The 107,614-nt window shown below is 58.6% G+C and overlaps 3 protein-coding genes across 5 annotated transcripts; 2 read left to right on the top strand and 1 right to left on the bottom strand.

Annotated features, from left to right (window-relative positions):
• Nucleotides 1-202: 202 nt before the first annotated feature.
• DDR2 (discoidin domain receptor tyrosine kinase 2) lies at nt 203-67,961 on the top strand. Of its 2 annotated transcripts, none has more exons than XM_045577035.1 (17): nt 203-387; nt 26,789-26,889; nt 39,938-40,040; nt 40,605-40,836; nt 40,921-41,068; nt 41,290-41,395; nt 44,563-44,746; nt 45,900-46,143; nt 49,613-49,675; nt 50,333-50,463; nt 52,840-53,059; nt 55,122-55,342; nt 56,212-56,339; nt 58,078-58,269; nt 58,398-58,632; nt 59,293-59,442; nt 62,435-67,961. In XM_045577035.1, the coding sequence occupies exons 2-17, from the start codon at nt 26,808-26,810 to the stop codon at nt 62,567-62,569; spliced, it is 2,574 nt and encodes an 857-aa protein (XP_045432991.1). In that variant the 5' UTR covers nt 203-387; nt 26,789-26,807; the 3' UTR covers nt 62,570-67,961. The 2 variants fall into 2 exon arrangements, with proteins under 2 accessions (XP_045432991.1, XP_036281325.1); XM_036425432.2 differs by having other exon boundaries at nt 204-387; nt 52,840-53,050.
• Nucleotides 67,962-69,467: 1,506 nt separating this feature from the next.
• Nucleotides 69,468-80,251, top strand: HSD17B7 (hydroxysteroid 17-beta dehydrogenase 7). 2 transcript variants are annotated; one of them, XM_036425433.2, is made up of 9 exons: nt 69,468-69,579; nt 69,862-70,065; nt 70,949-71,041; nt 72,369-72,483; nt 74,124-74,318; nt 77,514-77,618; nt 78,265-78,321; nt 79,498-79,596; nt 79,729-80,251. In XM_036425433.2, the coding sequence occupies exons 1-9, from the start codon at nt 69,545-69,547 to the stop codon at nt 79,819-79,821; spliced, it is 996 nt and encodes a 331-aa protein (XP_036281326.1). In that variant the 5' UTR covers nt 69,468-69,544; the 3' UTR covers nt 79,822-80,251. The 2 variants fall into 2 exon arrangements, with proteins under 2 accessions (XP_036281326.1, XP_036281327.1); XM_036425434.2 differs by lacking the exon at nt 69,862-70,065 and having other exon boundaries at nt 69,507-69,579.
• Nucleotides 80,252-82,924: 2,673 nt separating this feature from the next.
• Nucleotides 82,925-85,109, bottom strand: CCDC190 (coiled-coil domain containing 190). The gene is made up of 3 exons (XM_045577032.1): nt 84,656-85,109; nt 83,680-83,812; nt 82,925-83,480 (listed from the first exon to the last, which is right to left on the bottom strand). The coding sequence occupies exons 1-3, from the start codon at nt 85,032-85,034 to the stop codon at nt 82,925-82,927; spliced, it is 1,068 nt and encodes a 355-aa protein (XP_045432988.1). The 5' UTR covers nt 85,035-85,109.
• Nucleotides 85,110-107,614: the final 22,505 nt, after the last annotated feature.

The following is a 107,614-nucleotide window of genomic DNA, read 5'->3' as shown; positions in this document are numbered from 1 at the left end:
CGGGGCGGAGAGAGCTGTGTCTTTAAGACTGTGCATGGTTACACAGACTTTTCTCTCCCGTGAATGGGTTTTGCTGTAAATTACAGCTCTGCGTGGTCCCTTGGGTCGAAAGAGCTGGTCTCCAAACAGAAACAGCTCCGATTGGTGCCCGGGCGTCCCTCCCAGCCGCTTCCTAATTGAAACCAAATGTGCGGCGTGCTGGATGCTGGGAGCCTGGCGCCGGCCCAGGAATCCTCAGAATGTGAGGCTTCTTGCGACGGCATCTTGCATCAGCCCGTGGACGCGCGCTGCCGCGGCCGCCGAGCGGGAGGCGTCCACCGCTCTCCTCCGGCCGAACCGGCCTGGGCCGCTCTGTCCGGCTGCTGCTCACCGAGCTCCTGCATGAGCGTAAGTCCTGCGTGTTCTCCTTTCCTTCGCTTTCTTTCTTTTCCGCAAACGAGCGCTCTGACTGCCCGGCGTCTCCGGAAGAGTTTACAAAGAGGCTGTGGGCTCCATCAGGTGGGGCCGGCAGCCGGGCGGCTCCGGGACCCAGGCCTCCCGCTCGGCCGGCTCCGTTGCGGGAAGAGTGGGAGCTGCGGGGAGGCCGGGAGCCGGGCCCGGGGCGCAGGCCTGGACCGGAGCCTGGCGGGCGGAGGCGCTGGGCGGGAGCGGGGCTGGCGCTGGCCTCGAGGCCCCCGTTTGGGAGGAGGCGCCTGGTGCTTTGTTTTGGGGGCACCTCGGGCGGAGGGGTGCCTCGCCCCGGGCTCTGTGTGTGGGGCCTGCGTGGACGGATGAGAAGCCGCTGCCTCCCGGTCCCGGGCCGGCCCGGCGGCTCTCCCTTTGTCCCTGGACTCGGGCTGTTTGCCTCGTTGGCTGTGGGACGCTGAGCCGCGGCTCCCGTCCTCTGGGCGGGAAGGCGCTGTCTGCGGGCGGACGCCGCCAGCCATTTCAGGCGGGAGCCCGGCGGGCGCGGGGCCTCAGCACCATTTTGCTGTCGGCCTGGCCGAGGCCTCCGGGAGGGCGCCCTCCGGGAGAGGGCCTGAGCGCTGGTGTCGCCGCCTCCCCCGCCGGGAGGAGCTGTCCGAGTGGGGCCGCCGCTCGGGCGCAGGGACAGCCCCCCGGCCAGCCCCACGGCGCTGCGGGCCGCGTTCCGCCGGCGGGGCAGGGTGCTGAGGGGCCTGGGGCCTGGCGCCTGCGCTCACGGCGCCCGGGCTCCGCTCAGAGCTCCGCGGTCGCGGCCCCAGGTGCGGCCGGAGGGGAAGCTGGAGCGGAGGGCCAGCTGCTGCGACGCCCTGGACGTGACGGCCTGTCCTGCTGCCGCCTCCCCGGCGAGCGCGCAGCACGGCAGGTGTAGGGATGAGCTGGTGTCTGCTGGGACGTGTCTGCGGGGACGTGTCTGCGGGGACGTGTCTGCGGGGACTGCTCACGCCCGCACCGGCTGGTCGCGGGAGGAGGACCAGGCCCTGCCGCGGCCGTGAGAGGGGCTGGCGCCCGGCGGGGGCTCCTGCTGGGCGCCGGGAGAGCGCTGCTCGGTGGCATCGCCGGCCGTGCTTCCCTCCACCCCTGGCGCTGCTGCTCTGAATGCTCTGCAGCGCCTGCACCCCCAGTCCCGTGGGTGGTCATGTGAGCAGCCTGGGGGTGCCGGCCCTAGGGCACGTGGGCGTGTGACTGACAGGGTGGCCTGTGTCCGTGGCCGCCTCCTTGATGGAAGCCGTCCCTGCTCACGCCCGGGTCCCAGGATTCTCTCTGAGCCTGTGGCTGGCATGGCCCTCCCCTCCTCCCTCCCGCTGTGCCCACGTCCCGTCCTGTGAGCGCCGGCACCGCCTGTGGCTTTGGGGGAATTGTTGATATTTGGCTCCAAAGAGTATGGAAACATCGATGCCCGGAGACCAGGAGCTTGACTGCCCGCTCCCGGGCCACCCTGGGCACTGCTCTCCCGGCACGGCACAGCCCGGTGCTGTGTGGGCACGGCACCCGCTTCCAGGCCCTGGGCCTGAGGTCTGGCAGGTCCACCAGCTGCTTCACCCGCGATGCCTGAGCCCGCTCAGCCCCCTGGGGCGGCAGGCGGCTGCTGGGTGCAGCTCCCGGCGGCGGCTGCTGCAGGGGCTGGTGGGCAGGTGACAGCATGGTGTCCAGACTACGCCGTTTCCCCTGCCCTGCCACCACCCACCTTCCCAAAGCAGGGGCACCCCCGGCCTCTCCCAGTCCTGGAAGTGGGTGAGAGCGGGAGCCCCAAGTGTGTGCTCACCCCTGACCCCAGCCACCCCCTTCCAGGAGCCGGCTCCTCAGGGCAGCGGGCTGCTGGGCACTGTGAGCACAAGCACCGCCCCAGGTCTGCCCTCCACAGGCCCCGCCCACTCCCCTCCAGCAGGCACCTCCTCCTCCCCCACACCTGGGCACCTCCTCACTGCCCATCCCTGCCCACTGGGCCTCCACCTTCACGGGCATCACAGGCCCCTGCGAGCTGTGTAAACAGGCGATACCAGGCTCCACCCCGACGGCAAAGAAGGACGTTTCTGCCTGGTGACGGGCACTGGATCGAGCTCCTCCCTCGGGGACTCCGGTGGCGTCCGGCCTGCAGTGGGGGCCTGGAGGGCCACGCGGTGTTTTGTTTTCTTCTCAAGAATGACTCTGGCCGGGACCGGTTTGGCTCAGTGGATAGAGCGTCGGCCTGCGGACTGAAAGGTCCCGGGTTCAATTCCGGTCAGGGGCATGTACCTTGGTTGTGGGCACATCCCCAGTTGGGGGTGTGCAGGAGGCAGCTGGTCGATGTTTCTCTCTCATCGATGTCTCTAACTCTCTGTCCCTCTCAATTCCTCTCTGTGTAAAATCAATAAAATATATTAAAAAAATAAGAAAAAAAAGAATGGCTCTGAGTGGAGAACGTGCTCTTGGGAAGGACACGCCTCTGGTCAGACCCTGGAGACACAACTCAAAGGCCCTTCGCAGACCGTCGTGCTCCGGGCCGGGGCGGGAAGCGCCGACACTGCCGGTCCTGAGCGAGGCGCCGGATAGCCAGGCGCGAAGGCCCGTGGCCCGGAAAGGAGCCGTGTGGACGTGGCGTTTCTGCTTCACGCCGTCCGGCGCAGGTGTCGGTGCCGGCGGGGCCGATGCCGGCCGGCCTCGGGCTCCTCTGCGCTCCGGCCCGGCCGCCTCCCTCCTCAGGCAGCTGCTCTCCACGTTCAAACGGCTCCTGTCGCAGGGTCTGGTCCGCGTCACGAGCCCCGGCCGTGCAGCTGGGGCTCTGGCGAGAGCTCGGCCACGGAAATGGTCCTTCTCTGAGACAACGGACACAGAACTAGTGATGTTTCAGGATCAGCCAGGCCTGGTCTCCTCTCACCCCCGCAGGCGACTGTCCCCCGTGGAGCAGGGCAGTGTCCCCGAGACCCTCCCGGCGAATCCACCCGTCACCGCTGCTCTCATAGCAGCACGAGGTGCTTTTGCCCCTCTCTGTGTCTGTCTCTCTCTCTGTCTCTCTCTCTCTCTCTCTCTCTCTCTCTGACGTGACATTCGCTCTCGCAGCAAATTGAATCCAGAGCAGCGGAGACTGTCCCAGGGCCGCCTTCTCGCTAAGTACTTCTGAAAAGACGTATTTTTAGAAAAAGTCATTATTTGTGTTAACACACAATTGTCATTTCACTGAACTCGTAAGTGACGGCCTCTCAGTCCTCAGTGTCCCCTTCCAAATCGATGACGTCATGAGCAGAGCCCTCTGGACGGCTGTGGGCCCAGGTGGGTGTGAGGTCAAAGGGGAAGAAACGGGAATGAGGCCGAGTTCGTGCTGAAGCACCGAGCCCGGCTGGCTTCAGTGGTCTAGAACGTTCCGAGGCCTGTGGCCGGGCGGAGCAGCGGCGGGAATGAGGGAGCACAGGCCAGCTTCCCTTCGGAATCCATCCTCAGAGCACTTCCTGCGCCTGCTGACGGAGGAGGCGGCCGGCGCTGTTGGCTGATGGCAGGAAGGAAGCAGGTCCCACATGGCCCTCAAGCCCCGCTGGCCTGGCTGGGACACAGGAGAGCAGGGTCCCGGGCGGGGCTGTGCCTGGCGCTCCTGTGAAATTCGGGGACGACGCCCTGAGTGCGGAACCGAGGCTGAATGCTTACTCTCCACCCCAATCAGAGGTCAGTTCTGAGGTTCCCACCCCGTGTGGCCAGGATGCCGGCTCTGGACCTGCCCGGCCCTCTGGTGCCTGGGCCCGTCTGGGTTCTGCTGACATCGCAATGCTCTTTATTTAAAATGCTACCTTCCAGCAGTAACTTCGGGGGCTGAGGGGAAATACTTAACAGAACTACCGCCAGCAGCATGACGGCCAGAGCCGGAGAAGTTCAGAGGCCTCAGTCCTAGGAACCCTGGCCCCGGCCTCTCCTGCAGACGGGATACACCCCTCTATCGCCGTGTCCTCTATAGCCGTGTCCTCTATCGCCGTGTCGCTGTGTCTCCATGTTGCCATGTTGGCAGCAGCTCAGAGGGTCAGTCTGGGTCTGGGACTGTCAGTCAGCAGGCCGAGTGTGCAGTGTGCAGTGCTGGGACTCAGTCAGCAGCCCATGTGCAGTGCTGGGCTCAGTCAGCAGCCCCATATGCAGTGCTGGGACTCAGTCAGCAGCCCATGTGCAGTGCTGGGCTCAGTCAGCAGCCCCATATGCAGTGCTGGGACTCAGTCAGCAGGCTGAGTGTGCAGTGCTGGGGCTCAGTCAGCAGCCCTGTGCAGTGCTCAGTCAGCAGCCCCGCATGCAGTGCTGGGCTCAGTCAGCAGCCCCGTGTGCAGTGCTAAGGCTCAGTCAGCAGTGCTGGTACTCAGTCAGCAATCCCATGTGCAATGCTAGGGCTCAGTCAGCAGGTCCCGCGTGCAGTGCTGGGACTCAGTCAGCAGCCCTGTGTGCAGTGCTGAGACTCAGTCAGCAGCCCCGTGTACAGGGCTAAGGCTCAGTCAGCAGCCCCGTGTGCAGTGCTGGTACTCAGCAGGCCCGCGTGCAGTCCTGGGACTCAGTCAGCAGCCCCACGTGCAGTGCTGGGACTCAGTCAGCAGCCCCACGTGCAGTGCTGGGACTCAGTCAGCAGCCCCACGTGCAGTGCTGGGACTCAGTCAGCAGCCCCGTGTGCAGTGCTGGGACCAGGCTGGTTCCGGAGTTTGGGATCTAGACCTGCACAGGAGGAAGGAGCCCTGTCCTTGGTGCCAGCAGAGAGAGGGGGCGGCCCAGATGGTCTGGTTCCTCGCAGCCTCTGCAGTTTTCAGAGCGAAGAGTCAGGAAGGTGGCTGTGAGCTCTCGGGGGAAGGCTGGGTCCCAGGGCTTTCTCCTCACTATTAAGACTCTCACGCGTTTGCCCACCCCCGTGGCTCCTTAGCCACCTTGTGGGAGGAAATTTCCAGGTGCCGTTGTCCCCACAGACTCCTTGAAAGGAATTCTTCCTTCTTTCCCCTTTCTCTCCCCCCCTCCCCACCTTCTCGGCTCTGGATACTGCACTGCTAGAGGTCTCCGCCCAGCCTCCATGGCATGCATTTCCGAATGAACAATCGTAGCTACAGCTCACACTCCCCGGAGTTACAGCAGCTTCCTGTTACCCGGGGGTCCCCGCCATTCACCGTCTGCGTCCTTCTGCACCTTCAGAAACTGTCACTGGTTCCTTCCCGGCCACTCCGTTGTGACTGTTTCCAAAAATTACTCCCTCGTTGTCCAAGGCATGTGCTGGGTATGGCTTCGCCCAGAGCCTGGGCCGAGCCCCCAGACCCAGAGTCGGGCCGGGAAGTGCCCGGGGAGCCCCCTGGGGCCCTCTGGTCGCGGACTCAGGCTCATTCCTCTCGAGAACAGGAGAGAGTGCTGCTCGGCTTCCTGCGTGTCATTAACAGGGTCAGCCTCTGCCCTGGACCACCGGAGGTGAAGCTGAGACGCTGGGCCCAGGCCGCCGCGCCTTCACCCTCGCGCTCTGCCCCCTCAGGGCCTTGGGGGAGTCATGTCCGTCCTGTCCGGGCCGGGCTCTGCCTGGGCCCCCAGCACTGAGCGCTCCTAACAGTCCCCGTGTCCTCGGGACGTAGCACGTCCGGGGACTCAGGCTGAGGCTCAGTGCCACCTCCCGCTGGCCCCTCTGAGCCCCTTCCCTCCGGCATCCGGCCCCTTCTCCTTTGTGTCTCTGTGGACGGAAGGGGCCACATGCTGACCTGACAGCCCAGGGGAGGCCTGCATGGCGGTCTGCAAACTCAGACCTAAAGTCACCACAGAGGATGGTCTGAAATTAGCCTCTAATTAAAGCAGTGATGGTGGGCAGTTACGTCCTACGCAGGTATCTTCACTGACAAGGTCAACCTTTACCTAAGCTGAGCCTGTCTGTCTTTCTGTATCTATGGTAACTGTCCCTGAAATGTCTGGGTCACTTGTAACTTCCCTTTTCCTGGACCCCTGGGGGCACAACTATTGTGCTGGGTGCTGGGACAGAGACCACAGATTCCTCCATTGTTATTGTTCCCAAACCCACCTAAGTGTGTGTCTATCACTTTACTTTTTATCCAATCCCAGGCCTCCCCCTCCCCTCGCACCACAATAGCTTTGCTTTCTCCCGCCTCTCTAGTCTATCACCAATAGATTTCCTGTGACCTCCCAAGTCCCTCCTTTGACTGCCATGTACAAGAGTAGACGAGAGACCTCCATTCTCCGGAGCACTTTGCTTCCTGGCAGTTGTCGACAGTTTGGTTCAAATAAACTCGCAAAAATTCTTTCTGAGTTTGAATCTCTGTCTCCTCGCCACCTGTCACCCTTTCTTCCCCTCATTGGAGGGTGGCTCCCGTGAGCAGTGCTGCCGCGCCGGCTCCTCCGTGAGAGGAAGGGCTTCAGGGTTTCCCACGAGACCACCCCCGCACCGGGTGGACACTGGTCCAGGGGTTGGCTGGGGGGAGGCCCGTGGGGGCTGGAGGAGTGGCTGCTGTCTCAGAGTGGGCCCACAGGCCGGCGGGAACGAGACAGCTGGTTGTCGCTGCACAGACCTCAGGCCGGGCGCTGGGATCTGTGCCGGTGGCCATGGAGGAGGCCAGGCCGCCGAGAGCATCAGGAAGCGCTGGTCACATTTTCGTCGTAAAACCTGACTTCCCAGAGCCCTGGCCAGTGCGGAACCGCTGCCTTCAGGAGGAAACACCGGACAAGCCCTGGGCAAGTGGCAGGCTGATGACCCGAGAGCCTGAGAGGCTGGGCTGGCAGTGGGATGGGCGGGGTGGGGGCAGGTGGGGCGGGACAAAGGGGGGAGCTGGCCTCTGCAGGTAGGAGTGGCCCCGAGGACGCCCGGTAAACGTCACATGAGCTGGTCTCTTCCCCACAGTTGAATTTTATGGAGAATTTTCTTTTCTTCAAAGAGGAAATGTATTTGTAACTAAAGAAATATCAATGAGACAGAAACGCCTTGCATTCAGTAAAGACTCCGGTAATTCTATGTGAGCAATATGACCCCAGAACGTGCCTCAGTGACCGGGCCCCGTCCACGCTGGTGAGAGGGTCTCGCTGTCGGGGCTGTTCAGGGAAGACACTCCCCCTGGGACCGCGTGTGTCCCGGCCTCGGGTGAGGCAGGCGGCCGGGCTGGGGAAGAACAGTCTCTGCTTTAAAACCACGGTTCTGAGGATTTCAGATGCTACAGTTTTGTTCGCTGAAGTCACAAAGTTGTAGAAAGGCATTCAATCCATTATGTAAAAATGCAGAGAAAAAACCTCGAATGGAGCGGGCCCGGGGTTAGCCAGGCTGACTGCACGCCTTCACCATCGGGAGGAAAGAGGTTGGTCATCTCCGTGAAAGGAGGAGGCCTCTTCCCTTCCGGGACTCGAGGCTTTTTGCTCCTGGAAGTCTGTTCAGCTCCCAGTGGAGTCCTCACCGCACGCCAGTCTGTCCCTGGGGACGAAAACTGCTGTTCGCGCTCTGCTCGTCACACGTGGATCTCGGGCATGCGTGGATCTCCAACACACACGGATCTTGGGCACATGTGGATCTCTCTCCAGCACACATAGATCTCTGGCACATGTGGATCTCAGGCACATGTGAGTCTCAGTCACCTACATGGAATGGAGATCTAAACCCTCGGTTTTCTGTCAGCATCTTTTAGACTCAAACCCTAGCGGCCGTCCACAGCGTTTCTGGGAACCTCAGGGAGCCACACCGGCCTCAGCTCATGGCTGTTCTGAGTCTCAGGACTTCTTTTCCCAACCGCAGCCTCTCCTTCCAGTCCCTGTCGGCTTCTCTTCCTCCTGCTGCCATCCGCCCTGTCCACGCCGCTAGGAGAGGTCGGCTGGGAGAGGTGAGGGTGGCAGCATGCTGCCAGGCCACACAGGGCACATGGGGGAGGCGTGTCCCGGCCTCACGGCGGGCTGGCTGGGGCGGGCTCCTTGTTGGCCTGCCTGGGAGCGCTTCCTTAGCCGTGGAGGAGTCTGAGCTGCTTACAGGCAGGGGTCTTGCCAGTTCATCTTTGCAGCTCTTTCTGGAACCTACTCTGGTGCTGCACGCAGGCAGGGTCGGTGCTGGAAAGGACGAGTGATGGAGGAAGGCACGCCGAGGGCAGTGTGAACCTGGTCTGTGGTGTGGTCAGAGCCGATGACCGGTCATTCATTGCTCAACCAATCTTCGGGTGGACACATGCACCCTGACATTGCTAGATGGTGAGGCGCAGTCTGGGTGCAGCAGATGCCTCGTGGATTTGTAGGAATATGGCAGCAGAGACGGGTGGACCCGTCATGATTTGCGCGTCTGAGGAAATATTCAGGGAAATGCAGGCAAGCTGCTTTGGGCTCATAGGACACACCAGGCACTGGCGGACCCCTTCACGTGGACTCCTCGGCTCCCGCGTGCCCAGAGGCTCTGTGACGAGGCTGTGCAGGCGCTCTGGGCTCCCCACCCGGGCACGGACACATGCCTCCTGCAGGAGGACAAACAGCACAGGGTGGCCGGCGCCCTGCCCTGGTCACCAGCAGGGCGAGGGAGGGGTGTGATGGTGGCTGAGGACTCAGGTGCCTGGCGCTGGGGCGGGGGCTGCACTGCCGCCTCAGGAGCGGAGGGGACGGGTGGCCAGTGAGGGGGTGGGGGGAGGGGACGGGTTGCCAGTGAGGGGGTGGGGGGAGGGGACGGGTGGACAGTGAGGGGGTGGGGGGAGGGGACGGGTGGCCAGTGAGGGGGTGGGGGGAGGGGACGGGTGGCCAGTGAGGGGGTGGGGGAGGGGACGGGTGGCCAGTGAGGGGGTGGGGGGGGGGGACGGGTGGACAGTGAGGGGGTGGGGGGAGGGGACGGGTGGCCAGTGAGGGGGTGGGGGGAGGGGACGGGTGGCCAGTGAGGGGGTGGGGGGAGGGGACGGGTGGCCAGTGAGGGGGTGGGGGGAGGGGACGGGTGGCCAGTGAGGGGGTGGGGGGAGGGGACGGGTGGCCAGTGAGGGGGTGGGGGAGGGGACGGGTGGCCAGTGAGGAGGTGGGGGAGGGGACGGGTGGCCAGTGAGGAGGTGGGGGAAGGGGACGGGTGGCCAGTGAGAAGGTGGGGGAGGGGGATGGGTGGACAGTGAGGAGGTGGGGGAAGGGGACGGGTGGCCAGTGAGGAGGTGGGGGAGGGGACGGGTGGCCAGTGAGGGATGGGGGAGGGGACGAGTGGCCAGTGAGGGGTGGGGGGAGGGGACGGGTGGTCAGTGAGGGGTGGGGGGAGGGGACGGGTGGCCAATGAGGGGAGTGGGGGGAGGGGACGGGTGGCCAGTGAGGGGGGTGGCCGGTGGGGGGAGGGGACGGGTGGCTGGTGAGAGGGGTGGGGGGAGGGGACAGGTGGCCAGTGGGTGGGGCAGGGGTGGGGCAGGGGTGGGGGGGCGGTGACACACAGGTGGCCTGGCAGTGCACAGAGGCCGGGGAGGGACTGGGGGCAGTGGGGGAGGCACAAAAACCACAGTTTTGATCAGAAAGAATTGGGATGAGATGACCGAGGCAGGAGAGGGAGAGAGAGTGGGAGAAAGCGCAGAGTCCTCCCCAGGAAACGACCATTGCCACGGGGTCACCCAGGGACGAGGCGAGGTGGGAGCTGGGCGGGGAGCTGGCGAGGCAGGCCCTGGAGGCGGAGGCGGTGCTGAGGCGCCAGGAGAGGGCGTGGAGGGAGAGGACCCCGGAGCCAGAGGCGGGGAAGGGCATTAAGATGGGCACCACATCAGTACGCTCAGCTCTGACTGTCCTCACTCTCTCATGCAAACACTGTTGCTGTCTTGGGTGGAAGGAACGAGGTGTGGACACTTCCCAAGGGCATGGGCATCACAGCTGCCTTCCTGATAGCCACGCTGCGTCCGGGAACCGCCCTTCCCTGTATTTTGCAGTCCCCGCAGACCAGCCCGCACAGTCCCACAGACCGGCCCGCACAGTCCCCGCATCCCACACAGTCCCCGCATCCCACACAGTCCCCGCAGACCGGCCCGCACAGTCCCGCAGACCGGCCCACACAGTCCCTGCATCCCGCACAGTCCCCGCATCCCACACAGTCCCCGCATCCTGCACAGTCCCCGCATCCCACACAGTCCCCGCATCCCACACAGTCCCCGCATCCCACACCGTCCCCGCATCCCGCACAGTCCCCACATCCCACACAGTCCCCGCATCCCACACAGTCCCCGCATCCCACACAGTCCCTGCATCCCGCACAGTCCCCACATCCCACACAGTCCCCGCATCCCACACAGTCCCCGCATCCCATACAGTCCCGCAGACCGGCCCGCACAGTCCTGCAGACCTGCCCGCATAGTCCCTGCAGACCGTCCCTGAGGCATCCTTAGGAACAGCCTCTTATCCACGCACCCACGGAACCGGGCGCCCTCTGACCCGGCCCCGTGTTCCACAGATGCCGCTCTGGTCTGCGCTCAGCAGGCTGGGCCCTGGAGGCAAAGGCAGCAGCCGGGCAGAGCGGTCGGCATCCTCGAGGCGGCCGGTTGGCAGCCACACTTCCCCGCGGTGGCCACGTCCTGTGGCCGGTCCGCAGGCCTCCAGTACCGCCTGAGGCAGCGGCATCTCCGAGCTGGCTGGCTGCCTCAGCCTCTGCCGGGCCGCTCTGGTGGTTTCTGGTCGTGTTTGTGAACTACCCACAGCCTCATGGCTGGACCATGTGTGCTGCAGGGCACATGCCATGCTGTCCTTCCACGCCCCCCAAACGGCAGGGATCTCTGTTATCTGCATGCATGTTACATGGACACATGTCATGACACACAGATTCCCGCACTCTGTTTCTTTATCAACTGGCCTTGTGTTTCGATGATGCTTCAAGTGGGAGCCCCTCCCGTCGTGTGGCAGGAGTCCGTTCCCAGCTCCCGTCCCAGTCCTTCGCCCGGAGGCACGCTGATGGTCCCGGGAGCTGTCCCCCTGACCCGGGCCTCAGAGACCCGGACCGCCTGAGCGGGGCTTGTCGCCGGCGCTTGTGCGGGGGCTCCGGGCGCAGAGCCGGAGCCCTGGTCCCCGGCAGCGCCCCGTCACCACATCCTGGGTTCCGCCTCGCACGCCCGCCGCCCTGTGCGGAGGTGAAGCGCTCGTTTGCGGACCTACAGTGAGGCACACGGACTCTCACAGTCTGTGCCGCAGAGAAAAGCACTGCACCCCTGCAGGCTCAGGCGGGAGGAGAGCTCCGGGGCGGCTCGGGGGCCCGCCCAGGAGTGAGCGCCTCCCACTGTGCAGCCCGGCCCCGCCTGGAGGGGAGCAGTGCCACGGGGCTCAGGGCGCCCGGGGAGAGCACCGTCCGGGGTCTGCTTTTGTTCCCCGTGGCCTGTGAGGGGGAGGAGGTGAGGAGACTAGATTCACAGAGCGTGTGTGGCCAGCTAATGGCCTGCTATTATCTATCTATCTATCTATCTATCATTTATCATTCTATCATTATCATCTATCGATTGATCTATATTCTACCTATCTACCTATCACCTACCTACTTATCTGCCATCTATTACCTATCTATCATCTGTCTATCATCTATCTATTTAGCTATCATTCTATTACTATCATCTATCAATTGATCTATCTTCTACCTATCTATCTACCTATCTATCATCTACCTTCCTATCTATATCTATCTATCTTTCTATCACTATCATCTATTGATCAATCTATCTATCATCTATTACCTATCTATCATCTATCTATTTAGCTATCATTCTATTACTATCATTTATCAATTGATCTATCTTCTACCTATCTATCATCTATTTAGCTATCGTTCTATTACTATCATTTACCAATTGATCTATCTTCTACCTACCTATCTATCTATCTATCTATCTATCTATCTATCTATCTATCTATCATCTATCTATATCTATCTTTCTATCACTATCATCTATTGATCGATCTATCATCTATCTATGTTGGTCCTATTCAGTTACATACCTGACTCCACAGTGAATGATGGGTGTTTGGGGTGCACATACCAGGCATTGGTGGGGTGATGGGGGCCGTTCTTGGGGGTGCGGGGAGCTATGTCCACGATGGAGGTGAGCGTCAGTCCGCACGCACAGCTCCGACAGGAAAGCGTGCTGCTGCCTGGGGGTGCCTGTTTGGGAAGTTTGATGGCTCAGGCGTCCGTGGCTGGGAGTGGAAGGAGGCTGTGAGAGGCCCGTGGCTCTGGATGTGCCTCGTGGCTGTGATGCTGGGAATGCGGAGCTGGGCCGGTGACCTTAGACCAACGTGTTTGTCCATGAGGCAGAGTGTGGCCCGCCTTGCCCGGCCGTGAGCGTGGCCGTGTTCACTGAGGCGGCGACGAGGCTCCCGGCCGATGTCTCTTGAGACGTGAACCAGCAGCCCTGGCCCCGGAGCTGGAGCTGGGCACCAGGCCGCACTGGCACCGTGAGCCTGTGTGTCCTCGGTGTCAGTGTGTGTGTGGGCAGCACTTATGCCCGTTCCTATGAGCAACGCGAGCTGTGTGGGGGTCTGAACGGGAGTCCGTCCATCCGGAGGCTCTGCGTGACTCCCCAGGAGGGCGTCCAAGTGCGGCTGGCCTGGTCAGTGGATAGCTGTCCAGGCTGAGCCTCTGTCGCTCCAGGACACTGGCTGGAGAAGGTGCCCTCAGCCTTGCCCCCGCCTGTGGTGCCCGTGGTGCCCGTGGTGCTGGTGATGCCCGTGGTGCCCGTGGTGCCCGTGGTGCCCGTGGTGCCCGTGGTTCCCGTGGTGCCTGTGGTGCCCCTGGTGCCCCTGGTGCCGGTGCTGCCGGTGGTGCCCGTGGTGCCCGTGGTGCCGGTGATGCCCCTGGTGCCGGTGCTGCCCAAGGTGCCCGTTGTCCCCCTGGTGCAGGTGGTGCCGGTGGTGCCGGTGGTGCCCATGGTGCCCATGGTGCCCATGGTACCCTTGGTGCCCGTGATGCCGGTGGTGCATGTGGTGCCTGTGCTGCCCGTGGTGCCGGCGGTGCCGGCGGTGCCGTGGTGCCGGTGGTGCCCCTGGTGCTGGTGCTGCCGGTGGTGCCCGTGGTGCCGGTGGTGCCCGTGGTGCCGGTGGTGCCGGTGGTGCCGGTGGTGCCCCTGGTGCCGGCGGTGCCCGTGGTGCCGTGGTGCCGGTGGTGCCGGTGGTGCCCCTGGTGCCGGCGGTGCCCGTGGTGCCGTGGTGCCGGTGGTGCCGGTGGTGCCGGTGGTGCCCGTGGTGCCTGTGATGCCAGCAGGGAACGGGCTTCTTCTCTCTCATTGGTGGCTTGGCACCTGGTGCCTTTGCTGCCCCGGGGGATGGAGGCCCAGCCGGGGTCTCCACAATGTCCTGCCAACACGTGTGCTCTGTTGTGACATTTCCTGACGCAGTCCGGGGACCGTGGCTCTGCGTGTCTCGGTGGTGCCCATTGTCCTGCGGGTGGGGCCGTGGCTCTGGGCAGTGGCCGGGTTGTCCCAGCTCAGATAGAGTGAGGACACGTCCATGCACCCGCCGTGTGGCTGAACTGACGATGCACGTGAGCCCATTGGATGTGCCGTGTGCGCTGACGCTCTACCTATTGAGCAGACCAGCCAGGCACCAGGTTGGTTCGAGCTGTCGACGGTTGGTGAGTTTCTGGGAAAAAACCTGACCTCACTGCCGTAGTCACTCCCAGATGCAGGCCATTCCGACGGCTGTGGCCACGGCACGCCGTGTGGCAGGATGTCACGGGAGACGAGTCAGCACTGTGGGGGTCAGCGCTATGGTCGGCATGCCCACCGGGGAGCGGGGACAGGAAAGACTGAGGATGGCCGCTGGGGACAGGCCATGTGGGAAGGCTGGTTAGGGAAGCGGGGCTCGGGCAGCACAGGTGTGTGCGTGTGGGGACATGGGGCACAGGTGTGTGCGTGTGGGGACATGGGGCTCAGGGCACAGTTGTGTGCATGTGGGGACATGAGACACAGATGTGTGCGTGTGGGGACCTGGGGCTCAGGGCACAGGTGTGTGCGTGTGGGGACCTGGGGCTCAGGGCACAGTTGTGTGCATGTGGGGACACGAGGCACAGATGTGTGCGTGTGGGGACCTGGGGCTCAGGGCACAGGTGTGTGCGTGTGGGGACATGGGGCTCAGGGCACAGGAGTGTGCGTGTGGGGACGCGGGCACAGGTGTGTGTGTGTGAGGACGCGGGGTACAGGTGTGTGTGTGTGGGGACGTGGGGCACAGGGGTGTGCATGTGGGGACGCGGGGCACAGGGGTGTGCGTGTGGGGACACGAGGCACAGGGGTGTGTGTGTTGGGATGCGGGGCCCAGGGGTGTGCATGTGGGGATGCAGGGCATAGGGGTGTGCGTGTGTGGGGACACGGGGCACAGGGGTGTGTGTGTGGGGACGCGGGGCACAGGGGTGTGTGTGTGGGGACGGGGGGCTCGCAGCACAGGTGTGTGTGTTGGGCCTGTGGGGACCAGCACCTCCATCACCGAGTGGAAAAGGCTCCCGAACGGCCACGGTCGGTGTCTGGTGGGTGGGGGGTGAGTGCGCCTGGAGCGGAGCCCCCTCCAGGGGATGGGAGCGGAGGTGGAGGGAAGCAGCCACTCCTCCCGCGGCCCCTCCTGGCCGCTCCGTGGGCTCGGCCCCGGCCCCGCATGCTGTTGGCTGGGCTCCTTCCCGTCGGCTTCTTTCTCCGGGGCCCGTCTCAGGGGCTCAGGGTCCACAGGGCCCCTGGCGGGCATCCCGGCCGCCATGGCCACGCAGGCGGGCTGGAAAGAGCCGGTGGGGCCATTTGCCGGGCGCTAGGCAGCACCATCCCAGGCCCCGCTGGACAGCAGCTGGCTGCCCGCCCTCTGGGTGGGGCCCAAACCACTGCCTTCAGGGAGGCCCTCCCCCTCCCCCTTCCCCCTGCCTCCTTTCCCCTCCCCCTCCCTCCTTCCCCGCCTCTTCTCCCAGAGTCTGCAGCTGCCTGCCCTGCCTGCATCCGACTTCTGGACCTGTGGCCCTGACTAGCTGCCAGCCTCCTGCCCGCTGGTGTCCCCGCAGCCTCGTGCCCTCTCCGCTCCTGGCCCCGCCCCCTGGCGCCCGGACCCAGCTCCGCCTCCATGGGGAGGGCATGGTGGGGCACAGCCTTTGGCGCGGTCTCTGGGCAGAGCACCTCCGCTCCCGTGGACGGGCTGCTCCTGGGAGCTCTGAGGATGTGGAGGTGGGCGCAGCGTTTGGAAGAAGGAGGAGCCCCCGCCAGGTCCTGCGCCCGCGTGCCGTCTGCGTGGACTCTGGCGTCCGTGTCCTGGAGCCGCCGGCTCTCTCGTGGGCTTGCCCACGGGAAGGCGCGCCGGCCAGAGACCGGCTGGAGGACTGCGACGTGCCGGTCCCCCACACGTGTAGGTTGGCCTGGCTCCCCGTGCCCATGTCTGTGTGGCTCCCTCAGGGCTAACTCCCGTGAGGCCTTTTACTGCCTCTCCACTGAGTCACTTCCTGTTTCCGCGGAGTTTGTCACGTCAGAGCCAGGCCGGTTTCCCCTGGGCCACCTGAGCGGGAGAGCGGCTCCCGACGGCCTCAAGAGAAGCTTCACCTGCGACAGGCAGCGACACCCAGGAAGCCTCTTCCCCTGAGCCGGCTCCTCCGCTCCAGTGTCAGGCCAGACCGGATCCAGACAGCCTGCTGCCCCCGGCCCGGACCGCAGGGCCACAGAGGTGGGTCCGCCCGGGACCCGGCCTTGTCTGAGCCGCTCTTGATGCTGGTCCTGCGGGCTCTCTCCCTGCAGACTCTCTTCCCCCCTTCGGGCTCCCCCCCCACCCGCGGGCCCCCCCCCCTGCGGGCTCTCTCCCTGCCAGGAACTTCTCTCCCCCTCCACGCTGGCTCTCTCCCCCCTGCAGGACTCCTCCCTCCCCTCCCTGGGCTCTCTCCCCCTGCAGGCTCCCCCCCCCCCCCGCGGCCCCCCCCCCCTGCGGGCTCTCTCCCCCTGCAGACTCTCTTCCCTCCACGGCTCTCTCCCACCCTGCAGCTCTCTCCCCCCCCGCAGGCTCTCTCCCTGCAGACTCTCTTCCCCCCACGGGCTCTCTCCCTGCAGCTCTCCCCCCCCCCCTCCCTCCCCCCCCCCCCCCCCCCCCCCCCCCCCCCCCCCCCCCCCCCCCCCCCCCCCCGCGGGCTCTCTCCCCCCCGCAGGCTCTCTCCCTGCAGACTCTCTTCCCCCCTGCAGGCTCTCTCCCCCCTGCAGGCTCTCTCCCCCCCTCCCCCCCACGGGCTCTCTCCCTGCAGACTCTCTCCCCCCTGCAGGCTCCCCCCCCCACCGCAGGCTCTCCCCCCCCCGCCCCCCCCGCGGGCTTTCTCCCCTCTGCAGGCTTTCTCTCACCTGCGGGCCTCACCTACGGGCATGGCTCTCTGTTTGCAGCCCAGCTGGGCCCTCGCTGGATCTCGGCCGTGGCCCCCTGGCTGCGGTGTCAGCCTGAGCAGGGTCTCTCGCTGTGGCAGACCCTGGGCCTAGAGCCGTCCGGACACTGGTCTGTGCCACGTTCCCCTCCAGGGACCCGGTGCTGGGCACCGTGCAGCCACTCTGGTGCCGCCCCGGAGGCACACCTGGGCCGTGTATCCCCGGGCTGCGGGGACGGAATGGAGACTCTGAGCCCCGGGCGTTCTCCTGGCATCGCTGGCGGGGACGCTGGTGCACGTGGGCTCCCCCCGGGCTGAGCTGCGCGGCCCCTCACTGAGTGCACATTAAACACGCGCACCACGTGGATCAATGTACGTTCTCTCCCAAGTGTGAGAAGCATTGGAGCCCAGGACTCCCGCCGGTGGGTGTGACAGCCGCTGGAAGGCGTGTTCCTGAGAAAAGGCAGCTCGAGGGCTCAGCACGGCCGCGGTCCGCACGGTCAGGCGGCAGCGTCCTCCCTCCGCCTGCGCTGTGAGCAGCGGGGAGCTGGTGGCGGCCCTGAGCCACAGCTCCTCCCGGGCTCTGTCTCCCACCATGTGCCAGGACACGAGGCGGGACACGCATTGGATGGCTTCGGCTCCTGCTGGTCTCGGGCGGACGCCGAGGCCGGTCAGGGCCGGGCCAGGCCCCGGGAGGACGCGGCCACAGGCAGCCTCCCTGGCAGAGCGGACACCTGAGCAGCCGACCCCGGGAGACCGCTCTTCCTGCGGCTGCACGGCTGGCTGCAGCGTGTGGGAAGGCGATCGTTTGCCCTCTGGCTCTGGCCTCCGCGGGAGCTGAGCGCCACCCAGAGCAGGGTCGCTGCAGAGCGCCGTCCTCACCTGCCACGTGGCCACCGAGTCTGGCCAGGCCACACGTGCCCGGAGCGCGGCGGCCTGGCCGTCTGTGTCAGCGTGCCGGCCGGAACCGTGGGGGCGCCCTGCGTTCCTCCCAGCACAGCCTGCCGCCCGCCTCGCTGTCGCCGTGGCTCGCACGGTCGTGGCCCTCCCCTCCTTCCCAGTGGGCCAGTCCGTCCTTCTCCCTCGGGGCTGTCTGCCTCTCCCCTCGGCTGGAGCAGACAGGCTCGCAGGCCCCTCTGCCCTCCTGCGGGGAGGCCGCCCGGACCAATGACCTCCGAGGCCCTGCGCGTAAAGCCGTGGCCCCGGGCGGCAGCCATGTCCACCTGGGCCTGCGGGCCTCAGAGGGTGTGGCTTATGGGCTACAGAGGAGCTGCTCTGACCTGCAGTTTATTTATTTATTTATTTTTTAAAATATATTTCATTGATTTTTAACAGAGGAAGAGAGAAAGATAGAGAGCTAGAAACGTCGATGAGAGAGAAACATTGGCCAGCTGCCTCTTGCACACCCCCTACCGGGGATGTGCCCACAACCAATGTACATGCCCTTGACCGGAATTGAACCTTCAACCTTTCAGTCCGCAGACCGACGCTCTACCACTGAGCCAAACCGGCTTCGGCTGACCTGCAGTTTAAATGCTGCCTCCTCCTCTCACTCCCGACCGCACTGTTCTCAGCTGCGGGTTAGTCCGAGGACGCGCTGCCCGGGGCCGGGGGGCGGGCCCTGCAGGCTCTGCGGCCCTGGGGGTCCCCGGGCGGAGTCGGGTGGTACACAGACCCACTCTCAGGGGAGCAGCTGCTCAGAGGCTGTTTCCGCTGAGCACTCAGCTAGCAGAGAAAGGGACGCAGGGTGGCATCTCTGGTCTATGGTGTGTGCATGTATTGTGTGTGCATGCGTGTGCACATCATGTGCACACATGTGCCTCGTGTGTGCATGTTTGAGTGTGGCCGTGTGAGTGTGGTGTGAGCCTGCACATGCACATGTGTGCACACGTTGCTGGCGTGCAGAAGGCCAGGGGCTGCTGGCGGCCGCGTGTGGGTAGCCTTCCCTCCTTCGGAGGCCCCACACAGTCAGGCCGCTCCCAGAATGTGAGGCCCAGGGGCTCTGCGGGGGGAGCCGAGCAGCGCCAGTGCTGCTCCCGGCCGCCTTGTGGGGCAGCCGATGCCTTGAGGACATCCGCCGGCCGTGGGGGAAGCCCGAGGGAGACTCCTCTCCACGTGGCTCATGGCTCCGTCCCCTGAGTGTGATGCCTCCCAGGCTCGGGCTGGCCTCCTCCTGAGGCCTCCGCTGGACTCCTTGGCTGTCTGTGTGCCCCGAGAGGACAGGTTCCTGCAGCCTGGGCTTGGCCTGCCCTCTGCCGGGCCCATCGCTGCAGCCAGGCCTCTGCCCGGAGTGACCGGTCCGCCCCTCACTGCCCAGCGCGTGGCCACAGCAACGTTCCCTCCCGACACCCTGTGGACACAGACATTCCCTCCCGATGCCGTGTGGACACAGACGCTCCCTCCGGACGCCGTGTGGACACAGACGCTCCCTCCGGACGCCGTGTGGACACAGACGCTCCCCCTGATGGCCCTGTGGACACAGACATTCCCTCCCGATGCCGTGTGGACACAGACGCTCCCTCCGGACGCCCTGTGGACACAGACGCTCCCTCCGGACGCCCTGTGGACACAGACGTTCCCCCGATGCCGTGTGGACACAGACGCTCCCCCCGATGCCGTGTGGACACAGACGCTCCCCCCGATGCCGTGTGGACACAGACGCTCCCTTCGGACGCCGTGTGGACACAGACGTTCCCCCTGATGGCCCTGTGGACACAGACATTCCCTCCCGATGCCGTGTGGACACAGACGCTCCCCCCGATGCCGTGTGGACACAGACGCTCCCTCCGATGGCCCGTGTGGACACAGACGCTCCCCCCGATGGCCCTGTGGGCACAGACGCTCCCTCCAATGCCGTGTGGACACAGACGCTCCCTCCGGACGCCGTGTGGACACAGACGCTCCCCCGATGCCGTGTGGACACAGACATTCCCTCCCGATGCCGTGTGGACACAGACATTCCCTCCCGATGCCGTGTGGACACAGACGCTCCCTCCAGACGCCGTGTGGACACAGACGCTCCCCCGATGCCGTGTGGACACAGACGCTCCCTCCAGACGCCGTGTGGACACAGACGCTCCCCCCGATGGCCCGTGTGGACACAGACATTCCCTCCCGATGCCGTGTGGACACAGACGCTCCCCCCGATGGCCCGTGTGGACACAGACATTCCCTCCCGATGCCGTGTGGACACAGACGCTCCCTCCGGACGCCGTGTGGACACAGACGCTCCCTCCGGACGCCGTGTGGACACAGACGCTCCCTCCGGACGCCGTGTGGACACAGACGTTCCCCCCGATGGCCCGTGTGGACACAGACATTCCCTCCGGACGCCGTGTGGACACAGACGCTCCCCCCGATGGCCCGTGTGGACACAGACATTCCCTCCGGACGCTGTGTGGACACAGACGCTCCCTCCGGACGCCGTGTGGACACAGACGTTCCCCCGATGCCGTGTGGACACAGACGCTCCCTCCCGACGCCGTGTGGACACAGACGCTCCCTCCCGACGCCGTGTGGACACAGACGCTCCCTCCGGACGCCGTGTGGACACAGACGTTCCTCCGGACGCCGTGTGGACACAGACGTTCCTCCGGACGCCGTGTGGGCACAGACGCTCCCTCCGGACGCCGTGTGGACACAGACGCTCGCTCCCGATGCCGTGTGGACACAGACGCCCCCTCGGACGCCGTGTGGACACAGACGCTCCCTCCGGACGCCGTGTGGGCACAGACGCTCGCTCCCGATGCCGTGTGGACACAGACGTTCCTCCGGATGCCGTGTGGACACAGACGCTCGCTCCCGATGCCGTGTGGCCGCAGACGCTCGCTCCGGTGTGGCCCTCTCCTCTCGCGGGCCGGCGCTGTGCGAGGGGCCGGGCAGCAGGGCTTCGTGCCGTCGCCTGGAAGCCACGGACTCTCATGGTGCAGGCAGCCGGGGCGTGGGGGCCGTCTTCAGGACAGGTGGTGGCTGGTGCTGAGCTCGGCAGCTTGCAGGCAGGGCCGAGGTTTTATGGTGGCAAGGGGCCCGAGGGCGGCGGGCCAGCACTGGTCTGTGTGGGCCCCCCCCATCTCCCTGCCCGCCTCTCCTCGCACTGGCTTGTGAGCTCGGGAAGCTGGACCGACGGTGTGTGCCATTTTATGTCCTCACTAAGGGGGCCCCAGCTTGTCCGAGTCCAAGGCCACAGCCCTCTGTCCGTCACGCAGACCCTCCCTGCTCTGCACCGCCCTGGGCCCCCTCAGCTCCCCGTCCCCTGCCCTCCGGCCCTCACAGCACCGTGCTGCCGGCTCACCGTAGCTGTGGCCCTTCCTTGGTGCCCGCCCCCCCCCCCCCCCCCCCCCCGCCCCGATTACTCAGCAAACAAGTGCACAGATGTGGTCCCATGGCCGCTGCCTACTCCTGCCCACACGCAGGGGCCTGCAGGAAGCGTTCTCCACCAGGGGAGTGGCACTGGCCGTTAGAAGCGCCCACCCTGCATCTGCCTCTGCCTCAGAAGAGGGCACTGTCTGTGCCCGGCACTGGGCAGCCCACGTGGGCCTCCTGCGGGGACAGGAAACAGGGCCCCCTGAGGCTTGGCGGGTTTGTGTCTCGGTGACGGAGACATGGCCAGGCCCCTGGCCGCTCCGAGCCCCTGCGGACGAGGCCTGTGCCAAGGAGCCAGCAGCCGAGGGCCGGCCCAGGGGGCTACGCACCACCACACGGAGCCTGAGGGCCACGCTGTCTGGGCGCCTGCCCTCAGGTGGGAGCGGGTGTGGGGTGGGGGGGGGCCGAGCACTGCCTCTGGGAGGCCGCCACGGCAGCGCCTGCTGCGAGCCCGGCACAGAGGCGGCGCTCGGCCGGGCCTGTGTTCCGGGGAGGGGGTGGGAGTGGGGCGCGGGGATTCAATTCTCGGGCTCGACAGCAGCCTCAAGAGTGTGCACCCACCAGACAGCCACCTGGTGTCGGGGAACTTCCCTCCGGTTTAAAGAAGCCGTTACTGAGACGAACAGGCCTGAGCGGGGGGCGTGCCGAGAGCCACAGGCGGAGGGCCGGAGAGGTGACAGGCCGCCCGCTCTGGCCCCGCCTGCCTCACCTTGGATGAGACAGGCCTGAGAAAGACGGGCTCTCGGGTCCATCCTAACTTCCGTGGTAGCGCTCTCTGAGCTTGAGGACGGGCATCCCTGCCCCAGCATCGCCAAATGCACTGCCGCAGCCCCTCCTGCCCACCTGGGGGCGCCTCCCGGTGTCCGGGCGGGGCTCAGCGGCGGGATGACAGTCCAGGGACGGAGCAGAGTGTTCAGGAAGGAGCCGGGATGCTGGCCAGCGAGGCTCCGTGGCCGTCCGGGATCACTGGACACTGGGTGCAGCGCGGGCAGCAGGTCACTCTGCTTGGAAAGACCGCTGCCTCTGTCCTCCCACGTCCCCTCCTCAGAGAGGGCGTTGGGTGTGAGCCCTCTGATTCCATGTGGACAGCACGACGGGCAGAGGGCATCCCCAGGCATGTCTGTGCCCGCTGCCTGAGGACGGTGTGGGTGACGTGCCCGTGGCCCGGGAGACTGGGAGCTCTTGCCCCGCGACCTCGCACAGCTCTCGTTGTCTGCATCTTACAGAGGAGAGAGCGAGACCAAGGGGAGCACCAGCCAGCGAGGCTGGCTGCTCCTTCCGTCTGAGTGTGAGGTCACCTCAGGTCACCAGCATGTCCCTCTTAGACACCTATGAGGGGCCGGTCCTCCCAGGAGAGCTGGAGTGGAGACCTCAGCACACACTGAAAAGCAAGAAGACCCGTGAGGAAGTTGGGGCAGCTATAAGACATGTGCATGGGTGTTTGCACATGTGTGTGCATAGGTGTTGATGCATGTGTGTGTGTGTGTGTGTGTAGGGGGGAGTTTGGGGGCTGTCTCTGCCAAACCCGGGCCCACATCTGCACCTTGTTTGCTGAGTATTAATTCCTCCCCGTCCACTTCCCCTTGGTTGAATCTGAAACGAAAATGACTCAGCAGAAAGGCAAGCCGCACCCTACGCCTGAGGGAGAACATGCATGGTCCCCCGCCCCCAGCCCTCGTCACCATGGGCACGGGCTGGGCTCTGCTTCGACGTCTGTTACCTCGGCCCTTCCCATGGCCTCGGGCCCCCCTTCCTCAGGGAGGCATCCGTGCAGGTGGGGGCCCCCTGGGGCCACACGTCCTTCCTGGAGGGCCTGCCCTTCCTCTCTGGCCCCGCCGCTGGGGTTGGGACTGGTGTTCAGATCCGGGGAGACGAGCAGTGCCGTGCGGCGCCTGCTCTGGGGGGTAACCTGGCTGAGGCCCGCTCCTGCCTGGAGGTTTTGCTGTTGGAAGGCACCGCCCTGGTCCTTGGGGAAAGGGGAGAATTGTCCATTGGGGGGGCTCCCTGATGGGGGTGAGCAGACGGAGCACGTGTGCACTCTGGGTGCGATGTGACGTGTGCTGCGAGGAAACTGTCCCCTGAGGACTGAGGGCTGGCGGAGGGAGGGGGCGGCGGGAAGGGGGTTCAGCAGTTTCCTAGTTCGGCTTCAGAGGAAAAGACGGTTGTTCATACTCGGACTTCGGGAGAGAGAGCGCCATGCCCGGGGCATTGCTCAGGTGTGAGGCCCTGAGGCCCAGGGCTCCCCTTCTGTTAGAACAAAAGCCCCCAGGATCTGCTCCCCATGCTAAGTCTGAGTGACTCTGAGCTGCTCCTGCAAATACGTGAGGTTACTCACAGCTACGCCTCGGGCGCCTTCCCTGTGCATCTAAACCTCTGCCTCCATCCCCCATCAGCCTCCATCTTCTCTCTGTCCAAACACCCTGCGCCGTCCATCACCTCTCTGTCCAAACACCCAGCGACAGCCATCACCTCTCTGTCCAAACACCCTGTGCTGTCCCTTACCTCTGTCCAAACACCCCTCAGTGTCCATCACCTCTCTGTCCAAATACCCCGCGCTGCCCATCACCTCTCTGTCCAAACACCCCGCGCTGCCCATCACCTCTCTGTCCAAACACCCCGCGCTGTCCATCACCTCTCTGTCCAAACACCCCATGCCAGCCATCACCTCTCTGTCCAAACACCCCGCACTGCCCATCAACTCTTTGTCCAAACCCCCACCCCCGCCGTCACCTCTCTGTTCAAACACCCCGCACTGCCCATCAACTCTTTGTCCAAACACCCCGCACTGTCCATCACCTCTCTGTCCAAATACCTCGCGCTGCCCATCACCTCTCTGTCCAAACACCCCACGCCAGCCATCACCTCTCTGTCCAAACACCCGGCGCTGCCCATCACCTCTCTGTCCAAACACCCCACTCTGTCCATCAACTCTCTGTCCAAACATCCCGCGCTGCCCATCACCTCTCTGTCCAAACACCCCACTCTGTCCATCAACTCTCTGTCCAAACATCCCGCGCTGCCCATCAACTCTCTGTCCAAACACCCCGCGCCAGCCATCACCTCTCTGTCCAAACATTCGGCTCTGTCCATCACCTCTTTGTCCAAAAATCCCGCGCCTGCCGTCACCTCTCTGTCCAAACACCCCGCACCGTCCGTCACCTCTCTGTCCAAACACCCCGCGCTGTCCATCACCTCTCTGTCCAAACACCCCACGCCAGCCATCACCTCTCTGTCCAAACACCCGGCGCTGCCCATCACCTCTCTGTCCAAACACCCCACTCTGTCCATCAACTCTCTGTCCAAACACCCCACGCTGTCCATTACCTCTCTGTCCAAACACCCGGCGCTGCCCATCACCCCTCTGTCCAAACACCCCGCGCCAGCTGTCACCTGTCTGTCCAAACACCCCGCGCTGGCCGTCACCTTTCTGTGCAAACACCTTGCTGCCTTCCATCATCTCTCTGTCTGAACACCCAATTGCAGCCATCACCTCTCTGCTGCCAGCTATAACCCCCACCTGCCGCTTCACCCTCCTGTGATCCTTCTCCGCACGTCCTCAGCCACCCGCTCGCTCTGTACCTGCGCTCACTGCCGCCATGACCACAGACACCACCTGTTTGGAGACAGCTGCCGGGTTCCCCAGGTGCCCAGAGCACCGCCCCCCCCAACCCCCCGCCCCAACTGTGTCTCAGGGCGGGAGCTCACAAGAGAGATCTCCCCAAGTTTCGTCATTTACAAAACATTGCACCAGCAGCCTCAGCCCCCCCCTCCACACTCTCACCTACATGTGCCGTCTCTTATTTGTATATATATTTTAAAAATAATTTTATTGATTTTTTACAGAGAGGAAGGGAGAGGAATAGAGTTAGAAACATTGATGAGAGAGAAACATCGATCAGCTGCCTCCTGCAGGCCCCCTACTGGGGATGTGCCCACAACCAAGGTACATGCCCTTGACTGGAATCGAACCTGGGACCCTTCAGTCCACAGGCCGATGCTCTATCCACTAAGCCAAACCAGTTTCGGCTCTTTGTATATTTTTGAACAATGGCCGTTCCGCCGGGTCTGAGGTGGTCTCTTGTGCTTTGGACTTGCATTTCCTGATGGTTAGCGATGCTGAACATCCAGAATCACCTGCTGCCCACTCCTGTGTCTTCCTTGGAGAAATGTCTAACTCCTGAGCCTGTCGTTTGCTTTTACTTTCGGGGTTGATTGGGGACGCTTCCACACGCTCTGGGAAGTCCTCTCTTGCAGACATTCGGTTCCCGAGGTTTGCTCCCATCTCAGAGGCTGCTTTTCTGTCTGCTGGTGGCTCCTTCGCGGCAGGAGCTTTTGGTTTGTTTGTTTTGTTGCCTGTACGTTTGCTGTGATATCTATCAAGTCAGTGCCAAGACCACCGCCACGAGCTGGTCCCTGCTTCCTTCTGAAGGTCCTACAGTGTCCGGCTTCCATTCTGAGTCGCGTTCGCGTGGAGCAGGGCACCGCTTTCTCAGCACCCGTGGCCCAGCCGGGCCTGTCCTCGCGTCCCTGGCTCCTTTCTTGAAGATCTCTGGGCCACGGCCTCGATGGAAACAGTAGAAAGATGCTAACAAATAAATAAAACAAAGCCACCGGGGCCACCCAGCCATCCTTCTGCTGGGCATTTGTCCAAAATGACAGCAACGAGGGCCTGAGGGCAGCTGCTCACGCACGCCCCACAAAGCTACTCAGAGCCACGCGGTGGGATGGCCTGTCCCGGCAATGACGGGTGAGGGCCGTGTGTATGTCCGCGCAGCCGAACGCTGTCCAGCCTTAAAAAGGGCCGTCTGCACGGCCCCGGGGCCTTCGGCACCTTGTGGCATGAGCCAGTCACAGAGACTGACTCCGCTCGCTGCTGCTGCTGGTCCCGGGTGGCTGCCGGGTGGCTGCCAGGTGCCGCGGGGACAGCAGCGTCCTGGAGAGCTGATGTCCTTGTGCATAGGGTCCCCTCTTCGGCCGTCGGGAATCTCTCCTTGGTTTCTGGTCCCTCTGACACCCCTTCGTTTTGTGAGTGTTGCTCCCTCAGCTTCCAACACCAGACGTCTCAGGCGTGTCTTGTCCGTCTCCTGCCCTGGCCCAGAGCAGCGATGGTGTTCAGCACAGGTCTGCTCGGGGAGTGTGCTCATTGCTCTTGGGGTGTCGTTCTCCTCACCCTGTCCGCTGACAAAGCGCAGACACATCCGTGTGCGTACCGCCCGCGTGTGTCATGTCCACAAATATTTCATTAAGGCGGCGTGGTTCATGCTGACGTCTCCGCTCCGACCCTCCTGTTGGTTGTTCTGGGGGGACTGCACATCCCAGGCCCTGGCCCGGCCCGGCTGCTGAGTCCGGGCAGGGCTGGCCTCACACTGTTTCAAAGGCAGACAATGAACATCACGGAATATTTTTGTTTAATGTCGGTATTAGTATCAGAATTATGAAAATATTCTAAGTGTAAGTTTTACTGTTTCATCACTCACCACTTGGGTAAGTATTAACCTTCGGGCGGCTCTGTTTGCTGCCTATAGTACCGTATGAGCGTCCCCATCCCAGGAGCGTGCGAACTAACAGTGTGAGAGTCTCATTGTGTGACTAGCGCATGTTCTACTCTCAGGGCCTACGGTTTGAAGCTCTCAGTACAGAAACCAATGCTGTGGAAGCATGGGGCTCGGGCCCAGGTGCCCTGGTGTGGGCACGCTCACTCACGGCTCTCCTTCTCTCTCCCGTGCCCGCCGTGGGTTGCTGCAGGTCCCTCGCTGCCTCTGAGATGGCTCCGCCCCCCAGAATGCCCTCCGCGCTGCTCCTGCTGCTGCCCATCTTGAGTTCTGCAAGAGCTCAGGTCAACCCAGGTAATGGCGTCGCTCAGCTGAGCCTGACAGGCCGGCAGGATGGGGGGTGTGGGGGTCACAGCAGGAGCAGAGGGAGCCCACTCCCACTGGGGAGAAGCACGGGGAGACCTATCAGAGTCGGGGAGAGGCAGCAGCCACGGGCATGCACCAGTAGAGCCGGAGCCATGGCCGGCTCAGGCTGCGGTTTTCCTGGTGGGTCTGCGATGGGTCCTCCTTCCTGCATGTGTGGCGTGCTCAGCAAGAATCGTCTCAGGAGGAGGCGATTAGCCCCCATGTTTTCATTGCATGTATTTTAAACTTCACATTGACATAGACAATGGCAGCACCTGCCTGTTACCATGGTGATGCGCCTGGCCACCTGGGGTGGTGGTGACAATCGGGCCTGGATGGACCGTTCTCTGAGTTCCTCTTGGTCCCCCACAAACCTGGGGCGGGCTGGCACTGCCCGTCTCCGTGGCCTGGCTCTGAGGACCGGATGCTGCTGTGCCCCAGCTGGTGTGGGTGCATTGCCGCGGACATGGCTTGGTGGCCAGAGCAGACGCGGGGAGTGCGACACCGCCTCGGCCAGCCTGTCGTGGGCCTGGGGGCCCAGGGTGGGAGGGCCAGGGCACAGACACCATTCAGGGTGCGAAGGATCGGAGCTGCGTGTGCACCGGCCGCCGATGCAAACCTGGGAGAGCAAACACGCAGGTGCTCCCCATGCCCCGGCCCTGCCTGGGCCTCAGCCCCAGGTCAGCAAGTGGCCACATGCCCGTGCCCCCAGCCCGAGCCTCCTCGCGGTGAGTCTGCTGGCTGTGCGCGCCCGTCAGGCCTTCAGGGCACGGGGCACGCATGCGCCTGGCTCTCCCTTCAGTGTTGCCGTGTGTGCAGGGGACTGTCGTGTTGAGTGTCGTGTGTCCGGGCCCCGTGGTGGAACAGGGCCTTCGGGTGCGGCCGTTACGGGGAAGCTCCCGACCGAGCCCTGCAGCCTGTCGTGGGTGGGGGCGCTCATTCTCCTGGGCGCAGCCTCAGAGGGACTGTCTGGGTTTCGTGTCACCGGGGCCATCTTGCACTCCGCTGTGGGTTTCCCAGACCCTTTGCCTGTTCGCGGCTGCGCAGCGTGAGGCTCTGCTCCGTCTGCACTTCCGCACTAGGACCTGAGAGCATTTTCATTTTCTTGACTTTTTACTGAATGTATTGGGGTGACACTGGCTAAACAATCATCCAGTTTCAGGTGCACAATTCCACCACACACCGTCTGCCCATCACCACTACCCTGTGCCCCCTCTCCGGCCCCTCTCCTCTCCCCGGCCCCTTCCCCCTCCCCTCCTCCTCCCCTAAGAGCCCATTTCTATGTTGTTCCCTCACTTAACAGCAGTCACTTGTGAGCGCGCTCACCCCTTTTCCTCGCGGAAACCCCGCCTCCACGGGCGGGCTTGAGCCGCAGGGAGGGTCATGGACGCACCTCACGCTCAGGACGCGCTGAGCAGCCCGCCAGCGCCTGGCTGTGCTGCGGGGGCCCCTCTCTCCTGTTCTGCTCCCACCATGGGGGGAGGGGTGGCTCCTGCCCACAGACAAGCCTGCTGCTGTCATTGTGTTGCTGTCCCTGCTCTGGCCGCCAGGAGAAGCCTGTGAGTGACAGCTCGGTGCTGGCCACTGGGCACACCCATGAGACGCGGGCAGGAGGCTTCCCGGCAGAAACGAGGAGCAGCCTCCGGCTGGAGGCCCAGCTGAGGCGGGAGCAGGAGCATAACCGGCCACGCTTCACGTGTCTGACGAATGATCGGTATAGGAACACGGAATGTCTGTGTGTGCTGTGTGTATGCATGTTTTGTGAGCGAATGCATGTGTATTTGTGTGCGCACATTTGTGGGTATATGTGTGCATTTGTATGTCCACAGTGCGTGTGTGCGTGTGTGTGCACTCGTGTGTGCAGACTTTCCATGGCCTCACAGAGCCCTGGGAGGAGACCCCCTGGTTGAACTCCTCTCCATGGGTGACGCGAGACGTGCAGTTGGCTCTCACATGTGTGCTGTTGGCTTGTCTGCCCGGAGGTGCTCCGTGTCCGTCCTGCCCGGGAAAGGATGGCTCCACGGAACCACGGAACTGCACCCGCCCCTTTGGCCCCTGGACTGTGCCCAATAGAAAAGCAAGGACACCCACTCCAGGAGAGGGCTGATGGGCAGTCCCTGAGCCCTGAACACCTTCCCCAGCCACCAGCCCCTGTGTCCTCCCGCACCCCCGGAGGCAGGACGGCATGATCCCACATCCCAAGGAGGACTCGGGCCCCCATGCACGAGGCAGCTCGCTCCGGGTGCGAGGGGCAGAGCTGGGCCTCACCGCCACCAGCCAGCACCTTCCTGACCTCTGTGCTCCGCCTCCTGAGCTCCAGTGCCATCGTGCTGAGGTGGAGGGTGAGAGAGAGAGAGAGGGAGAGGGGCCTGGCGAGGTCAGGCGAGCAAAGGACAGGAGAGCAACGGAGCTGGAACACGTCCCAGAGGCACCAGCAGGAAGTGAGGCTGTCACGCGGGTGCCAGGCGAAGGCCGTGGCGTGGCCCCGGGAGCAGGAGCGCCTGGCTTCGGGTCCTCAGCGGTGACTGGAGTGTGGTCAACGGCTGTCTTCCCCTGTGGTAACAAAATGCCATGCCACGTTCTCCCTCCCAGGATGCAGGTTCCTTTGTTTTTTAAAATTAGATTCTTTTTTTTTATTTTTAAAAATTTCAATAAATTTATACCCCTTCAGCCATCCCTCATACCCTCCACCTCCGGCCACTGATCACCGGTTCTCTGTCTCTTTGATCTGAGTGTTTTGTGGTGGTGTTTTTTTAGATTGCACGTTTAAGAGAAATCATATGGTATTTGTCTTTCTCTGACTTCTTTCGTTTAGCATAATACCCACTCGGTCCATCCATGCTGTCACAGATGGTTAATTTCCTCCTTTCCATGGTCTTGTGGCATTCCACCGTGTAAATGTTTCAGTCCAGTCAGATATTGGTGGGCATCCGGTTGCTTCCTTCTCGTTGCTACTGTAATTATCGCTGCAGTAAACCTGTAGATGGCTTTGGGTAGCACAAATACTTAAACAGCATTGGTTTCCCCACTCCAGGAGCACAGGATATCTCTTCATTTCTCTGTGTCCTCTTTAGTGTCTTTCATCCCTGCGTGTAGTTTCTAACACACAGGTCTTTCCCCTCCTCAGTCAGGTCTGTGTGTGGTTTTTAACATACGGGTCTTTTCCCTCCGTGGTTGTCTTTTTGCTGGCCCTTTAACTCTTTCTGACAACGTGAGTGGGCTTGTTTTCCCTCTCTCTGGCTGGTGGTTCTCGTCAGTGGAGAGGCAGCAGCGTTTGCGTGTTGACCTTGCCCTGGAGCGGAACGCAGGTGTCTTTGGCCACACGTGTCAGCCTGGGGCAGGCGCCTCCCGAGTCCTCTGTCCACATTGCTGCCAACTTGGTTCTTCTTGTCCCTGAGGCGCACGCTCCACGGTGGGGAGGGTGTGGTGACGGCGGCGTGAAGACACAGGCCTGTGACCTCCCCACGGCCATGGAAGGCAGGAGGTCTCGGTTCTAGTCAGCTTTGTGACTTTGGGTGAATCTCTGGGCCTCGTTATGCTCACCTATAAAACGGGCAGAGTAAGCTGCTTTGCACTTCACAGAAAACCAGGTGAGACAATGGGGTTTTGGAAAGTCATATGCAAATATTGAGGGTTGGGATTTGTCACTTTGGATTTGTGATTTTTTTTTAGAGAAGAAGGGGAGGTAGAGAAAGAGAGAGAGAGAGAGAGAGAGAGAGAGAGAGAGAGAGAGAGAGAGAGAGAGAGAGAGAGAGAGAGAGAGAGAGAGAGAGTCATGGATAGGTTGCCTCCTGCGTGTACCCCTCCTGGGGGATTGAGCCTAAAATGTTGGTATGCGCCCTGACTGGGAATCAAACCCCCACCTTCGTGTATGGGATGATTCTCCGCCAGCGGCCAGGGCGGTGGGTTGTTGCTTACGGAAGAGGAGGCATTGGAACCCCCGGACAGCGTGAAACAATTGTTTCAGCTGATGGAGAAGGAAAGCAAAAGACCTCCTCAGTGACCACGAGGAGACTCAGGGGACCTTTGGGGTGTGTGTATGTATGTGGGGGGGAGGGTGGGTCCCCCCAACCCTGGACTCTGGCCGCCCTAACTGCCAGGGGGCCGGGGCCTGTGCCGGGGCCTGTGCAGGCCGAGTGTGCCCCCTGACAGGGGTCTTTTTCTGGGGAGAATAGTCTGACTGCTGACTTAGCTCTTGGTCTGACCAGCAGGCCTCAGAGAAGCGTGGATGTGGCAAGATTGGCCTCCCAGAGTGTTTTTTTAAATGTGTTTTAAAAATTGATTTTAGAGAGAAGGAAGGGAGAGGGAGAGAGAGAAACATCCATGTGAGTGAGAAACATCGATGAACTGCCTCCCACATGCACCCCAGCTAGGGATGGAATCCACACCTGGTTATGTGCCCTCACAGGGAATTGAACTGATGACCTTTGGTGCCTGGAATCATGCCCAACCCACTGAGCCACACAGCCAGGGCCGCCACCCAGGACTTTTTGGTGGTTTGGACACATATACAGTGAAGTAAACGTTTGACTTTACAAACAGTGAGGTTTGGGGGGGGGGGGGGAGCATTAAGAGGAAGGTGAGCTGTTTAAAAGCCTGTGGCTTCCTCCTGCTTCCCAGAGTTCATGACCGGCCACTGTCCCTGAGCTGTGGTGACCATGGCTAGCTCATGACCTGCCTCCCGCCTCCCTGCTGCGTGCTTCCATCAGTAAGGGGTGAGGGGGTGGGAGAGGCAAAGGAAGTCCAGGAGCTCCCACGCTTCTCTGTGATCTTCTGTAAAAAGGAGCCACGTCATCCACGTGGGACATGGCCTCACGGAGGATAGGATGCCGAGAGGGCCCTGTGGGGCTATCACCTCTTTACAGTAAAGGGTGGGGATCTGACCCCAGAGGGGCTTAGCGGGGACCTGGAGTCCTGCAGGCCCTGCCCTCTCCCTGCCCCTCCCCCCCTGGAGTCAGGACTTGAGGTCTAACAGGTGCATCGTGTCCTAAGCACAAGCAAACTTAGGCAAAGGTCCGTCCTGGCGCAGGAGCCTGGCTTTGGGGCAGGGTAAGGGCACCATGAGAAAGCTGTGATTTTAATTTGTTTGCTCTTAGGGGTTGGGCCAATCCTTAAGACTTCATTACAGCTTCCTTATTGAGGAATTTGCTCAGCAGTGACAGAGCTTTGCTAGGAACTACTAATGCTGACAGCAACAGCATATATCTTCGCTATTGATTGTGTTTCATAATCAGATAAAATGGACCCCTAATTTCTCTTACGGGGATGGATCTGGATTTCCCCCTTGAAATGCCAGGAGCAAGAGACTTAGTCGTATTTGGACACATGCGAGCACATTCCTCATGTTTGTAGCCACCGAGATGCCTGGCCTGGGGCAGCCATTGGCTCGGGAAGCTGGGGTGCCTCTCTTTAAAGGATCTTTCTCAGGAAGATGTGAGCCCATGGTCGGACCGGCCGGCAGTTAAAATGGCCGGTGTTGTCTGCAGCTCCCCCCGGTGGGTCCTGAACTCGGATCTTGCTTGGTCAGAACTCAGCGCAGCCTCCCTAAGTGTTTAAGTTGCTGTCTCCACACCCAGCAACTGTGCTGAGCGAGAGAGGCTGCCTCCGGGGGGCGTCTCTGGGAGCTCGGGCCTGTCTCCTGGGACACTGCCTGTGCGGAGCCCGTAGTCCACCCCTTGTCTAAACCCACAAGCAGCTAAAGTGGCCGCAGAGGGTCTGTCTCCTGTCTCCCCTCTGCTCTCTGACCTCAGGGAGGATCAGGTGCCCTCAGAGACTATCTGTGGATTTTATTTGTTCCTGTGTTTCTCCTCAAGGGGGCGCTGGTTCCTGCCAGCTCCTCCATCCCACCAAAAACAGGACTAAGAAGCTAACTTGTACCTGTGGCCATTGTGAGTCAGGCGAACTGATTACCTTTTACTTTTGAACTGGCTACTAGGAAGCTCAGAGCCCAATTTGAGGTCCATCATTAGCAAAACATACAGAACCAAATGCAATGTGTTTGGGATATTAACCTGAAATAAGCTCCCTTTATTATAGTTCCTATTTTTTGTTCCCCTTAACCCCTTTCTTTCCTCTCTTCCTTCTTTCCTTCCTTCCTTCCTTCCTTCCTTCCTTCCTTCCTTCCTTCCTTCCTTCCTTCCTTCCTTCCTTCCTTCCTTTCCTCCCCCCTCTCCTTTTTTTCTCTCTCTCTTTCTTCCTTTCTTTTCTTTCTCTTTTTCTGTCATATTTTATATAATTTTGGAAGCCAACTGCAATCTTTTTTTTAGGCTGTGTCAGAGGGAAAATAATTATAAAATAAACAATACCGCCCAGCTGGCATGGCTCAGAGGTTGAGTGTTGACCTATGAACCAGGAAGTCAAGGTTCGATTCCCAATTAGAGCACATGCTTAGGCTGCAGGCTCCATCACCAGAGCAGCGGGTTCAGGAGGCAGCCGGCCAATAATCCTCTCTCATCATTGATGTTCCTATCTCTCTCTTGCTTTCCCTTCCTCTTTGAAATCAATAAAAAAATCTAAAAAATAATACCCAACTTTTGTTAAATAAGTAGTTGACACATATTAACTCATGTTAACTCATGTGTGTCATAGCATTCCTATAACCAAGTTATTCCCATTCAACTGCAAGCAACCTTCCAAGCCATGCCTTCCAGGAGGCCCCCATCCGCTCTGAGTGCCCGTTTCTCACAGCACCCAGCTCCGTATGACCCCACCAGATCCCCACCCGGCGTGTACAGACAGGAAGGCAAGGAAGGCGAGCTGGGAGAGGGCAGACTCAATGCTGAGCGGGGTGACTCCTGGCCGCAGCTTCCGTGCTCCTCTGGCGGCGCGGTGCGCGGTTGCTCTGAGCAGCCTCTGCCTCTGACCAGGGGAGGGTGGCCCTGTCTGACCCTCGTGCAGTGCCTGGACTCCAGGACAGCTCAGAGAGTTCAGCATGGTTGCTTCTGGAGAGTTCTGGGTCTTCCAGAGGAACTGTGATCCCAAAGGGAGTTCCTAAGGGGAGTCCCAAGGCAGGCAAAGGGGTCCTGGCAGCACAGCTCCTGTCCCTGGAGCAACCCCATCATCGTCCGAGGCCCCGGTGGGACCCCAGGCCCCGGGCCTCCCTGATGCTGCCCTGGCAGAGCTGCAGGTGGGCCTGTGGGGACCCTTGGGGGCCCGTGGGGTCAGCCTCTCTAACTGGTCATCCTGTGCTTTCTGGACTTGGGAGAGCTAGACAGTGGTAGCCTGGGGTTGACGGGAGCGGACAGGGATCAGGAGAGTCAGCTGCACCCGGGTAAGCCCGCCTCCGCTCCGGCTCCGGGATTTTACGTGGGGCCGTGGCTGGGGCTTGTCTCCTGGCGGCAGTCCTGGCTCTGAAGGCTCAGTCCGCGGGCTCCTGTGACCACCGACGTCTTGAGCACCCCTCCCGGTCACTCGTGTCCTCCGGTGCCCAGGGGGGCCTCGCGTGCGCCTGGCGTTTTCCTGGAAGCGAATAGGACTCGCACTGACGGGAGCCGAGTTCGGGGACTCGAGCCAGACAGCAAACAGCACGAACAAGCAGCCCTTTGAGGCTTCCACCTTGGCAGCATCGGGGCCGTGGTTCCTGGGCAGTGGCTCCTCCCAGGCCGGACGCCAAGCCCACCGGACGCAGCGCCGGGGTGCGCCCCTGGGCCTGGGCCTCGGGCGCCGGTACTTTTCCACTCCGGGAGCTGGAAGAGGGAGGCGGCTTCTCCTCCGGGAGACGGGCAGCGGAAGCTTCGGGGAAACCACCAGCACAGCCTGGCAGCAGAGCCAGGAGCCACGCTCTGCCTGAATGCCAGGCCCATGCCCATGCCCTCGCTGCGCCCCCTCCTTGCCCTGGCTGTGCCTGGACTCCAGGACAGCTCAGAGAGTTCAGCATGGTTGCTTCTGGAGAGTTCTGGGTCTTCCAGAGGAACTGTGATCTGAGGAATGATAGGGTGGGCGTGGGGGCCTCGGGCCTGGCACTTGGCGCCTGGGCCACTTGGCAGCTCTCACCTTCGGTCTCGGCTGGGTCCCCCGGTGCTGCCGATGAATGCCGCGTGGGTGCGGGGCCATGGCTCATCCTGGTCCCAGGACCCACTGGGATGCAGGACGCCAGCCCCAGCTGGTCCTTCCCCTGCGGCTGAGGGGCCCTGCCCAGCTGAGCCTGTGCCCGTGTGAGAACTCTCAGAAGGGGGCCGGCCGTGACCTGCTTTTCCAGGTTGCTAGGCTGTTCGGGGATCTCTGCATTGCCCTCTGAATTTTGGAATAATTTTGTTTATTTATGCAAAAACGCCTGTCCCAAGGCTGTGGCTGGTGGCATGATGACCTCACAGACCTCTCTGCGCCCCATCCCCGGCCTCGCTCGGGAGCGGCTCAGTGCTGGTGCGGGGTGCGCCCTGCGGGCCGGCCTCCGTCTGTCCATCCGTCTGTGGGTGTCTCACATCACGGCCTGGAAGGACAGCTCCGCCTCTCCTTGGGCCTCTATGCTGTCACCATGATGCCTTTTACTGTTGGGTATGGCATGGACCCACATTCATTATTGCTTTTGTTTAAATGGCCACCGCCCTTAAAGAGATACAAACACCATGAAACCCCTCCTCCTCGGTGTCCCGATGGAACGACCGTTTGGACGGGAAGTTGCCTTCACGATGTCTGGGCCTCTGGCCACAGCGGTCCCTTTTCTCCGGCCGCTGGAGGTGTTCTCTGAGCCCGTTTCTAAGCAATTGGAGGAGGACCCTGTGGTACAGCTTTCTCCATGCTCCTCGTGCTTTAGCTCATAGAGCTTCTTGGGTTTAGATTTTTTATCAAATTTAAAAAAAATAAATCTTTATTATTGAAAGTATTACATACGCCCGCTATTGCCCTCTCCACCCCTCCCCCCTCCATCAAATTTCATTCAATTAATTTTCTGTCTCCTCCCCCCACTTCCTCATGGAGCCCACTGACCTGAATCCAGGAGGCCTGGAAGTTCCCACAGCTTACTGATACTTTACTTTTGTTGATTGATTGATTTTCAATCTTGTTTTTTGTGTTGGATAGTTTCCATTGATGTTTTTAAGTTCATAAATCTTTTCTTTGATGTGTGATCTGTAATCCCATCCAGACATGCTTATCTCACACGTTTAAGTCTCATCTCTAGAAATCTGATTTACTAATTCACTATCTCTCTCTCTATAAAAGCCTAATACACAAAGTGTCCCCTCGGGAGTTCGACCAGGAGTTCGATTGCTTGCTATGACGTGGGCTGAAGGGAGGCCCTGTCGGCACCTGGCCGCTGGGGAAGGGAGGCCCGCTGGGAGCCAGCAACTGCTAGGGACTCTACCATGTACGAATGTCATGCACTGGGCCTCTATCTATATATATATATAAGGCTATTATGCTAGGTGTCCCTCCTACCGTCCAACCAGCTGCTATGATGTGCATTGACCACCAGAGGGAAGTGGCAGTTCTGGAGTGACGCACCCTGAAACCAGAGAGGAGGGAGCCTGATTCCTCGTGGGGCCACATGATTCCACCTTCAGCTGTGGGCTATGTGGGGCACTGTTGCTCCGAATCTGGTTACTGCTCACTTGTGTTTGTGTTCCAAACCCTGTACCACAGCAGCTTTGCAGAATGCCCTCTCGCACCCTGGGACCCTCGGGGAATTTTGGAGAGTTGATTTTGGCCCCATCCCCACAGGCCAGGCCGAGGGACCCCACCTGCTGGAGGGGCCCTGCTCACTCGGCCGATGCCACCCCAGGTGCCGCTGCTGGGGAGGGACCATGGAGGTTGGCTCCAGGGCGTGTCCCGCCCCGCCAGCCACCTTCTGATTAATTTCCTTTCAATGTGCACAAATCCATGCACCAGGGCACTGGTATTATATAAGCTCTCCTTACAGTTTAAATACATGCAACACAGTTCTGTTTTACTGTTTGAGTTCCCAACACTCATTTCTATATTAGCTCTGAATCAGTTGCAATTGGTTGATTGTTTTTCATTAAAGGTTCTATTTCCCTGCTTCTTTACATGACTGTTTATTCCTAATTACATGGGACATGTTTAGCTCAGGGTATTTGTTTTTGTCTGGAATGTAAGTGTAGCTGGGAGGCCTGCACTTCCTCTGGCCTGTCCTTCCTGCAAGCTCTGTCCCCTGTCCTCCGGGCTCCGCTCTGTCCCCTGTCCTCCGGGCTCCGCTCTGTCCCCTGTCCTCCGGGCTCCGCTCTGTCCCCTGTCCTCCGGGCTCCGCTCTGTCCCCTGTCCTCTGGGCTCCGCTCTGTCCCCTGTCCTCTGGGCTCCGCTCTGTCCCCTGTCCTCCGGGCTCCGGGCTCCGCTCTGTCCCCTGTCCTCCGGGCTCCGCTCTGTCCCCTGTCCTCCGGGCTCCGCTCTGTCCCCTGTCCTCCGGGCTCCGCTCTGTCCCCTGTCCTCTGGGCTCCGCTCTGTCCCCTGTCCTCCGGGCTCCGCTCTGTCCCCTGTCCTCTGGGCTCCGCTCTGTCCCCTGTCCTCCGGGCTCCGGGCTCCGCTCTGTCCCCTGTCCTCCGGGCTCCGGGCTCCGCTCTGTCCCCTGTCCTCTGGGCTCCGCTCTGTCTCCTGTCCTCCGGGCTCCGCTCTGTCCCCTGTCCTCGGGCTCCGCTCTGTCTCCTGTCCTCTGGGCTCCGCTCTGTCCCCTGTCCTCGGGCTCCGCTCTGTCTCCTGTCCTCCGGGCTCCGCTCTGTCCCCTGTCCTCCGGGCTCCGCTCTGTCCCCTGTCCTCCGGTCTCCGCTCTGTCCCCTGTCCTCCGGGCTCCGCTCTGTCCCCTGTCCCCTGTCCTCGGGCTCTGCTCTGTCCCCTGTCCCCTGTCCTCCGGGCTCCGCTCTGTCCCCTGTCCTCTGGGCTCCGCTCTGTCCCCTGTCCTCCGGGCTCCGCTCTGTCCCCTGTCCTCCGGGCTCCGCTCTGTCCCCTGTCCCCTGTCCTCGGGCTCCGCTCTGTCCCCTGTCCCCTGTCCTCCGGGCTCCGCTCTGTCCCCTGTCCTCTGGGCTCCGCTCTGTCCCCTGTCCTCCGGGCTCCGCTCTGTCCCCTGTCCTCCGGGCTCCGCTCTGTCCCCTGTCCCCTGTCCTCCGGGCTCCGCTCTGTCCCCTGTCCTCTGGGCTCCGCTCTGTCTCCTGTCCTCCGGGCTCCGCTCTGTCCCCTGTCCTCCGGGCTCCGCTCTGTCCCCTGTCCTCCGGGCTCCGCTCTGTCCCCTGTCCCCTGTCCTCCGGGCTCCGCTCTGTCCCCTGTCCTCTGGGCTCCGCTCTGTCCCCTGTCCTCCGGGCTCCGCTCTGTCCCCTGTCCTCCGGGCTCCGGGCTCCGCTCTGTCCCCTGTCCTCCGGGCTCCGGGCTCCGCTCTGTCCCCTGTCCTCCGGGCTCCGCTCTGTCCCCTGTCCTCTGGGCTCCGCTCTGTCTCCTGTCCTCCGGGCTCCGCTCTGTCCCCTGTCCTCTGGGCTCCGCTCTGTCTCCTGTCCTCTGGGCTCCGCTCTGTCCCCTGTCCTCGGGCTCCGCTCTGTCTCCTGTCCTCCGGGCTCCGCTCTGTCCCCTGTCCTCCGGGCTCCGCTCTGTCCCCTGTCCTCCGGTCTCCGCTCTGTCCCCTGTCCTCCGGGCTCCGCTCTGTCCCCTGTCCTCCGGGCTCCGGGCTCCGCTCTGTCCTCCGGGCTCCGCTCTGTCCCCTGTCCTCCGGGCTCCGCTCTGTCCCCTGTCCTCGGGCTCCGCTCTGTCTCCTGTCCTCTGGGCTCCGCTCTGTCTCCTGTCCTCCGGGCTCCGCTCTGTCCCCTGTCCTCCGGGCTCCGCTCTGTCCCCTGTCCTCCGGGCTCCGCTCTGTGTCCCCTGTCCTCCGGGCTCCGCTCTGTCTCCTGTCCTCCGGGCTCCGCTCTGTCCCCTGTCCTCCGGGCTCCGCTCTGTCCCCTGTCCTCTGGGCTCCGCTCTGTCTCCTGTCCTCCGGGCTCCGCTCTGTCCCCTGTCCTCGGGCTCCGCTCTGTCTCCTGTCCTCTGGGCTCCGCTCTGTCCCCTGTCCTCGGGCTCCGCTCTGTCTCCTGTCCTCCGGGCTCCGCTCTGTCCCCTGTCCTCCGGGCTCCGCTCTGTCCCCTGTCCTCCGGGCTCCGCTCTGTCCCCTGTCCTCCGGGCTCCGCTCTGTCTCCTGTCCTCTGGGCTCCGCTCTGTCTCCTGTCCTCCGGGCTCCGCTCTGTCCCCTGTCCTCGGGCTCCGCTCTGTCTCCTGTCCTCTGGGCTCCGCTCTGTCCCCTGTCCTCCGGGCTCCGGGCTCCGCTCTGTCCCCTGTCCTCCGGGCTCCGCTCTGTCCCCTGTCCTCTGGGCTCCGCTCTGTCCCCTGTCCTCGGGCTCCGCTCTGTCTCCTGTCCTCCGGGCTCCGGGCTCCGCTCTGTCCCCACTCAGGACACCCTCCAGCCCCCAGGGCTCTCACTCCTGAGCCCGGCTGGTGGCAGGAGCTGGTGCAGAGTGGGCTCGTCGCCTCCTGTCCTTTCAGGGCCGCTGCCCTGCGTGGTCTCATGTCCGCTGTGTTGGACCCACTTTTCCACGCCTTGTCCTTTTCTGTGTTTGTTTCACCAGGGGAGCGCCTGGCCCGGCCCTCCCTCGGTGGAGGGTCCATCCCAGGTTCCGGACTGAGCCGGGTCCAGCCAGTGCCGATGGGCCTCGAACTGCTCAGCGCCTCCCGGGCCCCTGGGCTGCTCCAGTCCCAGGAAACACCCCGGAGGAAGGGGTGTTCTTGGCCCTGCCCGGTTGCGGGGAGCCCACACCTGCTGGCAGAGAGTGTGTGGGGGAGAGCGACACAGCTCGCATTAGAGTCCTTGTCAGCGTTTGGACCAATTGGTACTTGGGCCACGGTCAACGCTCGGACGATGGCGTGGTCATCGGTTTGGGGGCGGAACTGGGAGGCAAGGCTGAGCGTCACAGGAGCAAAGCGGGTCACAGCCACCTGAGGACGCGGCCGCCTTTTCCCGTCCAGTAACCCTGCCCTCTCCCGGGGCTCCGGACGTAAAGCCACGGTTTCCTGTCTTTGCTTTCTCTCGGTCCAGCCGTGTGCCGCTACCCCCTGGGCATGTCGGGAGGCCACATTCCGGACGAGGACATCACTGCGTCCAGCCAGTGGTCAGAGTCCACCGCGGCCAGATACGGACGGTGAGGGCGGGCCCCAGGGGGGCCGGGGCGGCCTGACGGCAGACGCGGGAGGTACAGGCCAGTGAGGACCTGCGCTCAGAGACGAGCCTCCGGGGCCTGCTCTGGGAGCACCCTGCTCCCAAGGATGCCTCCCGGGAGCCCCCACCCCCCATCCCCGGGAGCGTGGTGCTCCGTGCTCGGGGACTGGTCTCTGCAGGAATCGGCTCCTTGTCCCACGCCCCTCTGCTTGTTAGGGCCAGATAACTCCGGTTCTCCACCCCTCCCTCCCACCATGTCTCCCCTTGCTGGGTAGCCACGCCCCTCCTGCCACACGGGAGCCTGAGCCCCTCCTCCCACCCGCAGTGACATCCAGGCGGCCACCAGGGGCGGCAGGTGCCGTGGCTGTGGGGAGGTGTCACGCACGGCCCTTCCACTGAGGTCCTGCCTCTGGAATCAGGCCTCCTGTGCCCTGAGGCCCAGCTCCCAGGGTGACTGTCCTCTGGCCCCGGGTGCTGGGGAGAGGGGCCTGACCCCCCGGGGAGCGGCGTGTCTGGGGGTCACGGCCCCGTCCCCCGTGTGCCGCAGGCTGGACTCGGAGGAGGGGGATGGAGCCTGGTGCCCGGAGGTCCCGGTGGAGCCGGACGACCTGAAGGAGTTCCTGCAGATCGACCTGCACTCCCTGCACTTCATCACCCTGGTGGGCACCCAGGGCCGCCACGCCGGCGGCCACGGCATCGAGTTCGCCCCCATGTACCGGCTGCACTACAGCCGGGACGGCGCGCGCTGGATCTCCTGGCGGAACCGGCACGGGAAGCAGGTGGAGGGGGCGTCGGCCCTGGGGAGCCCGGGAGGGGGGTCCGCGGGTGTCACGGCCGTCGCACTCGCTCCGCTCTCCGCTCAGGTGCTGGACGGGAGCAGCAACCCCTACGACATCTTCCTGAAGGACCTGGAGCCGCCCATCGTGGCCAGGTTCGTCCGCTTCATCCCGGTCACCGACCACTCCATGAACGTGTGCATGCGGGTGGAGCTCTACGGCTGCGTCTGGCTCGGTAGGTCTGCGAGCGGCGGCGGTGGGTGGCCCCCCGGCAGCCGCCCCGGTCAGAGGAGAGAAGGGCATCGCTCACCCAGCGCTGGTCCCCTCCAGGGTGGGGTCCCCATCACGTCAGTCGCCCGCTGCTCTGTGGACTCCGCAGCTGGGCTCCTGTGCCCAGGTCAGGCCTGGGGGCTCGGGGCTGGCCAGCTCCCGGGCTGACCGTCTTTTCCCCTCCAGACGGCTTGGTGTCCTACAACGCCCCGGCCGGCCAGCAGTTTGTGCTCCCTGGAGGCGCCGTCATTTACCTGAACGACTCTGTCTACGACGGAGCTGTGGGGTCCAGGTAAACCCTGGGACACGGGGCTGTGGGGTAAACCCTGGGACACGGGGCTGTGGGGTAAACTCTGGGACACGAGGCTGTGGGGTCCAGGTAAACCCTGGGACACGGGGCTGTAAGGTAAACCCTGGGACACGGGGCTGTAAGGTAAACCCTGGGACACGGGGCTGTGGGGTAAACTCTGGGACACGGGGCTGTGGGGTAAACCCTGGGACATGGGGCTGTGGGGTAAATTCTGGGACACGGGGCTGTAAGGTAAACCCTGGGACATGGGGCTGTGGGGTAAATTCTGGGACACGGGGCTGTAAGGTAAACCCTGGGACACGGGCTGTGGGGTAAAGTCTGGGACACGGGCTGTGGGGTAAAGTCTGGGACACGGAGCTGTGGGGTAAAGTCTGGGACACGGGGCTGTGGGGTAAAGTCTGGGACACGGAGCTGTGGGTTACCGGTAAACTCTTGGAGACTTGGGTGCTCAGAATGGGAAATGGCTACTAAAAGAGAACTTTATTTTATCATGGTTTGGGATCAATAGCCAATCAATCAATCAATCAACCATCCAGTGTTTCTTCAGACTCTGTCCTGGGCACTGTGAGATAATTCAGATGACGCCAATGGGTAGCGTACTCACCAGGCAGTGGGGCCTGGCGGGGAGACTGAGGTAATGGGAAGGCTCCAGGGCCGAGGGGCAGCTGTGCTCTCCCTGGAAGCAGAACACAGGGTCTGACGCATGAAGGGCAGCCGTGCACAGCTGCAGGGAATGGGGCGCCCGTTAATAAATTGCACAGAATGACCCCCATAACTATAGGTGCTTTAGAAGGTGTGAAAAGACGGGGCCAGGAGGAAAGGCTTAGAGTAGACAAGGCGAGTTTGGTTTTGAGGATGGGCTAGTCCTTGGAGCCCGGGGGCGGGGGCTGGGGTGGGGAAGTGTGCAGTGAGGACAAGGACACTTGGCCCAGGAGCTGGAGCTGAGGCTGGGGTGGGGGTGGGGGTGGGGGGTGAGGACAAGGACGCCTGGCCCAGGAGCTGGAGCTGAGGGTGGGGTGGGGATAGGGGGTGAGGATAAGGATGCCTGGCCCAGGAGCTGGAGCTGAGGGTGGGGTGGGGGTGGGGGGTGAGGACAAGGACGCCTGGCCCAGGAGCTGGAGCTGAGGGTGGGTGTGGGTGGAGGATTTGAGGGCCCAGGAGCTGGAGCAGTGACAGCCTGAAGTGACCTGTGAGGCTGTGTTTGGGCCTGCGGGAAGTAGGGTTGGATAAGACCTGTCCCACCTGCCCCCGTGCCACCATACCTGGCCGTTTGCCTGCCCACGTCACCACCTCAGCTCCTCAGCTCAGTATAATCGGCAAAAGTGGAGCCTGCGGAGGCAGCCCACAGCGCGGGCCGGACAGGAGCTCCGAGGTTGGTGATTCAGGAACGTGAGGACCATGCCCACAGCCCTGAGGGGAGAGCAGGCGGCTCCCTGCCACCCTGACCCAGCCTCCTGCTCCAGCACTTCCTTCCCGCCTCTGGGCCCTCTCCCCGCTGCTTTATCAGCCACAGCCGGCGATTCCCTGGCCCGGAGGAAGTGCCAGGCTTCAGTCCAGTTCGCTCACCAATCGGCCTGAGGGACAGGCACCTGCCAGGCATGGCAGGCACTCTCAGCTGCAGCCGCTGGCCCGGAGCGCACAGTAGGGCCGTACGCGGTGTGAGTGAGCATGTCCCCAGCGGCCTGGCGCAGAGGAGGGCCACGCCAGGAGGAGTCCAGCCACCAAGGTCCCTTCGCTTTGTCCGAGGCTCATGTGATGGAAACGATGGAAGTGCCCGTGAAGGGCGGTAGCTGTATGTGAACGGAGGGCCGGCGAGCACCCTGGGGGGGAGGGGGTGGCTAGATGGGCCCGGACGGTGGTGGGGCAGACGAGGTGCTGCCCCTTGCTGCGTGGCGCCAGGGCGTGGAAATGGTGCCAGAGGCAGAGGGGCAGCAGGTGGACAGGACCACGACCTTTCTTTAGAGGGAGAGCAGCAGTTGGGTTCACTGAAGCCACAGGCGCGAGGCAGAGGGAGGCAGATTTTATCACAATTCAGAGGAACCGGAATGCCAGGGCCAGGACAGGGTGGGGCAGGATGAGGTTCCCGGCCACATGGTGACAGGGTGGGGATGCCGAGGGGCATTCAGGCAGGGAGCGAGGCGTGGAGGCTGAGCCGTGACACGAGGAGGGGAGCAGAGACGCCGAGGCTGAGAGGACAGAGCTCCCAGGCAGAGTCCCTCCCGGAAAGGGCCGAGCTCCCTCCCGCAGGCCGCCCGCGGAGCGCCTTGTCCGGGGCGGAGGGCTGCCCGGCCCAGACCCCGTGACACCCATGCCCCTCACTCCGTGGGGCTCATTGTCTGTGAGTTTAAGTTAAATGTAAATGAGTGTTAAATGTGGCAGGTTTTGATTCTTAAATTGCAGTTTACTTCCAGTATGATTTCGGGTTGTTTTCAGGTGTACAGCGTAGTAAGTAGACATTCCTATCATTTACCGAGTGGCACCTCAAGAAGTCTAACCCCCCCCAACCCACCCCCACCCCTACCCCCCACCCCCGCTCCGTCTGGAGCCACCGCACGGTCCTCGGCTCTGTGCCCCTGCCAGGACTCCTGGGACTGCCGGCTCGCCCTCTCAGCCTTCGCCTCTCCCGGGGCGGGCGGAGGGGCAGGGGCCTCCTGCCCTCGGCTTGGTGTGGGATGGGGTGCTGGGGTGCGGGCTGGCTGCCTGGGACTCACTCCCTGAATAACTGGTTTCCCACCAGCTCAGGGACAGCACATGGGACGGGCAGGCCGCTGTCCACTCCCTGTACGTCACTCACTCGCTCTCCTGGATTCATTAGTCAATGTCTTCGATAACATTGGGTCATTATAACAAGACCTGTTAGTTCAGTGTGTAAGAATAAGTAAGGACACAAAAGAGCATAGGAAGTGATAAGATATGGTTTAAAAGCTTTGCTACTGAAGGGAATCAAAACCAAATGTTTTTGCAAACTGCGTCGGTGTGAAGCTTAGTGCTGCTCCGATGCGGATGGACGAGCCCAGGCGGTGAGGTATGTCGGGTTTTTCATGCCCCGTGCCTCCATGGTAACCAGCTCTCAGAACCAGCGGACGGCGATTCTGAGATTCCGGGCGCGCTAACGAGGGCCTCTGTCCCCCTCTCACCCGTGGCGGCAGCATGACCGAGGGGCTGGGCCAGCTGACGGACGGCGTGTCCGGCCTGGATGACTTCACCCAGACCCACGAGTACCACGTGTGGCCCGGCTACGACTACGTGGGCTGGAGGAACGAGAGCGTGGCCAGCGGCTACATCGAGATGGTGTTTGAGTTTGACCGCATCCGGAACTTCACCACCATGAAGGTCAGCGGGCCATGGCCATGGGCATGGGGGGGGCTGCTGACTGGCATCTCCTCGCTGTAAACAGGCTGCAGGCGGACGAGGTGCTGCCCCTTGCTGCGTGGCGCCAGGGTGGTGCCAGCGTGGAGCTGGTGCGCCCATCGGCATGGCGGGCGGTCTCCAGGGCCCACCATGCTTGTAGGCCCACAGAAATGGTTAACTTCTTTAAATATCAGAAGAAAACAATTACCTTTGGGGCCAAAAATTACCCTCCCCTTTTAACAACACAGCTTGATTTAATATCTTGTTAAGTGGGGAGGGGCCCCAGAGGCACAAGTGCCAGGCTGGGCGGCGACCATGTGCAGGGAGGTGCCACCCAGAAGGCTGTCCTACCCAGGAGGCTGTCCCACCCAGGAGGCTGTCTCCCCCAGAAGGCTGTCTCCCCCAGAAGGCTGTCCCCCAAAAGGCTGTCTCCCCCAGAAGGCTGCCCCCCAGAAGGCTGCCCCCCAGAAGGCTGCCCCCCAGGAGGCTGTCCCCCAGGAGGCTGTCCCCCAGAAGGCTGTCCCCCCAGAAGGCTGTCCCCCAGAAGGCTGTCCCCCAGGAGGCTGCCCACCCTGGAGGCTGCCCCCCGGAGGGACCTCTGCTTGGTGCTTTTCCCACGGGACTGGGCGTGGGCCGGGGGCTTTGCATTTTGAACCACTCCCCGCCCAGCGCCTCCCCAGCCCCGAGCACAGCTGCCCACAGGCAGGGTGCGCCTGGTCTCTGGCTGGCCCGTCTCCCCCACGGCCGTGGGCTCTGGCCCTGCACTCAGCAGGGGACGCTCAGTCACCGCAGGGCGGCCAGGTGGCCACCCCAGTCGCTGGTGCCAGTGTCTGTCTCTAGGCCAAACGTTCTGCCACGCGGATGCGGGGAGGCGCTTGAGGGCAGGAAGGGGCCTGGCAGAGCCCTGTTTGGGTCACAGCCCCGCAGGCCAGTGACCAGGGAGCGGCTGCGGGCTCCCCTTGGCCGGAGCGCTCGCCCTCCCCCCTGGCCCCCATGGCAGCCTCAGCCTTTCTCTGGAGGGACCCGGGGGCTCTGTCCAAGGACGGGTGACCTCCGCCGCCTGAGGCCTGGCATGCAGGGCATGTGGTCTGTGCGGGATGCGGGTGTGGAGGGAGAGTCACACCCTCCCCCCCAGGTGCACTGCAACAACATGTTCGAGAAGGGCGTGAAGACCTTCAGGGAGGTGCAGTGCTACTTCCGCTCGGAGGCCGGCGAGTGGGAGCCCAACGCCGTGAGCTTCCCGCTGGTGCTGGACGACGTGAACCCCAGCGCCCGCTTCGTCACCGTGCCGCTGCAGCACCGCATGGCCAGCGCCCTCAAGTGCCAGTACCACTTCGCCGACACCTGGATGATGTTCAGCGAGATCACCTTCCAGTCAGGTGGGCCGGGCCGGGCGGGTGGCACGGAGGGACCCCGCGGGCACAGGGCCCACGGCGGGGAGGCCGTTTGCTGGCTCTCCCGTGTGTGTCTGGAGGAGCTGAGAGGAGGACTGGAGAGCGAGGCGCCGCGTGCCGGACGCCTCTGTAGTGGGCCGTCCGCGGAGGCCCACGTCCTGTCCAAACGTCCGGAGGAAACGTTCTGAACACAGGAAGGAGCACAGCCCTCCGTCCCCGCTCCGGCCCTCACACCTGCTTGCTCTGTTCTCCCCTTTGCCACAGCATTTTAGGGTGAATCTAAGGCAATGTCTGATTTCATTCCTAAAGATGTTAGGGTGCCGCTTGGAAAATAGCACAGTCTTCACACACCACGTGACATCTAGCCTTGTCCCCGAGGCCCGCCCCCTCTTCCTGCTGTCTCCTGATGTCTCTGACTTGGCTGATGGGAGAAGGCCCTTTCGGGCTATTTCCTTTATTTTATTCTCAAATGTCTCTTTTAATCTGAAACAACCCCTTTTAAAAACTGCGTTCTGGTTTGGCTGGTGGCTCATCCCTCAGACGAGAGGGTATGTCTAAGGCTGATTTCAATTCTGGTTCCATGTTTATTTTTGTCAATGGCTCTTAGATGGTGCTTTGAGCTTTTTTAATTTATTTTTTTGCTGGAAGGGGAGACTTTTATTTTTATTTAAAAATATTTTTATTGATTTTAGAGAGGAAGAGGGAGGGGGAGAGAGATAGAAGCATCAATGATGGGAGAGAATCATTGTTCGGCTGCCTCCTGCATGCCCCCTACTGGGGATCGAGCCCACAACCCGGGCATGTGCCCCTGACCAGAATCAAACCCAGGACCCTTCAGTCCACAGGCCAACATTCCATCCACTGAGCCAGGGCTGAGTGTCTTATTAGGGAAATTTTTGCCTGATTAACCTGCCAGAGCTTTCACCCCTGCCCCTAAAAAAAATGTTTTTAAAGGACAAGCAGTAGGCTTGCATAGGTTTTTAGTCTTTTCCTGGTTTCTTTTCTGAAAGTGATTTGTGAGTAACCTGGGAGTGTGTGAAACTTTCTCACGGGTCAGGAAGTCAGCAGATTTAACCTCCGGGATGTGTTCAGTGCTTTAGGTCAAACCTGGGCTGGCTGTTAGGAGCGCTCAGGCAGGGAGAGGGACGATACCCATGAGCCTGCACCTCCATGATGCCCGCTGCTTGAGCAGTCAGCTCCTCAGGGATGCTGATGGGTGGCCTCCGCCTCTTGGGTTCCTCTGCACTCACCAGCCGCCGCGTCTTCTGACCGGGCCCCTCTGCATATGTGTTTCCCCCGCGTCTGCTGTCAGTGGGAGCAGGTGCCCTCGCACCTTCACGGAAGTCCAATGAGTGTTTGCTTTCCGTCCTTGTCTGTTTTGGTTCATTGCACACTTACTTGACTGCTCTTTATGAGTTCAGTGTGTGAGTCACATACAGCGCCTCTGCTTTCTGATTCTTAGACCGTCCTGCAGGGAGCACCCGGGCCCGGCCCCACAGCCTCGGGAACACTCCTGTGTTTAGAGGAACAGGTGCCCCAAGCCCGTTCTGAGCGTTTACTGCCCCAGAGGTAGGCCAGCCACTTCCTCCGGCGATCACGGTTGCTGTCAGAGGGAATGACGTCCAGAGGTCACTGCGGGGTCAGGGCACTGTGCCAGGTCAGAGAAGCCAAAGGGCATTGAGGGACCAGCAATCAGTGGCCAGAGGAGAGAAGAGGCCGCAGGCAGTGGCGTTGCCGGACGCTGCCCGGGGACTGGGCCCGTACGTGGCCGGAGGACACATGTGGGCGAGGAGCAGCAGGCGAGGAGGAGAAACGGGCTCAGGGCGAGTCAGACCCCTTCCTGAGCTGGCTTTAGAGAAGAAACTAAAAGATGCATCGCCCTCAGGAGGTGCTGCTCAGAAAGCCAGGCCGTGCCCGCGTCCTGTGGGCGAGGTCCGTCTGAAGCCATGGCTGGCCGTCCATAGGAAGCATTGGTGAAGAGCAGATGGACCGATGTCCCAACGCGCTTATGTGTGTGAACGGGGACCGCGGACTCCCGTCCATGCGCAGGGGGTGCCCGCGGCTGGCACCGGTGCCGCTAATGGCAGCCTGTATGGTGTTTGGCTCCTGGGCCTCCTGAGCTTTGGTTCCACGTCACGATAATCTCGTGTTCACCGGACCCCGAGGACCCATTCCGGGACTCCCGGAAGGCTAGCACGGCGCACACGTGTGAAGCGTGCAGGGGGAGAGGCATGCAGGTGTGGATAGACATGTCTTCAGAACAGAAGGGCAGGTCCAGCTCTTGGCCCCCTCGGCCAGACGCCCCAGAGGGAGCTTTAGTGCCCACCTCAGTCTGGTGAATGCCGGGTCCAGTCCTGCAGAGTGGCCTCCCAGAGAGAACACTGGGTGCTGCCTCTGTGCCAGGACAAGGCGTCCTCACCAGTCCAGGCCAGGCCGTTGCGGGGTGAGAGCCCTTCGGGCGCACAGCTGGTCTTCTGCAGGGACAGAGGCCCTTGGCAGGAGCCTGCCTGGCCCCTTACCCGGCTCCTGTGCCCTCTCTGACTTCAGGTCTTACTTCCTATGAGCTTTGTGATAATATGTAGTCACGGCTCTCCGCATCACCTTTTCCCCATCTCTTCCTTCCCTCCCTTCCTCCCTACCTACCTTCCTCCCTCCCTCCCTTTCTGCTTCTCTTCCTCCTTCTCTCCCTCTCTCTCCTTCTTCTCTTTCCTTCTTAGTCTTCATCCAAGGACTTTTTCCCCATTAATTTTTAGAGAGAGTGGGCGGGGGTGGGGGAGGAGACACAGAGAGAAACATCAATATGAGAGAGATCCGATTGGTTGCCTCCCACATGTGCCCTGGTTGGGGATGGAGCCTGCAATCAAGTATGTTCCCTTGGCCAGAATTGAACCGGTTACCCTTTAGGCCATGGGCTGACGCTCTAACCATTGAGCAAAACGGGCCAGGGCCACATCACTGTTTCTCATATCATGGCGCCTCGTCTATAATGACTTACACAAAGTTTCACAAAAGTTGCACTTACTAATATATGAGTGGTGATATTTTTATTTAATGTAAGCCACGGCTTCATGTTTAACTGCCATGCATCCAAAATGGAAACCATCCCCACACACCATGGTATTTTGAATTGAATTTAAAAAATCAATTTCCATTGAATATTATAAATATATTACTCACAATCTGGGTGTTCTTGAATATTTTCAGCTGAAAATTCTCATGAAAAAATGATTTTGAAGTTGGTCAGGGCTGCACTTAGGGAAAGCTTTTTTTATAGATGCATGTGGCGTGGGGGGAAGGTCTGCCTCTTGCGTCTGCAGACTCTGATGGCGTCCAGTGGGTTAAGTAAGGTGGGTGGCAGGCCTCGGAGCTGGTTTCACGCCGGGCCGGGCCGGGCTGGGCTGCCTCTGTGAGACCTGCCTGCTTCCGCCCACGCACTGACTCGCTGTCCCCGCAGATGCCGCCATGTACAACACCTCCGGGGCCCCGCCCGCCTCGCCGGGGGCGCCCACCACCTATGGTGAGTCTGCCGTCCACAGCCGGGTGAAGGGGGCTCCTGGGGCGGAGACGGCACCTGCTGTGTGTGTGGGCGCTGGTGCGGGTGGCTCTGCCCGGAGACAGCGCCCCCACGGGTGGGCCCAGCGCCCACTCCTCCCTGCCCGCATGTGCTTGCCCAGGCGGAGGTGGCCTGCTTCCAGCGGCTTCGTGAGAGCTGGGGAAACGGGAGCAGAAGCAGGGGGAGGCCCCGGGGTCTCCATGGACCGGTGGGATGCTGAGAGCCGCACTGGTCTCTCTAATCAAAGATAAATGTGCAGACGTGTGTTCGTTGGTCCGGACACTCACTGGCCACGGGAGCCAGCCGCCTGGGAATGTGTGGCCCTGGAGTTGTCACATCTCAGGGAGCACAGGCCGGGACCCTCCCCCGTTCTCACGCGGGGTAACGAGGGACCGTGGACCCGGCTGTGCTGATATGGGAGCAGCACTGGGGATAGTCGGAAAGCTGTCCGTGACCCAGTCTGACGCGGGGGGAGGGGCGAGAGGACTGAGTAGCAGGCCTAGAAGAAGCAGGTGTTGAGGTGGCACAGGAGGGATTACCTGAGGCCCCTGTCCCTGGCCTAGCCCCTCCTCTTCCTCGTCCCGCGCGATGACAGCGTTCTCCGTCTCTTCCTGGGTGCAGACCCCATGCTGAAAGTTGACGACAGCAACACCCGGATCCTGATCGGCTGCCTCGTGGCCATCATCTTCATCCTCCTGGCCGTCATCGTCACCATCCTGTGGAGGCAGTTCTGGCAGAAGATGCTGGAGAAGGTGAGGTGGGCCAGGCCGCGGCTGCCCAGCACCCAAGGGTGAACTGTGAGAGTTTGCACCTGTGAGGAGCCCGCCCAGGCCCCGGGAGCACAGGGGGTGGCTCGCAGGGAGGGAGCCAGGAAAGGACGGGCCAAGCCCAGGCTCTCGTTGTCAGAGTGGAGACTGGGACCTCCCAGAGGACTCCTCCCCATTGTTAGATCTCAGTCAGCTTCGCCATGGAGATGCCTGTTCCTGGGGAGAGGGGAGTGCAGGCATGTGCGTTAAAAATCATTAACAGGAGGCCCAGCCAGCGTGGCTCAGTGGGTGACCAGGATCATGGTTTTATTCCCGGTCAGGCACAGGCCTGGGTTGCAGGCTCCATCCCCAGTGTGGGGCGTGCAGGAGCAGCTGCTGAATGATTCTCTCTCATCATTGGTGTTTCTCTCTCTCTCCCTTTCTTTCTGAAATCAATAAAAAATACACATACACTTATTTATTTTAAAACATTAGCAGGAGCCTAGCTGGTGTGGCTCAGCGGCTGAGCATTGATCCATGCACTAGGTCACAGTTGGATTCCCTGTCAGGGCTCATGTCAGGTTGTGGATGTGCAGGAATCAGCTGATCAATGTTTCTCTTCCATCGATGTTTCTATTTCTCTCTTCATCTCACTTCCCCTCTCTCTTAAAACACAATTTAAAAAAACTAACAAGTGATTCTGATGGACAACTCATACCTACCTAAAATCTCTGCCAATGCTGCTCCTCTTTGCTGTTTATTTTTTGGTGTGTGTGTGTGTGTGCGTGTGTAAAATAACCAGCCTCACTAATATCCAAGCCATGTCCTCACAGTTCTATTCCTATTTCTCTGCTCGCGTAGTTACAGTTGTCCATCCCTTTGGCCCTTCCTCAGAGTTTTTTATCCAGGCCAAATTATCTGAGTAATTGTTACTACGTTTGTCTAACACTTTACCGTCTACCAGCACCTCTATGTGACCCTCCCTGAGGGATGGCGAGTTGGGCAGAGTGTGCCCGACGGCCTTTCTCATGACAATACGTGACGTGCTCTCCATCACACAACTCACACGTGGTCTCTGTGTTCTTTCAGTCTTGAAATATGTTATTTCTTCCCAAACGTGCTCAGCTCACACAGGTGCACTAGCTATGACTTGCTTGGTTGCTTGGGCAGAGGCCAGTCTTTTGGACACGACTATTCAGTGTCTCAGGCTCCTCCTCTGAGTAACAGTTTCTACCTTTGGTCGTGGATGTCCTCCTGGGCTGGGAGCTCCTGTGGACGTGGGCTGTGGGGCTGGCACTGCCTGTGAGGGGAGGGGCGGGGAGGCGGAGCCTGGGAGATCCCCGGAGACCATGCCCACGGGGAGGGGCGGGGAGGCGGAGCCTGGGCAGCCCCTGGAGACCTGTGCCCACGGGGAGGGGGAGCGGGAGAGGCAGGGAGGTCGGATGGCATCGCGGGGCTCCAGACTGAGCTGCCCAGTCAGTGTCTGGGATGACTGAGGTTGGCGCTGGGCTTTCAGCCGCAGCATTTCACAGCGGCGAGGCTGTGCCTCCCTGCGGCTTAGGCCTCCATCGGCCGTCTGAGAGCACTTTCCCTGAGGTAAAGCCCTCACCACAAACAGCGACTGAGACGGACAGGAGGCACCTGCCGCAAGCATGATGTCTGGCATTTGTCTGCCATCCAGGCGGGGGGTGGCCGTGGGGCGGGCAGAAGTGGAGGTGCTGGTCTGTGGACTGAGGTTGCGGGCAGTAGAGCTGCCATGTCCTGATGGCACAGCAGGTTGGGACCAGGGGTGGCTCTTTGCTCCCCACGCCAGAGCCGGCTCTCTGAGAGCCAGGCTTTCCCCCTCCCCTGGGCCTCGCTTTCAAAACCACTGGTGTGCTGGCTCCGCTTGGGTTTGGGGATTTTACTGCCACGGGGACCGGCAGGCTGGGGACGAGGCAGGTGTCTGAGTGTCTCACGACACCACAGTGTGAGGTGAGGGCCCAGCAGCCATAGGGTCAGACTTTCTGAAGGAGCAGCCGTCACGTTAGGCAGGACGCCAGCAGGAGCTGCTGCGCTCTGAAGCGGTGGGTGCAGCTGGCATGCAGCCCTCTGTTCATCACACGGCGCTGGTAGGCTGGGGCAGGGGTCGGTGAGCTCGGACTCTGTGCTGTGACACCTGTGCGGCTGCCCAGCAGCGCGGGAAGGTGGCCCAGTCACTGCTGGGACTGAGCTCTGGGTGAAACAGATAGGCTCTTAGTGGGTCAGATGAATAGCATGTCAGGGCCTCAGGGGACTCGAAGTGAGGCCTGGGGCAGGGGGGCAGGGAGAGTGGGGGGCGGGGAAGGTAAGAGGAGCCGGAAGGCCCCTGAGCAGCAAGCCCCCTCTCCCTGCCCTGCCCAGGCTTCTCGGAGGATGCTGGACGACGAGATGACTGTCAGCCTGTCGCTGCCCAGCCAGTCCAGCATGTTCCAGAACCACCACTCCTCCCCGCCCAGCGAGCAGGGCTCCAGCTCCACCTACGACCGCATCTTCCCGCTGCGGCCCGACTACCAGGAGCCCTCCAGGCTGATCCGCAAGCTCCCGGAGTTCGCCCCCGGGGAGGAGGAGCCGGGTGAGGCTGGTGAGGTGGCAGAGCTGCGGGCAGCCGTGGCCGGGGTGGGGTGTCACCGGGGGTCAGCGGGAGTGGCCACGCCGCCCTCCTGGCGCCCACGTGCCTCCACCAAGCACCACGCCTCTGCTCCTGCCCGAGCAGGTGCTGGCAGGCCCCCCTCCGAGGTGGGAGCAGGTGCACAGAGGGGTCGCCGAGGGCCTCCTGCCCACCTCGCTGGCCTCCTCGGGTGACAGAGGGGCCAAGTGCCCAGAGAAGGGACTTCCCTGCTCCACGTCTGTGGGGTCCCCTGTAGGGGGGCAGACGAGGCTGCAGGGCCCTGGGTGCCTGGCTTCCCCACCCAGAACGGCTCCCCTATTTCAGCTGTCTTTGGTGAGGTTTCCTGGGGTCACGCAGGTTTATTCTGAGCGTATTGCTGGCTCTCTTCAGGAAAAGCTCCGCTTGTAAGGCAGTGCTAGCGGGCTCACATCCCAGAGTCCTTTTAAAAATGGCCGTGGGCCACACAGAGGGCTGCTGAGTCCCGTCGGGGGCGGGGACGGTGCTCAGGGGCGGGGAGGGCAGGCGCAGACCCGGGGAGCGCCCGCGGAGGGAAGAGAGGGAGCTGCCTGCGGGGACTCAGGGGGGCTGTGCTGAGGGGTGCCGGCCTCGGGGTGCACAGCCAGGCCGCAGGGAAGGGCAGAACCTGAACGTCGTCCCAGGTGGAGCAGCACAGCTGGCTTCTGGACCCCCCCTCATGCTTTAATGCTTCTTCCAAGTGAGGAGGTGCCTGGCTCGATCCTGTGAATTTGCCAGAAAGCATTCAGCACCTCAGCGAGGTCTAAGCCAGCGGTGGGGCCTCACTATGAAGGGCGATGCTGCTAGAGAGAGCTCCAGCCACAGCGCCCGCCCAGGCCACGGCCTGTTTAGCGTCCCAAGGTCACCCCAGGGCATGCCGCGGGCCTGTGGTCTGAGGAAGGCGGAGGGCCGAGGGCCTACACGCCAAAGCCAGGAGGATGCCACTGGGAGCCCCGCGTGGGGTGGGAGGCGGGGCTGGCCCATCCCGGTCACTCCCGGGCCCATCCCAGGCCCCATCCCCCTCACTCACGGCCCCCAGGCCCCATCCCGGCCACTCCCGGGCCATCCCAGGCCCCATCCCGGTCACTCCCGGGCCATCCCAGGCCCCATCCCGGTCACTCCCGGGCCATCCCAGGCCCCATCCCCGTCACTCACGGCCCCCCCAGGCCTCATCCCCGTCACTCACGGGCCCATCCCAGGCCCCATCCCCCTCACTCACGGCCCCCAGGCCCCATCCCGGTCACTCCCGGGCCATCCCAGGCCCCATCCCGGTCACTCCCGGGCCATCCCAGGCCCCATCCTCGTCACTCATGGCCATCCCAGGCCCCATCCCCGTCACTCCCGGGCCATCCCAGGCCCCATCCCCCTCACTCACTGCCCCCAGGCCCCATCCCCGTCACTCCCGGGCCATCCCAGGCCCCATCCCGGTCACTCCCGGGCCATCCCAGGCCCCATCCCCGTCACTCCCGGGCCATCCCAGGCCCCATCCCCGTCACTCATGGCCATCCCAGGCCCCATCCCAGTCACTCCCGGGGCCATCCCAGGCCCCATCCCCCTCACTCACGGCCCCCAGGCCCCATCCCCGTCACTCCCGGGCCATCCCAGGCCCCATCCCCGTCACTCATGGCCATCCCAGGCCCCATCCCGGTCACTCCCGGGCCATCCCAGGCCCCATCCCCGTCACTCCCGGGCCATCCCAGGCCCCATCCCCCTCACTCACGGCCCCCAGGCCCCATCCCGGTCACTCCCGGGCCATCCCAGGCCCCATCCCCGTCACTCATGGCCATCCCAGGCCCCATCCCCGTCACTCATGGCCATCCCAGGCCCCATCCCAGTCACTCCCGGGGCCATCCCAGGCCCCATCCCCGTCACTCCCAGGCCATCCCAGGCCCCATCCCGGTCACTCCCGGGCCATCCCAGGCCCCATCCCGGTCACTCCCGGGCCATCCCAGGCCCCATCCCCGTCGCTCACGGCCCCCCTGGGCGCCCCGGACCAGAGCTCGCTCGCCCTCTCTTCCAGGCTGCAGCGGCCTCGCCAAGCCCGGCCCGCCCGGCGCCGAGGGCGCGCCCCACTACGCGGAGGCGGACATCGTGAACCTGCAGGGCGTGACCGGGGGCAACACCTACTCGGTGCCCGCGCTCACCATGGACCTGCTCTCGGGGAAGGACGTGGCGATGGAGGAGTTCCCCCGCAAGCTCCTGGCCTTCAAGGAGAAGCTGGGGGAGGGCCAGTTCGGGGAGGTGAGTGGCCTGACGGACGCCGGAGCCGAGTCCCTCCGGGCGGACGGGCCTGTGGTGCCGCCACCCTCCGCGGTCTGCCTGTGCCCGCCCCGCGGCTCCCGGGCGGGGGCTTCTGTGGGAGTGTTAGAGCAGACACGGCACCCTCTCCCATCCCTGAGGGCCGTCAGTATGTTCCTTTTGTCGGGGACGGAGGGCGGGACCCGCGATGTGCCGCTCTCAGGAACTGCCCCACACCATTCCCGGTGGCCACTTGGCTCCCCCTCCATGGGAGCTACGTGTACGAGGATTGCACACGCTCCCCGCCTGTGTCCCCCAGCCGCCCGGCCTGACTTGCGGCCGAGCCGAGGAGGAGCAGCCGGGGGTGCCTCCGGGCAAGCTGTCCTGGCCTCAGCGCGCCTCCTCCGAGGTCAGGGCGCCCGCGGTGACCGGTTAACAGGCGTGGGGCTGGTTGTCAGGCGCGGCTGCTCCTGCCCTGGTGGGTTGGGGCTGCAGGATGTACAGGAGTCCGTGCTCTGTTCCTGTCCTGCCCTGAGGCAAAGAGGCCGGTCACAGGCTGTTACAGGATCCCACACTTGCAATGCCGCCTGCACTAAGGGGTCAGCTAGGACATTGCCCGGTGCTTTGTCTGACCGGAAGGTTCGGTGGTTACAGCGGCTCACTGGGCGGGGAGCCCTGCTGTGGTGATTACTGCTGCACATTCACTCACACGGGTCGCGTTCTGGTCCGTGGATGGCGTGTTGTGTGTATGCGTGTGTGGGTGGTAGATGTGTCACATGTTCCTTCTATGTCTGATTGTGGGACGTGTGTGGTGAGTGTGGGGGCTGAGCCGCTTTGGAGCTCAGATGCCCAGACGCGTGCCTCTCGTCCAGGTGCATCTCTGCGAAGTGGAGGGAATGGACAGGTTCAAAGGCAAAGACTTTGCCGTCGATGCCAGCGCCAGCCAGCCGGTCCTGGTGGCCGTGAAGATGCTGCGGGCGGACGCCAACAAGAATGCCAGGTCAGTGGCTGTGCTCTCATCCTCAGTCAGGGACACCTGGGAACTCCTGGGCAAGCTTTTCTCTGTGAGTCACTTCACGTTTCCGTGGTAACGCGTTATCTTCTTCCAGGCCGGCATCCTCACCTTGTTCTCCATCGCCCTCCCAGACAAAGGCACTTTCCCCCGGACTCGCTCCCTGTTCACATCCCACACGTGGCCGTTGTCCATAGAGGCCTTGAGTGTCCTACCTGCTGGTCACACACGCTCCCGCTCAGCCTTCTCGTCCTTGTTTCCATCTCCATTTCCTTCTCATCGTCCCCTCTTTTGTGCTCCTTTTCTCCTATGTCCAGCAACTCCCCGTGAGAAGCTACCTCCACTTGGAAAAGGACCATGGACCTCAAAGCGAAGGATCCACGGTCCTTTATCAGTTTCCCTCACAGGGACCCCTCTCCCCCATAGATCGCAGTCCCCACCCCTCCACTGTCCTCAACCTTTCGGAGGACTCCCCCCCCCCCTCCCCCCCAGGACCAGGCGCTTCCCCACTCGTGTTGGCCTCCTCATCTCGCTGAGACTCAGAGCGAGAGAGTTTCTGATTGCTCCTCAAACACCGTGAGCTCCAACGTGGCGAATCGGGTGCAGGAAGGTCTTGCAAAGGGCAGGGTGTGGGGTGAAGAAGAAAAGCCAGGGAGACCTGAGGGCCTGGGATTGGAACTGAGAACTCCCGTTGAAGGATAGGAGTACGAATGACAGATGACCCCTTGGGTCTCATCCAGCGGTGGCACCTCTTCCTGCATCCACACCCTCTGAGCAGTGGTTGTGGCCAGGGCTCTGGCCCCGTAGAGCCATGGGGACCCCTGTTTGGGGTTGTTGTACTTGACGTGGTTTGGGGGTGTCCATGGATAGAGTTTCCCTAGAAAACTCCCAGGAGACCAGTGGATCCGTTGCAGTAATTTGGGGAATGTGGGCTGGCGGTCGCGCCCGCCCAAACATCGCTGTCCCCAACTGCAGGGACAGTCACTATCCTGGCCCAGTGAGCACTTCCTCTGAAACGACCCCCTGTGGCTGCCCCAACGGTAAGAAGCTGCTGCTGTTGGTACGCCGCTGTGCCTGTGTGAGGAACGCCAGCGGGAGAAGATGCAGGGTTACAGGTGGACCGAGGGCTCTGGGCCTTATTATTTTTAAATATATATATTATTGATTTTTTACAGAGAGGAAGAGAGAGGGATAGAGAGTTAGAAACATCGATGAGAGAGAAACATCGATCACTGCCTCTTGCACACCCCCTACTGGGGATGTGCCCGTAACCAAGGTACATGCCCTTGACCGGAATGGAACCCGGGACCTTTCAGTCCACAAGCCCATGCTCTATCCACTGAGCCAAACCAGTTTCGGCGCTCTGGGCCTTATTAGCAGAGCGGCTCCAGGCTTGTCCAAGGGGTGAGCTGCTGTGCGTGTCAGGTGCGATGTCCCGTGAAGGGGTTCTGGGTGGCGTGTCGGGTGCAGCCGTGGGCACTCTCCGTGGGCAGGCCTGTAGGCCTGAGGTTGGGTGCAGGCTGCGACGTGACGTCACAGTTCTTGTTCTCAGAAGGTCCCAGTGCGGCCGGGGCCTGGCTCCGGGTGAGAGTGAGGCAGCCCGGGTCCTCCGTCCGCCCAAAGGCCCTCTGGGAACAGCCTCCTGCGGGGAGGACGGGTGCTGGGCCGCCTTCACCTCCCGACTCTGCTCTGCTCGCTGGGCTGATCCCCGTGTCTCTCTCCGCAGGAACGATTTTCTGAAGGAGATAAAGATCATGTCCCGCCTCAAGGACGCCAACATCATCCGCCTCCTCGCCGTGTGTATCGCCGACGACCCTCTGTGCATGATCACCGAGTACATGGAGAACGGGGACCTCAACCAGTTCCTCTCCCGCCATGAGCCGCCCGGCTCCACCCCCAGCCAGGGGCCCACTGTCAGGTAAGCGCCAGGCCTCCCTGTCTGCATCGGGGAGCAGCGGAATGGGGGGTCGGTTCCCGGGACCGTGCGGAATGTCAGGCACCATGGCTCCTCTGTCCTCGGGCGACTTCCCACTTGTTTTTCCTCAGTTACACCAACCTGAAGTTCATGGCGACTCAGATCGCCTCTGGCATGAAGTACCTTTCTTCCCTGAATTTTGTTCACCGCGACCTGGCCACACGGAACTGCCTGGTGGGCAAGAACTACACCATCAAGATCGCCGACTTCGGGATGAGCCGGAACCTGTACAGCGGGGACTACTACCGCATCCAGGGCCGCGCCGTGCTGCCCATCCGCTGGATGTCCTGGGAGAGCATCCTGCTGGTGAGCGGGCGCCCCCCCCACCCCCCCGCCCCGGGCAGGGGCGTGCGGCCGGGGACTCCCGGGCACAGGCTGCCGGCCTGGTGTCTGCCAGGAGGGGATGGCCGGCTTTGAGTGCTCATGGTGACTTGCCCATTTCTGCTGGTAAACATGACGTGCTCACTGTGGGAAATTTGGGGGGAAGGGTTAAAATACACCATGATGATAAAGGGGTTTAGTGTTTTTTCCCTCTCTCCTTCCCACATACTGAGTGGTCTTAATTAGTTTAGGGAACTAAAAAAACATTTAAAGAAATGTTATCCACACAAAATAGTTTTCTTCTGTATTAATTTCATAACCATGTTTCTAATTAATTATTTACACTGATCTCTATATTTTTATTTTAATGACTATCACCATTTACTTTTTATTATAAGTTCATCATTCTTTGTTTTATAGTTTTTATTCAACTCTTGGTCTTCTGGTCCATGGGGGATAAGAGACTTTCCTTCCCAAATGCCATTGCTCTGACCATTGACCCTGAGCGAGGCATGAGGGTGTCGGGGACTCCGGGCCCTCTCAGCGCTCCGCCCACTGTCCAGAGCCCGGGGTGGGGTGTGGTGGGGTGGGACACCAGCCTCCTGTGGGCTGGGGGTCTGATTTCCTCTCCTGCCGATCACACAGGGCAAGTTCACCACGGCCAGCGACGTGTGGGCCTTCGGGGTGACCCTGTGGGAGGCCTTCACCTTCTGCCAGGAGCAGCCCTACTCCCAGCTGTCGGACGAGCAGGTCATTGAGAACACCGGGGAGTTCTTCCGGGACCAAGGGCGGCAGGTGAGGCGGCTGGGCGGCGGGCGCTCTGTGGGGGGAAAGGCCTGACTTAGCGGACAGGCTGGCTGGGAGACGGCACCGGGTGCAGTCCTTTGTCACAAATCATCCAGATAACGTGGAAGAGCAGCCCCTGGCCAGCACCATGCACACACTCCCCCCCCCCCCCCCACCGGGTCCTTGGGGGCAGGAGGGCCGGTCAGGCTCCTCTCCAGCCAGACATTCCAGGAAATAAAATCCTCGCTCTCAGTCTTGAGCTAGCTCTTGATTTAAACTGTGAGGTTTGTCTCCCTGGTTAACAAAGAGACCCTTGAAAGGAAGTAATTTATTCACATTCACGAAAAATCCATGTAGACCTCCTGGTGGTGTTTCTGGACGACATATCCCGAGACAATCAGGTGCGCCCTGGACCCCACCCTCGGCCGGTCCAGCCTCTCAGGACAGGACAAGCAGTTCCCAGCCCCTAGGCCTGCTCCTGGGGACGCTCTCAGGCCGGTGGCTGACCTTGTGACCTCCCCCAGGGCCCTGGGAGCGGCATCTTTGGCCCCCAGCTGGGGGAGGAAGCTCCGGCAGGAGATGGGAGATGGGCCCAGGGGTACGGAGGGCCAGCCGGGCGGACGACGAGGGCGCAGGCTGCCGTGGGAGGCGGGCCTGGCTGGATTTACCTGATCCTCGGGCCGTGGAGAGGGAATTTCAGCTCTCTCTCTGGGTTGTGAGGCAATAGCTCCCTCCGAGGCAAAGGGCAGGTTACCGAGGCGCAGGTGGGAAGGCAGGGCCCAGCAGCGCCCCCACTGCCTGCCCGGCGGGGCTGCTGGGAAGAGACTGGTTCCGGTGGAGTAGGCCGGGTCCGGTGGAATATGGACAAGGGAGGGAGATGGTGACCTTTTGTCTCTCAGCTTCCTGTGTGGGGACTGGAATCTCACAGGGGAAAGTGCGTCCTTGAGGCTGAATTGGACCATAAACAGCTCCCAGAAGCCAGCATGCTGGCCCCGCAGGTCCACCGCTGCTCACGTGTCAAACAGCTCGACGTAGCTCTAAGGTTCCAAAAGTGGTTACTTACATGCTATGCTATTCAGTTTCACATAATAGTTTTGTCATTTAATAGAGTTTCAATTTCTAATAATCTCTGGGATTTTTTTTACTCATTTTATTTATTATTATTTCTTAAAATAATTCAACAATATGTCCGCTTCCTCCTCTCCCCCATATTGGCCCCCTCCAGCCCACCCCTGGCCCCGCCTCAGGCCTTCAGCCCCCTATTGTCCATGCCCATGAGCCATGCATGTGTGCACACAAGGTCTTTGGTTGATGATTCCCCCACCTTCCTTCCGAGATTTCACAGTCTGTTCCATTCTTCCATGTTTCTGGATCCACTCCGTCCATCAGCTTATTTTGTTCTTTAGATTGCACATACGAGTGAGATCATGTGGTACTTGATCTGGCTTATTTCCCTTAACATGATACTCTCCAGGCCCCTCCATGCTGTCTCAAAGGGTGAGAGGTCCTTCTTACTGCTGCACAGTGTTCCCTGGTGTAAATGTCCCACAGCTTTTTATCCACTCGTCTGCTGATGGACACGTGGGCTGTTTCCAGATCTCAGCTATTGTAACTTGTGCTGCTATGAACATAAGGGTGCATATATCCTTTCTGATGAGTGTTTTGGGCTTCTTAGGATATATTCCTAGAAGTGGGACCACTGGGTCAGATGGCAGTTTTTTAGTCATTTTAAAATATTCAGTGTAAAAAGTCCACCACTTCCCACTGGTAGTGAACTAATATATTCTGATCAAATGCCCAGTGGTTGAGGAGTGAAGCCAAATATTTGACAAAAGCCCAGGCCAAAGTCATATCACCACCCTGTTCTGAGTAAGCCTCTAAGCACAGATTTAAATTTTCAATAAAAATGTATTAATTTGCTCTGGCCAGTGTGGCTCAGTTGGTTGGGTGTTGTCCTGTGCACTGAAGTGTTGCCAGTTCGACTCCAGGTCAGGATACATGACCAGGTTTCAGGTTCAATCCTTAGTTGGGGGCGTGCAGGAGGCAGCCAGTAGTTGTTTCTCTCCCTCTTCCTTTCTCTCTAAACATTAATAAACTAAAAAGAAAAAAGTATTTAACACATTAACTTACTAAATGTAATTTATTAAATTTATATTTTATTATTTTATATTAGTACATTTTGTTAGGTAAATACTAGAGGCCCGATGCACGAAATTCGTGCGAGAGGCCTTCCTTCCCTTGGCTGCCGGCTGGCTTCCCTCTGGCACCCGGGACCCCTGCTCCTTCGCAGCCCAGCTTTGTCAGGAAGGTTTCCTGGCCTAATTAGCCTATTACTCTTTTGTTATGATAGATAGAGTATATTAATTTACAATTCCTATTTGCTGCTTTACATTTTGTAGGCAGAGTTTCGGTTGTGACTGTGAAAGTGGGCTGGCGCAGAGGGGGTTTCTCCCCCCGCCCCTGCCGGTGCCTGCGGCCTCATGCAGGTCTGCCTGTGCTTTTCCGACGGCACCGTTACCATCACAACGTACCGAACAAAGCGGCTATCGTTCAGGAAAACCTCAGTGACATGAATTCTAGGAGTTTTATACTCAGGGCAAACCTTAAACCCTTTGCATTCAACTGAAAGGGCACAGAAGCCTATACAGCAGTCATTTCAGTCCTGAACATAAATGTGCTGAACGTTTTGTTTTCAGTTTAGCTTAACAAGTGGTGAGGACTTTCCGAGGGCACTTTCCTTGGAAGCTCGTGGTCTAAATGGACCCGGGCTCTAACCACTCGTCTCCAGCCTGAGACGTCGTTTTGCTGCCGCCTGACCTTTGGGTGGGTGGTGGGGACCCAGAACAGAAAGTCCTGCTGAAGGGACGAAGGGGGAGGGGCCAGCAGGTGTGGACCCCCTGGGGATCTGAGATCACCTTCGAGGCAGTGGGCTGAGGGCCATTCAGTGACGATGAAGCAGCTCTCCTTTCCCCTCACCTAACGTTCTCCTTTCTGTTCCCAGACGTACCTGCCGCAGCCCGCCATCTGCCCCGACTCCGTGTACAAGCTGATGCTGAGCTGCTGGAGGAGGGACACCAAGCACCGGCCCTCGTTCCAGGAGATACACCTGCTGCTCCTCCAGCAGGGGGACGAGTGACGCCTGGGGGTCGGTCCGCCACGCCGCCCACGCCACGCTGCGCCACGCGAGCAGGCCGTTCCTTTCCTCCTGCCCTCGTTTCCTCTGTCCACCCACTGTCCACCCCTCACCCACATATACTTGTTTTTTACGTTAAAGAACCAAAAAAAAAACAAAAAAAAAAAACCTGCTAGGGCAGATAAAACCCAGTAAGGAAATCTTCATTGATGTACCGAAGTGCTGCGAACAAAGGCTAGGTAACTTAGATAATTTATAAAGGCTAAATATGCTTATGTTTATAAATGTGCAGACTCTACAATATTTTTCCACGTTGCCTTTAAAAATAGTTTCAGAAATAAAAACTTGAAGAGTCCTCCTGCCTTAGGGACCTGAGACGAGGTTAGGGGAGCGCCCGGCCAGCGGGCCTCGGACGCTCAGGGACTCGCCAGGTGGGTCCGCCTCCTGGTCTGGCCTCCGGCTCAGCCACTGCCTTCCTCTTCCGGCCGAGCAGCTGACCCGTTCGGAGCCCCGCTCTGTGGGATGGGCACTCCGCTCATCGTGGCTGGGCTCAGGGTTGTGTCTGTGCCTAGAATGCGGAGGCTGCGCAGGAAGACTGTGTGTGGTGGGCAGGGTTGTCATTTGCAAACAAGCGCGGTGTCAGTGAGACCCTTTGAGTCCATAGAAACTGGTGTTCCGGTAGCTTTCCCTCGGCCCTTGTCATCCTGTTTTAATAGATGAGCCAGGTGCACCCGCGGCAGGCGGGGCTCCCAGGTGTGAGCGATAGGGGGCGCCTGCTCCAAGTGTTCCCGAGCCCCCCCCCCCCACCCCCCCGCCAGGGGCACCAGGATGAGTGGGCTGAAGAACTAGGGGAGACAGATGTGGACTTGGACCCCAGAGCAGTGATGGGTGAGATGGTGTTGGGTGACCCTCTGCACAGGTCAAGCGTGATGGAGAGAAAGAGGGGGGTCTGGCTTCCAAATTTGTGGCAATAGATGCCTAGTGAAATCAGAGCTCCCAAGCCCCCTCCCCCCACCTCCCAGAGTCCGTGGACAGCAGCAAAGGGAGCCCCAATTCCCACAAAGGGGACACAAGAGAGGACGGCAGAGGTCTCAGCTTGCGTCCCTGCTCAGCCCCAGCTTGCTCCAGGCCATGGCAGAGGGCAAACTCACCCCGCCCCTGCCCGCTGTGTCCTAGGACTCAGGCTCCCTCGATGAGCCGGAGGCTCACAGGTGGGAGTCAGGACCCATTTCTGCTTTGAGCAGCAGTGCCGTCTGGACGTCTCTGCCGCCGGACGTGTCCCTGGCTGTAAGGTGGTGGCCGCTGCAGTGGTGGCCGCGAGGGCTGTCAGTCCACGTGCCCCGTGCTCGCCGGGGAACCGGCTCCTCCTGCCGAGAACTGCGGTCGGGAAGAGGCTGCAGGAAGCGCCACAGCCGCACTGACACCGCCACGTGCACGCTCCAGCCCGTCCTCCAGCGGACACAGCAGCTGACCACGCTCTCACTCCTTGGGACTTGCCCCTCTGCGTCCAAGGTCCATGTGAGCGTCGGAGTCCCCAGAGGAAAGCGGACAGGAGGCACACGCCTTTCTGATCTTTAAAGAACCGGCTCAGGTCCTCATTTGTGGGGCTGAGCGAAGACCCAGGAGATCTTGGTGGCCTCTGAGGACAGATCATGGGGGCCAGTCCGGGGAGGAGGCTGAGGAGTCAGCCCAGCTGCAGGCGGAGTGAACTCCTTCCTTCCACCAGATCCTCACCTGAGTGAGTGCCCGCACACCGGACAGGCCGCTGCCTTCCTCAGCCCAACAGCCACAGCCCATCTCACCGGAAGCAGCTCAGGCATTGAACAACAGGGCCAGGAGGGTGACCACGGAAGCCAAGTCATCACACTTCTCTAGAATTCAAGGGACGTGAGCCGCCCCCAGGGGAGAGGCCCTGCCAGGACTGCGGAGGGGCGGGAGGGTGGTGTTTCTCCCGCCCTGTGCCTAACGGTTCTCCTCTGGCTTCTTTTCCGCATCCCACTTTAGCCCGCTGTGTTTCCTGAGCCCGCAGAGGCCGTCCTGTGTAATGGGAATGTGGAGCTTCTGGGTTTCCCCGGCCCTGGGGGAGAGTCACTGGCTCCAGGTGGTGTCCTGTTACCCTTTCTAACTCACCGTTATTGGGTCTGGGGGACGCTTTCCGTCCAGGGGTGGCTGTGGAGTCAGATGGGAGTGTCTGTGGAGGCGAGTCACCGTGCTGAGAGCCAGGCCCTGCCTGGATGCACAGCCCAGACTCCCTGCTCAGAGGCCCGCCTGGTGGCCGGAGCGGCTGCGTGTTAGTGCTGGGCAGGTCGCCGGCAGGTGCCCGCGGTGTGGTGAGCACAGTGAGGAGGGGGACAGATGGTGAGCGAAGGTGCGAGGGGCTGAGAGGGAGGTGGCGGTGGGAAGAGGCCGCAGGAAGGAGCTCGGTTCTCGCACAGGTGGCTGCGGGGGGTCAGGAAGCCAGACAGACTCCGGCGAGGCGAGACTCTGTTCTGGAGACGGCCGAGTGAGGGCAGAAAAAGTAAGTGTCGTGAAGATGAGAGGAGGACATGTGTGCTGAGAAGGAACTGCGGACGTGGCGATCGTAAGAATGTGGATGGGGAGCGGAGCCGGTGGGCAGTGTGCACAGAGGGAGCTTTTAGCCTCCGAGGGCAGAGTCCTCGTGGACGCGGCCCACCGTGCCCGGCAGGACACCCTTCCTGCCCGAGGAAGCAGGTGGCGGAGGTCTGGGCGCCTGTGTCCTCAGCTGCGAAGCCATCGGCTCCGCCCGCCAGGGGCCTGGTCCCCAAGAGCTGCTGCGGATCAGCCTGGGCCTGGGGAGCTGGCAGACGGCCACCGGCTTTGCTCCTGTTAAGGGCTCACTGTGGGCCCACAAGGGTCGCAAACAGGGAAGCACTCGGCTCGAGATGGGTCGCCCCAGTCTCGTTTGACACCCACTCAGTCGTGGGTGCTGCTGGAAGCCGGGTCGCTCTCCCTTCCTCCAGGCTCCCCATGGGCGGGGGAACTCAGCCTGTTTGTGTCAGAGGAGGACAGAGAAGAGGGGAAGAGAGGAAGTTCCAAGGAGATACTCTAAAACAGAGTACCATCTGTTCTGCCCAAAACTATGAAAAGTGAAGAAAATTACAGTGAAGGCTTAAATTATTCTTCAAATAGGACTGCTAAGTCCCCGATCCTAAGTTGAGTTTGCAGTCCTGCCTCTTCGCCTTTTCTGTAAGACCTCTGACCTCTGACCTCTGGCCTGGCATATGGCAGGTCCCTGAATGCTTCCCCGAGTTACAGATCTGGTGTATGTCGGGAAATCCTCCTGAATTGAAATTGAACATTTTCACAGAAGCAGATGAATGTCTTTTCCACGTGGTAACTGCATTGGAATGCTTCCCAACACGGGAAGCAGCGGAGTGGTTAATGATGCCTGGGTTGCTGGCATTTGAGCTCTCTGCTACAACCAGCTGCACTATTTGGTAGGCAATTGTTTCTAAAACTAGTTAGGTGTTTCAAAACTGGCGAGAAGTAGCAAAACTAGTACAGACTGGCCTCACCCTAACACCAGGCTTTCCCTGGTAACCTCTTACGGAACCATCATGCTTTTCCAAAGCCAGAAACCTGACATTGGTCTGATATTAACGCACCACAGACCATATTCAGACTTCACCAGTTTTTCACATGCACTGAGTCAGTTTCTGGATAGGTTTAATCCTTGCTGGTTTGTAACCTGGCCTTGCTCGGAGGACTTGAGAAGACACCATCTGGATACAAATGTACTAACTCTTAAGGAGAATGTAACAAGCTCACTTGTTCCTTTATCAGTGAGCATTATCCTGCCCGGCCTGCGTGGGCATACATCTGCTGACCTTGCTTGGCTGTTTAGCATCTGGAACAATCCAGAACAAGTTGGAAGGATCAGGCAACACAGAGGACAGTGAAGACCTGACATGGCTTGCTGGTTACAGAATCAATAATAATAATAATAATAATAATAATAGCATAATATGCTAATTAGACTGGACGTCCTTCCGGATGACCTTCAAGATGAAGCCAGGGCTGTGATGGAAGCCCAGGTCCCGGTGCCAGCTGGAAGCCGGTGCCAGCAGCTGGGGGAAGAAAGGCCTGCTCTTACAGAATTCCGAGCACCGGGCCTCTAGTCAGGCGTAAAGGGAAATTGAGGTGGTTCCTGCTGTTTCTGGAAGGAAGGAGCGTAACTGTGGCAGAGAGCAAGCACTCCAGAGTGAACCAGCCAAGGAGTAGGCGGCTCCGAGTGACGGCCCCAGGGCTCTGTGGGAGGCCTGGAACACAGTGGTCCAGACCCTGAATGTGATAAGAAACTATTTTCAGAATAATAGAGGTTTCATTTGCCTAAATATCTGTTCTGAAATGAAATAAACCACACTAGACCAAATTAAATACTAATTCCGGGGGAAGGGGTGGTATTGAGGCTCCAGCTCTGTGGCTCCCAGCTGTGAGGTTTGTGGCGGTGTCTTAGTGCCGTTTGGGACTCACAAGATTGTACCTTGTTTTCCACTGCGTCCCACATCCTGTACAGCTCCTGGCCCAGACTCACCTGCCGGGCACCCCGTACATGCCTAGAGTGTTGTTTTTGAATGAATTGAATATAGAAACAGGCACCTGTCAAACTGCATGCCTGGTGAGTTAGGGAGACGTGCTCTGCTGTGCTAGAGAGGGCTGGTTTTAATTGGGGAGGGAGAAGAAAGGGCCAGTCCTTACCTGGCGGAGAACAGCCTTCACCTGTGTACTTCCTGGGTCTACCTTCCTCCTCGAGGCCTGTAGACAGCATTTCAAGGCCTGTAGACAGCATTTCTGTGTAAGGCACCCCATCCAGAGCAGGCTCCAGACTCTGGCCCACATTCAGCCCTTTTGAAATAGGTTTTGCAGACATCATGTCTAAAGGAGCAGGCCGAGTCAGTCCCGAGCTCCCCCGAGTTTGCAGGCATTCAGGACCTGCGATCACCAGTGCAGGGAGGATTTGCAGAGGTTTTGAGTTTTTACTCGGAGTGGAAACCTGTTTTCTTGAAGAGGCTTGGAAGTAACGAAAGGTGTGAGCATTCCCACAAACACCGAGTTTGCCAGCAGCCCAGCTGCTCACTTGCGCCCGTCTCAGCCCGCGCCGCGCCGCCCGTCCCTTCCGGTGGCTTTGCTGCGGGACCAGAGCAGCTTCCTGTGAGGAGAACTTGGGAGGCCATGGGCCTAGTCCAGGGGTAAAGAGAAAACTGACTTAATTTGTACTTAAAACTCTTGTAGTCATTCCAAAATAGAGCATGAAGAACTCTCTGTATTAGAAAAAGAACAAGATACCAATTGTATATTTTCTTCTTTATTTATTCTCTGTAAGTCTGATAATGATAAATTGTAAATAACAATGATTAAAGAAACATGCTACTGATCGGCTTGGGCCTTGGGTCCTTTTTGGAGAAGCGATGGGGCGCCGGGTGGGGTAGGCCCATTTGTGGGGCGGGCTCAGCATGGGATTGCTGACCCAGGCTTCTCAGACGAGCAGACTTCGTTGGAAGAGAAGCATCTTGGCCTCTGGCATGTCCAAACCCACCAGAGACTGGAGTTCTGTGCTATCAGATGGCCCGGCTGGCAGAGATCCAGTCCAAAATTACTGGCGATCCTTTATTGTCACAAAATTGCTTGCTTGATACACAGAAGTCCCTCCAAAATCCAAACATGGTTTGTCTGGGCTACTCCCTACAAAGAGCAACAAAAGCTGTGAGTAACGGGAATGCTCACTCCGGTTGTAGCAGAGATTAGGATGAAACCACCCAAACAGCGTGCTTCCTGCCTGCCCAGAGTACTGTGAACACGTTTACCAGCGCTGGCCAGGGGGGATGAGGGGTGGACGGCCAGGGGGGATGAGGGATGGATGGCCAGGGGGAATGAGGGATGAACGGCCAGGGGGGGTGAGGGGTGGACGGCCAGGGGTGGATGGCCAGGGGGGGTGAGGGATGGACGGCCAGGGGGGATGAGGGATGGACGGCCAGGGGGGATGAGGGATGGACGGCCAGGGGGAATGAGGGATGAACGGCCAGGGGGGGTGAGGGGTGGACGGCCAGGGGTGGATGGCCAGGGGGGGTGAGGGATGGATGGCCAGGGGGGGTGAGGGGTGGACGGCCAGGGGTGGATGGCCAGGGGGGGTGAGGGGTGGACGGCCAGGGGGGATGAGGGATGGGCGGCCGGGGGAGGTGAGGGATGGACGGCCAGGGGGGGTGAGGGATGGACGGCCAGGGGGGGTGAGGGGTGGATGGCCAGGGGGGGTGAGGGATGGACGGCCAGGGGAGGTGAGGGACTGGGTGTAACTCAGAGCAGCCAGAGGGCACAGAGCGCCTGGTCTGCCCGTGACGTTCCAGGACCACCGCAGCCCAGTTTTTGGAAACCAGCAGATCTTGCAGTTTCTACACACAGTTCCCCACAAAACCCACTCCAGAAGACGACTTCAGAGGAGCGGTGTGGGGCAGAGGTGGCGGTCCAGGGGCACTTTGCCTGGGTCCTCAGGTAAAGATGGGCAGTCTTCCGCTTCAGCTGCGAGACCCCAACTTCCCTGTAACAGGAGGGGCCCTGCTGCCCACGTCCCCGCGCGTGAGAGCGCCGCGGGCCGGAGCACGCCCGGGGCAGCGGTTACCCGGCAGACGGGTCGTGTGAGGGGTGGAGGGCTGAAGGTTGGGGGTCATCTGCGAGGCGGAGAGCGCGGATTGGCTGGGGGCTGTGGCCCCGCCCCTCGGCCTATCTCACCCCACCTCGGGTCCGGGGCAGAGGGCACCCGGCGGGCTGCGATTGGAGGGCTCAGAGCGAAAACTGTGACGTCAGGGGAGGCGGGGCATCGCCGGGCCTGGGACCTGATTGGAGGACGTGGATTGGGCGTGGCGTGTCTGTGTCGCCAGGTCCTGATTGGGCGGCGGGCGTGGGAGGCGGGGCCGGCGGGCTAGGTGCGCGGCTCAGTGGGCTGCGGGGCTTGCGTGCGCCGAGATGAGGAAGGTAGTCCTGGTCACCGGGGCGAGCAGGTGAGGCCCAGCGCCGGCCCGCCGCGTGCCCGCATCCCCTTTCTGTCCGCCCGCGCCCCCTCTTTCCTGTCCGCCCGCGCCCCCTCTTCCTATCCGCCCGCGCCCCCTCTTCCCTGTCCGCCCGCGCCCCCTCTTTCCTGTCAGCCCGCGCCCCCTCTTTCCTGTCCGCCCGCGCCTCCTCTTTCCTGCCCGCCCGCGCGCCCCCTCTTTCCTGCCCGCCGGGCTCTGACCGGGAGCCGGCGGGCTGGGCACCGTGTGCTTATCCTGTTTCTGTCTGGACAGCGGCGTGGGCCAAGCGCTGTGCCAGCGGTTGCTGGCGGAGGACGCCGCGCTGCACCTGTGCTTGGCGTGCCGGAACCGGGGCCGGGCCGAGGCCACGCGCGCCGCGCTGCTGGCCGCCCGGCCCTCCGCGCAGGTGAGCACCGTGCAGGTGGACGTCTCCGACCTGCACTCCGTGCTGCGGGCCGCCAGGGAGCTCAGGCGCAGGTGAGCCTCCGGAGGCGGCTTTCTCCCTGTGGCTGTGCACCCAGCAGCTGACACTGGAGAAAGGGCCTGCGGTGTCACACGGAAGTCCTGCCCCTCAGCCCCCGCAATCATGCTTATTTCATGAGAAGTAACCCAGGAGGGCGCCCTGGCCGTGCGGCAGGCGCAGGCGCGGTGCCTTAGGGAGTGAGCGCCTGTGACACCGGAGAGCATTCTCTGCATCTTCGCTCGCTGGGTGCTAAATAGGTCAGCAGGCACTGACCAAAGAGACACAGACAGTGCCCCAGAGCCCTAGGACTGTTCCCCCTGGGTCCTGGAGTCAGTCTCCTCCCTGGCTCTTCAGGGAGCACATGTAGTTACCGCAGATCAGTCATTTCGTATCAAGTAAGACATTTTGTGAGTTAGCCCAGACTTAGGCAGGGCGGCCATGGGAGAGAAGGGAGCCCTGAGGTACTCAGTGAGCGGTCAGCCAGGCCCACAGCTTGGGGTGCAGCTCTGCTGTCCTCATTGAATGCTCAGAGCAGCGCTCAGAGGAGTGTGGGGTTGCCCAGACTAGATGGTTGTCGTGATGCAAATTCGGGAGTATGACTGTGTCCAGACAGATCAGGTGAATATAACATAAGGTGAATATATAATTTTACTTGTCAACTAGGGAGGATGTGAATCTAAGAAAATAAAATAAATAAAGCCCCAAACTTCCCCAGACCAAAGGAGGGGTGTTTGATGGACAGGGTAGCTGCAGGGCCTAGTTGGGGGACGAAGCTAAGGAGTATTGATCAGAGAGGTTTGACTTCACAGCCCCCTGTCGCTCCCAAATCCTGTTGGGAGCCGACATCAGAAAAAGAACGCTCACGGGACTGACCCTGTGTCCTGGGTCCGTCGGCAGGTTCCAGAGGCTAGACTATGTGTACCTGAACGCTGGCATCATGCCCAGCCCGCACCTCAACCTCCGCGCGCTGCTCTCCAGTCTCTTCTCCAGGTAATGCCGTTTCCGGGCCCACCGTCAGGGAGGTGCTTGCTTCGGCCCAGCGTTGCCCTGGGCGTGCTAAGTTGGGTGGCAGGAGGGGGTTGAGAAGAATGACGACAGGAGGAAGAAAAGCACTGGTCTCTGGGGAGCTGTGTGTCCCGATTCTGTGTTGTGGCCCGAGACGGCTGCAGGGAGCCCTTCAGGAGAGGGGGGGCAGCTCGGGCCAGGGCTCTGACCAGCAGCTGGGGAAGCGCTCAGAACTCGCTGTCTCCCTGCAGAGTTCAGGATAGTGCCGTGGCTCTCAAAAATGTTTGACTCCACCCTGTGGGAAGGAAGCAGTCTTACCTGTGACCTCACGTGCTTATTCATAGAGGTTCTTTCTAGACTTGTTTTACTCTCGTCCATTGAACACACACACACACACACACACACACACACACACACACACACGGGCCTTGACCCAATACACGGTCTTGCGGCAGACGCTGTGGTAGGGTGCTCGGTGCTCTAAGAATGGCCAGTGAGCACCAGTGCCTGGCTGTGTGGGCATTTCCCCGAGTTGTGTGCAGGGACCCCTCTCAGCATTGGCCCCTCCATTGTCCCTGTGACTTCTGATCTGGTTTAGAAAGAGGTGACGAGGGCCGGAACCAGTTTGGCTCAGTGGATAGAGCGTTGACCTGCGGATTGAAGGTTCCGGTTTTGATTCCGATCAAGGGCATGTATCTTAGTTTCGGGTACATCCCCAGTAGAGGGTGTGCAAGAGGCAGCTGATCAATGATTCTCTCTCATTGATGTTTCTAGCTCTCTATCCCTCTCTCTTCCTCTCTGTGAAAAATCAATAAAATATATTTAAAAAAAGAAAAGAAAAGAAAGAGGTGACGAGGGTTTTCTCAGGTTTTAGAGGCTCGGATGCTGTGGCATGTGAGTACTCAGAAAAGGAGGCATCTTGCATTGTATTTTTTAAAAAATGTATATATTTTATTGTTTTTTTTTTACAGAGGAAGGGAGAGGGATAGAGAGCTAGAAACATTGATGAGAGAGAAACATCGACCAGCTGCCTCCTGCACACCCCCTACCGGGGATGTGCCCACAACCAATGAACATGCCCTTGACCATAATCGAACCTGGGACCTTTCAGTCTGCAGATGGACGCTCTATCCACTGAGCCACACCAGTTTCGGCCATCTTGCATTGTATTTAGCACAGCCCCCCAGTCTGTGAAACAGGTGTTCTCATTCCAGAGACCTGGAGGTGGGGCAGGAAGGGCTCGGGGAGGTCTCCTCAGAGGCCCCGGTGGCAGGCGCTTTGGAAAGTAATGCACTTCTCTTTGCTGTTTCAGAAAGGTGATCCAGGTGTTCTCCACCGCGGAGGGACTGCTGACGCAGGACGACAGGGTCACTGCCCACGGGCTCCAGGAGGTCTTTGTCACCAATGTCTTTGGCCACTTTGTCCTGGTAAAGTACCGCCAGGCCTCACTCAGCACCGGGTCCCGAAGGCTGGGCGCATAGCTCTGCTCTGCGGAGCGCAGTGGCGTGGGCTGGCCTCTGCTCTGAGTGTTTCTGGAAACTGGTCCCTGCAGCAGCCTCTTGAGAGATTAGTTTTCATTTTGCCACCACCTCTGGAGAGCAGAGGACAGCATAAAGGGACACACAGAGGCGGTCAGAGAGAATGCTCGGTGGTCTTAGAACCGGCCGGCCTCAGAGAGGAGGCGAGCAGGCAAGCCGTTACTGAACGTGACTCATAGCTGATCTTTTGTCGCCGCTTCTCGAGCCCCGCACTGTGCGCTGCGTCCGGCACAGCTGCCTGTCCAGCTTGCTCCATGCTCGGCCTCCGGCTAAGCTCCGGGTGGCATTAGCAGCTGACGCTCACGCCAGCTGTGTCAGGCGGCTCACCATTGCTCCATGCAGGTCCTCCTCCACTCGCTTTGCCTGTGCAACCTGCTTCTCTGATGCCAAGTTCATGGTCACTCTTCTGCACGTTGAGCCTGTTTTCCCTGAAAAGTGGGCCCCCTCCTGGAGGACTAGCCTATGTTTTATAACAAACGGAGATGCGTACAAACACTGAGTATATGAAACCATGAAAAGAGATGAAGACCGTTGTGCATTGATGTGGGGTAGCCTCCAGGATTTGATCCTTTTGTACTATTTTTTATATGGTACTAGTTTTAATCAAAAATGAAAAATATAAAGTCAGGATGGGTGGAATTCCTACCTGGTCATTTTAAATATATATTTCACTGATTTTTCACAGAGAGGAAGAGAGCGGGATAGAGAGTTAGAAACATCGATGAGAAAGAATCATCGATCAGCTGCCTCTTGCACACCCCCTACTGGGGATGTGCCCGCAACCAAGGTACATGCCCTAGACAGGAATCGAACCTGGGACCTTTCAGTCCGCAGGCCGACGCTCTATCCATTGAGCCAAACCGGTCCTGGCCTACCTGGTCATTTTAAAAATAACTTCACAAGGTCATTATCTTATATCTGTATCTTTTTTCTTTGGCGTCCTTGCTTAGTAAGGTGTTGGTGATGACAGATGCCCACGTGGGCACAGTGCGTGCTTGCTGCCCGAGTTGTAAACTCGGCGTTAGTTTCTGCTCAGGTGTTTCCGGCGGGTCCATCTTGGGTGTGCCCTCGTCATGATGGCTTTGCTTCTGTTTGAGCACGGCCTTGCTGACACTGTAAGAATCTTCAAGGTCACTGTGTGTTCCCTGCCCGAGACCTAGAACAGGCCGTTCCTCTGAGGAGAGCTGTCTCCTTTTATTAGAGGGCGTTAGACACCAAAACCCGGTGCTTGTTGAGGCAGCAGGTGCTTCTGGGCCCTCTGCTGGCAGCAGGGGGATGTGCATGTGTGTGCCAACCCAGGGGTGTGCACATGGCTGTATGTTTCCACATGTAACCATCCGCATCCTGAGACTGAACACGAGTCCATGCTGTTGTGTTCACTCCCGTGCAGCACCACGCAGCATTCTGGCCCCTCCCTGCTCACCTCCAGGGACAACCTGCCCCTTTGCAGCAGACAGTACAGTGCTTCCTGACTGTCACCGTCCTCCCTATAGATCTTGTCTCTCATTTCATTCCTTTTCCTCACTCAGGTCCGGGAGCTGGCCCCCCTCCTTGGCCGCGGTGACAGCCCGTCCCGGCTCATCTGGACGTCATCCCGCAGCGCCCGGAGGGCCAACTTCAGCCTGGAGGACTTCCAGCACAGCCGGGGCCGCGAGCCCTACAGCTCCTCCAAGTACGCGCTGGACCTCCTGAGCGTGGCCTTGAACAGGAACTTCAACCAGCGGGTGAGGCGGGCTCCGGGACGGGCGGGGGCCTGAGGGCGGAGAGGGGCAGCGGTGTTTCCTCAGCAGGAAGGCCCTGAGGAAGGGTGGCACCTGAATGGGACCGATGGCAGGTGTTAGGAACATTCTAGGGCAGAAATAATGGGTCCTGATTTCCGGGGCAGCGGAGTGGGTGCACCATCCTGCACTTCTTCGGCCCCGATTCCCGGCCGAGTCGCTGCCGCCGCCCGCCCCCCCCCCCGCCGCCGCCCCCCCCCCCGCCGCGCCCCCCCCCCCCCCCCCGCTGGGAGCACCGCGGCTTTAGGTGCTCGCTCTACCCGTGTCCATCCCGCCTTCCCCGCCCGGGGGGAGCAGGTCTCAGCGCCCCCTTCCCACGAGGACTCGGAGAGGTTAAGTGAGGAACTAGGGGGTGCAGCTCAGGGTGGCCCCAGGCCATCTGACTCTGTGGCCTGGGTTCCCCCAAGCCACCCTCGCCCCGTGTTCGTATTGGTGTCCCGGCGGCGAGGTGGCCTGCGGAGAGGAGTTTCTTTGGAGGGCTCCCTGTCAGCCACGCAGTTCCTGAGCCTCGGGGCCTGGGCGTGCTGCGTCCTTGTATGTCTCAGATGTCAGCACCTCCTGTCGTTCCCATGGCTTTTCCTGTGGCTTTTCCTGTGGGTGGAGGTGAGGCTTGGAGCAATTTAATTCTAATATTTACAACGGTCTTCCGTGTTTAGGGCACCAGGCAGGCCTGGGGCGGAAGAGGAGGGAGACATTACGAGAGGACCGTGAAACCATGTGCCCGAGGGGAGCTGCTTTTGTTGGTGGTGTGAATCCTCACAGTGGAGATTTTTTCCACTCACTTTCATTTTTTTATGTTTTAGAGAGAGGAGCTTGGGGGGAAATGATTTATTTTTTAGAGAGAGAGAGAAACATCAGTGTGAGAGAGAAACATCTGATTGGTTACCTCCCACATGCACCCCAATCAGGGCTGGTTTCAACCCTTTGGTACAGAGGCCAACACTCTAACCACTGAGCAGCACTGTCCAGGGCAGGGGAGCAGCTGTGGTGGTGCATTAGCCACAGCAGCCAGCCTCCCGGGAGAGTGTGGACCCGCTCTGTCCCGGAGTGGAGGCCTGGCTCTCGCGGTCCTGCCTCTTGGCGGTGAGGCTGCGCACAGCAGCAGCTGCGAGCCTGCAGCGGGACGATGGGCCCTGGCTCGGCCCCAGCCGGTGACCTCAGGCACAGGCTTCACCCCCTCAGGCCTCAGCTCCTCGCTGCCAGGAGGGACAGTAATGGTTCCTGCCTCCTGGGAGGGCGCGAGGGTGGGTCTGGAGCAGTCAGTAGAGCTTTGTGCTCAGAGCGCGCCTGTGCATGTGCACAGGGTGTGCTGGTGTGTGCACACAGGTCTGTGTGTGTGTGTGTGCTCGTGCATGTGTGGGCTGTTGTTCTTGTCACTGTGTTGTAGTTGGAGCTCAGCGTGCTGGTCCAATGAAGAGCCTCTGGCTTCTCCAGATGACAGCTTGTCCCAACTGCTAGTCCCCTGGGCCTGTCTGTCCACGGACAGCACTGGGCTAGTGAGGTCTGGTTGTCAAGCGAGTAAGGCCGGGGCGGGACCCTTTTCTGCCCGGCCACCTGGTGTTTGTAACATCACTCACTTCCTGTCGCTCCCTTAACATGAATGGACGTTACTGTGAGAAACGCTCCTAGAGTGACTGAATTTCCAGTCCTGCCTTGGCAGGGCCAGACCCAATGATCTGGTGGGCTCCTACGGCCCCAATGCCAGACGTTCCCCACCCCCACAGTAAGGATTGCTCTGGACAGTGTGGCTCAGTGGGTTGTCCTGTCCTGTCCTGGTTCAATTCCAAGTCAGGACACGTACTTAGGATGTGTGTTTGATCCCCGATCAAGGTGCATGTAGGAGGCAACTGGTCAATGTTCCTCTCTCACATCGATGTTCCTCTCCCCCTCCCCCCCCCTCTCTGAAGTCAGTAAACACACCCTTGGATAAGGATAAAAAGAAGGGAGACGTAGCTGAGGCTGCTGCTGCCTGGCCTGTGCTGCGGCTCGTGGCCTTGGCTTTTGCTCAGAGAAGCAGCCAGGAAAGAACTGCCCCCTCCAGAGCTGGAGTGATAGTGTGCTGGGCCCCCAGCTCCCGCCGAGCTGTCGTCCGTGGTGACATCCCCAGCGTCCAGAGCACCGGGCCGCGGTCTGTGGTTCCCGTGGGTGGGGTCGTGGCGGAGCCCCTCCCTGCGTGTTTCTGCTGTTACTCAGCATCAAGGTCTAGTTCACAGACATCTTCGCTTAGTGCTGCCGAGCCCCTGACTGTTCCCAGAGCAGATTCCCGTGCTGTCTCTGGGGAACTGACTTTCTTGGGAGGAGCTGTTGGTCTGTGAGGCTGGCAAACGCGGGGACCCTGTGGCTGGTGGGTGATCAGTGTGCGTCCCGGAGCCTCAGCGCCCCGGACAAAACAGAAACTTCCCAGGTGCTTTCTGCCCCGCGGCCGCCTGTTACACTGGAACTTGCAGCATTCCGTGTAAAAAATAAGATGAAAAGTAATAAAAATATGAGTTGAAATGGTCAATATCAAAGAAGGTCAACGTAGTAAAAATTAAAGGATTCACTAGTAAAGCAAGTCCCAGTTCTGCCAGGACAGACTGCACAGCGCCCCCTTCTGGTCCATGAGCTGTGTTATTCGGCCCAACAAGACAGCTTTCTAAAATGGGAGTCCTGGCGGAGGCCTGGAGCCTGCAGTGGGAGGAGGTCTCTGTGCTCTGCCCCTAGGACCAATCCCTACCCCCCCCCCCCCCCCCCGTCCTCGAAGCTGGAGTCTGGGTCTGTGCACCTGCTGGGAGGCAGACACACAGGGCAGTTGGTGTCTATCCCAGAGGCAGAGACTGTCCTGGGTGTCCTCTGTCTCCAGTGATTTTGGGGTTGATAAGCTGACCTGCCCCTGACCCAACCACACGGGGACTCAGTGCTGGGCCCACTTTCTCCAGCTTCGGGCCTGGCTGTTCTTTGTCACTCATTTTCTGCACCTGTGTACGTCCCACCGGGTCCCTCAGCCCAAGCTTCCACTGACAGGTCCCCAGCGTCCAGGACCACTCAGAGCAGAAGCCTTTCCTGCCTGTCCTGGCAGGGGTGCGTGCCCTCGATTGGCTGGCATGTCCTGGGCTGAGGCAGCACCCTGAGCTCAGCCCTGCCCCGTCCCTGTGCCCCCAGGGCCTGTTCTCCAGTGTGGCGTGCCCGGGGACCATGCTGACCAACCTGACCTACGGAATCCTGCCCCGCTTCGTGTGGACACTGTTGATGCCAATCATATGGCTGGTGAGTGCGCCCGCCCACCGCTTCCTTCCTCTGTGGATGCCAGCTGTTCGACTTGGGATAAAGGGTGTGTTTGAGGGTTGGGAAGTGAGTTCAGAAATTGAATCTGGAGGAGGCAGAATCTCAGGTCCCTGCCGGATTGAAGTCCATGGCCAGTAGCCTCTGCTTCCCACCAGCTGACCCCCACATTGCCGCCCTTCTCTGGGAGGGAGCGCCCCCAGCGTGCTGCGTGGGCCCCGGAGGCCTAGGGCCGACCTGTGGGAACCCGGCCGCGTGGTAGTTCCCGGCTTCCCATGCTCGGTGTGGTCACTTCCTGTGCACACAGCTCACGGCCGCACAGCCGCGGGTCAGCTCTCTTGGTTTGTGTGCTGAGAGTTTCTCGCAGACGTGCCTTCAGCCACAGAAATGCTCCTTCAGGAGCTGTCCTTCCACGTGGAGCTCAGGAAAAACGCCCTCTGGCGCCAGGGCGGAGAGGGAGGAGGAGTACCTCCGCTCCGAGGGGCTGGCTGGAGGGCTGGGAGGACGTGACTTCCTCATTTTGGGGCTTAGTTTGCGCTCAGGGATCAGGAGCAGGCTGTCCTTAACATGTGTGGTGAGTGCTGCTTTGGGACCTAAACCTCCTCAGTGACGCCTGTTTTCTCTCCGTCAGCTCCGCTTCTTTGCAAACGCTTTCACCTTGACGCCGTACAACGGAGCTGAGGCCCTGGTATGTGATGGTCCCAGGCGGTGGGGCCGGCAGGCGGGGCTTCCCGGGGAAGGTCGCCTGTGGGCAGCGAAGAGGCAGCGAAGCCCAGGCACTTCCTGGGACGGAGATGCTCTTTCCTCGGCTCACGTCCAAGTCGAGCTGTTACTGTTGGGAAACCAGTGTGTTTACATACGGTGCTCGGGGCCGACGCTGCTCATGGCTCACGGCCATCGTTTCCGCCGGACACACAGGATGTCCCCGAGGCCTTCTACTGCCGGGTCAGGGTGCCCAGGTGCCCTCTGCGCCCTCTGTTCGTGCTGTCTTGGCGAAGTCCCCACTTTGTCACTCCGTGTGTCCGTCCCTCAGTGCTCCGGGACAAGCGCAAAGGCCACCATGGAACTTCAAACCATGTTACTCGTAGGAAGCCACGCTCAGTCTCACACTGAGGAGTGAGACCAAAGTCACCGCGAAACCTCCTTCCAGCTCCGGTGGTGGAGATGAGGGTGTTCGAGATGCTGGCTCGGCCATGCTGGGGTAGATGGGCTCCGGCAGGACCAGCCAACACAGCCATTCCGGCGTCCGTGTCCACCTTCTCTGTGTGCGCAGACTCCCGGCGACGCCGGCCTGTCACTCAGCACCATGCGGCTGTGACAGCAACCGCGGTACATCCGTCCATGGGAGACGGATTGCGGAGTGCTGGCTACTTGGAACGAGAAGGACACGACCGCTTACCTGGGTACAGTGTCTGCAGACGCGGAGTGGGTCCTGCTTCCGCCAGGGCGAGCAGAGCCCGGCTCCCAGCAGACACGTGGTCTCGGGTGAACAGGAGATGCTGGTGGGCTTTGCCTCCAGAGGGGACGAGAGAAGGCCGCCGGCCGCGGAAAGGGGCGGGCTTCCGAGCGGTGTGCCTGTGCTGGTCTGTCACTGAGGCGACGGCTGTGTCTGTGAGTCACCCTGGCAAGTGGGCGCCGATGTGGAGGAGCCGACTCCGGCCATGAACTTGGATTTGGGGACTAAGAGGAGCGGCTTTTGCTGCAGGTGCTTTTCTTAAGGATGCTGCCAAGCAGCTGCCCTCCTCCCTCTGTCCCAGCAGCGGGCGTGGAGCCATGACACCGAGCTGGTCGAGAGGACTTCTGGTCCCGGTGCCCCCGGCTGCGCCCGCGGCCAGACAGCCCAGCGCCCCTTCTTTCTCCCCAGGTGTGGCTCTTCCACCAGAAGCCCGAGTCCCTCAACCCTCTGACCAAGTACCTGAGCGCCACCACCGGCTTCGGGAGAAACTACGTGACGACGGAGAAGGTAGGCCCCGCTGTCCCGGGAGGCTGCGGCCGTTCCCTGCTGGCCAGCCCCCAGGCCTCCCCGCCGGCGAGCGCCTCCTGGTTCCCAGAGGTGTTCGCGTCGTCCCCCGTCACCGTTTCCGTTCCCTTCCAGATGGACCTCGACGAAGACACTGCTGAGAAGTTTTACCGTCGCCTCGTGGAGCTGGAGAGGCGCCTGCGGGCCACCCTCCTGAGCGCCGACTAGCTGAGCTGCCGTGCTCCGTGCTGGGCTCCTGGCCCGGGGGAGTGTCGTCTGTGGTGAAGGGAACTCTCCGTCTCCCTTCCGTCCCCCGTTCTCTGCAAGCTGTGCGTGCTCAAGGAAAAGGTTCCAGGTGACAGTCACCTGGCTGTTCTCCAGGATGGTGGCCCACCCAGCTGAGCCCCAGCCAGGCTCCGGGCCAGGCCTGGCCTTGAGCCGACGCGGGCACACAGGTCCTCCTGGCGGGAGACACGGCCACTCAGAGTGACAAGCTCGGCTGTGCCCTTTGTCCTGGGAGCATCTTCCTTAATTCTCCCCCGCTCCTACCGGGCCGGGCTCCGCCTGGCCTCCCCTCAGGTGCTGCGTGGCTGTCGCCGTGTGCCGGGGCCACCTAAGTTATTTCTTACAGTTTTTTTAAATTAAAGATGACAATTAATATATATATATATATATATATTTTTATTGATTTCATAGAAGGGAGAGGGAGATAAAGGTAGAAACATCAGTGATGAGAGAGAATCATCAGTTGGCTGTCTTCCTACTGGGTACTCAGCCTGCAACCTGGGCATGTGTCCTGACTAGGAATCGAACAGTGACCTCCTGGTTCATGGGTCAGCACTCAACCCCTGAACCACACCGTCGGGCTTTCTTACCATATTTTAAAAGTGTTGTCATGACATTGAGGTTAGTCCACGTTACCATGTGCCTGACTCAGATCTGTTTGTTACTCACCCGCCCATTTTCATGCCCATGTTTTAATGGATGTAAACGTGGGCAAAATGTTTTACTCACATTTATGTTTCAATAAAATTTTCTAGTTGAGCTGTTGCTGTTGTTGGCAGTGGTCAGAGGCAATGGTTGGAAGTCGGTTCAGACTTTGTTTACATGACATGAAGACAATGCTGAAATGCTTAGGCATTTTTACCCTAAATATAACCACCTAGAGGCCGGGTGCACAAAATTCGTGCAGGGGGTGGGGAGGGGATGAGGTGGGGGTGGGGTGAGGGTGGGGTGGGGTGGGGGTGTCCCTCAGCCCAGCTTGCAACCTCTCCAATCTGGGACCCCTTGAGGGATGTCCAACCGCCAGTTTAAGCCAGATCCTAATAGGATCGGGCCTAAACAGGCAGTTGGTCATCCCTCTCACAATTTAGGACTACTAGTTTCCAACCTCTTGCCTGCTTCTGCTTGATTGCCCCTAACTGCTTCTGCCTGCTAGCCTGATCACACTTAACCACTCCCCTGCCAGTCTGATTGACACCTAACTGCTCCCCACCGGCCTGATTGCTCCTAACTACCCTCCCCTGCTGGTCTGTTCACCCCTAACTACCCTCCCCTGCTGGTCTGTTCACCCCTAACTGCCCTCCCCTGCCAGTCTGGTCACCCCTAACTATACTCCCCTCCTGGCCTGTTCTCCCCCAACTGCCCTTCTCTGCCAGCCTGGTCATCCCTAACTGCCCTCCTTACTTGCCTGATCGCCCACAACTGCCCTCCCCTGCAGGCCTGGGTCCCCAGCAATTGCCCTCCCTTGCTGGCCTGGTCTCCCCCAATTGCCCTCCTCTTCCGGCTTGATCACACCTAACTGTCCACAACTGCCCTACCTGCAGGCAATCTTGTGGCTACCATCTTGTGTCCACATGGGGGCAGCCATCATGTGTCTTGGAGTGACGGTCAATTTACATATTACTCTTATTAGATAGGATACCTGGGACACAGTCAAGTGAGTGACGTTTCGGATGAGTCAGTAACAGTGAAAAATTATAGATAAATATAATTTCCATACATTTTGAAGTATGAAATTTTTGTTCTAATCTCTAATTTTATTGCTAAAGATATTTTCAATAAAGTTAAGCCTTCTGCAGGCAAAAATGAGGCTGGGACCTCCCTGTGGAGGAGGTGAAGTGGGCCCCGAGGGCAGGGGGTGGGTTGTCTGCTTCCTCTGCCCGCGGGAACGTGAGTGTTGAGCGCAATAATGTGCGTGAGGGAAGGAAGGAGGCGTTTTCTGGAACGGTGACGAAGTTTTTATTAGAAAAGGTGGGATGTCATGGCTAGACGCTACAGGTCAGGCACAGGGTGAACGCACCACGTGAGATGTCTGGACACACGGATGGACCTGGGCGGATCTGTGTGCCCAGGTGCGGAGACAGCTCGATGCGGGGAGAGCACATGTGTCTCTGTCCACAGTGGGACAAGGACAGGTGTCCTCGGGCCCAGCAGCGCCATGCGCGTCCCCTGGCCTCCGGCTGTGGCTGCAGGAGAAACACCCATGCTAAATGGGGAACTCGGTTCGAGGAGACAGCGGCACAGGTGGCGAGGGCTGGCGTGTGACGCTGCCTCTGTCCTGCCACAGCCTCCAGCATGGCAGTGAGTTAAGTGTCTGGGCTGCCCGGGCGCCACCGTTTTGCTGGGAAGGAGATGCTGGTGGGAGCACATGCTTGCGGCTGTTCATGATTCGGTGGCCAGTTTGATGTGAGCAGGTGGGAGGGGGACAGAAAACCAAAGCGGGCGCCTGGAGCGGAAGGCAGTCTGCACAGGCCACAAGTCCAGCCCTCGGGCCCAGCACCCAGGGCGGTGCCCTCGGGCTAGCAGCAGGCGCTGCAAGCCCAGAACAGGCGGCACCATCTCCTCCCGGCAGGTGCGTATTGTTGACACCTTGGCCATGTGTCCCGACCTGCGGGACAACGGGGCACGCAGGAACCACCTAAGAGAATGAAACAAACAAGGAACGCGAAAGAATGAAGGCAAGACAAGGTTCTGATCAAGCCTCAGTTTTATTCTCTGAAATGGCTGTATTTATACAGCAGAGACAAAGGGGGGCAGGGTTGCCTATGCAGGGGGGTCTTTGGTATGGCAACACAGGATTGACTAATTGCCAGAGGCAGTGTGACATTCCAAGGTGCAACATTCCAAGGCTGGGCTATCTAGGGGGGAGGATCAGGAAGGGGAAGAGGCAGGAAGACAGATGCTAAGCCCCAGGTTAATCTTATCTTCTGGCCAAGCCCTCAGGGCACCGAATAACTTCTGCTAGAAGGAACTTAATTCTATTTCCTTAAGACTGAGTTGCTTGCCTCAACTCTGCTGGCTCCCAACAGCCACGGGTGCGGTGCATCGCTTATTGGTTCTCAGAAACCCCTCCCTCGCTTTTCTTAGACTGGCCTGGCAGATCGGGGAAAGGGGAGACGGCCGGAAATAAAACTGCGCACGTTTCTCCAGGGGCTGACGCGGTACTCTGAGGGGACGGGAGGGCCGGAGAGTGACCCCCGTGCCCAAATATCTCCCGCAGGCTGAGCAGCCGCTCCGCCTCCAGGGGCGCCCGGTGCCGCAGGTAGTGGGCGTTGGCAGCCCTGGCCAACACCTCGCGGTAGGAGGGGGCCCCTGGGGGCGCGTACTCCCCGGCGCTGAGGCCGGACTGCGAGCCTTTGGCCTCTGGGCTGGCCTCGCCGAGGGCCCCGCCACCATCACCGGCTCGGCTGGCCTCGGGACCGGGGGCCGGGGAGCCGGGGCTGACGGCTTGGTCAGGCGGTGTCTCCCTGGTGAGGTGGGAGGTCACATGGCTTAGAGGCGGCGACTGCTCTTGGCTTCCCACGGGGCCCTCGAGGCTGTCGGGGCGGAAGGAGGCCCGGGGCCAGGCCCCGGGTGCTTCCTGGGCTGCGTTGGTGGCCGGGGCTCTGGGAGGGCGAGGGAGGAAGGTTCTCTGAAGCCATGTGGGTGCCCAGATGTGATGGCCCATGTGGGGTGTCAGCCAGGCCACAAGGGGGAGGCGGGGCCCCGTGCTGCCCGGGGGGGGGGGGGGGGGGGGGGGGGGGGAGGCGGGGGGGGGCCGTTTCCTGGCGGGGACCGGGAGGAGGTGAGGGGTGAGGGGCTCACCTGGCCCCGGGGGCCCGGGGGGCCCTGAGGTCCCCTCCCTGCTGCGGGCGCACGGGGGCGCCTCCTGGTCTCTGCGGAGCACCGTGCCCGGAGGAGGAGGAGGAGGAGGAGGCGCACTTGCCCCTGCAGGCTGCTGCGAGGAAGCAAGGCCTGTGAGGGTTGAATTGTGTCCCCCCTGATCCCTCGCAGCCCCTGGGCAGCCTGTGGCCGACAGCAGGAGGCTCTTGGGCGCCATGAGGACACCAGGGTCCCTAGTCAGATGGGACTGGTGGCCATCACACGGGGAGATTGGAGCAGACACACGGGGGGGGGGGGGGGCAGGAGGGGAGGCAGGGGGGATACGGGGAGGAGGCCTGGGTGTTGCCGGGCTCCTCCCTCCCAGCGAGCAGCCTGGCCACGCAGGTCGCCCCCCCCCCCCTCCAGGGGGCATGGCTGGGTCTAAGGCTGGCTGCGGGTGGGGCGCCCAGACCCAGGGCTGTGCGGGAGGAAGGGAAGCTGAGCCGTCGGTGTCTGGCAGGCCCTCCGATGATGGACGCTAGGGCACCAGGTCCGACTGTCGTCGTCGTCGTGTGTCGGCCCCCCCCCCCCCCCCCCCCGTTTGCCTCGAGGGCGGTGCCTGGGAGACGGGCTTGTGGGAGGAGGGACTAGAGATCTGGTTGTGTGTCTACGGGAAGGGACCTGGGGGAAGGGGGAGGGTGTGTGACCGAAACACTGCCCTTGGCTAAAAAGAGCGAGAAAGCCCAGCAGACGCTGTGCAGGGTCCGTGCGGGCAGGCGGCCGCTGGGAGGCGGGGCGGCGGGCAGGGCTGGGAAAGCTCACGCCCGTCTGCTCAGCCGGCAGACCCCTGGGGCTCGGGTTTGACCCCCTTCCCTGAGGTGCCCTCACACTCACCCCGCGCAGTGAGTGGTACCGACCAGGCATGAAGAGAGGTGAAACCCACTCAAACCCAGTGAGAAAGGAGAGCAGAATGAAGAACAAAGCGAGAGAGTAGGGAACAAGGGTTGGTGCAGGAGCGAATTGAAAGATGGAGGAGGGAAGGGGGTTGGGGGGGTGGTAGGGGGTCCTGGCCGCAGCCTGAGGTCAGGGTCTGGGTGTTCCAGGAGCTGCGAGGGCCGGCCCTGAGCCGTGTGCCCAGGCCCCGCCCGCCCCTCCCGGTTACCTGTCTGCAGCCTCTGCAGCTGTCTCTGCAGCTGCCGCTGCTCCCAGGCCAGCAGCCTGAGCCGGCACAGGCGGGCCCGCTCCAGGCTCTGCAGGTGCTGGCTGAGCCTGGCCTCGGCCTGCTTGGCGTGCGTCCTCTCCAGGTCCCACTGCCTGTGCAGCGGCCCCCTGACCGTGTGCCCCGCCGCCCCCTTCATGTTCCCTGGGTGGCACGCAGACCGGCCACAGCGAGCCGGGCGCCGGCTGGCTTCGCCCCGCGGGCCGGCCGCGGCTGCCTGTGGGAGGAGGGCACCGGTGGGGAGTCTGCTCTGCGGCCAGTGAGATGCCAGGACCCAGAGGAGGGAGGGGACAGTGCTCCTGAGCCCGCCTCTGCCAGAAACCCGCGGTAGATGGCAGAGCACCCCCCTCCGCTCCACCTCCCCCCCTAACCTCCTGCCCCAGGACCTGCTGTGAGGTCAGGGAGCACAGGACTTTGGGGGAAGAAAAGCAGGGCTGTTTGTGGAGAAGGCACCGCCACCCCCGGGATCCCTCCCGCCTCCTTGGGGTCCTGCTCAGTGGCTCCCTTCGTTCACTCATTCACACCTTCACTCATTCACACCTTCATTCATTCATTCATTCATTCATTCACACCACAGTTTCGTGCCATCCCCGGGGCTCTTGCATTGATGGCAGGGACAGGCCTCCCTCTGGAGCCGGGGGAGTGGGCTTCCATCCACAACACGATAACACGTGGTGGCAGGGTACGGCCAGGGCGCGGGAGGATGAGAGGACCCGGGAGGCCCAGGCAGCCGCTGTGGACGCAGGCCGGGTGAGCAGCGCTTACCTGCAAGCCCAGCTCCCACAGGATGCTGCTCCCTCTGCGCTGGAAGGAGTCGGGCTGCCCTTCTGGGGTACAGGGGTCTGGGGTGGGAGTGGGGCCGGGGGTCTGGGGTGGGGGCGGGGCCGGGGGTCTGGGGTGGGAGCGGGGCCGGGGGTCTGGGGTGGGAGCGGGGCCGGGGGTCTGGGGTGGGGGCGGGGCCGGGGGGCTGGGGGGGGGGTCGGGCCGGGGGTCTGGGGTGGGGGGCGGGGCCGGGGGTCTGGGGGGGGGGGGGGGGCCGGGGGGCTGGGGGGGGGGGCGGGGCCGGGGGTCTGGGGTGGGGGGCGGGGCCGGGGGTCTGGGGTGGGGGGCGGGGCCGGGGGTCTGGGGTGGGAGCGGGGTTGGGGGTCTGGGGTGGGAGCGGTGCTGGGGGTCTGGGGTGGGGGGCGAGGCCGGGGGTCTGGGAGCGGGGCCGGGGGTCTGGGGTGGGGGCGAGGCCGGGGGTCTGGGGTGGGGGGCGGGGCCGGGGGTCTGGGGTGGGGGCGGGGCCGGGGGTCTGGGGTGGGAGCGGGGCCGGGGGTCTGGGGTGGGGGGCGGGGCCGGGGGTCTGGGGTGGGGGCGGGGCCGGGGGTCTGGGGTGGGAGCGGGGCCGGGGGTCTGGGGTGGGGGCGAGGCCAGCCGGAGCGAGTGCGGGATATGCCTCAAAGCTGGCAGAGCCGTGCCGCGCAGGAATGCTGGCTGCCTGGCAGGCTCGCCCAGGCTCTAAGTGCCAGCGTGCACCCCCAGCTCCCTGGAGGTCCCGCCCCTTCCTGTCCCCGTGTCCATGGAGCCCGGAGTGGAAGCCAGGCATGTCTGCTCACACCCCCTCCTGCCTTCGCATTGCCCTGCCCCCTCCTGTCCCCATTCCTGCTCCTGGGAAACCAGGCAGGCCTGAGACGCCTGTTCTCTGTCTGTGCTTGTCTGCGGGGCAGGAGGGCGCAAACCGTGTCCCCCAGTTTAGTGCCAGTGATAAGACTTCCCCAGCTCAGCCCCCGAGCGGGAGAGGGAACTGCAGGGACCGTGCGGGGCCAGGCCACCTGTTGGTGGTTGCCTTGGGCGTCACCCATCATCCGAGAACAAGAGGTGAATGTCCCGCAGGGTTTCTCCATCCCCCGAACCTCCCGGCAGCCGGGCCCCCTCACACAGGCTTAGGAGGAGGTCTCAGGGGGCTGCTCTCAGGGGGAGCGCTCCCTCCTCTGCCCTCCCCACGGCATCCTCCTCCTCCAGAATGCCAAGGCCTGGCCGGCCCGGGTTCCAGGAGAAGCACCCGCCAGAGGGCACCTCGCCCCATTGGGGGACCTGACGGGACCACAGAGCGGCCCCTGCCCACTTGGTGACCCACAGCCGAGCACAGCGAGGAGGGCGCAGGAGAGAGTTACCCCCTGCTACCCTGTGCCACCCTAGAGGAAGCTGCCAGGGCAGGTTTGCAGAGGGGCCCGAGTTTGAGGGTAAGAAGGAGCCGGAGCGTGGTGACTGGGGGGATGGGGCCGAGCCCCAGGGTGCAGAGGGGCCGGCTCCGGGTCCTGCAGGAGCGGGGCTGGAGGAGGGGGCAGGGCTGCGGCCTTCCCCGGGAGACTCCAGGTCCAGCGAGGTCACACTTGGCCCAGAGCAGGCGCAGAAAGGGCGGGCCGAGGGCGGGCTGCAGGCGAGCGCCCTCCAGGGGTTGTCTTAGGGTTTAAGAGCAGAAAATGGCGGGATGGCTGGGGAAGGACCAGGCATGCTGCTCATCAGGAAGGGCCTGCCTCGCCCTCCCTCCTGTCCTCAAGCTCAGAGGGTGTGCTGGGAAGATGGGGAGTTGGACGCGGGACCAAGGACCCCAGGGTTGGAGGCCGCAGTGACAGAGCGGCTCCCCGCCTCTCCCTCCCGGGACTCACTCCAGGGAGGAAGGGATTAAATGACATGGGACCCGACTCAGTGCGAACTGGCTCAGGGGAACCACGTGGTCAGGAGTGTAGGGTCTGCCCCACGGTCCTCAAGGGCCAGGACAGAAATGAAGGACAGACAGAGAAAAGCCGTCACTTTAGCCTCTGAGGAGGCCACAGGGCCAGGCACCCGGCCTCAACTCGGGGGTGTGTGTTGGGGGGGGCTCACGGTGGCCTCACGGACAGACACCGCTCACAGCCGCCCTCAGGCTCAGTCTCCAAGGGGAGAGCACCAGCCGCCCAGCAGCCTGAGTGCAGAGAGCACCGCCTGAGCCTGTGCCACTGAGTCTAATCGGACCTTGAGGTCTGGCCCCGCCACTGATTCGGGGGAGCGAATGGACGAGCTGAGGAAGAAGATCTGAACACAGGTCTTTCTAGGAGTGATCTGGTTTCTCTGACAAGCCAATAGCAAGGGGGCGGGGGTGGGGTGAAGAAATATTCCCAGAGACACAACCAGAGCAGCTCCTTCTGGGACAAGTGGGACAGTGGAAGGAGCATGGGGTTAGAAGACGTAAAGTTCTTGTGGGTTTGTGGTTGGGATAACGGCTTCTGTTAGTAAAGATCCTTACCATCACCCGGGCCTGACGGAGAGCAGGGAGGGAGTGTCCGCTCCGAAGCCCTCCAGCCGAGAAGAGGCACTGCCATGTGCACAGTGCCTGCGAGGAGCAGCACGGTCCCACTGAAGCCGGGCTCTGGCACCAAAGGGTTTATTAGGTGATTCTTCCTAAATTGGCAATGTTTTATGTTTTCTATAGTAAGTGCTTAAACACGTGTGAGGCAGCCAGGTGGCGGGGAAACCGATGGCAGCCCAGGACGGCAGCCCAGGACGGCAGCCCAGGACGGCAGCCCAGGAGGGCAGCCCAGGACGGCAGCCCAGGACGGCAGCCCAGGATGGCAGCCCAGGACGGCAGTGCAGGACGGCAGCCACAGGAGGTCCAGAATCAGGGTGAGTAATGAACACACTCAGGTAAGACGCAGGGCGGACATGGGTGTTTGGACAACACCACGGCGAACTCAGCCTCCCTCCCTCAGCCTCCCTTCCTGGGCCTCCCTTCCTGGGCCTCCCTCCCTCAGCAGTCGGGGAAAGTACACAGGTTTTGCATTCCACACGCCCCACCTTGCACTTCTGCACAGGATGCCGTCTCCATGGTGACACGCCCATGTCTGCCCCACCTACATGCTAAACATCCACACAGGTGTCCCTGGCCACCAAAACAGAGTCCTACAAACTGGGCAGTTTATTTTGCTTATTAACTTGTTAATACTTGTTAAATTGATTGGGTGACATTGGCCAACATGAACACACAGGTTTCATGGGTTTCTAAGTTATAAAACCTGTATGTTGCCCCGTGTGCCCACCAGAGTCACATCTTTGCCTGTCACCTCAGGTTAGGACCCCTCTGCCCCACCCCCTCCCTCTCACAACCACCTCAGTGCTGTTTGTGTTCATGGCTTTCAGATTCATACCCCACACACGAGTGACATCAGGTGGTTCTTAGCTCTTTCCGTTTGACTCCTTTCACTCAGCACAATGTTCGCATGGTCCACCCATGCTGCTGTGAGTCATCCTTTCTTGGCTGAGCAGTATCCGCTGTGTGTGAACAGCCCTCTCGATCCGTCCTGTCGCAGGGCACCTGGGCTGTTTCCGTGTTCTGGCCGCCATGAGCAAGGCTGCGATGACATTAGGCGCGTATGTCTTTGCGGATGGATGGCTCTGAGTTTCTGGGGCATGGAGCCGGGAAAGGGATCACTGAGTCGTGTGGTCGCTCTATTAATTTTTTGAGGAATCGCCAGGCTGCTTTCCACAGTGGCTGAGCCGTCTCATTACCGCCAGGGAAGTATGGTAGCAATCATCTCAGGTAAAAACTGCAGTTTTTTAACCTTAACTTTAACCCTGCTGTTTGCACAAAGCACTTACAGAAGTGAAATTGAGCAAGTTAGTTATCTATAAAGATTAATTATAGTTTTGGGTCTAAGGATCACTGAATCAACAGAAACACATTATCTGTAGCTACTGAGTCAATTTAGGGTAATTGTGCTGTTCTGATCCCAGGACCACTGAGACAACCTGAACGAATTTAGGGTAATGGCGCTGTCCTGGTTCCCAGAAGAATATGCTTCAATAACCAGTGAGATCACAATCAATGGGACATTCAAACCACCATCAATGTCGTACTCAATCCATTGATAAAAATAACTTTTCTATTGTTTTAGCAAGCAAGTAAGTACAGAACTATTGTAAATAGCTGGGACTGGGTGAGACCCCTGCCCTCTTCTGATGGAGAGACAGTGACCCAGAGCCTATGCAGTGTTTTTTTTTAATATCCCAAATACCAGGAAGTTTTACTAAAAGTCAAGACAAAGGAGATTATTTGCATTCTTGAGTGGGCCTGGGTCATATTCCTTCCTGGTGCTTGGCTGGATTTACATAATCACCACTAACACGCCCCCCCCTCCCCACACACACCTGGCAGAAAAGAAGGGCAAGCTGACAACACTGCCTTTTGGCAGATTGTGTTTCCAGGGAGTGGCTTTGCTGACCACCCTGGATTCAGCTGACAATGTAAAGAAATGCCCATGTGCATCCGGTCCCAGCTTTTTACTTCTATCTTTGTGTCTGTCTCTTCCTTTCATTTTCTCAATCCTCAGCTGCCCCTACTCAGGAACTGGACTTCTCTCTAGCTGTGTTGGACGCAGAAAAGAGAAATATTTGCAATAGTTAAAATGGCCAAATTATCCGAAGCAATATACAGATTCAATGTAATCTCCATCAAAATCCCAATATCATTTTTTGAAGAAATAGAACGAGAATTCATCAGATTTGTATGGAAACACAAAAAAGCCCAAATAGCCAAAGTTGTCCTGAGAAAAAAAAGAAAGAAGCTGGAAATATCACACTATCTGACCTCAAAGTATACTACAAAGCTACGATGATCAAAACAGTATTTTCCTGCAGAGAGACAGACGCAGATCAATGGAACAGAAAGGAAAGCCCAGCTATAAACTGTTGTGGTGTCGAAACCTGGGTTCAAAATAAGACCACCAGAGGCTGATGATTAATTAAGAAAAGCAGGCAGGGATTTATTGAAATAACTGGCCAGGACAGCCGCGAGGGCACCACACGCAGGTGGTCTCACAGGACTGCACCGTTTCAGGGGTAGGCAATTCCTTTTACAGGTTTAAACCGCAAGAATTTTCCTTTTGTTCCTAAATCCTAAAGACTAAATTCTAAAGACTGGGGACAGCCCGCAGGGTCCGTTCCCAGTCACATCCTGCTGGACATTGGAATGTGGCCCTATCTTGCGACAGCGATAACACAGAAGCAGAGCTCAGCGTTAGACTCTAAAGGTTATCTACAGTTTCTATCCCCGAAGCTACTGAGTCAGTGGGAATCAATCTCCTGTGGTCCTGGCCCCTAGGCAAGGGAAAATTGCCTTAGCCTCCAGGTCTCCACCTGGAAGCTGAGGCAAGTACCCTGTGTTTTAATCAGATGCAAGAGCCAGACTTAGCAGGGTTAAAATTCAAACAGCAGTTTTTACCAAAGTCTGGTTGCCACTATATTTCATAAACCATCTGTTTAGACAGAGAGAATTTTTGACAAAGGAGCCAGTAACGCACAGTCAAGTAAAGATAGTCTCGTCAATAAATGGTGCTGGGAAAACTGGAAAGCCACATGCAAAAGAATGAAACTGGACTGCAGTTTGTCCTATTAATGAAAAAAAAACCATTGAGACCTGTAAAGAATTTTAGTGAGTTTATTTGAGCCAAACTGCCAACATATGCTGGGAAACAGAATCTCAATAAATTGAGATAATGCTCCAGAGAATGGTGGGTTACATTTGTATTTATACATTGCAATCAAAGGAGGGACATAGGTGGGTTATGTGAAATTCATTGGTGATGGATTAAGGAGGCGGGAGAAAGCAAAGCAGTGGGAAACTCCTGGGATTGGATAAAAAGTAAAATGATGGATGGGTACTTAGGTGAGTGCAGGAACAATTAACATGATAACGAAGGAATTTGAGGCAGCTGTCCTGGCGCCCACCACATTGGGTTGTGCCCCAGGGGCTCCGGAAAAAGGGAAGTTACAAGTTACCCAGACATCTCACAGATATGTTATCTTAGAGGCAGGAAGGCAAATGGGCTCAGTAAAAAGATCGGAAGTTGATCTTTGGGAAAATATCGGCCTACGACATGACTACCCACTATAACCTGTTTATAGTTAGATATTTAATTTTCAAACTATCTTTTGTGGTTTTCTTGGGTCTCTGAGTTTGCAAGACTGCTACACAGGCCTCCCCTGAGCTTGTCAGGTCAGCATGTAGCTCCTTTTCTTCACAGTCCCCACGTGCAAAACTAAACTCAAATGGATCAAAATAACAATGCTTTGTAATTTTCAGTATATAGTTCTTTCACGTTCTTTGTTAAGTTAATTCCTAGGTATTTTATTATTTTGGTTGCAATTGCAAAAGAAATCCTTTTCCTGAAGTTTTGTTGTTAATATACAGGAAGGCAATGGATTTTTGCATATTAGCTTTGTATCCTAAAAGTTGACTTTATTTGTTTATCGTGTTTTTTTTTTTTTTTTTTTTTTTTTTTGTGTGTGTGTGTGTGTGTGTGTAATCTTTAGGGTTTGCTATGTACAGAATCATAGTGTCTGTAAAAAGCGACAGTTTGACTTCTTCCTTTCCTATTTGAATACCTTTTATTTATTTCTCTTGCTTTGTTGCTCTGGCTAGGCCTTGATCACTGTTGAATAAGAGAGGTGAAAGTGGACATCGTTGTCTTGTTCCTGATCTTAGAGGAAAGCTTTCAGTTTTCACCATTGAGTGTGGTATTAGCTGCAGGTTTATCATAAATGGCCTTTATTATGTTGAGGTACTTTCCTTCTATTGAAAGATGAAACAGAGGGCTGAAAACCAGGACTACAGGCTTTATGAGAGGAGAAGGACCTGCCGGGCTGTCTCAGAAGAGGGGAGGAGAACACACCTTTTGAGGGGAGGAATGGGAAGGGATGGGGCTTAGGGTACTCGGCACACACTGGTTGGTGCTTTCATGTAAGGCACATGATTAGGGACCTAGGGACTTAGGAATTGGGGGCTTAGGGTATCTGGCAGGTGCTGATTGGTGGTTCAATGTACAGTCCATATCAGGTGCCTGGTTAGGAGCTCAGGAATGTCCAGGCCGCAGGTGCAGGTTACCCTGTCCATCAGGCGGGGGAGGGGAGGACCTATCACTATTCCCATCTTACTGAGTGTTTTGATCATAAATGGATGCTGTATCTTATCAAATGCTTTTCTGCATCTATTGATAAGATCATATGATTTTATCCTTTCTTTTGTTAATGTGGCCTGTTACATTGATCGATTTGTGAATGGTGAACCCATCCTTGTGCCTGTGGAATGAACCCCACTTGATTGTGTCTGTCTTCACCAGAGATATTGGTCTGCAGTTTTCTTTTTTTGTGTTATATTTGCCAGGTTTTGGAATCAGTTATATTGGCCTCATAGAATGTGTTAGGAGGGGTTGCCTCTTGTTTGGTTTTTTGGAAGGGTTTGAGAAGGACAGGCTTTAATCTTCTTTTGAATGTTTGGTAGAATTCACTGGTGAAGCCATCTGGTCCTGGACTTCTGTTTTTTGGGAGGTTTTTGATGGTTGTTTCAATTTCCTCACTGCTGTTCTGATTATTTAGATTTTCCAATTCTTGCTGATTTAGTCTAGAAAGGTTACATATTTTTATGTAACTTATCCAATGGAAGGAACTTATCCATTTCTTCTGGGCTATTGAATTTGGTGATATGTAGTCTTTCATATCATCCTTTGTATATCTGTGAAGACTTTTTTAGTGAGTCTTTTCCTTTTTCCACTTAGTGAGTCTAGCTAGGGGTTTGTCAATTTTATTAATCTTTTCAAAGAACCAGCGCTTTCTTTTAATGATTTTTTTTTTTGTAGAGTCTTTTTGTTCTCTATTTCATGTAATTTGGCTCTAATTTTTATTACTGCCTTTCTTCTGCTGACTTTGGGCTGCCTTTGTCCTTCTCTTTCTAGTTCTTTAAGATGTGATATCAGGTTGTGTACTTTGGATTTCTCTTGCTTATTGAGCTGGGCCTGTGATGACATAAACATCCCTCTTATTACTGCTTTCGCTGCATCCCAGAGGTTTTGACACGTTGTATTGTCAGTCTCATTTGTTTCTATACATCTTTTGACCCAGTCGATTTTCATAGTATCTTCTTTAATCTCCACGTATTTGTGCCTTCTTTACCTCCTCTTTGCAGCTGGTTCCTAATTTCAAGGCATCGTGGTCAGAGAATTTGCTTGGTATCATTTCAATCTTTTTGAGTTTGTGGATGCTAGTTCTGTGACCAGACATATGGTCTGTCCTTGAGAATGTTCCATGTGCGCTGAGAAGAATGTGCAATCTGATGCTCTGGGAGAAAGGTTCTGTAATTGTCAATTATGTCCACTTGGTCTAGTGCTTTATTTGAGGCCAATATTTCTTTATTGATTTTCTATTTGGTTGGTCTAGAGCTGCTAATGGAGTATTAAAGTCCCCAATTATGACTGTGTTTTTATCTATTTCTTCTTTTAGTCCTGTGAGGAGTAGTTATATATACTTCAGTGCTCCCTGGTTGGTGCATATATAATAGCAAATGTTATGTTTTCTCGAGGTGTTATTATAAAGTATCCATCTTTGTCTCTTGTTATCTTCGTTGTCTTGAAATCTATTTTGTCAGATATAAGTATGGCTACACTGCTTTTCTGTGAATGTTATTTGCATGGAGAATCACTTTCCATCCTTTTATTTTAAATTTACCTTTGTCTTTGCAGCTTAGAAGTATCTCTCATAGGCAGCATATGGTTGGGTTTGGGGGTTTTGATCCACTTTGCTACTCTGTGCCTCTTTATTGGAGAATTCAGACCATTTACATTTAGGCTAACTATTGATGTATGAGGATTTCCTATAGTATTTTATTTTTTGTTTTCTGGTAGCTCTGACTCCATTGGTTCTTTCCCTTTATGTTTCTGTCTGTTGTTTTTCTTTGGTGGTATTCCATATACCGTATTTTTCGGACCATAAGACGCACTTTTTTCCCCCCAGAAGTGGGGGGAAAAAGTCCCTGCGTCTTATGGTCCAAATATAGCCTACACATATACTTTTAAAAAAAAGTTTTTTTACTTGCCCGGCTCTGTGTGGTCTCTGTGTGCTTGCCCGGCTCTAAAATGGTTCTAAATGCTGCTGTTTACTTTACAGGGTTGATTACATGTGTTTATGACTGTGATGTTGGATTTTAATGCACATAAAATATTTTAGGACACTATTTGTTTCAGAATCTTTTTTTCTTCATTTCCCTTCTCTAAAAACTGGTGCGTCTTATGGTCCGAAAAATACGGTATATTTCCTGTTCCCTTTTTTTTTTTTTTTTTTTTTTAGCTGTATGTTTTATGTGTTGTTACCATTAGGTCTATGAAAAATTAAGTTGCATATTGTCAGGGACAGGTCAATTCTCATTGGTGGGGCAGTCAGAGAAGCCATGAAAGGTTGTAGGTGTATAAGAATGAGTCTTTATTGCAGAAGCCAGTGGCTATATAGCCATCAGACAAAACAGTTCTTTACAGCAAAGTCCATACAGGCAGGCAGCTGGACACCGGTTGGTTAGTATGTACCCCTTTCCCACAAAGCCGTAGCAATCTCTGTGCTCACAGCTATTATCTGAGTGATACCTCAGCTCTCTGCCTCAGCGGCTGCTCCTTTCTCCCCTGCCCAGCACACTGGTTGGTCTTGTAGCCTCACATACCGTGTTTCCCCGAAAATAAGACATCCCCTGAAAATAAGACCTAGCGCATCTTTGGGAGCAAAAATTAATATAAGACACTGTCTTATTTTAGGGGAAACAGGGTAGTAGCTACCTCTGAGCTCTCTATGAGCCCTTAGTCTTACATCGTATCAGCAGCAGCTCTCAGCTCTGTCTGAGCTCTCCTCCCTCACACACATAGGAGCTGATTCTCTGTTCTCTGAGCTCCCTCTTCTCTCTAGTCAGTAACCTGTATGTTATTCCAGAGACAGAAGGCTAGCTGCCACAGTGACGGCAATCATTTTGCTGCGGAGGGGCACAGAGTTCAGTGAGATCGCTGTGGCCTTGCAGCTGTTTATGGCATCTTAGTCTTGGGCATCCCTATTAGACTCGTGCTCAGAGCACTCTTGGCCATGCTGGTGTATCAACAACGAGGCCTCTGTGCTCCCATTGGCCTGACTATCCTGGGACTCATATATATATATATGGGCTCCCACAGCTATATATCATAGTGTTTTTCTTTCGAGTTCATCTGGTCTTCATCTTCTTTGCCAGTTTAGACCTTTCCCCCATCCCCTTTATGTTTTTGTTGCACAAATTATCCCTATTTATGCTATAAATGTTTTTGTGCTCTCACTTGTAGTGTTGTAACCTGTGTTCTTTAAGGTAAAATTACTCCTTTGAGTATTTCCTGCAATTGAGGTTTTTTGGTGATAAAATCTCTTAGCTTTTGCATGTCTGGGAATGTCTTTATTTTTCCTTCATATTTAAAGGAAAATTTTACTGGATATATTACTTGTGACTGGTAATTTCTTTCTTTCAGATGTTTAAATACTTGGTTCCACTCTCTTCTGGCTTGTGGAGTTTCTGCTAGAAGTCAGGTGAAATTCTCACGGGTTTCCCTTCTTTTCTCTGGCTGCTTTGGATTTTTCCTTTGTCATTAATTTTTGACAACTTCAATATCAGTGCCTTGAAGAGGGCCTCTTTGGATTGAGTTAACTAGTTGTTCTGCTTGCTTCTTGAATTTGAAATCTATGGAAAGAACCAGATACTCGAATTCAAGAAGCAAGCAGAACAACTAGTTAACTCAATCCAGAGTTCCTCCTCTATGGACTATCCATCCATGCCCCCTCTCTTCCTCCTCTTCAGTGCCTATCACTCTATTAGGCTTTTTCTGGTGGAGTCAGATAGGTCTCATAGGGGTCTTTCCTTTTCTTTATGCTCAGGTCTCTCTCTGCTTCCCTCTGCATCTTTTCTAGATGCCTACTTTTGATATCACTGAGTCTTTCCTCTCTCTGGTTGGCTCTGTTTTCTATGCTCAATAGTTCATTCTTTGAAAAAAATATATTTTTATTGATTTTGGAGAGGAAGGGAGAGGGAGAGAGAGATATTTACATCAAGAATGAGAGAGAATCATTGATCAGCTATCTCCTGCATGTCCCTACCGGAGACCAAGCCTGCAACCTGGGCATGTGCCCTGAAACATGACCTCCTGACTCATAGTTTGATGCTCAACCACTGAGCCAAACTGGCTAGGCAGTAGTTCACTCTTCTTTTAAAACATATTTTATTGATTTTTTTACAGAGAGGAAGGGAGAGGGATAGAGTGTTAGAAACATCAATGAGAGAGCAACATAGATCAGCTGCCTCCTGTACGTCCCCTACTGGGGATGTGCCCACAACCAAGGTATATGCCTTTGACTGGAATCGAACCTGAGACCTTTCAGTCCGCAGGCCGACACTCTATCCACTGAGCCAAACTGGTTAGGGCAGTAGTTCACTCTTAATCTCCTTAATTGCATGCAGGATTACGGATTGGTTCCTTTTTAAAATTCAATCTCTTTACTAAATTTACTCCTTTTGTTCATTGATTTGTTTTCTGAGGGCACTGTGGGTATTTTCTCACATCTTGTTGAGTATTTTGAGAACTACAACCTTGAAATCTGTCATTTATACACACATTTCCATTTGTTCCAGCTTGCTTCCCAGGGATTTTTCATTTTCTTCCTGATCATTCTCATTACTGTGATTCTTCATAGTATTTGCTGTCCTCCTTTGCTTACACGTTTATCTCTGATGAGCTTTCTACTATTTTCCTCTAGATCAGCGTTTTTCAACCGCTGTTCCGAGATGTTGCCTGGTGTGCCGTAGGTGCAGACAAGACAAGAATTTTATAATTTTTCACTATTTTGTTTACTTAATATTTCATAATAAAGTAATTATAAAATACTTTCTTTGTGTTTATTTGATTCCTATTCAAGAGAATTACTTTATATATAGTCAATATAGGCACAGAGTTAAATTTTTTAACATTTTCTAATGGTGGTGTGCCTCGTGATTTTTTTCATGAAACAAGTGTGCCTTTGCCCAAAAAAGGTTGAAAAACACTGCTCTAGATGGCACTGAATTGCAAGATTTTTTACCTCTGTGGTCTCCCAATCTTGAACCTCTGTGGTTTCTATAAGACCGAACTGCCACATTGCTTGGTTGTAGGGTTTGTTTGCCCTCACTGGAATGGCGACCCCTGACCTCCACGGCGTTCCACCCAAGCACCCTTCCTGGGGATCAGTTACAGAGCAAACAGTGGTTCTACTCACCAGCTCTCGGTTTACAGATGATGTGATCCTGGGCCGGACTCCAAGGGCCACGGGAGCTGAGTGTTGGGAGTCCAGGTGGCGGCAGGGCTTTGTGGTTCCGTTTCTTTGTCTGAAACACCAGCGCTGGCCGCAGAGGGGAGCCTCTTGGCAGAACCTTGTGCTCTGGCAGGTGTCTGCTGACTCAGACTCTGTTCGCTCTCTTGCGGCTCCCCCTGCTGGGCTGCCCCCACAGCTCCTGTCCCTCCTGGCCAAAGGCAGTGCCTGCTGCCCCCGCTCTCTCCCCTCTCCCAGCTGAGCCGCCAGCTCCTAGCTGCAGGGCTGCGCCTGCGGCCATCATGCTTTCCTCTCTTCTCATCTCCCCTTTACTCCTGGTTCCCCACCTTTAGATGCTTCAGTGTGCGGTCTGTGCTGAGCAGGGATTTCTTGATTTAATTATATCCGTTAACTTGCTGACATTTCAGGGGGAGAGGAAAAGGTGCGCTCTCACAGGGCCATTCCTCTGACATCACTCCGGGTGGTTTAAAAAACCAGGAACTTATTCTCTCGTGGATCTGGAGCTGGAAGTATGAGGTGAAGGTGCTGACAGGCCCACACTCCTCCTAAGCCTCCGGGACCCTTCCTCACCTCTCCCAGCTCCCGGTGGTCCCAATGCTCCTTGTCAATGGCTGCGGCAGGCCGGTCTCTGCCCTCTCCTCCTCTTCCAAGGACAGCACCCACCCTCCTTCAGTGTGACCTCATCTTAAACCCATCACAGCTGCAAAGACAAGGTCACACTCCCAGGGACCAGGGGTGAGGACAGATGTAGTTTTGGGACCACGATTCAACTATGACAGGGACGGGGTTGAAGACAAGGATGAAGGCAGTGACATAGTCAGTGAGTGGGGGGCTCTCACCCTGAAATGCCCAGACCTTCGGCCACCTGTGTGGTTGAGGGAGGATGTCATGTGATGATGCTGGTGGTGGTGGTGAGAGCGATGGCCAGTTCACTGGCTCTCCTTTGCTTTCTAATCCTTGCCCGAGGATATGTTTATCGATCTTAGAGAGAAAGGAAGGGAGAGGAAGAAGGAAGGAGAGACGTCGACCAGTTGCCTCCCATATGCAACCCAACTGGGGATTGAACCACAACCTAGGTATGTGCCCTTGCTGGGAATGAACCTGCCACTGGTCAGTGTCTGGGACGACACTCCCCCCACGGAGCCCCCTGGCCAGGGAGGAGTCTCCCGAAGTCCACGGAGAACGATCAGGCCTGTCCTGGAGCTCAGGTCCATGGGCCACAGGAGCAGCCTCGGCCTGAAAGCAGGTGATGGGTCTCCGTTGGGCTTGTCCGGTTAGAGTTCAAGTGAACACTTGTCGTTTCTGAGTGAAACACGAGGGGGCGCTCCCGCACCACACACTGAGCGGCCGGCTGAGCAGGACCGGAGTGGGAGTGGGAGCCGGGCACTCTGCTGTTCCTCTTTCCTGGCTTTTACACCGGCGGGGCCTCCGTCCCACTCCCGTGTCCTTGCATCGGTTTTCACTGTTTTTCGGCCACTGAAGCTGAAGCTATTTTTTTTTTTTGGTCAAAGTTAGGAAACATTTTTAAAGGATAAAAGGAGGCTCCTGCTCCATCGCCTTTTTTGTGTTCGGGGACAGAGCCGAGGTCTGAATCAGAAGGAGCTTCTGCAGGCTCCTGCAAAGGTTCGGTCCCTGTCCACTCAGCCTCCGGAGCCACGTGCAGGAAACGCACACCATCAGGTGACAGAGTGACGGGCTTCTAAAACCAGAGTGCCCTGCTCAGACATGCCCGGTGATGCTTTCGTTGTGTGAAGGAAAAGAGCCACATGCTCACTTGGCAAGCCCAGGGGAGGCCTGCGTGGCAGTCTTGCAAACTCAGAGACTAAAATAACCACAAAAGATGGTTTGGAAATTAAATATCTAACTACAAACAGGTTATGTCATGTTCTAGGCCGATATCTCACCTGACAAAGATCAATTTAGATCTTTTTTCCTGAGTCCATCTGCCTTCCTGCCTCTAAGATAACATATCTGAGAGATGTCTGGGTAACTTGTAACTACCCTTTTTCTGGGCCCCTGGGGCACAACCCAATGTGGTGGGCACCAGGACAGATGCCTCAAATTCCTTCTTTATCATGTTAATTGTTCCTGCACTCACCTGAGTACCCATCCATCATTTTACTTTTTATCCAATCCCAGGGGTTTCCCACCGCTTTGCTTTCTCCCGCCTCCTTACTCCATCACCAATGAATTTCATGTAACCCACCTATGTCCCTCTTTGATTTCAGTGTATAAATGGAAATGTAACCTGCCATTCTTCGGAGCATTATCTCAATCCATTGAGGTTCTGCTTCGAGGCATATATCGACAGTTCGACTCAAATAAACTCACTAAAATTCTTTACAGGTTTCAATGGTTTTTTTCGTTAACAGTTGTAAGGTTTGCCTGGGCAGGAGGCTGAAGTGCCTTCAAACTGCTGAGGACTCGGCCAGTCTCCTGGCGCCTGCTTCAGCCGCAGGACACGGAGCAGACCTCGGGGCAGCCCCGCCTCCGGGCTGTCTGTCCATCAGGGCCATCCTGCCCCTGCCTGAGCCGCGCCACCTGCTTTCTGCTCATCGGAGCCTGGCGTGCCACCTCCTCCGGGGAAAGAGCCTGTCCGCTCCCTGGCGTCTCCTCTTCGGGGACCTGCCTGGCACCAGCCTCACGCCCAGCCATTGGGTGCCGGCTGGACCTCTAGACGTCGCTGTAAATTCACTTACAAAAGGGAGCAGCCCTGGTCCGCATGGTTGTGTTCGGTGCTGATGCCTTTATTTCTCACTTTTCTGCTGCTTTGAGGCTCCCGCTCTTCAGACACACCTCTCAGCGGTGTCTCCTTCTCTGTAAGGTGTCCCTAGCTTCCTGGCCGTGGCATGGCCCGCGTGTCAGTGCCCGTGACGCTGCCCCGAGGGGCTCCTCCGGCTACTTCCTCTCTCAGTCAAGTCCTTGTCCTGGAAGCCAAACTTCTGTGCTATGAAGCGGAACCACAAACAGGCTTCTTAGTGCTGCAGAAGACCAAAGAAAACCAAGGACGCTTCTGAGAAAAAGAAGGGACACTATTTAATACACTGGTGGACTCAGGGAACAGCCTTCGAATCTGAGTGAAGGCCTTCCTTTATATCTCCCTGTGGTCCTTGTCCCGCAAACATGGATTATGCTTGCGGTCCTTTTCTTTTCTTTCTTTCTTCTTCTTCTTTTTTTCCCCCCATCCCCAGTGGTTTTATTTTTTTATTTTTTTAATATTACTATCTGTGTACATATTTTAACATTACCCCCCCCCCCCATACATACCCTCCCTCCCCAGAGTTTTGTGTCCATTGGTTGTACTTATATGCATGTATACAAGTCCTTCGGTTGATCTCTTATCTCCCCCAGATCTCCCTACCCTCCTGCTGTAATTTGATAGTCTGCTTGTTGCTTTACTGTCTCTATATCTATCTTTTGGTTCATCAGTTTATAATGTTCTTTATTATCCATAAATGAGTGGGGTCATGTGGTATTTCTCTTTCATTGACTGGCTTATTTCACTCAGCATGATGTTCTCCAATTCTATCCAGGTTGCTGCAATTGATGAGAATTCCTCCTTTTTTATGGCAGCATAGTATTCCATTGTGTAGATGTACCATAGTTTTTGGATCCAATCATCTGCTGATGGGCACCTAGGCTGTTTCCAAATCCTAGCTATTGTAGATTGTGCTGCTATGAACATAGGGGTGCATATATCCTTTCTGATTGGTGTTTCTAGTTTCTTGGGATATATTCCTAGGAGTGGGATTACTGGGTCAAATGGAAGTTCCATTTTCAGTTTTTTGAGGAAACTCCACACTGTCCTCCACAGTGGTTGCACCAGTCTGCATTCCCACCAGCAGTACACGAGGGTTCCATTTTCTCTGCAACCTCGAAAACACTTGTCGTTTGTTGATTTGTTGATGTTGGCTATTCTGACAGGTGTGAGATGGTACCTCATTGTTGTTTTGATTTGCATCTCTCACTTCCGGTTTTTTTCGAGGCTTTGCAATAAGGCCCGGGTGCTGGGGTCTCCAGCCATACCTGAGGGTCTGGCCTGGAGCCGCGTTAGTAACCCCCCTCCGGGGCAGGCTGTCCACAGTGACAGGCTCTGCAGGACCAGGGTCTGGGGAGGAGAGAGGGACTTCACTACAGGCTACCAGGATGTGCACTGAGCTCGCTGGCATGGATTCAGATCAGTAGCCCCGAGTATCAGGGTTCCATTGGAATTAGCCCTTTTTAGCCTTCTCGTCTCCCCTGCCCGCCCTGGTCCCACAAGCTTCTCTTAGCCTTGTGGTACAATGACTACGGGATGTTATGGTGAACATGGACGATGACTGCTCTTAACTGCTTCCAGCTGGTAAGGGGCGATGACAAGGGGTTAGCACCCCGTGAGGGGTTTGTAGGGAATTCTGAAGTTTAAAGTCATTCCTGTCTAGTTTGCAGGCAGGCAGAGGTAAGCAGCAGTCCCGCACACGTGGATGGTTCCTTCAGGGAGCACCGGGGGAAGGGGCGTTTTCAGCCTTGAGGATAGAGTTGCATAGTTCATCTGGGTGACGACCTGTTGGATGTTGGCCCTGGGCACTGCTGAAACCTTACAATTAATTAGCTGCACATTGGCCGTGACAGGTCCTATCGTTTTATCCATACAATACAATCCCTCCTACTTCAACCCCCCCCCCCCCCCACACACACACAAGCACACACGTGCATTTGGTAGTGGAGTCGTAACGTGCCCCAGGCTGATAAGATTAGCTAACAGACACCTGGCTTGACGGGGCTTCCCCTAGGCTACCTGGCCTAGCATATCTGGGGAGTGAGTTTCTAAGCAAGGACACGTGGCAGCGGTCCCTATGGGAGCAAGTATGTGCTCGCTAGTATTGTTAATGGCGCATGTTATTCCCTCTATTTCTGCTCAGTGGGGCCCACAACAGTGAGCCGCTAGGACAAAGCAGTATTATGGCCGTTCCTGCAGGGCAGATGTAGCCAAGGATGGCACGACAAGATGCAGTCCAGCAATCCACGATGAGGCCTCTGTTTCCCTGCTGTGTGGGAAGCAGTAATTTTAAGGTGCTTCTGTGTCTCTGGCAGATGAGTTCTCCTGGTACTAGCCTTGGGTTCCGGCAGCACTCATAAAAAGACAAAATGAGAATTATTAGAAAGATAAAACTAATGATTATCCAGGAATATCGGAGCATATTACCTTTAGCAGGAGATAAGAAAGATTATGCCCTAACTGGTTTGGCTCAGTAAATAGAGTGTTGGCCTGTGGACTGAAGGGTCCCAGGTTCAATTCCAGTTAAGGGCAGGTACCTTGGCTGCGGGTACATCCCCAGTAGGAAGTGTGAAGGAGGTGGTTGATTGGCCAGATCTGCTCTCCTCTTGAGAGTGCTCCTCAGGGGGTGCGTCTGCTCAGAGGTCACCTTCCACTCAGGCTGGGCATCACGGTGGGCTGCCTTCACCCGGGAGTGTTCAGCCTTGAGAGCTGTGGGGGTGGTTAGTATGACTGGATAGGGTCCCTTGCAGGTAGGCCTGAGGGGCTCCCCTTTCCAGGCCTTTACCCAGACCTGGTCTCCAGGGTTATAAGGATGAACGGCTGTTCCTAGAGAGATGGGTGGTCTTTCAGTAACCCACCTGTGGACCTCAAAGACAGTTTTTCCAAGTCCTTGTAGTTGCTTCTGGATTTCTAAGTTTCCCATTTCCCCCAAATCTCCCTTTGGCTGACTTACGGGAAGGGGTCTACCATATAGAATTTCAAAGGGAGAGAAACCTACCCTGGCCCCCGGGGCACAGCGTACCCGCAGGAGTACAAGAGGCAAGATATCTGTCCAGGTTAGGGTTGTCTCTCGGCATAGCTTAGCCATTGCCTGCTTTAGAGTCCAGTTCATGCACTCTACTTTCCCCGAACTCTGAGGCCTGTATGTAGGCTCCATCTAATTCCTAAAGCCTTGGCTACCTGCTGTACTATTTCTGCTACAAAGGCTGGGCCATTATCAGACCCTATGGTCAGAGGCATTCCATACTGCTGAATTATGTCCTTCAGCAATGCCTTAGTGACTTCTCTCACCTTTTCCCAGCCTGAAAGAGTGCAAACAAAGACTAACAAGTATTTATTCCCTCTGCTAGGCCCTATTTCTGTAAAATCTACTTCTAAGTCCTCAAAAGGAGCTTGCCCACAGCGCTGAACTCCTATTGGTCCCACAGGACCCTGTTTGGCATTGTTCTGCGCACAGAGGAAGCAATGCCGTGAGGCTGAGACTCACAAGGAGGGAAGACGGGCAATCAGGTAGAATCTGCCTAACAAAGCTTCTAGGGTGTCTTCCCTAAGTGAGTAAGTTCATGCTGTTGGAGGACTACCTTACGGGCCCTATGATCTGGGAGTACCCACCAGCCTTCCTCGTTCTCTTGCCCCCTCTTGCTGGGCCCATTCCTCCTCCTGAGGAGTGTACTTTGGAGGTTCAGGGCAAACATGATCCATGCCGGAGCCACTTGTTCTTTAGCAGACAGCTTGGCTGAGGCGTCGGCAGGCTGGTTTCCTTCTGACCCTGAGTCTCCTTTTCTGGTGACCTTTGCAATGGATGACGGCTATTTCCTTGGGCTCCCAGACTGCTTCTAGTGACTTTGAAATATCATTCTGATTTTTTTATTCCTTTTCCCCTGGCCATCAAGAGCCCCTTTTCCTTATAACCCCATGGACATGCAGGGTTATAACAGCCTCATTAACAGCCCGTAGATCCTGGACAGGGCAGTGGCCATTAGCCCAGGCTTTTGACAGGCAAGAGTGGCGTGTTCTATGGAGACCTGCATCACTTAACAAGTCCCCATGGAAGCAGCAGGTCTAAGTGGCGGCTTTTGACAGGCTGTGCCCAGGCTCTAAGTCAATCAGTTCTGGGGCATGGTCCTTAGCCAGACCAGGAGAATTCCTTTCCGCCCAGACCAGTGGGAATTCTTCCTCTAATTCAGGTTCTAAAGGTGAGGCCTCTGACGGGGGAGGGGGATTGGAGGTGATAAAGTCTCCATTCTTCCTCCTGGGGCACTGCTAGGTCAGGATCATTGGGGAGGTCTCCTCACTCAGGCGCAGCTGTGCTGAGTCATCTGGAGCAAAAGTGATGTCTGCCCCTATTTTGGCTAAAAGGTCTCTACCCATTAGAGGCAAGTACAGGAATTCACGAATTGGTTGATGACCGCCAAGTTGGTGTCGGTGAGGGTGCAGAATGGTCTACGGGTCTGATCCTCATTATCTCTAATAATGGTGACCTCCTTTCCTGAGAGAGGTGCTACTTTCTGTGTGACCACTGAGTGCTCCGCTCCTGTATCAACCATATAGTCCATACTCTGGCCCCCGATTTTCATTCTGACCATGGGCTGGTGGGGGCCCAGCTGAAAAGAGCCTGGTTTGTCCTAGTTGGAATCAGCCATCGCTAGCCCAATGAGATCTGCTTCAGGTGGCTCTGGTTGATAGCGACTGGGCAGAAAAGGGGGCCCAGCTTTCTTACTTTGCCATTTGGGTAGTAAGTGTCCTGTCTCCCAGTGTCCTGTCTCCTTACAATAGGCACTCTGGTCTGTCTCAGGCTCGCTCTTCCTTTCCCCCTGGTCTGTATTCTTGCTTCCCTTTCTGATCTGTCTGGGAGCTTAAGCCTCTAAAAGCCGCTGCTGTTATATTGGCCCTCCTTTGTATTTTCTTCTCTTCCTCTCTCCTTGCCTCGCTGTCTCGGTTGATGAAACCTTGTTGGCTGTCTCCAGCAGTTCAGTGGCATTCTTTCCCGTATACCCTTCCAGCTTCTGTAATTTTCTCCTATGAAAGCGGCGTTTACCATGGTCTGATTTTCCAGGGCCTCAGGGTTAAGGGGTGTAGATCGGTATGCCTCACATTCTCTCATAGAAAGCTGCTGGGCTTCCGTCCGGCTTCTGGAAAACCTCAGAGATTTTAGCCATGTTGGTGGGCTTCTTGGCTCCGGCCCTGACCCCCTGGAGGAAGGCCAGTGATACCTTTCTAGTTTGGCCCTTCCGTCTTCTGAGTTCGGGTTCCAATCAGGTTCCTCATCTGGGAAGGCCTCCCTGGCCCATCTGTCTGTGTCTAATGTCCCTGCCTGGGTCCGGAGCCACTTCCGAGCCTCTGTCATTACTCTCATGCGCTCCTCAGTGTTAAAGAACGTGAAAAGGAGCTGCTAAAAAGTCCACCCAGTTGGGCTTCTGGGTCTGGAAGATCGTTACCATGGCCTGAGGTTTTTCAGAATAAGCTGTGTGATGTTTCCAATTCAGGATGTCACTGGTGATAAAGGGCTGATGATAATGGACTGCAAGGTCCCATCTTCTCCAAGCACTTGGGCACCAAGTGGATGGCAATTTGATCAAGACAAGTTTATGTACCTAATTCTTTGCTAGAAAGATAATGTCTTTGGTGTGCAATGGAATGCCCACAGTATTAATATAAAATGACTACCAATTGCAACATATATCTGGGAGGAGTCTCTAAAATACTCAAAAAAAAAAAAAAAAAAAAAGTTAAACTATCAAAAGAGCATCCCTAACATTTTAAATGTGCTATCTCTGAAATAAAAACAACAAAGCAGCACTAATAAAACCTCTCTAGATTCAAAGGAACTGGAAGTACAACCCTGGCTGATGGGGCTGAGTTGGATGAGCATCATCTGATACGTGAAACAGTAGCCAAAACATGGTCTGGACACATGCCTAGGTTGCAGGTTCCATCCTGGTCGGGGTGTGAAACAGGAGGCAATGGATGGATGGTTCTCTGTCACATCAATGTTTCTCTCACTCTCTCTCTGTCCCTTCCTCTCTCTCTCTGAAATCAATAAAAACATATTAAAATGCAAAGAAAATGGAGATCCAAGATGGTGGCTTAGGTAAACACACCTAAACTGCTGCTGTGCACAACAATTTCAAAACTACAACTAAAAAACAAAACATCTATCACCCAGAACCATGGGAAAGCTGGATGAAAGGAAGCTCTACAACTAAACTGAAAGAGAAAGGAACATTCAGGGCACAAGCGCTGAAAAACTGAGGTACAGGGGCGCAAGTGCAATAAGGGCTGGCAGTGGCTGGAGGAGGGCGTTGCTTTCTTCAACCTGAAGAGAGACCAGCTCCCAATCTCTCTGAAATCCAGTTTCTGGGGAGAAGCTAAACTGTCTGCCATTGGGTCAGAAAGTGAGGGTGGCTTGCTTGCAGAGCTGCGTGCAAGAATAATTGTTTGCTGTGTGGGGGCGAGAGATGTGGGGATGTGGTCAGAGAGGCAGAGAAGGCTGACTGGCAGCCATTGCTGTTGGCCACGCCCCAGCCTAGTGATGCCCTGAGACTCTGCCCTGAGACTCCTCCATGAGTCTCTGCCCTGCACAATCTACAAACACACCCAAGCTCCAAGCAGGGGCTTTTGCATATGAATGGCCTTCTCTATTGCAGTTTAACCTAGCAAACATGGAACCTGGTGTAGACAGCTCCAGAGCTTCCAAGCTCCAAGCAGGGAGGAGAGGACTGTGGTTCTCACTGTAGCTCCTGCAGGGTGACCTCAGACAGAAGCTGAACTGTACCCCATTGGAGATACAGAAGCCAGTGTACCTAATGAGACAC

This window comes from Pipistrellus kuhlii, unplaced genomic scaffold (genome assembly GCF_014108245.1).
Source record: "Pipistrellus kuhlii isolate mPipKuh1 unplaced genomic scaffold, mPipKuh1.p scaffold_m20_p_80, whole genome shotgun sequence".
NCBI classification, from domain to species: Eukaryota; Metazoa; Chordata; class Mammalia; order Chiroptera; family Vespertilionidae; genus Pipistrellus; species Pipistrellus kuhlii.
This window is presented reverse-complemented; position numbering and strand designations above follow the sequence as displayed.

Coding starts and splice junctions, on each gene's coding strand:
- HSD17B7 (XM_036425433.2), top strand. CDS start 69,545: ATGAGGAAGGTAGTCCTGGTCACCGGGGCGAGCAG. Junction 72,484..74,123: donor TCTTTGGCCACTTTGTCCTG/GTAAAGTACCGC, acceptor TTCCTCACTCAG/GTCCGGGAGCTGGCCCCCCT. Junction 77,619..78,264: donor TGATGCCAATCATATGGCTG/GTGAGTGCGCCC, acceptor TCTCTCCGTCAG/CTCCGCTTCTTTGCAAACGC.
- DDR2 (XM_045577035.1), top strand. CDS start 26,808: ATGGCTCCGCCCCCCAGAATGCCCTCCGCGCTGCTCCTGCTGCTGCCC. Junction 40,041..40,604: donor ACCGCGGCCAGATACGGACG/GTGAGGGCGGGC, acceptor CGTGTGCCGCAG/GCTGGACTCGGAGGAGGGGG. Junction 53,060..55,121: donor GGAGGAGCCGGGTGAGGCTG/GTGAGGTGGCAG, acceptor CCTCTCTTCCAG/GCTGCAGCGGCCTCGCCAAG.
- CCDC190 (XM_045577032.1), bottom strand. CDS start 85,034: ATGAAGGGGGCGGCGGGGCACACGGTCAGGGGGCCGCTGCACAGGCAG. Junction 83,813..84,655: donor GTTCCCTACTCTCTCGCTTT/GTTCTTCATTCT, acceptor GCTTCCTCGCAG/CAGCCTGCAGGGGCAAGTGC. Junction 83,481..83,679: donor CCCCGGGCCCCCGGGGCCAG/GTGAGCCCCTCA, acceptor TCGCCCTCCCAG/AGCCCCGGCCACCAACGCAG.